Source organism: Centrocercus urophasianus, unplaced genomic scaffold (genome assembly GCF_019232065.1).
Source record: "Centrocercus urophasianus isolate 14NV4802_14NV808 unplaced genomic scaffold, USGS_Curo_1.0 seq_12, whole genome shotgun sequence".
Taxonomy (NCBI): domain Eukaryota; kingdom Metazoa; phylum Chordata; class Aves; order Galliformes; family Phasianidae; genus Centrocercus; species Centrocercus urophasianus.
Genome location: NW_024884364.1, coordinates 33,729,422 through 33,873,600, shown reverse-complemented (window position 1 = coordinate 33,873,600; position 144,179 = coordinate 33,729,422). Strand labels below are relative to the sequence as shown.

Here is a 144,179-nt window from a genome sequence, read left to right as displayed (position 1 = left end):
CATTTCTTATTAGAAAAGTGATGTTTTCTAACTGCTTGTTTTAATCAGTATGCCATGAGATAATAAAAGCAACATAATTCAGACTCGTCCAGACTCTTTGTAGTCCTGTAATCTAGCAAACATGAAGTGGGTATAAATAAATTGCTGCTGATGTCACAACATGCTGACCTGTCAGCTGGTCACTGGCAGATCACACTAAGGTACAATGAGTACTGTCATCTATCCCTTTGAACTATCACCCATTCCTAGGGGGAAATTCTCCTATTTACAGTTAACTCTTGAGATTAAAACAAAATGAAACTATATTATATATTCCATGCAATGATGCAGAATAAGGAAGAAGATATTTATTTGTTTCAAATAAAACTTGCATATTTTGTTGTCTTTAATGAAGGCAAAAACAGTTTCATAACTTTTTTCATCATTTTTTTTTCCTTATAATAACTTCAGTTTCTTCTCCTGTTTTTACATCAATTATTTCATACTGGAAAGGTGATCTATTAAGTGAAAAGTAGAGTTCAATGGTAAACAAGTTAAGGATGTCAGCTTCATTTTCCCCTCACACCACACTACCACTACCTGTAGTTCTGATAACATTTCTGCACCTAAGTTCTGAAAACTGAGAAGAGCATGGAATTTTCCCCTTCAATCAAGATAAGTTATGAAACTTCACTGTACTTGAAATATTCTTGAAACATTTCACAGACACCACTAATCCATGAGGAATTAAAATAAACTCCTCCTTTTACAGCTTTGCATCTGGACATCAGAGAAGATCCTATAAAAAGCAAGGAATCTGTTACATAGAAAAGTTAAGGTTTTAAGTCAGCACCACACTACTCAAAGATTTAAAAGTTTACAAGTAAAGAATTCCTTACCTGTCACTTTGCTTGTTACAGAAGTCATTTCTTATTTTATCTACTATAGAAGTTCGGGGAAGGATATTTGTTTTGTTCTTTTTCTTGGCATCACTCTCAACCACCACAATTAGCCAGTCCACTGAGTTGTGAGCCTTGAGAACGTTCTGCCACTTGGTGATGTCATCCTTGACTGTGGTTTTGTACACTTCTGTGTCCTAAGGCGAGAAGTGGTGAATCACCAAAGCAAACAAGTCATTCTAAACAATATCAAAAGGCAACTTCTGTACTTTTGTTCCAACAGAAGAAAGCCATAAACGCTTATCAAACAGAATTAGTGACAATAAATTTACTTATTGCAAGAAACCAAATAAGCCAAAGGTTTTTGGTCTTTGAATTTCATTTATTTCTAGTAATTGATTAAGAGTATTTGCCATAATTCTAGGCCACTTTGTACTAATCATTGTAGGATTAGTTTTTGGTACAGTCCTTTAGATTATATTCTTAAATTTTACAACATGAGTGTGTTTGACACCAAAAAGCTAAGCTGTTATATTCTTGCATAACAACAGAAGCGTGGCATTTGTGCCTTCTAACACAGCTCAAATCTTAAAGTGTTTACAAGCTGGAGGGGAAGAAAGGCGAGCTTTTTGTTTGTTTTAAACAAAAAAACCCAAAACCACTGAAGGTTATTTGGCATTTTTTCAGTTGTTTCCAAACAGATTAATTCAGATAACTCTTAAACCTGTTAGGAATGCCTTTGGTCACAAATCAGAAGTTACCTCTGTCATTCAACTGGTCTCTATTATGAATTAGTTGTGCAATCTCTAAGCAGTGAACTTCAGATAAACAGAATTAAGACCTTCCAAATATTATCCACTTGTGGTGGTTTCACAGCCTGCTCATTCATTGGCCTCTCCTGGGCTGTACTGACCTTCGTGCTTGCAGGGTTGGGCTACTGCTCTCACAATTCTCATTCCTCACTCTCAGCTGATGTTGGGCAGCAGTTCTTCCCTTCCTTAAAACTACTCTCCCAGAGCACACCCAGTGAAGCTCACTGCTCAGCTCTGCTCACAGTCCCTTTCAGAGCAGCTTGAGCTAGCTTTGCTCTGACATGGGGTAGCTGCTGGGCTCTCTGCACACAGGTCACCCCCAGCCCTCTGCTACCAAAACTTTTCCATCTGAACCCAATACACCAGTTTAGACCACTGATGCATACTAACAGCTGACATATGCAGAAGATAAAGCAAAATACACATTCTTTTTAAGATTTAAGCTTATGAATAGATCATAACCAAAATAATCTGGCCACATTTCTGTATCATGTAGCAAATGTCCTGCGCTACTGCAATAACGCTGTTAGACTTTGGGGTTTTTTTTAATAACAGAATGCTAAAAAAAAGGCTATTCAAAAGCCTTCCTCTTAGCATCAAGCAACATTACAAACATCACTTATAACAAAAATGTACTTAAGATGACAAGTTTCTAATGTACTAAGTATGTACACTTACACATTGCAAACTTAATTGTTCAAGCAAACACAAAAAGCAAGTTTGAAAAAAAAAAAAACCACAGACAGGGCAAGCTGAAAGTCAAAACAATTTAATTTTGTTTTCCTAATACTTACACAACATTCTGTCCAGTAAATATGAAGAAAGGGAAAAGTCAGAAGAGCCTTATTCCCCTCTTTGGGTAGTAGCTCCTCTTTAAACTGAACAAAGTTTGATTCTAGATGAATCATCTTTGGAGCACGGCCATAAGACCTGAAAAATTCAAAAACTGAAATTAGCAACTGAGACATATGTAGCAGAACCCAAAAATGAAAATGGATTTTGTTGAATCAACTGAAAAGCTCTGGGTACTGGAAACTCAAAAACTATGCTTACAGTAGTTTACAGAAAGTCAGCTAAAATATGGTATCACTTGAAGTGTTATTATAGATGCTCCTTTTTACAAGAACAGCAGCTAGAAGCTTTTCAGCCTTCATTAAAAGATTTTCTATACCTCCAAGACCTCTAAAAGTAGAAAATCCTAAATAAAAAAATCCCCAAAATATTTTCCTCCACCAGAACACAGTGTGCCATACCAAGGATTCTGAATGAAGTTTCATCTAAAATTCTACCTATATTTTCATGAAAAAGAGCAGCACGCCCCTTTCAAAACACCCAAAGCGCATCAAGGCACGTACCAAAACACCAATAACAACAAAAAGAAACACAGCATTGCTATTATTTTCCTTCAGGTAAGGTTCAACACAGCTGAGATGCAGAAGAGAGCATTCTGAACATATACCTTGACTAATTAAGGCAGGTGCCTGACTCACTTTATGGTAAAAGCTTCCCACGACACAGTGGCACACTTTCCCATGTTTAGTAACATACTGAAATGTACTACAGAACCAAATGCAAATTTACCTCCTCCATTCCATGGGTTCTCTTGGAAGCTGCTGAGAAAGCGTAGGATACAGGGAAGTAAATAAATTCTGATCTCCAGCACCTAAACATGAAATAAAATAATTTATCACCATGTGCAAATTACAACAGAAAAAAAACCAAACATTACTAAACTACACTTTAATTTGTTTCAATATAAAAGTTGTATTTTTATTTGCTTCAGACACTTGAGTCCAACATAACCAAATAGAACACCTCAACAAGGCACATAATATATATGCTATTATAACTTCCTGACTGAGCAATCAACCATACTAGACAAGGTACAATGCCTCAATAGTCCATCACAATTAAAGAGAAAATAATGCATGTCACTTCTGGCAAATAAACACATTCCAGTGAGAATAGGACTGAGGCTATAAAAATAAATTTCATAGCATTTGATCAGAGTTCTAATACCTATTATGACACGTGTGCATTCTGATGTTGGGAAAATGAGCTGGCCCATACTAGCTGTGATATCATTTATGCTATCTCTCACGTGCATGCTGCCCTGAAGTTATCTCAGCTATTGCTCTCTTCTTTGTGGTTTCTCTTCTCTTCTGCTCCTTATGGCTTTATCTTTGAATTGCTGCATTCCCCTTTTTCTGAGACTGCAAATTAATTTTTTTTAAAAATCCTTTTTCCTTCCTCCAGAAGCTCCGCATTCTCACTTTCCTTCCCCCACACCTTTCTCAGGATCTCTGGAGCTGAAGAGTTATGTTTTCCAATTACCATGTTAAACAGGCATACAGCAAGTCGGCTTCCTGGCAGTTTTCCACTTGTCTTTATAATCTTTATAATCACCTGCTGTTGTACAGCCCAACCCGAACAAAGGATCTTCTTGCCTTTCTATGGAACAGAAGAGGTAAGGCTGGAGAAGAACCTGACATCCTCTCTTTTCCCTCCCATTGTGCGCAGAACAAGAAACTGCTCCTAATAGGAGCTTACCAAACTTTAATTACAAACACAGAATCAGAGAATGGCATGGGTTGGAAGGGATCCCAAGGATCATCAAGTTCCAACCCCCCCCCCCCCCACAGGCAGGGCCACCAACCTCCCCATTTAATACCAGACCAGGCTGCCCAGGGCCCCATCCAACCTGGCCTTGAACACCTCCAGGGACGGGGCATCCACAACCTCTCTGGGCAGCCTGTGCCAGCACCTCACCACTCTCATAGTAAACAACTTCCCCCTGACATCCAACCTAAATCTTCCCTGTTTGAACTTAAAACCATTTCCTATCCTATCACTGCCTATCCTTGCAAAAAGTTGATTCCTCTTCTTTTTAATACCCTTTTAAATACTGGAGGGCTGCAGTGAGGTCACCTTGCAGCCTTGTCTTCTTCAGGCTGAACAAGCCCAGCTCCCTCAGCCCATCTTCGTAGGGGAGGTGCTCCAGCCCTTTGATCATCTTAGTGGCCCTCCTCTGGTTGAGAATTAGGTTGGCATCAGGTTGGCATCTTTTACAGTCCACCCATCTTTTCCTAATTTTCTCTAATATATCACTTTGACCATCAGCCACTAGCATAATGCAATCATCAGATACTAAACAAACAAGTTTGATGAAACACCAGAACAAGCAAACCCAGGTGCTCTGACATCTGACCAAGACAGCTGTTGTTCAGTCATACCATTTCCTAAAACTGCTTAAAAATAAACCAACAGTTACTCTATGATTACTGCTTGAGCCTGAAGTCTCCAGAAAGTTACTAAACAAGCACTTCACTCTCGACTCTGCGCTACCTCCTGCTCTGTTTGAATTAAGTGCAGCACACGAAATCTTTAATTTAATAGTATAAACAAATTCTGAAATGAATATTGAAACAAGTGTTGGCAATACTGCTTAAAGCTATCTCATACCAAGTTACAACATCTTCCTAAGATGGGCCATAAAAAACTGTTTATTGATTTGCAACTCATTACTGCCCATAGAAAGTGAAATATGGCTCAGTGATTTAGCAGCAGCACGCTGACCACATCAAAGAGATAGCCTGGGAAGCTTGGAGCCTGACACAAAGAAAGGAGAACTACAGGTTTTGCCTCTGGAGCACAGCAAAGCGCTCGTCCTGTGCTGCACCTAAAAATCCAATTTGCACCCCAGAATGTCTGAGAATTCAACATCTTGAGTAAAAAGATCAGTTCCATAATACAGAAAAAATACCAAATGGTAATACATATTTAAGTGCCCTCCTGTTACAGACAACCACACCACATTGTCAACTGAAGAAAGACTACATTAGTTTTAAAACTCATTTGTTGTAATGAGCTTTTTCTCCTGCACTAAATTTGAGGGCACATAAGAACGTATCTGTGATCCATGCAAGGCTGTCCTCAATGATTAGAGGGAAAAAGGAGAACGGACCTCCAATGCAAACTACATCACCTTATCTTTTGAACACGGACCAAACATATTCACCAAGTATTACAAACACCCAAAGGATTGCAGTATTTCAGGTTCTGCTCAACTAGACCCTATATCTACTGTCATCAGCAAGTTTGAGCCATTTCATCAAACACTGAATATGAAGTTATCAGCAGGCAGCACTAGCATAAAACTGACACGGGACAAACATGAAATGAGTTGTGGTTGTCCCCTCCCTGGAAACACGGCCAGGCTGGATGGGGCTTTGAGCAACCTGGTGCCCCTGCCTATAGCAGGGGCTTGGAACTAGATGATCTTAAAGGTCTCTTCCAACCCAAACCATTCTACGATTCTGTGAGGTGGTAGTACAACCTAGAAAGGACCGTAAGACTGGCAAGATGCAGGTCAACTGCCTGCTACTGGAGTGGAAGTGGAGAACATCAATATAAGCAGACAGTAAGAGTATCGCCTTCCTAAACAACAGAATAAAAATTCCTAGAAGATCAGGATTGTTTGGGAGAGTTGTTGCGTAAGATTCCCAAGACTCAAAAGACATGAAATACTGCAAAAGTATCACACTGTTCTGTATGCACCCCTGAAGCATTAGTAGTTGCTGCATGCATGATCTACTTCCTAAAATATTCTTAAAATAAGACAAAAAATGAACAAACAAAAAAAACCCACACATGAATTTTGCCTTGCATCTAACTAAATTTTGAACAAAACATTTCCAAGAATACAAGTACCCCTGGAACTCCAACTTACAACAAACTGCAAAGTCTGGGGGGAAAGAAAGGGAAAGGGGGGAATAAAAAAGGATATATAAAGTCTGAGAATGGCTTTAAATATGTTATCTTCTTAAAAAAAGGCAGACACAACAAAATAAATACAATGTGGATGGATGCCTAAGCAACCATATTGTAGCAAACTCATCTCAGTGGAAGGGCCTCAACACTAAGCTTTCACTCCAAGGATTGTCACTAGTAGAGCCAAAGCGTAAAGGATGACCAGACACAGCTTAAGAAGAGAAAGATGGATGTGTGTAAGAGGGAAACAAAAATAATTCTGGAATCCTACAACTAAAACTCAACAGCCTTTTAAAGAAGGACTTCCTTCTTCTGAAGAATTGACAGAATTAAACAAGACCTAAATATCCTGGTAAAGATCATAACTAGGAAATAACATCCCTTATCACTTAAAACAACCAGAAGAGTGCATCTTTAGTTCTACTATATTCTCTAAGCATATCTAATAAATATATTTATAAATAAAAAAATCAAAATAGATTTAAATGATTTACATAGTTTTACCACAAGCCCAGATCAAACAGTGAGCCAAAAAATCATTTTAACTTACGCTTTCTATGACTGGCAACCACTTGACATCCACCAAATTGACATCCAAAGCATTCAGATGGCAAAATCAAGCAAAAGAGAAGCAAAACTTACTAAAATGAATGCTGAGTAAACCTCATTGCCTAACTGAGTAAAGAATGTATCAATCTGTGGTTCAGGGATAGGCTATATCCCTATAGAGAAGTTCATAACCATAAAGCTAAACCTGTGGAAAAAATTCAAGGGTGACATTAGTCAAGAACTGAAAGGAACAACCAATGCCAAAATACCCTTTGTTTAGGTGACAAGGTGACAGCATAATGCTAAGGTGGCTGAGCACTCCAGAAAATACAACTCCAGCAGTCCACATGAAGGTTCAAGCTACTCACTGAAATTTTATGCTATTGGTTCCAAGTTTTTCATTTCTCCATTCCTTCTTGTTTTACTCCCTGGTACTTTGGTACAAGTCCAGGATCCCCAAGAGGAACAGGTACTCTGTGACAAGCTGGCTGATGCACAAGAACCATAATAACATTTTGAGACCTATCCCAATCTCACCAAAATCCACAATAACCTTTTTTTTTTCCCCCCAGCACATCTCAAACTTTCTAGATGCTTCTGAGTGAACTATCTGAACATTCCCAAATCAATATTTTCTTCTGAATGAAATCATTCCAATCCATTAACTAACCACACAGGCAGTGTTAAGAAAATAGAAACAAAAACCCGCACACCTCTGACGTCAGATGAGTAAAGCAGACAAATATTTTTCTTTGACATCAGTGAAAAACTGTCACGTGAGACAAAAGGCTCTAAGAACTTCTGAAGGAGCACAGTGCCAGGACTACACTTTAGTGGTTTGTTGAGCATTTATTCTCAAATACTGTTCAACACTAATCTTTCTGATCTCATTTATTAATAAAATTGGTAAAAAGTCCTGCTGTGGTATTTTTTTTTTTCTTCAGAATTCACTAGCCTGTTATAAGCGTATCCATCTAAAGTCTTGGAAGGATTCATTTGCTGTTTGTTTGGGGGTTTTGTTGTTTTGCTTTCATTTTTTAAAAGGTCCTCCTGCTCCCCAACCTGGATTCATTTCCCAAAGAGGGCTGAAAGGTAAAATATAAGACATCTTAATTGCTATACAAGAACTCTACCTAATTCACTTGTAACCTGTAGAAGAAATTTCCGGTACTAAGTTTTTCCATCTTAGCGCTGCACCACCATGTTTATAAGATAGGAGCTAACACTAACAAGAATATGCTGCCTCTTCTCATGATAAAGGTAATTAGACATAAGTACAGAATAAAATCAGATCACCTCCTCAACGGTAACAACTTAAGTGCCTGTTTGCTAACAGAACACACTTCTGCAGGATGTAGTTGTTTAAAGGGTCTCACTAGCATCAAATCAATTAGGCTACATGCCACTTTTTGTTTGGCACATTTTAAGACCTCTACCTACTAGTGATACAAACAAGATCATCTGAATCAAGCTCTTTCAATCCCACGATAGTATCCTTAACAGTAGGTACTCCTTCTTATTCTAAAAAGATCTAAAACTCTCTTTGCTTTCATTCGTCCTTTCTATTTTTGCTGCTCTTGTAGGTATTTGCAGACACTTTCCATTCTCAGGCTTACGATGATCTTGCTCTTGCTGTATCACAACACATTCTGATGAAAGCGATGCAACCTATTCTCCCCAAAGAGATATAAAGTAGAAAGTTCTTTCTACTAAAAGCAGTGACCGCAAGAACAAATTATACACACAGTTTTATATATATATAAACAGACACTACGTATTGATAAGGAGCATTCAACTGCTTGACAATAATTGCAAAAGAAGAGCATGGCAGAAAAGCTCTGAGAAAACTATTACATTACTTCATTCACCAAGACGGTCTATAGCCTTCAACTTGCTCTTTATGTGGATAATGACAGAAAGTAACTGACGTGTAAACCAGCTACATAAGGACAAGTTCTTTAATCAGAACACTTGGTTGGCATGTATTTTAATGAACATCATATTACTATTCAAAAGACTTTCTCAAATTAAATTTAAAATGCGACCCAGGAAACGCAAGCAGCATTGTTCAGGTTTGCTAAGAAAGCAATCGACTTTGCTTAAAGATTATGCCAAGTCAGCATTGCAAGGAAGATACCGAAGTCCAAGATGTCTGAGGCTCAACCTGCCTCTTTGAATAAAAAACAATTAACAACACTAAAAATAGTATTTCTGCAGCAGTGAGAGAAAGCTGGAGGCTGACTAGTGAGCGCTTGCAATGTAATGTATTGCAGTGAGAATATCCACATCTGGATATGTGAAAGTCCCCACTGGGTTTAAGACTGACAATACAAAAACGTGCCTCAAACTGTTCTGGAAAGGAGTCATCACAGCACTCAGGCCTAACTGACAAGAATGACTTCATACTACATGGGATGCTGCCATTTTGAGGAAAGGTGAAAAAACAACAGGGGAACAGCACCTGTCTGTGCATATACAACCTTCTCCATTCTTACATAATACAGTTGTCTGCTTGCCTACAGAAACTGTCTTCAGATTTGTTAGTTATATGAAAAGAATAAACGCAGTTAAAAACTGCATTTGCTATAGGCACCAATTATACAAGCCACATAGGAGCTGCCATTTTCACTTTGCGGGACAAAGCATACATACCCACAGTGCTACATTCAGGAGTCTGTCAATTTGGCAAAGGATTACTTGCACAACAGAGACAAACTCATAGTTTTGGAAGCACAACTCTACCAGTTCTTTTCTCCACAGAAGCATTCCTTTGAAAATATGCTCAAATGTTTCACGTAGGTAAAAACACTTGTTTGCAACATATCACTATATGTACAGTGTCGTAAAAACAAGTTTCATACCAAACTTTTCTCTTCAGTTCTCAATTACCAAAAATAAATTCTGGAAGTCAACAGGAGCATTTCATGATATAAATGTTTATTTGACAGATTAATCTAAATCCTGTAGCAAAGGGAAATAAACACTTCTGTTCTGAGACACAACCTCACTTATCTTCACATAGACAAAAGCTAGTCACAGAATCACTGAATCAGAGGGGTCAGAAGGGACCTCTGGAGACCATCAGGCCCACTTCTCTGCTAAAGTAGGTTCCCTACAGCAGGCCACACGGGACAGCATCCAGGAAGATCTTGAGTAGTCTCCAGAGAAGGAGACTCCACCACCTGTCCTTGCATCTCCTTGCAGTTCTGTTCCCCTTCACATGCACCTCCTGGGCAGGACACTTATCCCAGACAGCTTTAACTGCCTGAAACCAGGACAACAAAACAGAAGAGAAGTTGTAGTAATTGAATGGTTTCTAATATTGTAGTTCCGAATGTACTTTCCAACAAACCAATACAAATCCAGCAACTATTTTCCTAAAATACCAAGCCTCATCTGCTCATGGATGATCAGAAATGTTTTCCCTCGCCAAAGTCATTTTTGTTGAACACATTTATTTGAGGTTCCATCATCTCCAAGTCCACTTCTCTGGACAGAGAAGAAAGGAAACAAAAGCTGCTAAAACAAAATGTGTTCCCACCACAAAAAAAATGTTTGAAAATGATAGCAAATCACCCTTACGACATTCACCAGAGTCATCACTGCTGAGCGCTTTTGCTCAGTTACTTTATTTTCTGAATTCAGTTTTGTCAGATCAATCAATTCCAGTTCACATCAGAAAAGGTTTACTGCCATACTGCTGTCATGGTTGCTCACAGCTCCTGTTGTCCAGCAGCAAGGCACACAAATGATGCATCATGTTTACCTTGTATCTCATTTGTGATATGCTGCCATCATACTGTATAGTGATGAGTCTAAAACACTTTGCAAACACAAAATACATACGCTATATAAAATAATTATTTTTAAAATCAGATACCTGGGCTTGATTGAAACCTGATGAAATTCAGCGTTTGGAAATTTGAAAGTTTCCTTGCACAAAGAGGCCAGAGAGCCTGAAGTAAAGCTGCACGTACTTCAACAAACTGAAAGGTACTTTACATACTCCAATCATACAGGAACAGTAAGGACTGATATGCAGCCCATCTCCTCTCACTCATACATACACAATCCAATTCCGGACACAACACAAAACCAGCAAACCTAAAGAACATTCCACCTCAGCCTGAGTAGTACAGTGACACCAATGGGGATCACAGAACCACATGAGTTGGAAGGGACCTCTGAAGATCGACTACAACAGCCCTGCAGAATCCCTACAGTAGATTGCACAGTCAGTGATATCCTTTATGTGTTTCTTGTATGTTCATTTTTCTGTCTTTAGACCTGAAATGGATTTCAAAGGTGTCTGAATTAGGCAAGGACAGAATATTCAGCAAAGATATCACTGACTTCTATTTAGGAGCTACATCCAAAATCAATTAAAAAGTTTAAGAAAAAGAAAAGCACAGTTATAAAAGAGTCTGGAGAAAACTATATATGTATTTACACACACACAATTCTGTAATTATGTGGTTAGGAGTTTACACTTGAATATCAATATCAGTCTAAGACATAAATCATTAGTCAGGAAATACAATAGAGCTGACTCTGTACAATGACAGCACGCAAATGTGGAACAGTTTTTATTCTGTAAGCACACAAAGCATTACCATGGCCTTACTGATAAAAGTGCAAATAGTCACATGAGGAGTGGCTGAGGCCCCTTGCTGTGCTCAGCCCAGAGCAGGGGAGCTTAGGGGAGGCCTGATGGCAGCTGCAGCTTCTCACAGGGAGCGGAGGGGCAGCGCTGAGCTCTGCTCTGTGTGACAGCGACAGGGCCCGAGGGAACGGCATGGAGCTGCGTCAGGGGAGGGCAGCTGGGGGTCAGGGAAAGGGGCTGCACCACAGGGCGGTGGGCGGGGAACGGGATGCACGGGGCTGTGGGCACGGCCACCAGTGCTGGAGTTCAGAGAGCATCTGGACAGTGCTCTCAGACATAGGGTTTGGATTTTGAGTGGCACCATGTGGAACCTGGAGTTGGACTTGATGGTCCTTCCAGGTCCCTTCCAACTCAGGATATTCTGTGACTCCAATTCTGTTGTTTCTGATATCACAGATGAACCTCCTTTTAAAGCACACAGAATTCTGTGGCTGACCCCCATCCATCAGCAGCACTACGGCTGTGCTTCATGTGTTTAAGTGAACTCCGCATGCCGCCCTCTACACCTGCAGGACCGCAGGAGCTGCTGTTTTCCATCAGGGCTGGTGTCCACACGTCGTGCTCTACACCTGAGGGAACTAATCCATCACTGGAACCACAGGACATGGCTCGTTAAACACGCCGTCTGCCTTTCAGAGACGGAGCTAAAGCACAACAGTTAAGGATTAAATTATAACGTCAGCGGGAACCCACCAGCAGCGACCCCTCCTCACCACAGAGGCACGCCTTCCTCTTCGCCCCCAGCAGCGCTACACCGACCAGAAGTTCGGGGTGTAAGTTTCATCGCCACGTTTGCACCCCGAGCGCCTGCAACCCCTTCGAGCCACGTTCCTTATGCACCACCACCCACAACACACCCGAAGAACGCAGGGCCGCGACGAGGGGCGGCAGGGCGGACACCGACCCACTCCCCGGTGCCGTTTTCCGCACACAAAGCTGCGGGGTGTCCCCGCCGCTAAGCCGCCGCCGCCGCCCCTTAGCCCTCCTCGCCCGGCAGCACTCACAGGTGACGATGGGCTTGTTCTCCATGGTGTAAATCACCGGCGGCTTCTCTTCGCCGGCCGCCGCCGCGGCGGGGTCCATGAGCGGGCGGGGTCCTCAGCCCCGGCTCCCCCGCCCGCCCGGCGCCATGGAAACGCCGCCGCCGCCGGGGGGGCTGCCACGGCCCGCGCCTCCGCCGGGCCTTCTCGCGGCCCCCGCTCCCCTTCCCCGCCGCGCCGCTCCGTTCCGGAGGGGAAGGCGTGCGGGCTCATCCGCTTCCTGGATCACCGGCGGAGCATTACCGCTTCCGGGGAGCGCCGCGAACGGCCGGCGAGGGGCGACGCCGACCGGGCCGGGCGCGGCTGCTGACGGGCGGAGGGAAAAGGGGAGCGGGGCCGGGCAGCGGAGGGCCGAAGAGCGGTGCGCCTGCGCGGGGCGGGCCGGGCGCTGAGGGGAACCAGGTCGGGACTGGGTGCTGCGGGGCGCTGGTATGAGAGCTCAGGGTCTGCCAGAACGGTGGCCTGATGTAGGAGAGGCGTCAGGGGAAAATCTTTCCCCAGAGAGCGGTGAGGCGCTGGCACAGCTGCCCAGAGAAGCTGTGGTGCCCCAGTCCTGTAGGCGCTCGAGGCCAGGTTGGATGGGGCCCTGGGCAGCCTGAGCTGAAGGGAGGGGGCAGCCCTGCCCATGGCAGGGGTTGGGACGCTATGATCTTTAAGGCCCCTTCGAGCCCAAACCATCCTTGGTTCTGTAATAACCATAGGATTCTGAAGCGCATACTTAATAACGCTGAAGAGCCTAAACCATTTCCACAGTGGTCAGAGGTGCTTGGGTGGGAGCATGCACCTGCACTGTCTTTTCAGTGACCTCAGGCACACCAGTCAGTTCTGTTGCAGGCCATCTGGAAGATGGACTTTACAGGTTGCAGTGAGTAAGGTGACAGATGGCTGGTTTATCATTCAGACTGAAGAGAGGTAGCTTGTGCAGTGTGAGGCCAGCAGGAGGATTGCAGGGAGCAGAGCATGTGGCATGGGCTGGTGAGCAAAGGGATGCGAGCGAGGTGCTGGGGCAAAGCCAGCCTACACACAAGTACATCTTGGTTTCAGAATCACAAAGAGCAGCTAGAACATACCAGCAAATATGGCCCACAAAGCTTAATGATTTATAATGTAAGTTTTTGAGTACACAGATATAATACGCTATTGCACTTTTTTTTTTTTTTTATCTGATTGTTTTGCATTAAAGTACTCATAAAATTGGCACCCTTCAAATTCCTGAAGGGAGGTTGCGATGAGGAGGGCTTTGGCCTCTTCTCCCCGGCAACAAACAGGACCCGAGGAAATGTCTGCAAGTTGTATTAGAAGAGGTTTAGGTTAGAAATAAGGAAAATCTTTTTCAGAGAGTGTTCAGGTGCTGGAATGGCTGCCCAGGAAGCTGGTGCAGTCGCTATCCCTGGCAGTGTTCAAGATGTGTCTGGATGAGAAGCTATGAAATATAGTTAGTGGCTTGGCTTATGGTAGCAATGGCAATGGGAGGGCAGTTGGACTAGATGATCTCGTAGGTCCTTTCCAACCTTGTGATTCTGTGATTCTTGTTTTACTGCAGCCACTGTTCACCCCAGCAGTGTACAATTTCTTCAACTTCCCTGTAATTTCCTAAACTTGGAGAATGACTTGACTATCTTCAACAGAAGTAATTAAGATATAAAACGTACTATAAAGTTTTTTTGCCATAAAGGGTAAAAAAATGAAGAGCACTCCATACACGTGTAAAGCTAAATAAACCTAAGGTAGGGCTAAAAATATCTGTGTGTTACTCATAACTGTTTATTGCAGTAACACTGTGCTAAGGTGCTTTGGGTGTCTTAAATATTTACAGAAATCATATTGTTTAGATTTTTCTTCTAGCACAAACTTTTTTCTTTCACTTTATTTTTGTTTCCTTGGCCCGGACAAATACAAAATACTTTAAAAGGCCAAAACTTTAAAAAATTTATATGGCACAATAAATAAAATGTCTGTTCTATATGTCTAGACGAGCAGCTGAATGTAAACACTTTATTACTTCTGTCTGTGTGTGTGTGTGTGTGTGTGTGGACAATGAAAGTCAAAGTATATCATGTCACTGCAACTCAGCAATTTTAAAAATGACAGCATTTATGCATTTGTTTACAGTATCACTACTAAGTGTATGGCAAATACATGGTTTTCTGAAACAAAAACAAAGTTACAAATGTAGAGAAATCATGAATTCCTTCCAGTCAGCTCCAACAGAATTTATTCCATACATTCATTACATTGGCCATCCTGCACAGACCTAAGCAGCACAGGTATGAAAGCAGGCAAATGTGGGTTAAATACGTGTGAATCTCTTCCAGCAGATCTCCTGTTAGTGTACAGTGCTCGTCCCCTATTCTCAGAGATTAGAGCTAAGGTCAGTGGTTCAGTGGGATTAAGGTTTTAGTCGCCACAGAATTTCAGTCTCTTTGGATTTAGTAGTCCCAGTGTAGGTGTTTCCATTAAGCTAAAACAACAGCCCTAGCCAGTTTTTTGGGCCTACAACTTTTTCCTAATCATGCTAGCATAGCGGAATTGTATGTGGAGCTGAGCTTGGGCCGTTTGTAGCCAGCTGCTGCTTGTGCAAGTGCTTCTCCTTAGCATCAGCATTATCGTTTTATTACAGCAGTGAGCTCACTACCCAAGTAGGTCACCACTGTGATGGATATTGACTGTGAGGTGCATTGTAATGGAATAGACTAACCTAGGAGGCATCTGTATGAGAGAATGGAAAGCCGTATGTGCTACCTGACCAAGAAGAGACTTCTGGTTTCTGAGCCTGTGTTCATCTCAGCTTCTGAAGTTTAGATTGCTGAAACAGAAACGTGCGCAAGCCTTTCCTTTCCTCCTTACTAAGCAGTCTGGTTTCTCCACATAGGCAGCTGTGTTGTGAACAGGGGCTGCAGCATGCTCCATTGACTCTCTTAGATGGATGTTTACGGGAACAGGGCTCTGGGTGCATGAACCTACTAGCAGTAAGAAAACAACATTGGAAAAAATGAACTGTCTCTGAAAACAAGGGACACAAACTTTTCACTTGAAAATGCAGGCTATGGTCTTGCTATTAACTTTCTAACTGTGCTTCAAGCATTAGCTGTTATCAGTAGCAATAGCTGATGTTTATTCTTCCTGATTTCACATTGTTCATCTACACTGGGCTTTCAAGCCAGCTCACTTTCCACTGATTTCACTTCTCTCTGCAGTAGCATCAAACAGAATTCAAAGTTGTCTTCATAAAAATTTTATATGGCTGTAATTGCTACTGTTAGTCCTGTTAATATTTGCTCTTATTGATGACTCAAAGGCTTATGCACCCAGTACTCAGCCATCAGGCAGTCCCACCAGTATAAGATGAGTCATACTATGTGGCTAATTTCTACTTAGGTGTGTTTTGGGTCATTTCTATGGCTTTTGGGAACACATCCTCCAGGAGAAGGAATGAAGTCTGACTTGAAAGGTGAGGACTGTATCAGAGAAAGAAGCTAGCTTAACATTTTCTGTATGTATATGTTGTGCAGTGGTTAACGTAAGCAATTAAAGAGTTAAATTTCTTTGTCCCCTTCTGTCCTGTCCCATATGTTTTGAAGTGCGTACCCACGTGGCACAGGTGTCAAATAAACACCGGAAGTCTGCATATCTAACCCCCCTTTCTGCTCCTGAATTTCCATTTCCCTTTTCTCCCCCCAGTTCTTTTTCTCTTACTGGTTTATTTAAGTGATGTTCTCTGCAAGGCAGGACAAAGAATTTCATTGTCTCTGTAAAATATTTAGCACTTTTAAGTTACCAAAATAAGATGTAGCTTTAGGCCTAAGTACAGTACCAGAGAGATTAATGAGCTCAGTAACTGAAGGAGAAGTAGCAGTAGTTTTTTGAGGAACTGGATCCTCTGTCTCAGGTCTCCCAAAGGGCTAGAAGGTTAATTAAGCCCTAGCTCACTGTTATGACACTAAATCCTAACATATGATGTCAGTCTTTGGGTCTCCACTGAGACAGTTCTTGTTGAAAGCCTTTCAAATACTTAAGGCAGAGAAAAGGGGGAAAAAAAAAAAAAAAAAAAAAAAAAAGGAAAGCAGTTAATTTATATCCCTAATTACCTTATGTTTTAATGTGGGTTGTTGTGGTTTAACCCAGCACGTAGCTAAGCACCGCACAGTTGTTTGCTCAAACCCCACTCCAATGGGATGGGAAAAGGAATCAGGAAAAAAAAAAAAAAGCAAAGCAAACAAATAAAAAACAACAACCTAAAACTCATGTGTGAAGATCAAAACGACTTACTAAGATAGAAAAAGAAGATGAAAATAGTAATGGTTACGACATATACAAAACCAGTGATGCATAAGCAGCTATGCACCACCTGTTGACCAATGCCCAGCTAGTCCCCAAGCAGCAGCAGGTTGTTTAGCCAACTGCCCACTGATTTTTTATGTGTGTTTTTTGTATGTGTGTGTATTGTTTTTTTTCCCCCACACAATGTTCATATGGTGTAAAATAACCTATGTGGCTAGGTTAGATCAGCTGTTTTGGTTCTGTCCCCTCCTGGTTCCTTGTGTTCCCTCAGCCCTCCTTGCTGGCAGAATAGTTCAAGAAACTGAAAAACTGAAACATCCTTGGCTCCATACAGCACTGTTGAGCAACAACTAAAACATGAGTGTGTTATCAACATTGTTTTTTCTCCTGAAGCCAAAACATAGCATTGTACCAGACACTATGAAGGGAAAAGATCAACTTTGTCTCACCTGAAACAAGCGCAAAAATCCATTACAGGAGGAAACCCACATTTGATAATCTTCCTGCTGAGTGTGGTGACTATATCAACTGTCCTATCTGGGAGGAACAGAGAAAGGAGAGGAGACAAATAGAAAGAGAACAGTGTCAAGGAAGGGAAATGATCCACAGCTGACAAGGGTGTGACAGGAGGAAGTGAAATTTCTTTGCTAGGATTTGGCCAGGATGGAGACAAAACAGCAGTGTAATTGGATTCCTGTTCCTGTCTGATTGCCTTTAAGGTCATGAAGGTCCAGAAGTATCATAGAAGATCCCAGGATTTGCTAGCATTGAGCTACAGATGTGGAATTCTTTGTTCCTGCTAATCCACATATCTAACTGCTCCTATTTGATCACTTCCAAGTAAAGATTTTCCAAGAAAAAGCATATCTCTATTCTCTACATCTATCAGAACCTAACATTTCTTTCCATTTCTTGTGGTTGGTTGACCCTGGCCAGCAGCAAAGCAGCCATTCATCTGCTATCTTGCAGCTCCACCCACAGCAGGATGGGAGAAAATAAGATTAATAAAGCTGAGAAAAATCATAGATCAAAAAAAAAAAAAAAAAAAAAGACAGTTTAGTAGATGAAAGAAAGAGACAAGAAACAAAACAAAGGGAATCACTCACCACCTCCTGCTGGCAAAGCAATGGTGAGCCTGTCTCAGAGCAGCAACCACCTTGGCAGCCACCTTCCTCCCTCCCCTATCTCCTTTCTCTATCCAAGTTTTCACTTCTGACCACGATGTTGTATGGTATGGAATAGTCCCTTAGTTCAGTTTGAGTAAGCTGTCCCACCTGTGTCCCCTTCCCTAGTCTCTACCTACCTCCAGTTTACTCCCTGCAAGAGATGAGCAAGAAACAGAAGTGGTCTTGATGTGTACAAACACAGAAGTAATCAAAACATCAGCGTGTTAGCAACACCATTTTGGCCACAAATTCAAAACATGGTGACCCTACAGCTGCTATGAAGTCAACTCCATCCCAGCAAGACCCAATATGGTATCTGAGTGGTTCAGATTACTGTTATGCCAACTTTGAATCGCGTAGAAGGTCTTGAAAGTGTCTGCTCAGAGCTTTTCACTGTAGGCACAAAAATTTGTACCAAACTGTGTTCACCTTCTCTTGTTTCTACAACAGCCAGTCATTTAACAGATTGTATTGGTTTTCCTGGGACTACTGGCAGCCTGGTCTAGTATTAAATGGGGAGGTTGGCGGCCCTGCATGTAGCATGGGGGTCGAAGATTCATGATCCTGGACGTCCTTTCCAACTCGGGCCATTCTGTGATTCTGTTGATTCTGTGATAGTGTAGGATTATACCAGAGATATTCATGATAACAATACCTTGGCTTTTACCTATCACCGCTGTTTAAAACAGAAGCTTGTAGGCATTGCACAGTTCTGGGATTTCCATGAAGTAGTAGGAGGAGATGCTTATCCATCTGGTATGCACCAAAATTACAAAAGCTGTCTGGCCTAAAACTGGATACAGAAGGAATACTCCATAGGCAGAATATCCCCCAGTCTGAATTTGTCACTATCTGGAACAATAATAATTTTAGAATGAAAAAAAAACCAAGGTATTTTGATAGAAAGCTTCCTTCAAGTTGAGCATTCGCTTCTAAATATGGAAAAAGTTTGAAGAACTTCCAGTGAGACGCACTGCGCTTGCTCTTCTAATTCATTCTGTATGGTATTTGGGATTAAAAGACCTACTTATTAAATGTAAATAAGTTTTAAATGAGTACTAAAGGAATTCCTATCTCAAAGAGCTAGTCAAGAGTCAGACATAAAAGCAAATGTCTAGTTTTATGCTGTCACTTCAGCTTGTGGGCAGCAGTCAAAGAGCTGGCAATATAGCACCTAGTCTGGTGCCACCTGCTTGTGGCCCATCTGTGAACAGCTCTCTTGCAAACAGATACAAACCTTGTCAACAGACATCATATTTAGATGGAGTTTTATATAATTCCTCCTGTCACTAGTGTAAAAATGAGACAAAATGCATTTGCCCCATAAAATAGTTGTCATTCTTCTACACTTGATATACTTCCATTTCTTTGCCTAGACTTTGGGATTTTATTGAAAGCAGAAGTTGCTGATATATGCATTTGATATTAGCTTAGCAACAGCTTTTTTTCTATTACTGTACCACAAGAGAAAAAATATGCTGGATTCACTCTATATTAATGCTTTTGCTTTCAACATAAAGGCAATTAAGAATTAATACTGGAAGCATTCTTAACTTTTTGTCACCTCTGGGCCATAACCAATAAAACTCTCCTGCATGCAGTCAGTAGGTTATTTTTAACTGAACTAATTTTCAATAGAAAATTCTGTTTCGAATTAACTAATACCACCAATTCACTGCCACCCAGTGAATTCTGCAGGAGCAGAAGAGATGTTGGCATTTGGGAAAATCCTTTCATAATATCATCAAGTGAATTCTTTTTCAGAATGAGCAGTTTCAAAAGCACATCGTTGTTTTCCATTAGCGTGTCAGCCGCAGAACAGTAGTTATACATAGCAGTCAGAACTTTGGCTTTTTATTTCACGTTATGGGGAAGGAGTTGTTGATTGAAATTTACTAGCAACAAAACAGTATGAGGTCTTCATTTCTGTACCAGCTTAATTTGAGAGCATTTTCATTTCATTCCTTGGATGTCTGAGTTTCAGTGGCAGAAAATTGTGCAAACTGTCTATACATCACCAGAGAGTAATGAATGCATGGTGATGCAGTAACAACTAGCAAAGACTGCGTGTGTCCTTGTTGTGGAGCTCCTAAATTGCCTCCAAGACAAGCCAGAGGGACAAGGTGGAACTGAAGTGTGAGATGACAGGCTTCTGAGAAGGTTCAGGAAAAGTTATGAAGAAGTCAAGAGAAAAGGAAAGTTTAAGTATGGAGTTCTATAGGATGGCCAGCAAGCTGGGGCAGAACACCTGGAGCAAGGAAAAGGAAATGCTGCCTGACTTAGAAAGGAGGATCAGTAGCATACCATTTCTCTGCTGTAATCATTATAACTTGTCAATATCAGTACTACCTTGTAGGATTAAAAAGAAAAAAAGGAGGTGGATCTTTCCTGGCAATGTCTGTTGTAGCATTCTGTATGACTGGAAGTCTGCCTGATGGAAAGGGACTTCAGCGTACTGATGGAGAGTCAGCTGAATATGAGCCAGCCATGAGCCCAGGTGGCCAAGAAGGCCAGTGGCATCCTGGCTTGTATCAGGAATGGTGTGGTGAGCAGGACTAGGGAAGTCATCCTGCTCACACCTCAGTACAGAAAGGACATTGAGGTGCTGGAGCAGGTCCAAAGAAGGGCAACAAGGCTTTTAAAGAGCTTGGAGAATATGCCCTATGAGGTGAGACTGAAAGAACTGGGGCTGTTCAGTCTGGGGAGGAGGAGGCTGAGGGGAGACCTTATTGATCTCTTCAAGTACCTGGAAGGTGCTTACAGTGAGAGTGTGGTTGGTCTCTTCTCACTGGTGACAGGTGACAGGACGAGGGGAAATGGCCTCAAGTTGCACAGGGTAAGCTTAGTTTGGACATCAGGATACACTTCTTTACAGAAAGGGTTGTTAAGCACTGGAATAGGCTCCCCAGGGAGGTGGTTGAGTCACCATCCCTGGATGTGTGTAAAATCCATTTGGATGTGGTGCTCAGGGACATGACTTAGCAGAGGGTTGTTAGAGTTAGGGTAGTATGGTCAGGTTGTGGTTGGACTTGATGATCTTTAAGGTCTTTTCCAACTTCAGCTATTCTATGATTCTATGACAAACCTTCCCCCTCTCCTAAGCAGTTTGCACTGAGTAGCTCTCAATTAGTCATCGGAGGATCTATAATAAAGCAGCATATCTCAATTGTCAGAGGCAGTTTCCCCTTGCGGGCACAAACAGAACACTATTTGAATTCACAGACCAAATGCTGAGAATGTTATAAGTTCATTTATCCATCTTAGTAAAAAAGAACAAACTCAGAGTATGTTCTGGATGGTAGTGATGGGTGTCCAAAGTTCCAAACAGCTGTACCTCTCTCTGCATTCCATAAACAAAATGAAAAGAGGAGATTAGACACCTTTTGCTCCAAGCTAATTCTAAAGATCAGAGGAATTTGGCCCAATCACTTCTGCAGTTGAACCATCATTATACTTGCCTCCTTTTCTTCACCTCACTAAGTCGTTTGTCCATTTCACACTTACATTTCAGATACTAACTAGCAATGCTGCAATGATCTTACAGCCCTTTGCAGCTCTGTTGAAATCCAAACAACATTTCAGTCAGCAATCTTCCTCCACAGGCAGAAATCAGGTCAGCTGACTTCACAGAGGCCCTCAAACCTTACCAATTTCTACTGCTGCAGCCTGATTTCAGGACGTCATTCTTAGGCCCAGGCTGCAAAACAGAAACATTTCTGTTGTTACCAGGGAAGCATTAGGGCTGATTATCTGGTTTTAAGCATGGAGATCTGAACCATTTGCACCTGTTACTCTCACCAGCATTTTGTGGGTGCCATTTCCCTGCATCACTTGCCTCTGAATCTGTTCCCTTAGTAGTTTCCTTTTTCATATTATGCAGCCCTGCTGAGCGTGAAGTCGCAGCACCTACTGCAAGCTAACCAGTGTTACATTAAAATTGAAAGCAGTTATCCTAGGCCAAGCAAGAAAAGACTCGTAGGATATTTCCTTTTCAATTACACTAAAAGCATGGGTGGGAGAGAATTCTCTCGGCTCTTGTGAGGCCCCATCTGGAGTACTGTGTCCAGGTGTGGAGCCCTCAGTACAAGAAAGACATAGAGATTTTGGAAAGGGTCCAGAGGAGGGCGACTAAGATGATCAGGGGGCTGGAGCACCTCCCCTATGAGGACAGGCTGAGGGAGTTGGGCTTGTTCAGCCTGGAGAAGAGAAGGCTGCGGGGTGACCTCATTGCAGCCTATCAATACCTGAAGGGAACCTACACCCACGAGGGGAGTAAACTCTTCAAAAGGGCTGACAACAGCAGGACTAGGGGAAATGGATCCAAGTTGAAGGAGGGAAGATTTAGGTTGGATGTTAGGGGGAAGTTCTTTACAAGGAGAGTGGTTAGGCCCTGGAACGGGCTGCCCAGGGAGGTTGTGGATGCCCCGTCCTTGGACGTGTTCAAGGCCAGGTTGGACGGGGTCCTGGGCAACCTGATCTGAATGTGTGTGTTTGGTGGCCCTGCTAGGCAGGGGGGTTGGAACTACATGATCCTTGAGGTCCCTTCCAACCCGGGTGATTCTGTGATTCTGTGAATTCTAGGCAGAGTCTCAGAACTGTCAGATTCCAAAGCAGGATTGTAGGCTTGCTCTCAGACTGTAGGTCCGAGAAGAAAACAGGTTTTTTTCTTGTCTATCTGGAAAATTAAACTAGGAAGGTGTTAGAAACAGAGGAGGATAAGAACTTGAAAATGGCTGTACTTCAGAAAAATTGAAGGCAGCATTAGGAGGTGTTCCACGTACAACTGGAGTACAGGAGCTTTGGGATTAGCAAGACAACTGCATTGCAACCTGCAGTGAAGGCTTCAAAAGACTGCAACTTGGCTTAGCCTGTTTCATAGCCAGGCGATTCCCAGTTTGTAACGCAAGGTAAATCACTGTTACTGTAGCTGTGTTAGCAGCTGTGCACTGTAGTCCATGCACCCAAACTTCCTAGCCTGCACAAGGACCACGAAGGACAGCCCTTTTCTCCAGTGTGCATGTATGTACATGTATGACAGCAATTTTTCACCTAAAAAAGCTGTTGTTAAAGTCGGTGTATGGTCACATCTAGCAGTCATTAAAAAAAGGTACTGAAACACTAATAACACAAACCCTTAATGACAAATTACATCTCTGCACAAATGTAACAGTGATTCTGATCTTGTACTCCATTTATCCTCCTGCTTAGGATGAGCTTCTGAAGAGTACAGGTGAAGTTGTAATGAGTTAGACTGTAAAATTTCCAGTTTGATTTTCTAGGAAATAAATATTTCTGTTTGCCCATCACACCAGCCTGGTGGAGTGCTCACAGATCCTTAAACTACACTTAAAAAATGGTGAGAAAAGGGAGGGAAGGAAGGAACCGTAAAGTGAGTTGCACCATTATTTAAATACTCTGAATCCATCAAGGGATAACTCATTTCATAATTAGCATGTCAAAAGCTATTAGTTATTAAATTAAAATGCAGTATTAATTAGCAATCAGATTCCCTTGCAAGCTTACTTTAGGCAGGTCCTCCCTAGGTGGCAAAAATGGAAGTGTTACCACAGTAGTAAAGTCTGAAGAAGAGGCTCAGAAGGCCATCAGAATAAGCCTAGGAATGGATACAAGTGGGAGTCTCCCACTTCAGAGTCCTAATTTTTCTGCAGTTCTATGAGGGAGATGATCAAACAGCATACATGGGTAGAGGGAGGATAGCTTCTGTGTGTACACTGAAACATAATTGTAAAGATGGCAAAAGTGCTTGTTCTGGGAACATTTGCCTAGTATGGCCTCAGACCAGTAACAAACTAAAACCAAGCAGAGAGAGATGGTCACATTCTTGGATTTATTTTATGGAAATACTTCAAATGAGATCATTGCTCTGATTTTACAAGTATAAACAGACTTGACTTTTTATTTTTAAATCCCATTATCTCAATTGTGACCCCTCTCCCTGGTTCCATACATTTCCTACCTGGTGAAGAACTTCAGAGCATTGAAAAATAGGTACAAAACTGCTTGGTTTTATCATAGAATGGCTTGGGTTGGAAGGGACCTCAAGGATTATCAAGCTTCAAGCCCCCTGCCACAGACAGGGCTGCTGACCTCCACATGTAACAAGGTAAGACCAGGCTGCCCAGGGCACCATCCAACCTGGCCTTGAACACCTCCAGGGATGGGGCATCCACAACCTCTCTGTTTTAGCTATGTTACATGAAATTCTGTTCTGGTCTTATCATTAAGTTGTTTCCGAGATGAGAGCTGTGCAGAATTGTCACACTTTGCTCCTTTATCTCCTCATGGTGGCCCTGTGCTTCTGTCTTCACCCCTGTTAGCACAGCAATAACTTCTCAGAGAAAACATGAACATTTTTCCTCTGTCCCCAAAGTGGACAAAGCTTAGCATAACGCCTAGCTAGATAGGAAGAATGAAATAAAGAAGTTAGTTTTGTTGTACAGCCCAGAAGACTTGTAAATTTTTGGTATTTGTAACATGATGTAGATTTTTTGGTATTTTTAATGTGCAGCCATTACAACAGAGCGGCAAGGTCCTAGGCTGCAGCAAGTGAGAATTTGCTCAAATGCAATAGCTTGGGACACAGAAACAAAGGAAAAGAGCTGCTTATCTTCAGAAGGCCTCAGCTATGCAGGGATCTCTAGCAAGGTCCTCTAACTCCCACTGGCAACTTTTAAATGAGGTCTGGGAAGGATGGATCCTCGCTCCACTCCTTCTGGTCACTCAGGTACATAACATGCACCTGAGCTCCCCTGGGTTGGCCCTGCCTTCCCACCAGGTGCTTCATAACTGATTCAGGCCATAATTTAGCATTTCCACTATAGGTATTCATAGGCATCAGTTGTGTCAGGAGGAAACTTTTCCTTACAGCACCATCAAATGGTAAGATGCTCTATTATCACTAACATTTGCTTTTGAAGAAAAGGTCTGATGCCTTAAATGCCATGATAGCAGCACCTCTTGGCGGCTAGACCGGCAGTTGCTACTTTTCATACGTATTTTCATACGTATTTTCATACGTATTTTCATACGTATTTTTCATACGTATTTTCATTACGTATGTGATTTTGCAAAGAAGGTAGATTAAGCATCCAAGTGCACAACAGTACTGTAAGTTGAGATTGCAAATACATACAGGCAACACAGGGCTTTTCTGCCACAGGCTTCTGTTTCATGATCTGATCCTTTTAAACATTGATGCTCTTGCTAATAAAGATACTAAGATCACTGTAAAACAAATGGTAACATTGATGGGTGAGAAAGGACAAGAAGGTCTGTCACTGATTCTTGTTCTGACCTCCACGGCCCCCCAGGAATAGGGTTGTATATATTTCCAAGGGCCGATGTTTACGTGCAGAATCCACTAACAGCACCATAAAGAAATGTTCACTATTACCATCCTGTGTTGCAGAGTGTTTTTCAGCCATGCTGAACAACATATTAAAGATGGATGGACACTGTGAACTTTATACTAAGGACTAAATGTAAGCTGAGCAAGATTGAACCCCCCCTGCCAATTCAGTTGCTGGTCAGTGAAAACAGGTTTTCTCTCGTGAGTGAGAGAGTACAATCCTATTATTTAATTTTTGCAAAGATACTATTTGAAGGTATGGTATTTTGTTTTGTTTTAAATCCTGAGTGGGAGCAAGTACTCTTTTATCACAGGCTACACAAGGTGCTCTCCCTAGGAAAGGCCACGTACCCTTTTGATGGGGATTTTATCTCTTCTTGTTTGGGGAGCAGTCAGAAAGGCAAACCTGGACATACAGACATGTGGGTGCAGCTTATGAATCCAAGCTGAATCAATCTCTGAGAAGCCCAAGAGATTTAAGCACTTGACTCCCATCAGAATGAGGAGGAAGTCATGTGTCTAATCCTATTAGTGCCTGTAATATTCCCAGATCAAATATTAGCTCCAGAGGTTGCTTCATTGAGGGATCCCTTAGAGAGTAAGAAAAAAAAATCCATTGCTTCAGTGCAATTTGTTCTCCCTAACTATGTTATCGCCTTGAAGTTAACAAGAATAATTTATGTTCCATTATGCGCCGTACTTAATTTAGATAGGCCAACTGCCTTCTTGTACAGTTGCCAGCAGGAGAGTGCACAGCCTCAGGAAATTATCAGTTTGCAGGTTTCCCATCTTGCTGGGCTCAGGGTGGTGGCGGTGTGATTATTCTAGTTGGACGTGGACCTACCCTGTCTGAGCAAATTTCTTTCCTCAAATGACAGGGTTACGCTCTCTAGCGTATAAATGCTATTTTGTCCACACCTCACAGCTTCAGGGTATTCAAAAGCCCTTTCATGTAGGCATCTCCTAGTGGTCTGAGGAAGCCTTTTCCATCCGTTTGTGAGCCATTAATACTAAATTCATCAGATTAGAAATATGGGATTTGCTAAGCAAAGTCATTTACTGTGGCCATTGTGGCTGGCTCCAAACCTAACAGCTGGCAGACACAGAAGTGCTTCCCCTCCTCCTGTACTGCATAACAAACGGGTCATGCCATTATGATTCCAACAAGTGTACTGAAAATCTTCACTGTCTTTAAAAAGAGAAAGAGGAAAGGGAAAAGGATATACACCTTTACAGTATTGCACATTTGGAATAAAGCTTTGTAGACAGTGGAAGTTACATGATTACAGGCTAGTCATAGCACAAGAACAAAGCAGCAAAACAGAACCTAACGAGAGAGAGTTTAGTCTACCTTGTAGTCTCTTCAGCACTGATTGCTTTTTCCCCATGCCTCTTTTTTCTGCAATTGCTTCAAGTAATGCCTTACAGCGTTACCCACGTGTGCATAAAACGGCTTGGTGTTGTTTGCTCAGACATTACAGTTGAAGAGAGTGTGAATCTTTACATTATGTGAAGAGAGGAGTCACCACAATGGAAAGATTTTCTCCTGGGAAGCTCCTGGAGAGCCAGCTGAGCTCTGCAGCACACATGGCCCACAGGACCCCACTTCTGCAATCTGCAAACTGGGCAGCTGCCAGGCTTGCAGCCCTTGGCCTGCAGTCCTCTCTTTCCTATGCACTGAGGTAACCACAGCCCTGCCAGCTGTGTGGGGCTGTTTTCCGGCTGCTGATTCCTATGGGATGATTACACACACACTCCAGTCACTGCAGTGGTCCAAACAGGATGGGAAGCATACAAGAAATAGCATTTTCCTGAAAATATTTGTAGAGCTTATACTTTATTGCCAAAGTCAAGGAGGAGATTTACACATGTTCTTAAATCCTGCCTAGTTTCTCTCTCCTACTGACTTTCCTTATGAAAATGGATCAGACCCTAACACACAGGTGTTTGTAACCTCATTGGGCAAGTAAATAAAAGGTGTCAAAAGACAAGTAGGCTACAACTGAAACATGCTTATGCGAATGTTGCTCTGAATCAGCAAGATGAGAACCAAAGACAGTTTACATCACAAGCCACGGTGAGGAAAAGCAAAGCAACCTGTCTTCAGAGTGAACTGTGCTCTTTGCTGTGCTCTTTGCTCTCAGTCCTCCGGCAGCCTTGCTCTTGCATCCTATTTACTATAGTCTTGCATCTGTGCAAGACATTTAACACAGATGGTGACAGTGAAAAGCATAGGTGTGCTTTTGATGGTCTGCTTTCTAGCAAATACTTTGGGAAACCACATGCTTTGTCTTTCCAGTGATGAGTGGAAGTGCCTGCTGCTTCAGCCCCACATCCACGCTTGAGAGTGTCTGCATGCCAAAGGCAGGTTGGGGCAAATCGTACCTGGACTAGATCCCATGCAGGATACTGAAAGAATCCTGAAAGAATGTATCAGTAGTCCAAAAACGTGTCTCCTTTGTGGCCATTTGATCTGTCTTTGAAGTGTCAGTCGGAGAGCCTGGGGTGGAACACCATTGGTCCAGGCAGGCACCCAGCAAGATGCATCATTCAGTGTGGAGAAGAAGAGACTCAGGGAGACCTCATTGCACTCTATGACTTCCTGAAGGGAACTTGTGATGAGGACGGACTTGGCCTCTTCTCCCAGGCAATGAACAGGATCCAGGGAAATGGCCACAAGTTGTACCAGAGGAGGTTTAGGTTGGACATGAGGAAAAACTTTTTCTCTCAGAGAGTGGTCAGGCACTGGAATGGCTGCCCAGGGAGGTGGTGCAGTCGCCATCCCTGGCAGTGTTCAAGAGGCGCCTGGATGAGGAGCTACGAGACGTGGTTCAGTGCTTGTGGTAGCAATGGTGATGGGAGGGCGGCTGGACTAGATGATCTTACAGGTCATTTCCAACCTTGTGATTCTATGATTCTATGATCCTGTAACTTCCCAGAAGGGTTCATTTACAGAAATGGGTTCTTTACAGAAAAGACAGCTCTATGGCCCCTGTGGCCAGCTGGTCCCAGAGCTCACAGTCTGTCCTCCATGTGCCTGACCCTCCTGCAGCAGCCATGCTATTAACCTGGGGTTGCAGAAGGAGATGTGGATGACCCTTGCGGATACTCTGACACCTGGAACAAGAGTTATGTGCACGTATCAGTCAGCCACCAGCTGTGAACTGCTTCAGGACATTAGTGATGTCCTCTCTGTTTAAAGATGTTGGAATTAAAAGACATTTAAAATTAGTTTATTTTATAATAGGAATTCAGCTGCCCTTGTTGCGAACTAACAACCGAGATATCAATTTTTCTCTCAAACAGTGGTGAGAATGGAGATACACAGACATACTGCACGTACTCAGTTTACCACTACTGCCTTGCATGAAGGTGCAGCCATGTACAGTGTTATGTACTGGGACCGTACCATTAAGATCTGACCTACAACGTGGGATAACGTGTTGAAGCTCTTCAGCTGAGCACAGTACCCCACAACCTCACGTACCTGAGTAGCGTTACATTGCTGGCTGAAAAGGATTTCAACATAGCTTGCTCAGCCTGTTTGTTAGATCTCTTCTCCATGCTGCTTTCCTTGTCTGCTCCAAAAGAGATGCCAGGCCCTGCACTGTGTCTGGGAAGCTCGTGTTCCCAGCACACCATGGCAAAGAGGACATTATCATGAGCCACCCTGCCAAGAGTTAAGCATTCATTGGGTATCAGAGAACACCTGAGCCATCAATCTGGACAAACAACATCAATAACCTCCTTGCTCATCACCTTTCAGGTGAGAAGGACTCACCACCTGTGAACAAACTTCCAGCCTATCCCAAACAGCAGCAGGACAGCCGTAGTTCCAGTCCCAGCAGGTTCACCGTACAGCCCACCACAATGCTGCCCTTGGCATGTAACTTTACTTCAGCAGGAGCATGATGTTGGCATTTTGGGATATATAGAGAAACATTAAAGATTTATGGGTGTGAATCTGTAAGGTGGCAAAATCAAGAGAAGCATTTCATTAACCCATACCAGAGTGGTTGAGCTACATTTACCTACAGACGTCTGCTATACTTGCACAAGGCTATGATTCACAAGCTGTCAGCCTTTTGGGAACAGATTCAAGTTTCAGAAGGATGTAAAAATTCACCTTTGAACCCATCCCTCTTCTCCCTATGAAAAGACCTTTGCTGAACTTACCTGCAGCCAGGAGCATGGCGTATCTGAAACATAAATAGTGCAGCAGCTGTTTGCATTTGGTGTTGAGGATACTGCACTGATTTTATGGAATTCCAGGCTATTTTCCCAAATGTGGTATTGGAAAAGAAATATTGGAATTAATGAGAATCATGTTAACCTAGAAAAGCCAAGCCCAAAAAAGGGCCGCCACCAACAAGCTTCAGGACATATTAGAAGCTCCCACAGCTGTGATGTAACTGAGCTGCTTCATAGAGAAAGAAGCCAGCTAACATCCACCATGTTCATCCATGCAGCAAATAATTTCTTCTATAATTTCTTCTAGCTATCCTAGAGAGAGCTGCACTACAATCACAATGGTGTTGGCCTACCCTTGTCCACACACCCCACCACTCCTTGTTTCTGCTTCTGTAGTCCATGCAGCTGTGTTCCTGATGCTGGCTGAAAAGAAAGCAAGCAGCTCAGTAAAAAGGATTTGCAGAAGAGCAGGTTAAGAGGCAACGAGGTCAGGCAGGCACCACTAAGGACAAGAATTAGCAAAGAGCCGTGTCTGTTCTGTAGTTCACAATAAGACAGCACACATGGAGGAAGCAAGCTCCGCCTTCAACTCAAGCTTTAATTTTCATGGCTTGGCTTTTGCGTGTATTAAAGATTATGCCATCTTAGTCAAATGCGTTCTTCATTACACTGCACTGAGAGAAATCTCAACCCAGATTTTTCATTTTTAAGCTGAAAAAAATAGTCTTAAAAGAGCATTCAAGATTCCACATCAAAATAATTGGCTTTTAAAAATGAATTATGGATCTGAGGAGATTCAGGGTTGGCAAGGAACTATGAAAAGCTGTTTTTGTGCAAGCTAGTGAAGCAACAAAAACAAGTTTCTGCTTGCATACTTGTAAAATCAGAACCCATCCTCTGCCTTAGAACTGTCTGCCTCTGTACAGTGAGACACGATGCAACTGAGCTGACATCTTAAGGTAGCTCAGCATAACCTGGTATTTGCAAAGAGCAAGGGATCAGGGAAGGGAAAACTTACAATAGAAGCCAAGAACTCAGAGCTGGCAGTTCAGCTGACAGATGACAAGAGGAAAGGGATATTATTGCACGATGAGCTGTTACAGGCACAAATATCATAAAGAAGAACTAATGCCTTAGGCGACAATACTAACACCTTGCAGGTACAGAAGCAGGCCAGCAATACGTCTGAGGTAGAAATTGCAGAGATGTGCTTCTGCTGGGCAGCCCTCTGAAAGAAATAAGAAGAGGGAAGCTAAGTCATCTTCCACTGGGTCTTCAATTGCCTTCAGGCAGAAGCGTAGGATGCGATGTACATGTTTGGAATGGGGATGGTCTTCATCTTCCGGTGAAAAACAGAAACTTGAATGATGGCAGATTTGAAAAATTAGTTTAATCTACAGCATCTGTACAGCCAGCTTAACCTGCTGGATTCACTCCTAACATCATGCAGCTTTGTGCTTACTTGGGAAGACACATGCCATCCTTTCCCATCCTGGTAAAGTGAAGGAACCACGTGAAACTCCAGTGTACCACCTACATAAATGCTGCAGTAATGCACAGTCCCTCCAAGGTTCTTAACAACAGGCTTAGTGCAGCAATGGAAGTTGTGTTAAGCTCGTTACTCACTCCCAAGGTGCCAGCCCTGACCAAAATGATCCACCCAAGTTAGTGCTGCAGACACGCGGCCCTCACATGGATCGGTTTGCAGGACAGAGATTAAAAACAAAACAACAACAACAAAAAAACAACAACAAAAAAACGAAGCATAAAATGGTAATAAACCCAACCAGAGCAGAAGGAAAATAGCCCTTAGTGCATATTTGGTTACGAAAAACAGTGTGGCAAATAGGGAAGGAATGCAAACCTTCAATTTATGTATCGGCTACTTATTCAGTAACGTTGAAGAAAAGCACACGTTGGGCAGCCAACCTTTTTCACTTGAATACAACTGAAAAAAGAAAAAGGATGCCAGCATATTATGTACAAAGTCACATACAAAGAGTTGAGCAACTGAAAGCATGAATGACATTCTACTATACAGTACTTTCACACAGTCAAAGCTATTTTATTTTACAAGATGGATCTTTTGCATTAATCCTCTTTTTTTTTTTTTTTTCCTGAAAGCTCAGTAAAAACAGTAAAACGAACCCCTTAAACAAGATTTAAGAGACAACTTACAAAATGAAATTTGCATAGCACTGTAAATGTGTGTATTTGTTTGGGCACAGTTCTTTTCCGAAACTAGAGCGGGTGACAGAGTGAGGGCTGTTTGTTTGTTTATTTTTCAAGCAGATTCTGACGCTTCTGAACACCAAAAAAAAACCCAACCAAAAACCAAGTGCAGGAAATCACTGTAGAAATGTACAAAAATATATACACATGCACAGTAAATGTGTACCCTGTATACAGTTTTATTACTCGTTAGATTTGGTTGATAATGATCATCCGGTACTTACATTTCCCTCCCAATTATGAGTTTGTAACAATCAATCGAGGCTAAGGAGGGTCAGTTTCCTCAACGAGATTTTCCTTAAAGCTCAAGTACTTGCTGGTGATCTTGATAAGTGAGCAACATGTCAATTTACACAGCTTGCTGGCTTTCAGGCAAGCAGCACTCCATCGTCACAGCGTACATTTCTGACAAAGCTGAAGCAACGTAATGCAAATGGGTACAGCTTGTCTCTGCGCACAGATGCAAATGCACATAATAAAGGAGATCTATCTGATGCCTTGGGAAAAATTTGCATTCCTGATTAGCTTGTGCTGCCCACTCTGCCACTCCTTCCAAATCAGATGGTGATGAAGCTAAATATGTTTTCCTTGAAAATATACCTTGGCTAAAAACAAAAATATAACCCAAAACCTCATATAAGACTGAAAATTGGTGCTAGCAGTCCCCAGACTAGAGAATACTTTCAATTTAGATTTGAAAACTACCATTATGTTCCAGTTTCTGTTAAAGTTTCTATTTTTAAAATACATTTCCTCTTAAAAAAGATAGAATGCTTCTCGTGCTAATGGAGTTCATAAAGTGTTGAAGAAATAGATGATCAGCTACGCTCAAGTACTCTCAAAAGTGAAAATGAAGAAATTAACCTTCTTCTGAGTTTCAGAAACTGCAGAGTAGCTTCTAACCACTGGAGTACACTTAAAGAAATCCAGGTAGTTCTCCGAAAACCTGGAGAGGTCAAGGATAAGAGGAAACATGACATGTTTGGTGTATGGCTGCCAACCCAATGACTTCCCAACTCCAAAGCGTGAAGTATTTCCAAGTCATTTTCTGGTGGTAAGCAATTTGAGGCAGAACTGGTAAAGCTAGTTTCCAGAGCTTTCCCTCAAAATCATAGCAGTTAAAAAAAATCAGCAAGTATCTGGGTGCAGAGATTGCTGAGACGAACAGATAAACTATTCTCCAAAATAAATGGGGTGGCAAAACAGAAGTTGCCATCTGCAATGAGGAGATAGTCCCTTGAAGACCGATTCTGACTTCAGTCACATGGGAATAAGTGAGGGTTACCGTGTAAGTTGTCAGAGGGAGGTTTCACTTTTGTGTTAGGGATGAGAATTTGCTGCCCACATATGTATGCCCATCTCTGCTTTGCAGAGCTCTTGACAATCTTTCCTTTTCTTGGAGGAAGGAATTTAGCTGTATCTGTGCATACTTCTCTGTTCAGCTGTGCTTACTGCAGCTCAGCTCTACTGTTAGCTGCTTCACATCCCTGCATCACACTCATTCAGAACTGGCAGCTCTGGAGCAGCCGATTATGGAGCAGAATGTTCAGAAATAGGGCAATGAGCAGCTGTCATGAACTGTGTTAAAGTACAAATCCAGCCTTACCATGGATGGATGGACTTCACAGACTTCAACCAGGATTGTGCAGCTGGGACTGCTGTGCACAACAAGCTTCACACCAAGTGACATGAGTTGTGTGGACATCCAGGAGATGGTATGAGCTACTCCCATGCATCCAGTGTTCAAAAAGGAAACTGGAAATGGATTTTTCACTTGCATCTGTGTTTATCTGTGGCATCCCAATGAAACACAGTTGGGCAAAGTGTGTCCAATGTTGGCCTTACGCTCACCTCCATGTACTTCGCCAAGATGTCAGAATAAATGATTGTCCATCTTCAATCTGAAACACTCTGCACAGTGTGAACTCAGCATTACAAAAAGCTTCCATCCTCACATTTCTGTGATCAAAATGCACACGAAGCAAATACAGATTTTGGGGGTAGCCCTAGGAAGAAGTATTACCTTTAGCAATTATCAGCTGTACATTGACCCCCACTCGCTTGTTGCTCCATTACTGAAGAGCTTGTGCCAGCTTCCCTTTTACTGGTTTCATCAATGCCAGAAGAGATCTGTTGAGGTAATGAGTGCCTATTTGTGGCAGGCCTGGGAGGGACTTACACTCCCTAACAACGTTTGGCTACCAGCAAAGTTGCATTTTCAGTAGACTTAAACACAACCTTCAGACCTACTGGGCACATCAACCAGTGACAAAATGCAGGAAGACAAAGCCCCAGCTACGCGAGGTGATGACAGGAGGACTGTTCAAACTGGAAAACTCCAAGTACCAGCCAGGTTGTAAATGAACCATCTGTGGAAAATACAGACAAGCGAATACACAGACATCAGTAGGTGGTGACAAGTGGTATCACGTGGAAGTGAGCAGACACGTTCACTTTTTTTCTGTGAATACTAGGCAATTAGGACAAAGGTAGTGTCATATTCATTGGTCAGCAATTAAGAATAGAGCCCTTTGAGATATGTTAAAGCACAACAAAGGAACGTTGCCAGTGCTGTTTGTGCCAGAGACAAATATTTTGCTCAGTAACACTAAGTCAATTGCAAGAGCGCATTCAGCCCACAATGAGCAACAGAGAACTGTAATCCCTGTTGAGCCAAGACATCTGGATACCGGTTATCCAAACATATCACAACCGGTCCTTCTTCAGCATCAGCTTTTTGTGCCTTCCTCGCTGAAAGACATCACCACACCAGCAGTCTCAGAGCTCTCCCTTAGCTTCTCAGACGTAGATCAACATGATGCCATCTTGGAACTGCAAATCCCACTTTGAGAGCAACATCGTTGTTCTTCATTACAATGCTCAGTGCTGCCATGGCCCATTTCAGTCATCTTCAGAGCCAATGCTGAACTCCACGAGTCAGCTTGCAAGTCCACGCTGAAATACATGGTATTTAAATCTAATCAAGCAATAAATGAATGTTTTAAAAGGTGGAGAGAGAAAATGCTCCTATAGCTTTATGTTTATTAAACTCATACAGCATGTTGAAAAGCAAAAGACAAAAAACATGATATATTTTTATTTATTATTGCTCTTAAAGGGCTTGGTAGTCAAATATACAAGCTACGTTCTATTAAACCAGAAGAAAATTGTGTAAGATATAAAATCTACGCTCACTTTTCCAACCCAAGCCACTTGCTAATCTTCGTCAGTGACATTAACTTCAGCTATTTCAAGTTATTTTAATTTATACATACTGTGTATGTGTGCGTGCGTGTGTACATAAAAACCCCTATTTTAAGAGGCAAAATTCAAAATGAAGAGCTTTGTGTTGGTTTTGTACTGTTTTGTGCACTGCTGTATATTTCAGTTTCCCAAATGGTTACTGATATGTTTGCTTAGAAGAGCAAATTAATTAAATGATGACGCATGTATCATATTTTCAAAAAGAAAGCATGACCAATAATTTATAAGAAAATAAGAAACGTGGGTTGTTCTCCCCTTGACGTACATGCATTAGTCCCATGATTCGTAGTAGGAAGTTGCATGCACTGAGAGGAGAAGAGTATCCCATAAAGAGAAAGGCTACTAATTCCTTTCTTCTTTAAACACTTCCCCTCTTCTCAACATTAAGAAGGGATTTATTTTGTGAAAATCTTGTCATGCCCCATTAATATACTGCTCAAAATGTAAGTATAAAACATAGTGATCAGCCTGCTTTGCAAGCCTCACTTCGCCAGTACAGTTTACTTATACTCAATATCATCTTCAGGAAGCAAGTATACAGCATTTGTAACACCTTTCTAAGAAACAAGAATTATACCCAATATGTCCATTAGTGAATTACTTGTGGGAAAAGAAAAGGGAAGGGGAAACAAAGAAAAGCCCACTGGTTTTAGCCTTCTGGTTAAAAAAGTGAAAGATCAGAGAGTTAGCTTTATCAGCATTTGGAATCCTAACCATCTTAAAGTACAAAAGCATTCAGTAAGGAAAAGAGAGTCATGGCTAGGATCTGTTCTCAATTCCTAAAGAGTATTTCAAATTTCACTAACAACAGTTGCTTATCCTCTATCTTAGGGAAGATTTTTTGGGGTAGAAAGATAACGTAGTAATGCTGAGGCTATGGGTACAGAGATTCAGTGAGAATAAGTCTAAGCAAAGACAGACAATATAGGTCATCCTTCAAATCCTTTTGTTGGAAAAATCACTAGCAAAAATCGAGTGCATGACAACAGTGATTGATGACCCTCAGTAAAATATTCTTCCAAGTTACAAAATTCCTCTTCCAGTCTTTGAGAACAGAAAAAAAAAAATGTAGGAGAAGAGGTTACGATCCAACAAAACAAATATGAAATGAAGGTAAATTATTACTTTTTTATCTTTGTTACTAGAGCAAAGATGAAAAATAACTATCAGTGCTCTGATAAGATCTGCTGTTTACAGAAGTGAGATAAATATTCTAGTGGCAGCTGGGTTAAACTGACAGACCTCGAGAGTCAGCTTCTGCCCTCAGCTATGGATCTGCAACCCATTTCCAATTGTAGCTAAATGCAGATTTTGGCCATCAGACACGTAGGTAACTCCCATCTATCTGTAATTGTGCACATAGCAGCAATCTGCAAAAATCTTAGAATGAGCATTTAGAGGGGGGGAAAGACAGGTACAGCCAGGATTCTGATCTCTATTTTCAGTGGAAAAATCTAAAGGTCTATAAGTAAAACTAAAGGTATTTAATATCCCTGAAGAGACCCCATACTCATTCTAATGCTTAACAGCAACGAGTCACCTTGTAATATTCTTCACATAAATATCTATAGCACAACCAAGTAGAAAGTGCAGCACACTCTACTGTTACACGGAGTACGATCCTGTTTTCATCTGCATCGACACCAAAACTCCCATTACAAGTTCAAGAGATGCCAGTATTTGGAATCTGATTGCTACAGACCTTTCAGAATTCTTGTAAAGGACAACGTTATGAAAACTACTCTGCTCATTTCTGCTATTATCTCCCTTTTTTACTAAGAGATGTTGATTGAACTGGACTTAGGTGATGACAGACATCAAGAGAAATAGGAGGAGAAAACATCAGGACAATTGAACAAATTTCTTTCTTTGCACGACTCCAAATCCCATTTTCAAAATTCAGAAAACAAACCCAACTCGAGCAAATTCAAAATTACATATGTGTATGTTGTGAAACAGGGCAAATAACACTGAAGACTGAAGTAGTATTTTGTGATTAAACAGCCTTGAGCAGCTGGCAGGAGATATGATGAGAAATCTATACTGGATAAATACAAGTGGATGTGCTCTATGGTGTGTACTCATAAGTAACGCAATGCTTCCAAATCCCGTTATCCATTCTCTAAAGTTACAGAAGTTTTAAAAAGTTGCCTGAAAATAAAAACTATCAATGTAACATACAAACAGGATTTAATCTGTAGCCATGACAACACAACCTTTCCAAAATGACTAACCCAGTGAACATGTCAATTAACTCAAAAATGGTTGTTTTTCTCCTGGATCGTTAATTAAAAAAAGCTGAAAATCAACAAATGCTGTTGGCTTTAGCAAGAGGAAACGTTCTGCGGCTCCTCTTGTAAAAGTGAATGTAGTGCTCTTGACAGAAACCAGTGTATTCAGTCATCTGAAGATGCACACAGCCTATATTCAATGACATCTTTTCTCCCCCAACCCCCAAATCCCCAACAAAGCAACAAAATTTAGATTCATCCTCCCTCCACCCTGATTTTCTCCCATAGTTTGACTACAGTAATCCTTAAACAGGCAGAAAGTCGATGCATTCTCTTCAGGTGACTCCTCCAAATTCTTCATTCTTGGCTCAAGTTTTATTCATTAATATTAGTCATCAGTTATTAAGAAAAAGATCGTTTCTAAATGTTTATTGTTTTTGTTTTTTTTTGTTTTTAACTGAAGTTAATCGGATACCAAAGTCTGGTTATATGTGCTGAACTGCAGCTGTCAGTTATTCCTTTTTCTTGAATTCTTGGTTGCCATAGCTGGAGCCTTTTTCTATTTCAGTTACTCCTATCAGTCTACGAACTCCAAAGGAAGCTTTAAAACATAACAGAGAAATGGGATGTATATTAAAGCCAGTTCAAGAATTCAGGAGATTACGTTAAACACAGAAGCAGAATAAACATACAAATACGAGTTATTCCAAGCCTAACAACGGCAGTTACTATTATGATACTAAAGAATGCTGCTTTTCAACTGCACTCTGTATGAAGTTGCATGTAGACCACCTATTTTTGTGTGTTGGTTTTTTTTTTTTCACTCCAAGATCATAGACAAGATGTGCAGTCTGAGTATTTTCTCCTTCAGACATGGACTACAAGACTCACTTGCTATTGATTGCTATAGATACTGCTTAAGATATGAAGGAAGTCTGCCTGGATTAAAAGCTTTTCAGATAATAAAAATACTATACAAGGTAAAAGGCTACATAATGAGCTCTTCTGCAAGTCCCATTCATATCCATAATGCACAGAACTTATTTGAGCTAATGGATCCTATTACATGTCACTGGGCTTAGCATCTTCTCTGCTTTTATTACCTGCTCCAACAAATCCCAGGAATGCAAGGATAAGGAGAGGTGATCCACTTGCAAAAACTCCAAAGCCAAATGTGAAGAGAGGGGAGAGAAGAACTGTGGCCCAGAAAAGAAAGTTTAGGAGAGTCCATGGTCTCCTACGTGGTTTAAACTGCTGGCCAGGAAATGTGCCTTCTTGATTATACATCTCTTGCAAAGCATCCTGGAAGAAAGAGAAGATGGATGAAAACATAATCCTGTGTTCTTACTAAGCAATCCAAGATTAGTTAACTCTAGGACAACATCAAGGACATCCTCTGCAGTAAATACTTGTCAAGAGTACATGGCATCCATTTCCATCTGCTGTTGCAGCTTTTTTGCTGTTTGGGCATTTCAGTTGACTGCCAGAGCTACTACCAGCTGAGCCCTTTGAAGGCTGTGTTGGTCATGATCAGAAACTGAAACAGTACTGGCCATCCCACCACTAAATAACTTCATCTGCTTTCTTAATCTCTTAGCAATTTAGGGCAGTATAAGGCCACAGTTCAGACAGTACTTGCCTCTTTGCTGGATGCTTTTTCTTCCCATTTTTACTTCCAGAAAGGTCAGAGTGATTTGAGTAAATCACAGCACAAAAATGCTATATATACAGCAAAAAAGAGGAAGACAAATCACAAACTGACCAGCAGAGACAGCACTGTACTAACCATAAATGCAAGACTTATTCTTCTCTTGGTGTGTAAGAATGCTCTATAAGACATCCAAGCCACTACCAAGGATGGTTCAAGTTAGGCTATTTCTTTTTTTTTTTCCCTGCTTACGCTGTTTTTCTTTTAGCTTCCCTTACAAAGGGCTGAGATGTTCAAGTTGTTCTTTGCCAACAAAGAACACAGCCTTTTGAAGCCATATCCATCGTACAGGAAGAGCATTTTAAGGATTCCAGTTACAACATACTGCTACAATCGTAAGATCAATATATGAAATACCCACATATATAAATAATACCTCTCCTGACAACATCTCTCACATCTCTCAAGTTTAATGGAGGAACAGCAAACATTAGCAAGGAACACCAAGCCCTCAATTTGCAAGCAAAGCAGAGCATTCTGTCCAAAGAACGGAGTCAAGCAGAATGGAAGCTCTGTGCTGCATCTGCTTAGCCCTGCCATTGGTTGTTTAACAAAGACACAAAGAAAGGCCCTATAAAATACCTCATGAAGTTTGCTCCTCAAACCAGGCAATTTCAGCAGGAATTTTCATACCTAAGAGTATTCCAGACCCTTAAAATTTGCTGCCTTCCTACAGACCTATTGTCTAAGTGTAAGCTTGGAAATGCTGCAGTGTAGGCTGACATAGCAGAAGAAAAGCAAAGACAGTTAATATTTCTGTGCTCCCCGTTCCCACACACCCCCCAGAGAGGAGGAGTACAATAATCAAAATACTCATTTCAAGTTCAACAATCTACCAATTAGGGCTGGGCAATGTAAATTACAGTTCTTTCCTCTCTCCTGTTCAATCTGTGGTCATGAAATAAACTATCTAATGGGAAAAAAGATAAGAAATGAGAAAAAGCTTTGAGCCCTCTGAAGACACTCTAGCCATTTGCAACATCTGTCCCTGGCAGCAGATCCCAGGGACTATCTGTACCATGCCACATACTGTTTCAGAGGTATTACAAGAAGACAAGAGAAGAAAAGTGAGTGTGGAAGAAATATAAAAGCAAAGGACCAGTGTTGCTAAGAGCCTGGACTGGCTGTCCCTGGCACAGTTATCACTCTTCCTGAGTTCATAAAAGCATCCACTGGGAACATGGGGCTTTTAGAAATGTGTGACAGACCCAAGAGCTGAAGAACATAAAAAGATGGTTGACTGCTATTAGTCTTCTGCAACAGTCTCTGAAGCCCAGTGTGCTTCCCAACAATTCGAGACCTACTCAATGGCCACAGAGGGGTGGCTAAGGGGCTCCCTTAACAGCATGCCTATACTGCTCCATTCAGTAATTTGAGGAATAGCTATCAAATTATATATATTTCCATCTCTCCCTCTAGTGGAATGATGTGCATTTCTCAATTCTTTAGCATTCTACCTTTGAAAATTCTGAAAGAAAGATAAGAAAGAAAAGCTATTTACCTTTTCTTGGTAAAGCTTATGAAGCCAGTTTGCAGCTTCCTTTTCATCTTGAGGGATATCTTCCAGAGGAAATCTCCTGGTTTAGTAGAGAGATGAAGGAATAAGCAAAAAAAGAATTAAGAGAAAAATACAGGTGTTTGACTTTAGACCTCTATTAGAGAAGATCTCCCATTGAATAAAAGACACAGGCTAGATGTAATAATGTCACTGATGGCAAAGTTTTTTCTTTAGTGCAGATGAATTGAGACCTAAATAACTGCTGATTCATCACCTAAAAACTTAGATTTTTAAGAAAAAACTAACTGTACTGGCTCCCATCAATTTCAGAGCGCATCAGTGAAAAAAGCATTCCACATTGAAACGCTGTTACTTCCTCCCTGGAGCCATCACCTGCTGTTTCCCAGTGAGCTCAGACTGAGGCACCGAGGGCTGAAATAAAAATAAGCAAAAGTGACAAAACTGTTCCATTCTTTTAGTGAGGCAAAATAAAAAAATAATTTGAATGTATGGAAGGGGAGTGGTTACAAATTCACTTTGTACCTACTCCATGGAAAACACTTCCTACAGGCTACCTTCTTGCTCTCTGCCTCTCTGGCCATACAAATAAAAACATACACTTCTGGTGCATATGAAAGTTATGCCCAGCTCTGGGCAGTGACTTGACCTCACTGAGAACAGCTGCCTTTTGCAATCCTCTTCCTAGCAGTGAAGAGCCAACCCATTCCCTGCATTCTTTTGTTTTCTGAGGTACGCTGTTTACACATTCACAAATGCATCGTCTCCTTTCTCAGTGGCCCACCTCTTGATGTCACTGATCAATTCAGAAAGAAGATGCACTATTTGTAGAGGTGAAGGACACACATCTCCTACCCTCAGCTCAAGCATATTTCGGCAATGCTCTTGAGCTCTGCTCAAGCTATTTCGACAATGTATGAGGCCCCTCTTACAGCAGGGCATTAAGAACAGAAGTGTTATTTCTGGGAGAGCTCCAGATTCAGTGATAGCACATAAAATTTATTTGCTGTTGTTCAACCAGGGAATGTGTTTCTACAGCTCAAAGTGAAGCTTTTGAGCCTGCAACAGCAGAGGGAAGACACTCCAACACATTTCTAATAATTTCTGCATCCCATAAACAAACAGAAAACTAGGGTTTACAGATTTCTTTTTAATAGCTCTAACAGGAGGATACGCTCAATTAATAGAAGTAATGCTCAATAAAAGCTCAGTAAGTCATTTGCTGAAAGCTCTCTGCTGCAATTGTTGCTGTGTTGATACCACCACTAGAGGGTATCACAGCAATAACATTTACCAGTTTAGCCCTGGAGTTCGTCAGGACAATGATTGGATCATCTGCAGCTTTGCACAGGTATCTGCATATGCATATATGAAGAACAAGAGCTTACATGCTTCTTTTCTCTATCTAAGCCCTCTTTGCTGGCACATCAAAGACAGCTAAAGATTTTGAAAATGGTCTCCTCCCTGATAGAGAATAATAGCTTCAAGCATAGAAAAGCATGGAGAGAATGTTGATTCACTCCATGATCACATTATAGATCAAAATTACTGAACAAGATCATTACTAGTTTCTTTAACAGAGTGCCATTAGTAATTTCACCTGGCAGCCTTTCCTCAGATAGCATTTCTTCCACAAAACCGTGCTGTGGTACCTCGACACAACGGATGACCACTGTGATTCCTACAGAGCCTTTCACCCGTGGAAGATCTGGCATGACAAACCTGCTTTCACTGAGACATTGTATAGAGCTGGTGCCACGCATCTGCCATGCACAAACCCAAGGGCAGAGGTGCAAAGAGTGAGAGAAGTGGCAAGACTACCTGCGACCTCAAATAGCTGAAGTGAGCTGTCAGAAGAACAGTGGAAAGAATGATCAGATGGTTTGTCAAGCCCAAACATAAAAGGGAAAGGAAGAAAATCAAAAGGAAAGTGTCAGTAGCTTCTATGATCACAAGGAGGCCTTAGAAGAAGAAGGCAACAAGAAGAAAGCAAGAAAGAGAAAGCACGTGTGTGTCCATGGGTGAAGTATGTGCTGTGGTGTTAGGTGTTAGCAGTCACTCTTTCAGACAAAAAAATAATGAAGAGTGTGAGGAATATATCACCTCATTCATATGATGTTTGAAATTCAGCATTATTTAACTTCTAATCTGCTAGTCAAGCCATGTGACAGAAGGAGAGAAACTGGCACAACAAAGAGCCTTACACCACTCACTATAAGAAACTACTAGTATTGGATAGGCTATTCATACTATGTGTATGCTTTACAAGAGACTGGAAAGGGCACAGAAGAGTTAGTTGGCTTCCTGTTCCCAGCAGAGAAAAGAAGGCAGTATGTAAGTGCCCTCACTGCACAAAGCTTGGGGAAATCCCAGCTGGACTGACAGTGCTGTCACATCCAGCCTTAAAAAGCCTATCCAATGTGCTGTGACTTGCTAGGCAAAATCAGGGCATGATTTTCAAATATGAAAGCAAACTGAAGCAGGGGAGAAACAGGGAAGTTTCAGTAGCCTGCATAGAAAAGAAAACTACAGCAAAAGACATTTCCTCCAAATCTGCATACACTTCAACATGCCAAAGCATGCATCTTAAGGCTCACCTCCATCATGAGATGCTCACCTTACACACATATCTGCTTCATATTTCTTTCCATAAAGAATTCCTAATAAAGATGGGTTCTTGTTTCCTCTGAAATTTAGTGTTACATCATACACTGCTGAAACTGTTGTGAAGAAGAGAAAAAATGGCTGTTACATCAGTGATTCTAGCAACCACATTGCCAGCACCCTCACATTAAACAGCACAAGGGCCCTGTGCAAGCCTTGCATTAATTATGTCAGGTGGCAGAATCCTTCCCCACTTTGTTCTTACATGCTGTATTTATCTATTTCAGCCACCTGACGTTCCCAACTACATTACCAAAACACAAGGTGACTTGGTGAACTAGGCAACAATGGCATACATAAGAAGACTATTTTTTTTAAATGGTAACAGAGTTACGTGGCACAAATAAAATTCAACTCTTTGAAAGGGTAGATAACTGCAGGACAAGGAGAAATGGTTTGAAGTTGAGGGAGGGAAGATTTATGTTGGATGTCAGGGGAAGTTCTTTACTATGAGAGTGGTGAGGTGCTGGCACAGGCTGCCCAGAGAGGTTGTGGATGCCCCGTCCCTGGAGGTGTTCAAGGCCAGGTTGGATGGGGCCCTGGGCAGCCTGGTCTAGCATTAAATGGGCAGGTTGGTGGCCCTGCCTGTGGGGGGGGGGGTTGGAGATTCATGATCCTTGAGGTCCCTTCCAACCTGGGCCATTCTGTGATTCTGTGAAATAACACTTGACACAGTGAATGTTTATTACTGCCAACTCACTAATTGTGATTAATGAACTGAGCATACTACACTGTGCTACACATTACAATTAAAAACAGCTTGCCAGTACCTGTTCCCCTGAGACACTGGACAGCAGTGGTAAAACCTTTGGTTCTGGGCAACAGGTGGTACTTCAGTTTGGGCAGCCCCTTGGATTCAGCTACCTCCATACTGATACGATGCTTGGTCTCTGTAAAACGAGTTCCTTCACAATACAGGAGAAACTAGTGCAGCAAGACAAGAGGCAAGAACAAGGATATCTTGTGATCACAACAAACCAAGCAGAACACCAACATTTTTTGAACATAAGCATATATCTGTGCATGTGTACATAAACACTTCAGGAAAAAGCGTATTAATCATAATCATTAAACCTTGCTCATTTACAATTTGTACTGTACAGGCAGAATTACTCATCTGAGGACAGACCTGTTTGTTTGTCTGAAAGCTTTCCAATTGTTTTTTATTATTACTTGTGCCAGTTGTGTTCATAAATAGTGATGTGTTTTCCTAAAACCTTTACCTTGTTCATCATGTAAAGCATCAATCTGACTGCAAAATCCTCCCATACGGACTTCAGGCAGCACAAAACATTCTATCTGTCCTTTTCCAGCCTCTACATTACCACTGCTCTACTTGAGAGAGAGACCAGAAGCAAAGCAAAGCCATGCCAAGAACCAGCAAAGCCCATCTGAGCACCTTGGGGTGAACATCTGTTTAGCCCTGGTCATTTTGACAGGTGGACATCATTCCCATCATGCTTTTGATTTTACCTTGGAAACACTGCAGGATTGAAACACAAATCTGTGCACCACAGGTGGAACAGACACAGGGGGAAAGCAAAGGTTGCTACTCCTCTTTCTCACAGCACTTCCATGCAATGCTGTAACATTGCAATTCAAACAGAGTACCTGTTGAATGAGTCACTATACACCTGCAATTTGTTAGAGCTGCAGCTGCTCAACTTTTCCTTGGTGCTGTATGTAAATAATGTCCATCACAAAAGGCAAGTTAAAGGAGTGTTAAAACTACAAAGCCATGCACACAGTAGTTGGAAGTGCCTGAGTGTGTGACAGCATGGAGCTGGTCCTGCAATCTTTATTTGGCCCTTGAGGGAATACCCCTTATGGAAACAAGACCAACCACAGGCAGGTGCTGAGGACAGCTGGAGGTGTAGAGGCTGATACTGCACACTGAGCTTCTGGTCTTGAATTCAAGTTCTCTTTCCCCTATACCAAACTCTCATCTTGTAACTCAATGGAGAAGCAACCCTTTTGAACCCAGTACATGAGCCAGGCACAGACTGCACTGTGAAAAAGACCTAATGAAGAAAGGTTGTACAGGCTGTGCTAATTACAACACTTGGAATGCAAAAAAATAGGGAATTGATTTGTTCAAGTCAATTTTAATCATGATTTAAATTACCACGCAGGAAGTCTTGATTTAAGTAATCAATGCTATCCATATTTTGCATTTATATTTTTTAAGTTGTTTTCTCCAGAGACCAGTCCTTGGATCTCAATACAAAATCATTACAATATATAGATTTACAACTATCATGCAGTCTTGATGAATATTAATGGGTATGTTTTTTTCTTCTTTTATTTTTAAACACTGTATCAGAAGGGTATATTAAATTTTGTTCATACTCACATATTCTAGTTATTCAATACTTGAAAACACACTGGCCAGAATCCTCTTTTTCTAAACTTTCTAGTTTTGCAATGATAGAAAATCCTCAACAATGCACTCAGTGTGAACAAGGTAAGCCTACTGTTTCACCATTCATTTTAACAAGCTGTGTTGAATGGCATCAAAATTCAGTTAAACTGTGCATAAAACCTCTTAAAATGCTTTATGAGCCAAATAACCGTACATTTAACGTACTGCTAGAAAATCAAAACAGTAAATTTATCTCAATATTTTCATTCAAATCTAAAAGAAGTTTACTAGGTTGACTATTCCATAGCAAAGTCTAACAACACTGCATGTAATTAAACATACATGTTTACCCTTGGCTTCAAATAATGTCAAAATAAAAAGGAAATACGGAAAGCTTACGATTGCTTTTGCAGTTGTGTATTTTCTCATGACTTTAAGGAAGCACATAATTTTACAGATAAAGAACACACCAACAGATGAACTTCTTATTAAAATCTATGGTGCGTGCATCCCCCCATTCCCACCTCTTTTTCCAGAAGTGACTTTGGTTTGTGTTCTTTTATCCTACCACAGGAAATGTAACTTAACAGTACACAGATCTGAACTTATGAAAATGAACTTGTCTTATGCATTGCACAGCTTTGATTTTATAAATCAAATTTAAGCTTATAAATCATCTATGCAAGCTTCTGAAGTGCTTTCCAAATGCCTATCATTAAGAACAGGTTACATGCACGTACCGAAAGATGCCCTGAAACAGTTATCCATGATAACATGCAAAGAAAGTAGGGAGCAAACCTTCTCCTGATATATAAGGTATCGCACTGCAAGAGCACAACTTCACTGTTTCACTTCCAGCAGTCAGTACTAGAGGAGGATGCTGACACTTACCCACATGTATTCAGGATAGTCAGCCAAACGTTTTAATCCCTCAATAACTGTGTCTCTGTCTTCTTCCCATTTCCGTTTGCAGAAAACAATCTCAAGGAAGTACCATGTCCAGCCAATTAGGGGCACGTACAGTAGCTCTTTCTTAGCAAGAACTTTGGAACTCTTGGAGAAAGACAAAAACAACAATCCAAAAATGTCATTGGCTGATGCGCACGAAACGAAAGCATTAAGGTTAAGGTGATAAAAAGCTGACAGGGCTTTAGCTGAGAATCTGCATGGGTCTAAGTCAGACCTCTAGCCCTCCAGATGAAGGGAGAGCTTATGGCACATACCCCCAGCACTCCAAAGCGCTCCGTCATGGTCCAGCCACACAAGAAGTCAATTTCAAAGTTGTGATTCAAGATGATGATGACGTGCTCTTTCCCAAAGGTATTCACTGTAGCCTCGTCGGAGAACAAGGTGCACTCTGTGCCCGACCACCATTCCAGCAGCATTACTAACTCTGAGAAACATGAAGAAGTGAGAGATGAGTTAGGGGTGATGCTTACTTACAGAAAACATTCAGTGTTTCAACAGCAGCCCCGTGTAGTGCCTGGTCTCTTCTAACTCCTGACAAGACTTGTCATCTTCTCAATTCAACCCAGCCAAAATTAAGTGAGAAGTTGTAAATCTACAGACCAAGTTACAATGCTATCCTTGAGCAGAATTTAGATAACTGGATATATGCTTTATGGATACTTTAACAAGTTTTTAACAGTGGCAAGTTTAGCCATTGTACTACGAATGTGAAGTTTTGTGATCACCAGAAAAAACAGCAAAAACTTCATGTCTGAAAACAGACAGCTAAGCTGTTGATTGCTCCACTAAATGAGTACATATTCTCCCAGGTGGAACACAAATTATGCATAGATGCAGCCTAATGCTTTTACTTAACATGAAATAAGTTTTATGGAGGTAAACGACCCATGAAGGGCTTTTAAAGGGATGTGGTGCACAGATCTTCTGCAAGATATTTTAATATTAGAACACAGGATTCTTAACGTTCTACGTTATGGTCATCTACAGAGTCAGAAGCAACAGAGATTCAAGCTAGTTTATCAAAATACTTGCACAAAGCCAGCAATGATAAACTGCTTCTTTTGTGTACAGCTAAAGAATGAACAAGCCCTTTCCCCTCTGTCTTCTCCAATTTTCAGTATACCAATGTATCTCCTCCTCCACTCTGTACCTTTCCTTCATTATCCACTCCTCTTATTTTCAGCCTCCATCCTTTTCATCTTAGAGAGACCTTCCATTTAAATTCAGCACACATTTAGTGTAGTTGCTATGGTTTGCCTATTTATCTCCTTTCAGTACAACGAGGCAGATGGAAAGCATTGCTGGTATCATGGGACAACTATAAAAAGTATGAGAATAGTTCATTTTCCCAGTATGAAGATTTGCTTTCATGCAAACTGTAGTCATTGGTATTTTCTCATTTCAGTAAGTTATAGATGCAATCAATCTTTGTGTGCACAACTATGGCAGTTAAAAATTCCAGCTCTTCTGATGCTACTATTACAAATATGTGGGTTAAAACTAGTCCTTTCAGTTCTCTTCATCAGATTCTGACACACCACACTTCAACCTTCTGCCAGGAAGCCTTGGTTTTGCAAAATGGAACAGCGCCTCCCTGCATGAGGGCTTCTGATCAGTGGGATCACAATTCACACTATTCTGTCTTTGCTGCCAAATAAGAGTAAGTCCAATTTTGCATCAGAGAGAAGGCAAACATAGTACCTGGGTGAATAGTAAGGGAAAATGATCCTAATCTGCTGAAGACACATAGCTTCTGTAGCTTATCTGCCAGGTTGTTCTCCTGTATGATTTTCAAGACTCACTTATTTGGAGGCCTGACGAATGTATGCAATTTGCTGACTGACAGAATGCAACCCTGGCTGATTGGAATTGCAGCAGAGAAAAGAAAACTTTATACCAACTAGAGATTTTCATCATTTCTTTACAGCCTTATCTCCTTTGGGAAAGACGTTATTGCTTTCCTTTCTTGTTCTGATTACACTGGCTCAGTGCAAGAACCATAGAATGGTTTGAGCTGGAAGGGACCTTTAAGATCAACTGGTTCCAACCCCCTGCTATAGGCAGAGACAGCTCCCTCTAGATCAGGTTGCTCAAAGCCCCATCCAGCCTGGCCTTGACTGCTTCTAAGAAGGGGGCATTCACAGTCTCACTGGGCAACCTGTTCCACTCTCTCACCACAAGAATTTCTTCTTAATATGTAGTCTAATTCTATATGCAACCAGAATGTCCTCAGCTTAGAGCCATGTTCTCCCATGTTGGTGTTTGGGAGAATGGAGTAGTACCAAACACAGTGTAATGCTCCAAGCAATATTGCCTTTTGAACAACTCTAGTAACTGTTATATTCACTGCATTTTCTTAACAAAAATAAAATCAATCCATTTCTTTCTCAACATCAGGTAAAAAGTCTGCAGAGGCAGGTGTGGATGATCTTCTGCAAAGCATTCCTTGTAGTATGGATTCCAAAATAGTGGAGGAAGCTTTGCTTAGACTTGCCAGATTTCACTCTGAAAGAGGAGGGTTGATGAGCCAGAGAATTCATACGAGGAAACAGATTGTCCTTTACAAGTGTACTGATAAATGAAGCAATTATAACAAGGAGTGGGTTCATTTCCTTTTTCTTTTGGTGTGTGGGTTACAGCTATTTTGTGTGTACTGATCCTGTCAATGCTACAGCGAACCCGTATTTCTGAACCAAAAGAATGTACAACTTGCAATGTCTGGGATACTCCATGTAGCTGCCACTGAAAACTAATATTTTGCTACAACAAAAATGCTTCTTATGGTGTGGAATACAAAACACCAAATCAAGTGGTTTTCTGACTTCCCAAACCATTCAGAAAAGAAAATAAACAAGAGGCAGCATAAAGTACTAAAATTTGAGTCTGGTTTTGGAATTGGACTAAACTAAACACACTGCTATCCAAGAGCATAAGTCATCAGAAAAGAGTTGACACAGGGACACTTGGAATACAGACTACCCCCTCATGAATTAAATATGCAGTGACATGTTCTACTTTCAGCCCAGAGTCTGACAGAAATCTCCAGCACCAAGTTACGCCAGGAAGGTGCTGGCAGGAAGAAAAGGGAGGAGAGGATGCCACCTCACTAAGGAAGGGGTAATTTGAACCATACCATAGATGAATGCATTTCTGAGCCATCCCTGATTACAAACAGTAGCTCTCTGAACACTGGCAATCCACTCCAGCATACAGTTACGTACAGATGAGGGAAAGCAGTGCTTTAGGACAACTGACTCTTGCTGCTCTCCATCTCTGCACCATGTCCAGGTTAAAGCTGGAAGTGGAGGTGATGGAGAGGTGCTGAAAAAAAAAACAGCAGGGCCACACTTACTGGAGCCTGAGGGGTGAAGCCTCTTTGCAGGAAGGGATAAGATCTGCAGGGCTGCACTCCGCAGGATCTGTGGGGTATGGCTTAGCCCTACTCCTGGAGCAGCACTGAGTGGGGATAAAGTGCTTTGTGTGTGGCATAAAGAGAGAGCTCAGCTATCACAGTGAGGAGAAAACAAAGAAAGAAGATAAAGCCCACTGGTCTGACTTGTCCTTAAATATCTGATCCACAGCTCTGCTAGATGATCTGAATTCACTAGTACTTACCATAAGAAAGCTTTCATGCCTAACCTACCTCTCTTTTCTACCTTTACTTTTTCCTTGTCCAAAAAATGTTTGCCATGGACACCAGATAAAGTCTGTCTCCTTTCCCTTTTGAAGCCTTGCTTTATGTACTTAAGAAGAGCTATAGTAATACAGCCTCATTTTCAGTGGACTACAACATAGGCACACACACCAACCACTGTCTATCTACCCTTACACACCATTCTTCTGCCAGACTGGCAGAGAACCTTTTATTGAAGCTCATTACTGCTACGGAGAGATCCTACATGAAAAATTCTCAGCCTCAAATGAAACAGTTTCAAGAAAATGACCAAAATGAAGCATCTAGAATATAATACCAAGCTGTAGGTTCACTGCCAAAGGTTTCCTCATAATAGAACCCATTTTGTTATGAAGGACAGCATTTGAATTGCTACGTTTCCACAGCTTAATTATTATAAATCACAACCACAGTGCATAGTCTATGGCTTTTTCACTACAGGCCATCAGCACTGTGCAATCCCACGTAACATTTACATTCATTTTCACAGCTTAATTTCTCACTCATTTAATTTATAACAGGCTATACACGAGGGGTTATCCTAGGTACAATGCATTTATCTATTTCTCCTGGAAACAGACAATAACTTCCTTTCTCCTGTGCCTCTGAGACAGCTGTCTGAGTAGGTGGGACAAAAAGCACAGGAAAAGGACAATAATCTTAAAACACAACCAAACTAGGTACTTCGGAGAATTTCTGTTGGTAGTACTTCACACTGATGACTTCAGAAATGTGGGTGCCTGTCAGTGGACTGCTCAGTGGTAATTTAAGTACTTGTTCAGGTGATTCATTTACCCAAAGCGGGATGCTGAGCACTAAGGTAAGTGGTTGCACATATTGGGTGGAGATGGAGAACAGAAATAAAATAGATGACTCACTGCTGAAATAGGAAGCGACATTTGAACTAAGGAGCCTTCAGAATGTTCATTTCCGAAATTTAATTTCCTGTTAAACTGTATGATGGCAAATTCGAGACAGGGAAGTTTTGCAAAGTCTTAAAAGAGGAAAAGTGAAGCAACTGAACTCGCTGTGTAAAGCTCTCTCAGATGCAGGAGAAGAAAACTGCTCACAAGAGACACAGGTGTCACTGACTGATACTGTGGGGTGTGAGAGAATTCTGAAGCTGTCACACAGTCCAGCTATAAAGGCATCTGTTCTAGATACTTTCAGACAGACATCTGTCTTTGCAGACTACACACTCAACTTGAGCTCCTAAATAACAGGTCAACATGGTGCCTATTCTAAACGTCTGAAGCAGTCTCTGTGAATTCCACTTGCTCACACTGCTTAGCAGAGGCTCCAAAGCAGGGTGAAAATGTTACTGATCAGCAGTTTCCTACCCAGCAAGGAAGGGTATATGGGGTTGTAAGGAGCTTTACTTCCCACTCCTTTTACAGAACAGAGGGACAGTATGTCTCAGTGACTTCTGTACATTTGCCCAGTATTTCAGAAAATACGGTGGCTCTGAACTACTTGGAACGAGTCTACTTCCAACACAGCAGCTCTCTTTCGTGTGTGTGTATATGTGTAGATATTTTTTTTCTACAATTAACAGAAAGAAACCAAAAACACTCCCCTCCCCACCCCCAGACCTCATGTCTCCTTCAATCATACTCACGGCTCCAAAGTGAATAGGCAAGGCGACAGTTTACTCGGCGATAAAACTGCTTGTTTATGGGCCAGAGGATTAGTGTGCATAGTTGAATGAAGTTAATGATCAGTCCACTCACAACAAAGACGAACCCAATGAGGAGGTGAACAATGAACTGGGTCTTCAGAAAGGCAATGAAGCCCATGATAACCACTCAGAAGCGTGTGCAAGGGCCGTCACTCAGAATAACTGTCCTGCAAGAGAAAGAAAAGCATCTAATTGAGTTTGGATCCACAAGCCCTGAGAACGGGCAAAATAGGAGCGCTGAAACAGTTCGTGCAACTTCAGCAACTGTAATCCAACCACATAAACTGTTTGCTCTCCCAGTCTGCCTCATTCAGGTTTTCACAGAATAAGTCATCGATGGTACAAATCACTTCCACAAACAGAAAGGAACATTCATTTGCAATTTACAGCCCACCAAGAAGATTTGAAGATGAACCTCACAGTTCTCTCTTCAGACAAAGCTCACATAATCAGACAACACTGGCAGGAACACAGACCCATGCAAACCAGTCAAGCCCTCACTAGTAAATAAACTGAGCTGCAATTGCTGTGCCTTCTGGGGTTGCTGCCCCTGAACTGCAACAGGAGTCTCATCTTTCCTCATCATCTTCCCCCTCGTCTACCCATAAACAGCATGCTGAGCCTCCAAGACTGCGTAAATGAACTGATGCCTTCCTAGCCTGCCCTCAAAGCTCAGCACACACCTCTTCTGAACAAGCACAGACTGAGGGCAGCCAGGTATTACAAAGGCTTTGCTACATGTTTGCTACAACTACAGCAGTACAGCAGTTCTTCACCCTGCAGCAGATTCATGATACAAAGAGCACAGCTGGTCAAGAGCATCAGCCTGACAAACTAAGACATGGAAAAAGAAATCAGGTATTTCCACATGCAAAGACCATGCTGGAGCAAGTTTAATAACTTCTCACTTTGTCAAGCCATAAACCAGTTAGTAGGAGGAAAAAAGTAAAATAATAAAAAATCCTTAGGCTATGTAGCAGTACAAACTTGATCTGGGAAAGGTCTTGGCACAGAACACGTGTCCACTTCTGAATTAGCCAGAATGCTTAACCTGGGCATGGGCCATGTTTATCCCTCGTGCAAGAAGCTGGGTGATGTGTGAACCAGCAAAAAGTCATAGGAGTTCAGGCAAGTCTAATCCAACACAAATCCTGCCTGTGTGAATGTAACTGAACAAAGTATTTTAAACAAGAAACCTGACTGAGTTTATTCCAAAACTGTGCTATCTCACACTGGCCTTTCTGATCTATTGCGTGCTAGAAGATCTTCAATGAAGCCAACCAGGTTACCAAACCACAGATTCAGTGCCTCACCCAAAAAATAAAAGCACACCCCTAAATTTCTGCCAAAGTTTGCTGCAAGTATTTATGTTTTCTCGCTGCAAGTGTTGCAAATGACCGGAGCCACCAGTAGATGGTAACAAGCACATTTGACAAGATGAGCATCCAAAGGTGATGCTGAAGTTCCCAATGCCTGGAAACAAAGCACTTTCCAGCTGTGAGGAACCAAATGCCACCTGCTTACATTATGGTGCTATTTATAAAACTCAACAGTAGTTTTACTTGGCAAAGCTTGTTCTCTTCCTGTCTCTTCTACATCTTAGTTACTGCCTTTCAAGCTACAAAGTGTCCAGCTTTTACACAATTAAAATCTTTTTGCATGATTAATAATCTTGTTACTTCAGAAGTACATTACAGAGGGGAAAGGCACTACTGTGCCTACCACAGAAAGCAGAGCGAGTTGAATAAGCTGATATTGAAGCTTCTGATGAGTAATCTAAATTCTCCCAGTGTTTTCCCATAAAAATGAAAGAAATATTTCTTCCAATAATAAATTATTTCAGGAACATCTGTTCGGAAGCAGAAACTCATGTTTCAAAAGAAGCAAGTGATGCCCTCCTTCCTCTCTCCTCCCTCACTGAAGAGCTGCAGGGTGTAGTTATCTTCCAGAAGCCCAAACCCCACACCACTGTTGACAGATACCATCCCATTCAGGAGTACCACCATAGTACTCAATGTCCAGTGCCCTAAAACAGCAATGGGTTCATTTATCTTTTCAGCTAACATGTGCTTCTCATAGAATCATCTGGGTTGGAAAAGACCTTCAAGATCACCAGGTCCAACCAGCAATCTGACCTACCAAGTCCCATCGTTCCACGTCCACTCATCTTTTAAATACTTTCAGGGATGGGGATTCCTGCTCCAATGGCTGATGTGAAGATATTTCTCCTAACATCCATACTAAACCTCCTCTGACTCCCAGTAATTATTTCTCAGATTGTGACTTGCCTTCTGTACAGACACATGCAGGCAGCTTTCCTGATGACTGTATCCCTCACAGTTATCATACTAGTGCTTACTACCTCCCAAGTCACAGTTTAGCCCATTGCAGAAAAGTATTATTAATAAAGCACATACAAAAAGCATGAAGAAAAATGAAGTATCAAGTATTATCCTCAAATAAAATGATTGGGCTGCACTTCCATAGTCTCTTTGATTTGGGCAGTCTGGAGCACTCTGGTATTTGCCCTATAAACTAAGGATACTGCCATATTAGGCACCAAAGAACACGTCATGTTACCCAATGGAAAGCTGGAGACAACACGGCATGTTGCCTCTCCAGCTTTGCTGTGAGTGGAAATAGCGTCTGTCACCTTTGCTCCAGTTCCCTGCCCTGCACTCTGGCATCATCTCTTTGTGGATCATGAGAAAGGTAAAGAGAACTGCAACCGAAGAAGAGCTGGTGTCCATTTTGCCAGTCCCTCACTTAATTGCTCTTGATTTTTTAAGGTATTTATTAAGTTCACCTTAACACAGGAATTCTTTATTCTCCTGCCCATGTAAGACAGTCACGCAATTCAGGACAGACCAACAGGCAAAGGACGGTCAGCAGCTGCTTTACTGAATCACAGAGACAGGCTGGGAAGAAGAAGACAGAGAAATTTTGATGGAATGAGGAAAAACAGAACTTCTACATCTCATTGACATATATGAAGACCAGCTAAGGGAAGTGGTTAGGAACTGAGCACCTGCTTCAGCTTAGACAGCAAGTCTCAGCACCGTTCACTTCTTTTGAATATGTAAGCATGTTCACTGACATGCTAGTAAAATCTCTCAATTTTACTCCCTCCTTTCCCAAAGCAACTTGTATCTCCACAGCACTGACCCATAACCACAAAACCTCTATTTCTAACTGTTCAGCCACAAAGAGAACCACGGGTAACTTTTCACAGCCTCAAAAAGGTCCTACTTCTCACACTCATGCCACAGGGCAGCACTAATGTAAAACCCAGCTCAAAGCAAGTGGCATACTTCCAATGCCTTTAAGTGCCTTATCTCACAGGGTCGCTTGACTATCAGAGACCACTCCCCATAATATTAATCTTCTCCAACAAGAAAATTCTTCAGCAGTCCTGGCTAACCAGGGATATCCCGTCAGACTGGAGACTGGCAGATGTGACGCCCATCTTCAAAAAGGGCTGGAAAGATGATCCTGGCAGCTACAGACCTATCAGTCTCACCTCAGTGCCCAGAAAGGTTATGGAATGGATAATCTAGGGAGCCATCATGGACCAATTAAAGGTTAACCAGGGCATCAGGCTCAGTCAGCATAGGTTGACAAATGGTAGATCCTGTCTGACAAACCTGATTTCATTTTATGACAAGGTGACCCACTTAGAAGGTAAGGCTGTCGATGTGGTCTACCTGGACTTCAGTAAAGCCTTTGACACTGCCCCCCACAACATCCTCATGGAGAAGATGGCTGCCCATGGTTCGTATGGGCAAGTGCTCTGCTGAGTGAAACAGTGGCTGGATGGCCAAGCCCAAAGAGCCGTGGTCAATGGAGTTAAATCCAGTTGGCAATCGGTCACAAGCGGTGTCCCCCAGGGCTTGGTACTGGGGCTGCTTCTATTTAACATCTTTATTAACAATCTTGATGAGGGAATTGAGTGCACCCTCAGTAACTTCGCAGATGACACCAAGTTGATCAGCCAGAGGGGAGAAAGGCACTACAGAGGGACCTGGATAGACTGGATCGATCGATGGGCCAAGGTTAACTGTATGTTTCAACAGGGCCAAGTGTTGGGTCCTGCATTTTGGTCACAACAACCCCAGGCAACCCTACAGGCTTTGGCAGGAGTAGCTGGAAAGCTGCCTGATGGAAAAAGACCTTGGTGTACTGATGGATAGTCCTGAACATGAGCCAGCAGCATGCCCAGGTGGCCAAGAAGGCCAATGGCATCCTGGCTTGTATCAGGAATGGTGTGGTGAGCAGGACTAGGGAAGTCATCCTGCCTCTGTACTCAGCACTGGTGAGGCCTCACCATGAGTATTGTGTTCAGTTTTGGGCACCTCAGTACAGAAAGGACATGGAGATGCTGGAGCAGGTCCAAAGAAGGGCAACAAGGCTTTTAAAGGGCTTGGAGAATACATCCTATGAGGAGAGATTGAAGGAACTGGGGCTGTTCAGTCTGGGGAAGAGGAGGCTGAGGGGAGAACTTATCGCTCTCTTCCAGTATGTGAAAGGTGCTTACAGCACCAACAGCAGGGTTGGTCTCTTCTCACTGGTGACAGGTAACAGGACAAGGGGAAATGGCCTCAAGCTGTGCCAGGGTAAGTTTAGGTTGATATCAGGAAACACTTATTTACAGAAAGGGTTGTTAAGCACTGGAATAGACTCCCCAGGGAGGTGGTTGTGTTTAAAAGCCATTTGGATGTGGTGCTCAGGGACATGATTTAGTGGAGGGTTGTTAGAGTTAGGGCAGTATGGTTAAGTTGTAGTTGGACTCGATGATCTTTAAGGTCTTTTCCAACCTAAGTGACTCTGTGATTCTATGATTCTTAAATACTTTACACCCTTCTGAGCTCCCACCATGTTACCTCATTCTCAACTAAGGGGCAAGAGCTGAGCGCTGAGGCTCCACATTCACACAGATTCACAACCTCAGATACGTGGTTCTCAGTTACACCATCTTTCTCCATTAGCCATCTTTCTGCATTCATTACAGCCATAAAGATTAACCTGCTTTGAAACATCTACATCTCTTTTAAATGTGGCTCAAACCTGCTACCAAGCTCAAAAGCCATTAAAAAGCAGAATGGCAGAGAGCAATACTGCAACTCTTTCATTTCATTAAGAAATCAGCTTAAAAATGAAACAGATGCAGCACAAACCCGGAGTGCGTTACTGTCATTTTGTGAAGTTTATATTTATTTGTGAGCTCCAAACTAAAAATGAAGCCACTAATTATTCTATGCATGCAGTATTTCCATTTTTAACTCAGGGTTTTAATTCATTTACTGCTGCCACATACATACAATCCTCTGACGTTCATAAGGTATGCATGAGTAAGAGCACACAGTTAGAAATTGGTCCTCTGGTTCTAGTATTCCAACCCAATGAGAATTAATATGCTTACAACAACCAAAGCTGCTGCAGCATTACTGACATTGTCAGTACTGATGACCTTTTGTCTTCAGGTTCTTGAGCATGCCCTGTTTCTGTTTTCCAGTTGCTTCTACTCCACCAGACAATGATTATCTCCACTTATGAAGCTAATTACTAATATCTTTTGCTCCGAAACTGTTGCCCTCACTTTGATTTCTAGTATTTTGCCTACCTCATATTTTTGCTGGTTGAAAAATTAAGCAAAACCCTTATGAGACTGAATTCTGCCATTTGCTCTTGTATTTTAAAATACTGTACTTTTCAAACTGAGCTTTGTGAGCCTCCTTGCTGTTTGTAAAAACTTGGCAATCTTATGAAAAAAGGACAATAACACTGCAAGTCAAAAGCAGTACAAAAAAACACTTTGGTGGTCATGTCTCATCAAGAGTTTCCTGACTGTTTTTCAGAGCTCTATAAACTCTGCTTATCAGAAACACATAAAGGAAAAACCAAAACTCTTTTATTTTCACAGAGAGGACTATTTGTTCCATGAGCTGCTCTGTGAGTGTGAGTGGGACTGGCATGAACAGCAGCATCTGGAGCTGATGAAGCTGATGTACTGAGAGAAGTTCTCTCAGTACACTTTCTGCCTTCCAGTTTCACAGAATCACAGAATAGCAGAATGGCCTGGTTGGAAGGAACCTCAAGGATCACCAAGTACCAGCCCCCCCCCCACATGCAGGGCCACCAACGTCCCCATTTAATACCAGACCAGGCTGCCCAGGGCCCCATCCAACCTGGCCTTGAACACCTCCAGGGACGGGGCATCCACAACCTCTCTGGGCAGCCTGTGCCAGCACCTCATCACTCTCATAGTAAAGAGCTTTCCCTGATATCCAACCTAACATCCATCCTTCCCTCCCTCAACTTAAAACCATTTCCCCTTGCCCTGCAGTTATCTACCCTTTCAAAGAGTTGACTCCCCTCCTGCTTGTAGGCTCCCTTTAGGTACTGAAAGGCTGCAATGAGGTCACCCTTCAGCCTTCTTTTCTCCAGGCTGAACAAGCCCAGCTCCCTCAGCCTATCTTCGTAGGAGAGGTGCTCCAGCCCTCTGACCATCTCAGTGGCCCTCCTCTGGATCCCCTGCAACAGCTCTCTGTCTTTCTTGTATTGGTGTTTCCTCTAATGAACTGATGCACTTTGCTTTTAAAACCAGCTATGAAAATCAGTACTGTAAGCATCTTTGCCCTCATGTCCCTTTACAGTATTAGAAAGCCCAAGAGCACTAACCATCTATCCAACAGTCCAGGCAGACTTGTGAGGGAAAGCAGTGCTCCCCCAGGACTCATTTATTTCAGGAGCACAGGTATAGAAGAACCACTAGCAACAAGAGCTGTGTAAGCAGCTAGAAAACATAGCTTAGATCAACAGCAGTGAGTCAGAGAAATGCACATGAAAGGAAATAAGGTGTAAAAAAGAGTTCTGGTATCCATTTGAACAGTCTGTACCAAGGATTCTCCAGATACGCTGTAAAATAATAGTCAACTACTCAATCACATCCCACACAGCATTACAGACTGTCTACTACAGACCAAGCCTTTTAAACCTGAGCAAGACAGGAAAATTATCTTAGTTTCTAATACAATAGAGATCTAATTTCTCTGCACATTCCTCTGCCAAATGCAAGGCTGATTCAAAGTTCATTAAAAAAAATCCTGCGTGTCACGAATTTCCAAAATTGAGGCGTATGGAAGAGGACATTAAGCCAAACTCAACACACAAAGTTGAAAATTCGTTTCCTAGTTGTTAGAATTAAAAACGCGATCTCAAGGGAAAAAGAAATGCAGAGTTGCCATCATTAGAATTTATTCCTTGAATTGTTTTCAATTTCAACTGCACCGGTTTCTAGAAAAGGTCAGGAGTGAAAGATCATCACCATGATCTGGTGATAAATACGTTTGCTACATTGGTCTGGTTCTCCAGCCCATTAAACCATAAAAACTTCCACTATTGTCCATAGGTTTGGCTCAGTATGTTTACAGATTTTTGATGAGTCTATTTGCCCCGAATAGGAAGATTTTGTTTGACTCACCATCCTAATGAGATGATGGTACTTCAAGGTCAAAATAATAATAAGCTGTGCATATTGCTCTGACATTCATCATCATTTAATAAGTGCACAGACTGAACACATTACCTGGAGAAATTACGCACAGCAGAAGAACACAAAGTAAAGTGCATTGCTAACGCAATGGTCAGTCAGAACAATGACAATCATGGCAACAAAGCTGTCTGTAAACATAAGAAACAGAAAGCAAGCCATGTGAGAAGCACACACCCTCAGCAGAAGCACCAGTCCCTGCTCCTGGACTCTTCCATTCTCCACCACTCTTTCATGTTACTACCAGACTGAGTTTACTGATAAGATTTAGGAGATAGTAGGGTACAAACTATCAAGAAGCAGCGCTTCTTTCCACGTGCCAGTGAGTGCCATTTGGGAGTGATCACAGAAGGCCATCTTTCCATCCCACAAACCCCACAGCAGGAGATGGCCACAGTGAGGGGCAGCCTGTCTGTGCCCTGGACACCACCTGTGGAGCACTCTGCTACTCAAACTGTCCTAGAAGAAATGTCCAGAAGGGCCCATACCATGCTGGGATGTCAGCCCCAGCACTTCTGCCTCCTTTTGAAAGTGGAACAGCTTCCTATCGAGTTGCTCAGGAATAACAAATAAATAATTAAAAACCCACCAAAATTACCAGTTGTTTAACTTGTATTTATGAGATAGAAGACCACAAAATATGTGAACAAAGCAAAGAAAAGCATCCCAATGACTTGATGGAACCAGGAGGGAATGAAACAGCTCTCGGTAATACTTATCACTGTAGTGGAGGGGCAGACTGCCCTGCCTTTCCTGCCCTAAATGAAGCGGAACTGACACGATTAAACTTCTTCCCTAGCTGCAGAGTGTTGCTTCTGCCTCTGCTAGAGATGCAATTGCATTTTTCCAACTTGTTGCAGCTCAAAAGATGAACAGGATTAAAATGGCTATTTTCCAAATTTAATTTCAACCACTTCCTTTTATTCTCTTCACATACAAAAAAATAAAGAGAGCAAGTATGCCCAAATTTAATTTCTACTAACATTATACTTAGTTAGCTCAGTCTCTATTTAAACAAATGGATCAAGTAACTGAAGTGAGTCCTGGTTTGCTTAGAAATTCACAAACTGCAGGACAGCCACCACAAGGAAGAACTGCTTGAAGAATCTCTCCTTGCAGGCCTCTCTGTCTACAAAGAAAATGGGTATTTTCATAAGCAGTTTCTGCTCATGACGTGCAAAATGGGAACACTGCTGTTTTAAGTTCAGTGGGTGAAACAAGCCCAGGCAACTTCACTATTTATGCTGAGTATCACTGAACTGCGGTGACATCATTATTTCCATAGCATGGATTTGCTGCAGTCATGAGACTCTACAGGATTCTAGTTTCCCACCAATTCCAAGGCTGCATGTGCATCTACGAACCTTATCTATATTCAGGAAGACCAACAGTTGTAAGGCTTAGCCAACTAAGGATGGTTTCAACTACAACATGTCGTTCAGAACAGGTGTTTATCTGTTAGTACTCTCTGGTGTATGTGCAACACCATTTGTCACCTTTCAGTCTGCAGTTTGGTGCTTTGACTTCTGTATAAACAGTACTGATAGTTTTGTTCACAGAATTATAGAACCATTAAGACTGGAAAAGAAAACTAAGCTCATCTAGACCAGTCACTCACCTATCACCATCATGCACACTAACCACAGAATCATAAAATCACCAAGATTGGAAAAGACTGCCAAGATCATCCAGTCCACCCATCTGCCTAACACCAATAGTTCTCACTAAACCATGTCAAGACAACTTCTAAATGTTTCTTGAACACCCCAAGGGTCGGTGACTCCACCACCTCCCTGGGCAGCCCATTTCAGCACCTGACCACTCTCTCAGAGAAGTAGTTTCTAACATCCAACCTGAATCTCCCCTGGTGCAATTTGAGGCCATTCCCTCTAGGTCCCTCAGTGCCACAGTGTTGTAGTCATCAATCACTTTTCCCTAAAACTATACTATTACAAATGTCTTAATTGCGTACTAAATTTAGGTTAGATAATGATTTGCAAATTCTGGAAGTTTGTTTCATTTCTCACAGTTACATGTGGTTTTTGTGAGTATATTCTCATTTAGACATACCTGCAAAAATCCCTGCAGGGCTACCGGACTGCAAGTGTTTGAGCTTAAGTTCTTTCTGTGATGTGCTTGCTATCAAGAGAAAAACAAAACATACCAAAAAACCTAGCCATAACTGTGCCCTACAACTAGTCTGATTTTGAAAACCATACAAGACATTCCTCCTAGTTTTATCTTTAACAGAAGGGGAAAAAATCAACAGTTAGGGATAAAAAATAAAAGCTATTCAATTCCAGTTGTCTGAACCAAAAAGGAACTGTATTTGAGTAAGCCTTACTGCAGCAGCATGAAGCTAAACTGCACAAACATGTGCATGTTTTAGGGCACCAGCTTCCCCATTAAAGGGTGCCAGCAGTCCCACACCTCCCCTCCATGCTGACAACTATTAGTGTGGGCTACATGGGGTCTGTCTGTCTTTGCAGCATTACAGAAGTCAGCCTCTCAAACAGTGCCTCTCTAGAAGAAATGAGCAGGCAGGCTCTGCTACAGAGAAAGGGATGTAAAAATCAGCCTGAGGCAAAGGGGGCTCATGTTCTCAGCAGCCTTTGGCATGGCAGGGCACAGCAGGAAGGGATGTTTCCGGCTCCTGCACAGGGAGAGGAAGGAAAACAATGCTGCAATTTAATAGAAAGAAATATATTCGGAAAGCACAGAGCAAGGCATTTGATATTGAAATGTCTGAGCTAAAGCACTGTGCATTTCGTGGGCTGTAAGACATAATAGGAACTACAAGCAGTGTTCCATATTCCTCACGGCTTTGGACAGGCAGTCGTACATGACTCTGTCAGAAATGGCTGCCAAACACCTCCTTCCAGACTTACCCCCCTTAGCAACTTGTACGCCTCCCCCTATTTGTGGGCAACTATTCCTCCCATTTGCCACTTCAGTGAAAGCCCAGCAATTCCCGTTCCCAGTAAGGGAGATGCGAGGTGCTAACCCTTGCTCACTCCCTGCTTTCCTCTTCCTTCCCTCATGCTGTACTCTCTTTTTTGTTACACGTCCCAGCAGCTTCCTGGGTCAGGGAAAGACTCCCATTGCGTGCCACAGAGGACTTCTGCCATTCAACCACAGTGCCCAGTGCTACAGGCACTGCCTGCCCATCTGGTATTCAGCTGGTACATCAACCCCAAACGCTGAACAATGCTGTAAAGTTTCCAGGTTGCACTGGCTCTGAGAGTAAAAGCAGGCAAGGAGAAGCTCTTGGACAATTTAGCACACTACAGCAGATCTCACGGCTCCACTTCAGGTCCCTGACAGACGGCCAAATATTTTCCATCCTGCTAAAGGCTCTCTGCAATTTCATTCCCAGTGCAGCAGCAAGGTGCTCTGCCCAGCTTCAAGTGCACATGACATGCAACACTGGAGTGTTAAAGTTAGCATCGTAGATGGTTAAAATTGCAGCACCATGATGCAATACCTGCCAAGCAATACTGAGCTGTGATTCCTCCACCAATCTTGGTGCTGAACACACAACTCTTCTCAGCCAAGTTCACTCTTCAGTGAGATTCCTGAAAGGGCTTCCGTGGCATCTTCTGCAAACACTTCTCATCTCTTTACTCCCTGTATGTACATGAGGCAGCTGATACCTGTGAGAGCCAATAGCTACATGGAGCTTACTGCATAGTTCGGCAGCAGCTCACACATCTAATCACTGCTCTCGTAATAAGCAAAGCTGCCACCAGCTTACAAAACATTCCAGCAGTTCTGAATACTTGCCATGAAAAATAAGCTAGCAAGCCTCTAAAACCCACTGTATTTGCACACTTCTGATTTGCTTCCAGTTACACCATAGGAAATCTTTTCCTTTATGCCAATTTACATCTGTAGGATGCTGTAGATATAGAGCATGTCCCCACAGGCACCTTGGATTGCCCACTTGCTTGCATTGCTCACATTTCACAGAATCACAGAATCACAGAATTGTAGGGGTTGGAAGGGACCTCCAGAGATCATGGAGTCCAACCCCCCTGCCAAAGCAGGTTCCCTACAGCAGGTCGCACAGGTAGGCATCCAGGCAGGTCTTGAACATCTCCAGAGAAGGAGACTCCACCACCTCCCTGGGCAGCCTGTTCCAGTGCTCCGTCACCCTCACCGTAAAGAAGTTCTTGCGCACATTTGTGCGCAATTTCCTGCTGCTGCCGGGTGAACCCGGTGCCCAAGTTGTGGCTCCCAGTTTGTGCACACTGCCACAGCAATGGGGCTTCAAGATTGCAGGGTGTCAGCTGGCCAAAGTGGGAGATAGATAGAGTGGGACAACAATTATCCACATAAACCCACTCTAACAGCCCCTTATCACCTCCTCCTCAGGCACTGGTGTGGCATCACCTCAAACATGGGTACAGTTTGGAATACAATGGAGCAAAAAGACCATCAAGCTATTAGACAGTATCCAAAGGACGACTACAGAGATGGGAAAGGCTCTGAGGGCAAGGCATATAAGAGGCAGGGTTTTAAAAATCACTTGGCTATAACATACATTTAACATGCAGAGCTTGTTTTAGCAACTTCCAGGAGAGCAATTGCAGGCCTCATAGAATTTTACCTCAGCCCTGGAGTTATGCTTGTATTCGGAAGGAAATGGTCCATATGTAATTAGCACTGTAATCAGGCACAGAGCGGGAACTCAGCAGAGCAGAGACGACAATTAACAAGTAATGTGGCAAGGCAAGGCTGACCACAACAAACGTTCTTATGAAGTCAGCACATGATCTATTCTGTCACAGGGCAGTTTACACGCCTATGTGAATGCTACAGGGTATCTGTGATAAAACTCGCATTTTGACAGAAGCAGCAATGCAGACAGAATATCAAATCTTTTCCCTCTCCACAAAAGTAATTGATTCCATTTGAATTTTTCCTGCGCAGTCAAGGCAGATGATCAAACAAAGTGATATGAAAGTTAGAATTCACCTTACGTATTCTCTGCTCTAATAGGACTGACAAAAAGTAGTTCTTTCTAACTTTTAAGTGGCTTGGAACTGATCCTTGCTTAACATTTCACTTCACAAATGTTAAAGGAAATGCGTATGTAATGAATTTTTGTTCTCTGCACTCACTGTTATTGTGCCATAAATACCTCAAATACTGGAGAGCACTGCTGGGCTGACCAGCAGCAATGGTGCCGAAGCACAGCACTTGTACCCTTGTCAGCTCCCACCTCCTTGCTGCAGACTCCAGCTCTGCTTCATGAGAAGGTGGGCAAAAGCAGCACCACATACATACGCACATATTGTGAGACAGAAATAAAAGTCAGGCTTTTAGCCTGATTTCCAAAATAATTAAGCACACTCCAGTTGCTGAAAATGATGAAAGAGGACTGAGACCAAAACTTACTATGTATACATATTACAAACATTTAATTAACCACAGAAATAACTCAGGCTGCAAGTTGCCTCTATAAGCTCTTCTCAGCACAGCTGAAAACCAGCATTTCTATTATTTTGAAGAGCTCAGGACTTTTGCCCCATGTAACTGGAGGTCAAGATTTAAGCACCAGGAAACCACATTTTGCTTTTAGCATCTCTATTATTTTCAGCTTTTCCTATGGAAAAAGTGCTGATACTTACATTTCCCTCTCAAACACAATCACTTTCAATTCCTTTTGTGAAAAAAGACTTTTTGCCTTAATTATTTCTGATTTTGATAGAGCTAGCAGGTGTAGAGAGACTATTTTCTCCATTTTGACTCGCTCATTCAAAGTTGAAAACCCAACTGGGAGTTGAAAACGCAAAGAGCCTCTTACAATCTGAATAAAAAACGGTTGGGAGAAAATGAGGCCTCAGTTTTAAATGGGGAGAGACTTTCCATGGTACTTAAGTCTTGGTTTTTGTTGTTTCAATAGAGCTCTGCTCTTCAAGCAAACATGTTCTAGCTGTGGCTATTCTTTTTCTTAGTAGAAAAAGTCCAGAGTGGATTTTCAACATAATTCAATGCCATTCCAAAGCTTCTCACTCTTTCTGAAGTTATAAAGCTGAATAGCTTGCCTTCACAGGTGAAAGCGCATAGTTACGAATGCAAAAAATAGTACAATAATTATAATTGGTATAATAAAATCAGAATTTGATGTCTACGTGCCAATAATAGCCCTTTTTAAGCATTATATGAATGCCATGGGGAAAATGCTGACAAATATTTAAAGAACAACACACTTAAATACATTGGTCCCTCCCTTGACTCCTGCCATACTTTCTAACTTATTCTAATCTCAACTTCCACTTTGTATCAAGTCTCTCCTTAGGTCCCAAAATCGAAAGTTCAAACAAGTTTTTCAATAAGCAGGTTAAAAATAAAACCTTTTAGTTCTTCTCCGTTTCAGAGCAGGAATTTTCAATCTGACAGATTTCCTTAGAGCACCCTTTCCCAAAGTGCCTGCCGTGATTTATAGTGCCAGCATGTGGCTGGAGTGCTGATGATCTGCGAGTTGGTTGAGACGACAACGGAGTAATTAGCTACAGCACGTCATTTCTTAAAATGTTTTAGATATTTTTTTTCCATAGAGTTAACAAACAAAAACAAACAAACAAAAAAACTGTAACGCCAGTAAGTTAGCACTCCTCACAGACCAAGAATTTACAGAACGACAAGTGAAATACTGTACCAAAATGCATCGTTTGGATAAATGGCCTGTTTTTTGATCTGCGCACTGTCCCCTCCACGTCAAAAATACATGGATCCCAGCTGTCCTTTGGAATCACTCCCAACATGGGAGGATGTTTTCCAATGTGAGCCATACAACTGCAGAACAGAAATCCTGATATATGCTATTGCTGAGGTCAGCAGTCAGTTCAGTCCAAGAACTGCAAACAGAAAGAACAAACTTTCAAAACTGCAGCTTCCCTGGATTCCTTCAGAACCAAGGCAGGGAGGATGTACAAGCTTTATTCTTGAGCTTTCTAACACAAGTGCAGATCAGGTTACTAAGAATGGGAAAAGAGGAGTCTTGAAATGCAGACAAGCCTAGAGCTGAGAGCAGAGAAGACTGAAGAGGAATAAAGGCACAGAGCAGGACAGAGAAGCAGAACCCCCATCCATCAGACCATGTTCCCCTCTGCGATTTGAATTTGCAGTATGAACATGTCTTCTGTGCATCAATTTTCACCTCCAAGCCAATATATTGCTGAAATATATTTCAACACGTTATTTCCCTCCCCTCACTACATTTAGTTATTTATATGTCAGAAGAAATCCTCATGACTTTATTTTTTTATCCCTATTTGCTGAATCTGTGGAGTAAAATGACAATCTGGCATTCTGACATCAGTCTGATTTGCTACTATCATGTCACAGAGGCATCATTAATGTCACCACCACAACACTTTGATTTAATCAGGCAGGAGTTACTTAATAATCGGCCAGGGAAAAAAAAAAAAATCTATATTTGTCATTTCCTAGCTGCTGGCACAGGAAGGAAGCCGCATACACTCGTGCACATTTCACATTGTGGCAGCTTTCTTCAGCTCTGTCCATGCATCAGCTTCCTTTGGCTACACTCGCTCCCCGTGGACTAGCAAAGCAATCACTGGTCAATCCAAAAATTTCTCAGACACATCAAGAGGATAGTAAACCTAAAATATCTCTATCTTTTCTCATCTTCTCACCATGCACACTTTTATTTTCAGGAGTGCAGCTTCTAATACTGGCCTCCAGAGAAAAACAAAAGTTTCATTTTTAATTCTCCCCTCGTCATAGCAATACGTGTACTAAGTGGAAAAACAGTCAATTTAGTGAAGTGCATTCGATGCTATTCCTGAACACAAGACACAAAATAGTACCTTAATGCTTTGTGAGTCTTATTTTTAAAGTAAGTTCCCAAGAACTCAAGTTCCCATCAATTTCCTGTCACTACAAGTCATTCTCTTAGCCGTGTTTCCAGCTAAAAACTTTCTGAACATGGATTATTATTAAATTTTGAGAACAACATTTTTTCCCTGACATTTCTTTTCATACTGCCATTTCTACTTAGTTCTCTCTGTAAAGATTCTTCCTCTCCTCTGCATTAATACATTCTTGATATGTACACCAATGACATTTTTGTCCCCTTTCTTACTCCCGTACATACAGCTAATTAGCCTCCTAAATCTTGCGCTGTGTGACAGCTCCTGCGAGCACCTGATGATCTCTGCTGCACAACTCAAAAATTATTTTCAATTTCTAGCTTTATACATAAATTGGACTGTGCAAAGATGAGCAGAAAACATGCATGACAGTGACATGGGGGAAATTATCCTAGAACATTTACAGATGAACGCATACACCAGACCACAGGATGAGTGGGAGAAGGAGAAAAACTCCAGCTTCTAACAGCATATTTTCCCTGACAGATTCCTAACGCATGATGAGAGCAGGTCTTTATATAGACAAGGCCAAACTGTGGGCACCCACCCTATACCTGGTTCTCTCCTTTCCAGACAAAAAGACTGTCAGCAACAAAAACCCATGGGTTGCTTCCAGATATTCTTCAGTTTTAAGAACTCCAAGCTTCAGATGTTTGTTTTACATTTTGAACATATCTCTCCTGAGATGAAGCCACCAGAATACCTTCCTATTGCTCACTTCTGGACGTTAATAAGAAAGCGTATCAGTTCACGAAACACTGGAAACAGTTATTGGTCCCAGTATGGAGTCATCTTAGGATTTAACAGTACAACGTACAACCACTAACACAGCTTCTCTCGTGCCCTATCACCCTCCAGCTTACTGCACACCTGGGCAGTAACAGAACAGAGGCAGACAGCAGCAAACTGCCCCCATCTCAGCCACACGGGGTGCATACAGGCCCAAACACAAACGGGGGATCAAGAACTTCCCACCACTGACATCCCTTCATGTTCCTTTATCTGACAGGACTTTATCTGAAAGATGCAAACAGACAAGTGTACTCCTTGCCAAGATCTCCCTTCTCATTTTTCAGACATAACTGATGACACTGATTCATACTATTACTAACAGCTTTAACAATATGCAAATAGTGCTTCAGCACTACACATCACGGATCATCGAGTATAACCTGAGTTGGAAACAATCCATAAGGACCACAGAGTCCAACTCCTGGCTCCACACAGGACCATTCAAAATCCAAACCCTATGTTTGAGAGCACTGTCCAGACGCTCCTTGAACTCCAGCACTGGTGGCCGTGCCCACAGCCCCGTGCAGCCCGTTCCACATCCACCGCCCTGTGGTGCAGCCCCTTTCCCTGACCCCCAGCTGCCCCTCCCCTGACGCAGCTCCATGCCGTTCCCTCAGCTCCTCTGCTCTGCACTGAGCACAGCGAGGGACCTCAGCCACTCCTCACACACCTTGCCCTCAGAGCCTTTACTACCTTTGCAGCCCTCTTTTGGATGCTCTCTAAGAGTTTCATGTTCCTCTTCTATTCTATCTGATTTATTTTACCTCCTTAAGGTGTTAGAATTGCCATGTTTAAAATGTTATTAAAAACAAATAAATGAACGCTTGTAAAATTCTGAGCCTTCTGTTACATTTCAGTAGGAAAAAAAAGGATGTTAAGACCTCATATTTGACCACAGGAAACCATTCTTGGATCCCTTCCCTCCTTGAAATGTCATCAAGTGCATTCTACAGGAAGGCAGGCAACACACTTTGAGCAATAATAATGAAGTCCAAGCTGCCTGAGTTTTCTCCACTTCCCAGGTGGCTTTCACAGCCTGCAGTGAGCTTTATGTTGCCATGGCTACTTTTAGAAGCATTTCACCCTTCCTTTAAAACTAATCGTTTCACAGTTTCAGTACACGCACACCCAATCAGCCACAGATTCATTTTTAACTCTACCAGCTCTGAAATCTAACATTTGATTTAAAGCAAGCTCATCCGTTTTCCTTCTTAAGGCAGATGTAAATTACTTACTTAGAGCATATCTTTTATTACCCTTAATATTTTCAGTAGCATTAAGAAGACGGGACTCTCTCATTGTATCTTCTAAACTCCAGCATTAAGTTACAGTTGGACATGATTTGTTTGCAAAAGACACCCAAATCTACTGCTGGGGACCAAATGCCTGGGGATTCATATTGCTGCATATCCCAAGTGAAATGGAAACAGTGCCAGCCTCTCCATAATAGAGGTCTGTTGCAGAGCAGCCAATGCAATGGGCACAATCAGCAAAGCCCCTGAGGTCAACTTGGTTTGCGTTCAAGAGTAAGAACAGGCTGTGCTCTGTAGTCAACTGCTTTTGCACTCTTTCCTCCAGCCTTTAATATCTCATTTTTTCCTTAGCTCCAACGAATATGTCAGGATCATCATTTTGTTCACGCGTAATGATTGCTCTGGCTGCAGAGAAGAGCTAGAATAACCGGCTATTAATGATTAGAAAGCAACCTGCTTTCTAATGGGAATTTAACAAGTAGTTCCAAAAGCATGGGTACATACAAATTTGTATTTTAATGTTGACTGTCACTTTTACAATCTCATATATGTGTAGATGTATGGATACCAAAGAACATACAAATTTATGCCATAACATTTCTCTAGGGCAAGACTCTTAGCACCTTCCTCCCCTCCCTTGTCACCTTCATGAATCTCACAGGAATCCATACTTTGGAGATATCTTGCTCTGCCTCCACTTTCCAGCCAAGCATATCTAGAGAGCTCTCAGTGACTTCAAAAAAAAATGGACAGAGATAAACGTATTAAAACTTACACTGTTATGCTCTGCTATTTCCATAGCAAAGCAGGCTGAAAATCTGCCAAATTCAACCCCTTCAGGTCATTCAATTTAAATGCACAGCAGTGCTACATTAGACTGGATGAACTCTTTGGTGGACATGGGAGGAATCACAAAATTCTCCAGATAATGAGTTCTTAGATATTCAAGATTTCCACGTTTGCAGAACAGCTGCCATAAACAACCCCCCAAAATCTACATTAAAAATAACTGTCAGAGAATCATAACAGCACCCAGGTTCCTAAAGATCTTCCAGATGATTGAGTTCAACTGTCAAACTAAACTACTGAGTCTCATCATTGAGCCACATCCCATAAAAAGCTTAAACTTCTCTGTAAACTCATGTTATTTGAATAGGCTATATTCTTAAAATAGAGTGCCTTGGTGCTGTGTGTGTGTTTGGAAGACACTGGCAGCTTAATCTCCAGGCACTCATCTCATAGACAATTACCGAGTCAATGGAGGACACCTATCTTCTCAGTACTTTATAGTTTAAGCTGCCTAAATAAAGCAGCAGAACATACAGTGGTTTTATACAAATGCGGTGATATTTAAAGCACAGCAGCCTGTAGATTACATTATCCACAAATAACAGAAGTTATAGAAATATGTGATGTTGCACTTTGTGTATCATGATAGTCTACAGATGCACTCAGAAAAAAGAGCTTCCATACCACACTTAGATGCATTCTTCCTCTGCCATGTCCCAGAGAGACTGAAAATACTTGCGTTGTCCACACTGAAGAAAAGGCCAAGAGATTCCTCATTCCTCTCTACAACTTCCTATGGAAGGGAGGAGGGAAATGCTAGGCTACTGCTTCCCATTCCCTTCCAACTGAACAATTTTATTTTCTCTCATCACTTTATGCTAGAAGTATGACAGAGAATTTGCCAGGCAAATCTTAATTCTTCTCCCCACTATTCTGTTTTGAGAAAAATGCCAAGTTCTCAACAATGTCACTAGCTTCACAAGACTGTAAGCTGCAACTGCTTTGGGCCCAAGTACTCTGGTCCATCTCCACATGCAGGAGAAGGGCAGAGGGATCTGGGGGATACAAGGTATTTCTCCCCACCCCACACTACCAGTTTGTTGGCAAGGCAATGGAAGCCTAAGTGCTGAAGTCCTCGATGTCCATGGAACCAACCCAATTTTAAGTCCTTAGATAAGCAGATGAGGTAGACTAGTATTTACATATGCGAGTAATATACTTTGCATAGATGAGACTTCTGCTATTAAAATCTCCATCCTAAAAGTTCATCACACTGAAAATGATGCTCTCTCCTTTTCAGCCAGGCAGGAAAGATGGGGGCTCAGAAGAGAAGCAGGGCTCTCTCATCAGCTGTGCTGTTCCCCTAACAGCTTGCCAACTGGTGCACAAACAGTAGGAGCAAATCTGCCTATTCCATTTTGGCTATTTAATTCCCCCAGAAGTCAATCTTTCTTTATAGGCAGTCAGTAGAGAAGTTTTCCACTGAGCTATTCTCTTCAGAAAAACACAAATCAAATACCAACTTGACAGAAGCAGAACTTTAAGTTCATATTCGATTAGTGTAACATTTACATTGTAATTCCCAGGGTTCACCACCCTGAGGTCTGGTTGCACCAGACTCTGCACCGACACAGGAACTGCCTCTCCCCATAGTGTGTAAATCATTGCTCCAATAAGTAAAAGTAGAAATCTCCAGATTATTCCTTCTAAAACACCAGACTGATCGCAACAACAACAACAACAAAATCAGTATACAATGTAAATATTCAATCCAAACATACAATAATGGCAAATACTAATAAAACCTGAGTGAAACTGAAAACAATATGAGAGATCCTGTGCTAAGCTACTGTTTCAAATACCTGAGATCAAGAGAGCAAACCACAATTGTGATCAATAAAGCAAATAAAACAAATGGCCAATGAAATTAGATAGCTCATTAAAACACCTCAAATATACATGGATTTCTCCAAAAGTAATGCCTCCTGTTTATTTCCAAGGAAACTACAACAGATACAAAGAACACAATGACACTATTTGAAAGAGCAAATTCTCAGCTACACAACACTATTTTTCAACATGGCCACCACCACTAACAGTGTATTTCCACCAAGAATGAACAAGAACCCTCATGCCACACTTGTAAAAATCTGCACCAGCAGAGGTGACCCACTGTTTCACAGTGGCTTTGGCAGTGTCATTGCTAGGAAAATGTTGCCTATGCAGTCCACCTTTTATTGGCCTGAACAGACAGAAGGCAGAAGGTGCAAAAATAGAGTGTGGATGTGGCAGGACAGTCCAGCCAACATTGGCAGTGTGCTCCATGGGCTTCAATCTGGTGTGAGGTCTGATGTTGTAACACACATTAGTATTTCAAGTTCCTTTGCTGGCTGAAAGCTCGAGCTTTGAGGGCATATTCTGCAGCAGCTGCCATAATAAAATAAAGGCATGAGCTTCATTTTGCACCTTGGAATGGTTCAGTTAAAAAAAGAAAAAAAAACATTAAAAAGTTAGAGTTGACGATTATGTGTTTATTTTATATGTTAAGTGATCACAAGCACATATGGAATGATAAATCCATTATTTTTGTGCTAAGCAATTTGTTGATTGGTAACGAATGACAGACAATTCTTTCATGATTTCATGCGGGAAGATTTTAACCAAATAAATTCCCTGAGGAAGTAATGACTAAGCAAAGATGAAAAACTGATGCCTTGTGTACTTACAATATTTGCAAACTTTCATTTTGGACTGGAGGTTACACAACTTGTATATACAATGGATTGCTGCAGTGCATTTTGTGAGGTGTTCACACCAGTATCAGAACAAGCAACAGGCAGACAGCAAGGGAGCCAGTTCCAGGTGAAGGAACGGATCCCCTCTGCATCCTTAGATGAATTCCTTGAGAGTTTGAACTACATTCAGCCCAGAAGGTGAACAAAATGGCTCCTATCCAGCAAGCTAATAAGGGTGCTCCAATCTAGGAGAAGCAAAAGATCACAGATGGAATTACAGAAAAACCGGGTTAATCTCTCAATAGGCAAAGTCGATTCCCTGCTGAACTGGTGATCTCTGATCCTAATCACTCCAGCTCTGTCTGAGGATATTGAAAGAGAATTGCAGCAGCCAAAGTAAACAACAAACAAACAGAAAGTCTTTCTAGGTATTTTCTATGTAGCAGACGTGTTAAAAATTTGTAATAAAAAATGTTCAGCCAAGTCAGTTAATGGTAAGAAACAATATATGAAGCAGCAACAAACTAAAGAGCTAAACAAACTAATCCAACAAAGCCAGAGAAGCACTGAAGTATTCTTGTTAATGTCTCACCCATAACTAACGAGAAAGCAGCTCTCATCAAACCTTTTTCACAAACAAACTGATGATGTCATTAATTTTCTCCTGAACCTTAAGGTTGTTGAGGAAGAGGATCTGATCTAATACCAGTTAATTCCCACTGTGTGCGAAATTGTAATCTGTTCTGCAAACCAGATCTGACCTGGATTCAAGTCAAGAATTTGTGAGTTAACAAAAGAGGAATAAAAAATATTACAGGACAGATGTACACGCTATACCTATGTATACCATGCACACAATTTGATATTTTTATCGGTACAAAAGCATAACTGATATCAGATACATACTACACTCCAGTATTAGGTCAAGACATGGAGAAGTAATAAAAACTACAATTTTTAACATACACACCTATCATAGAAACATTTTTTTTTTTAAAGCAGAACCAAAAAACTATGGCTGTTAACACCTTCATGCTCTTCGTTTGCTGTTTTTTAACATTAAAACTGTAACGGCACTTATGTAGGTCCTCTTTTCTTGAGTATTTTGAAGACTGAAGAGGCCAGTAACCATGCACATTTTAATTTGTGTTGCTATGCTGTACGGCTGCAAGCTTATATATCTGCAGAAATTCACTGTAAAGCTGAAATATAAATAAACCCATCAATATTAGAAGTGCGTGCGTACACACACAGAGGACTGTAGGCTTGTAAACAGCACAGGCACAACTGTCTGGAGGAAACACTTGGCAAAAACAAAGACAAGAAGATCACCCCACAGATTTTAATTTATTTGTCTCTTCAGTGCTTAATAAAACAAACAAATAAAAGAACCCACACAATGCTCTGGAGAACCGTCTTCTGCAAATTCACATCCCTCAGAAAGCCTTCCAATTGTAGCCATATTAATTACAACTCCAGCACGCTTTATTTTACAGCTGAAGCAGCATGTAATTTTTCCACTAAAACTACTCAACAGATTGCACTCAGGCTTCAAAAAGTTGTTATTTACTCCAGACGTAGCTCGACAAACTTCCAAGATTTCTTTTGGCTGCAAATCTTAGGCAAATGTAGAAATATCCAGAACTGAAGCCAGCCCAGAAATGTAGGGCAGCTCTGTGCTACTTGCTCTTCCCTTTCCCAAAGCCCAAACAGACACCTCGCTGAGGGCTCCAATGTGCAGGAAAAGCCAGGTACGCTCAGCCTCCATCCCTGTGCCCCATTTGCCCTGCCCCAGTTAGGGCTGCTCGTCCCCAGCTTGCAGCAACCCAACTATCTGAGATTTCTTTTGAGGTGCTGAAAACATGGATGTCACAAATAACATGACAGAAACAAGCACCCTGACAATGAGCCTGTAACAGCCTGATTTCCAAGTTCTGCACCAAGAGACACAACTACACAAACCGAGAGCATGAAAATTAGATAGAAATTTAAAAGCTCTTACAATCAAGAGGAAAGATGATTACAGTTTGAACAAATGTTTCCTATGGCATCAAAAACCACTGTCTTGGTGGAATAAAAGTATAAAACAGCAACCTTGAACAGTAGCAACAAAACTGAGTCCCACTGCACCTAAATGGGCATTATCACAGGCGGGCAAACAATGAAGGATGCTATCTACAACTAGCAACAAGTTATTAAGAATCAGCCTCCAAGAGCATTTCAAAAGGACCACCACCTTCCAGCTCATTCAAGAAAACATTTTAAAGAAGCTATCACCACAGACACAGCACAAAAATTCAACTTACCAGTACAAGTAATAGGCTAAAGCCAGCGCAATGAGTGTAGCACAGATTCCAGCTAGCAAGCATGCCCCCGACTGGCCTACCAACATCTTCCCAATCTGTTATTGATTAATAAAACAAAAAAAAGGAGTAGAAATAATGCAGGGGCAAAAATGGGAGATGCAAGTCGTTGCTGGGAAAGCAAATCAGTCTTGACATGGAGGAGGGATTATGATGACAAAAGCACATCGAGGTAAATCTGGAAGCACTGCAGCTACTAAAACTGCTGGCTCAACAACAGGAAAAAAATCTGGGTGTCCTCTTCTTTGCTTGGCTTCCTAAAACACCGCACTAAATGAGCCCCTCTTACCTCCAAGAATGAGGACGTGATGGGGGCATAAGTGAACTCCTATTTGAAATAGGTAATACTTCTCAATAAATATTACTGTCAGGTGGTGTTGCTCACAAACCAGGCTTTTGTTCTAATCCAGTAATCTTCTTACAGCAAATTACCAGGCTACAATCAACTGGATTCGCTCATGTGGTGAGGTACGTATGCCCAGCACTGCTGTTTGACACGTTTTGTGTTAGGCTGGGTTTTTTTTAACAGCTGAGAAAAGACAACCCTAGACAGTAAGCAAGAGGAGGCTTTTACCAACTGCAGCCTGTCTCTCTCACAAGGACCCAACACATGGTTTGAGAGAGCAGGGCTGCAAAGAAATGGTTTGGTCTGCACCCAAGTACAGCCTTTCCAGGGCTGAAGGACTATTTGCCTCAGCACTGCAAAGAAGGGAGGTCTTAACACGAATAAAGGGGCTTTGCATCCAGCTGGGTTTTTTTTTCAGAGAGTAATTTGGGACTGTGCTGCCTTTACCCTTTCCCTGCAGCTCTTGGAGGAGAGCTCTACCACTATACAGGGAATGACATTTTCTCTCTTCTTATTGAGGGCTCTGGGGAGGCTTGAGCCACTGCAGGCCTGCTCCAGTAGCCCAGTTTAGAAGAAGGCACTAGAGGAGGCCAGGGATGAGAGGCAAGAAGTCTGTAGTCACATGCTGTGAGCCCAGTACCCATTGGGACATTTTGTGCCATGGTCTCAACAGTCCCAATGGAGACTTGAGGCAGCAGCCATGCAGTTATGGGATGGTGGGACGGTGGGAGAGCACAATCTCTGCTCACTTACAACTACACCAATGTCCTCAGTGCAGTGATGGTTGTTTCAACTGATATAACCGATTCTCATGAGGGAAGGGTTAGACCACCAGGAAGAACAAAAAGAAATAACACAAATCCTTAAACACTGAAGAAAAATTGAAGCGGTCTTTGCAGACCCAGCACTTCTGCTTCCTGACCCAACTTCGGTACTAGTGCTGCAGTAAGCTATGGGGTGCTTCTGGCCCTTCCAGATCTCTTGCTGCCCTGCAACATGTGACCACAGAGGTTTTAGTGAAATAGGAAGAGAGAGCAGAAGCACCTAAAGCAAAAATAAACAGGAAGTACTACAAACAAAGGAAGTCACAATGCTTGCAACTATTTAGAAACATGGCCGAAAGGGAAACTAAAGATTGGATTTGAAAATCACCAACCAATAGGAGATTTCATCAGGTATGAAGTACAGCAGAGCCGGGCAGAAAAAAAGCAGTGAGTATAACAAGCCACCTCCCAGTTTAAAAGCAAGCACAAGATAAGCATGCCACCTATAAAGTACATTGAGAAGGGTTCCATGCATCAGGTCATGCGTGAAGTCAACTTCTGAGTCAGGACAGAAACAATCCAGTATTCAGGATGTTAAGGAAAATTTGAAGCGCCCTCTCTGCACCAGTTCAATAGGTTCTCCTACCCTGCTGCATCTTGAGCAAACTCCAGGGCTATTTCAAATGCTTTTTCAATCTCACCTGTAACTCAGCCACATTTCTGATGTGATTACACAGGCACAAAGTCTTACTGCTATCCTTCTTTGCCAGTTGAGGAGGCAGCTTGCACCTAGATCCACTGCTTGGGAATAATAAGCTCTTGTGGGATCCAAAGGAATTTCTATGGGTTGTATTCCCTAGTCTCATTTTGAGATTGGTCACATACAAAATTATGTATTGAAACAAAACCTCAGCGGCAAACACACACAGTTCAGAGATGGCAGGAGGTTTACAGACATTCACAATCTGCAAGCTGGTGCTAGCAATGTTGCCATAGGTGAAGCTGAATCACCAGCTTCCAGGACTGCTGACCAGTACTTTTCCAGACCACAATATTCACTGCAGAAAGTGCATATAATGGAATATGACTGAGCAAAGGACAGCCTTACAATTTTGTAAATAAAACAACAAAACCAAAGTGGCAGTTATCTAGAGGCTTCATTTAATAAAATAATTAGGAAATTGCAATTATTGTCTATATCTGGAACAAATCTTACTTGTTATTTCTATTATAAAAGCAATTCTAAAATTATAGTGCCAGTATTCAAACAGCGATACTATAATACCAACCTTACATAACAAACAGAAAGGAATTATCTAACAGAAGCACTACTAGTACAAAATGATTTCTGAGTAATAAGCCTCTTGAATTGTGTGAAATAATCAAGTTATATAATTAAACAATGTTGCCAATCTTAGTCTCTGATGATTAAGTAAAACCTCAACAGCGTCTACTCATCTTTAAGACTACACAAAATGCTCCCCTCTGCTCCAGGTGGTTGAATTTTCAAAGCTGGTGGGAATTCACTCTTTGCATTCAGATAAAGTACAAAAGAAATTCAAGAGCACTTGTGCATTTAAACACAAAACTCTAAGACCTAGGGGCCCATCAAAAAGCCCACTTCCAGCCACAAAGGCTGGTGGCTTTAAATATGAGAGCAAGTAAAAAGTAGCAGGAGAAACATAGGCATAGACGCAGGCGTTCATAAATTTGAGTCTTCTTCTAGGTAAGTTTGTGTGAAACCGGAAAATGCTTGGTTTTCTTATCTGTTTTTTTCTTATAGTTTTCTTACCTGTTAAAACCAGGGACAAACAAATAAAGTCCCATCCACACCATGCAATATTTAAGTATTATAAGAAGGAGGATACACTTTGCTCTCCGAATGGTAAATTAGTCATAAATTGACCCTCAAACAAAAGAAAGAGTCAGCCAAGAGATAGCTGTCAACATGGAAATATGCTTTTGCTGAACAAGGAGAAGCTTCTGACTGTGGCTAAAGTCTCAGCAAACACTGTATGTGCCCCCACTCAAGTTCAAAGCTTTTCTTTGATGTAATGCACACTAATTGGGAAGAAATTGGAAGTCTGTATTTCAAGAAATGCCAATCTGCTTTGAATTTTGGGTAAGGAACATTATTTTCTGCAAGACAGGAGCCATGTTATTTATTTTATGGTTGTAGCCAGTGTCATACTACTTCCTCACGACTTCTAAGGGGTTCAAACTGTGAGGGATGTGTGTAGCAGGTAGGAGAGGGTGGGAAGATGAAAGCCATTGTTCTGAAGTATTTGGCTTTGGAAGATCTCAGTAGCAAGAGAAACAAGGAATAAAAATACTGAACGCAGAAACTGTAGGTGCTCTGCTGAGCAACTGTCACTCACATGGCTCCACTGTGCTGTTTAGAGCCATGAAGGAATAATAGGTGAAATAATAATAAGTGAAAAATGTGGTTTGGAATAACAACAGGTAGAGAACCCAAACAGCCCACGGAAGCTGAGTTGGCATGCAAAATTGTACTGGGGAGTTTGATTCCATGGAGGAGTACGTTCAGTGCAATGTTACTTTGTACAGACTGCCATTTACAACCCAATGGGAAGAATGCAAGAAAGGTGGTGTAACAAAGAAGTCGCATCACCTCTGTTCTTCCTTGTATAGGATGCAACTTTTGTTCTCTTTCATGCCATCTCAACTGTCATCAGGAGTACATTCCAACCCAACACAACAGCTGGGCCTCTTGCAGGTGATTTTACTGACAAATATTTCACAGTGCTGTTATCAGTCTGAATTCATAATGATCCCTGTGGTCAGTTCTCTTTTTGCGTATACATAAGACATATATTTTTCAAAAAAGGTAGAGCACGCTATCAAGCAGACTGATAGCAAAAGCAAATACATGCTGGGCAAAGTTTCTCGTTCTGTGTCCTCAGACAAGATCACACCAGCCCATTCAGGCTTAAATACCAATGCTGTCAGCAGCCAAACAGCACACAACCTATTTGGTGTAAATGAAATAAGAAAAAAACAAACAAACAAACAAACCAAAACCACAACCAAAGAACAATTCACCCCCCAAAAGAAGAAACAAACAAACAAAACACTTGAACACCTCATTTTGATTGTAAATTTGAACTCCATAAACATGAAATGCATTTTCACATATGGTGAAATCTTTCTGAATTAGAACTAGCACACTTTATAAATACAGTATTCCACTCATTCAAAAAATTAACTTGGAAGTGGAAGGCTTGTATGCTATTAAAAGGTGGGATTGTTGTTGGCTATTCAGCTGGGACACCCAATAGAAGCTGCTCTGCATAGTAGTTGATCTATTTTAAAACCTATGTGAGAGAAAGACCTGAAAAGAAACATTTATAGCTCTCCCCATGTATTAAAATCTTCCGTCTCCTGGTAGCTTCACATCCTATTGATAAATAAAATAAATAATCCTATTGATAAATAGGCAATTCAAGCCATTATGAATTCTTCAGAGCACAGCATCCTTCCATGGTAACACATGCAGGTTTTGAACACCAGCAAAGATCTGAAATCAAAGACCTGTTAGCATTTTCATGATTCAGTTTTCTCTGCTTACCTTTGTCCAAACAGTGGCCTTCTAATGCAGTATTGGAAAGAGAGGTAACCTAGTTACCCTTCTGCTAAAGACTAGGGATATTTGACATGACTAGCCCACTAGAAATGCAATCTTCTGTTGTTCCAGAGGGCTACTTTGCGCAAGGTCTACTCCCCAAATGACAGTAAAAGAACCAAAGTTTTCACAGATGCTCTCTGCTCTTGTTATCATCATATCATGCACAATAGCTCAGACTGGATCTTTACAATACATCATTTAATGATGGCTGTGAGTTCCTTCTCAGCCCTACAGGTGCTATAGCATTGATTCTGATCTCAGTGTGTGAGGTTTCTCAATAGCCTAACCCAAATGAGGTGGGCAATCACGTGCATGGAAATTTCTACATCACAACCACACCATCATTGCCACTCCTGTTAGAGATATACAGCATCACTGCAGCAGAGATTGCTTTGTTTCCTGAGAGTTATAAAGCGCCAAAAGAAATGTCAGGTGAAATTAGCAGTATAAAAGTAGGCACCCGTTTCTTTTGGAGCTTGCAGCATTTCAGAATAGATGGCCTGCCAAGCCACAAGTTTCTCTCCAACATTCAAAAAATTAGAAGCTTAGTAGTAAACGGAGGTGTTCATTATACCAAAGCCTAACATTTAAAAAAGCCTGTGTGCCATGTTTGATTATGGAATACCATCACTCTAGCTTGGCACTGCTCTTCAAAAGCTCTTCAGCCAGAAACCATAATGGTTTGAGAAGCAGCATCTATGTTATTATGATTCATTTTTATTTGCTAGAATAATCCTTAGCTCATCTGCATTATATGCAAAGAAAAAAATCAGATATTCAAGAATATTAAAAACTGCCTGCAGTTCAATGTTTTGTGTTCATATAGAACACATTTATAGACAGTGAGTCTAGCAAAGCAAGTTGGCTTCATTTTAAATAAGCAAAGAAACTGCTCTAATTACCAAACTAATCCAAAAGAATCAATATTTCCCCAATCAAGATATATAATGAGAACCTTCATGCTATTTACTCAGCAATGGATAATTGCTTCTTAAGTCCGCGGACTACACTGTTCACTTTCAAGCCCATTAAATGTGAAATAGTTATTTTGATTCACTCTATTTATGTTCCTCTTACCTCCACTACAAGCAGTCAAATTTTGGAAATATTTGTAATAATTGAAACTTCTCTGCGTTAATAAGGAAAGTATTTTTTTGTCACTAAGTTCATCATTACTTCCAGGTGACTGGAAGCTTATTTAGATGTATGGTTTGTCCGATTTCAAGAGTTCCCCTACTTCAGGCACTCCTAGAGGCTTGCTCTTAACTCATACTTAGGGTCAGCATGTCCTGATGTTTGCTTGTATTGATACAGGCTGGTTGAGTAGTTGGGATCAATACATATTAGATTAAAGACCAATATATTAATGCTCAGGTTGGAAAAGGCCTTAAAGATCATCAAGTCCAACCACAACCTGACCATACTACCCTAACTCTAACAACCCTCTGCTAAGTCATGTCCCTGAGCACCACATCCAAATGGATTTTACACACATCCAGGGATGGTGACTCAACCACCTCCCTGGGGAGCCTATTCCAGTGCTTAACAACCCTTTCTGTAAAGAAGTTCTTCCTGACACCCAACCTAAACTTACTGTTTGCTTTTAGTTTAGCAAAAGGAATTGATGCATTTTAGTTCTAAAATGTTCCAGTTTAGCTTTGCTTGGTATGTGAATGGTTTTGTTTTCCACAGTCCATGCTTCACTGAAACCACAACAGACTGCTTTTTATCTATATACTACATACTGGGAGCTTCTCTGTATCCACCAGGTGCAAGGACTTTTTCTTGGGTTTCATATAAATTGTTTTGAGTAATAGTGTACCAAGATACAAAGTTGCTCATTATGGCATAACAAGCAATGGAAATATGTCAAATTGGAGAAAAACAGCTGAAAATCAGCCGAAGGTCACTGTGATTAAGCTGAAAATAAAATAAAGGAGATGAAATCAGCACTCTTCTGACAACTGAAGGTCTGTATTGCACGTGTTCACAGGATTTTAGCATATATTAATGAGTTCTTGGAAAAGAATGAATACGTATGCCATTTCCAGTAAATACATCACATATTTATGCCTTAACTGTGTATACAAAGAACCTGAACTCTGAGAGTGCACGCTTGATTTGTCAAGTCATCCAGTACGTACCATGAATAGAGGAATGCCTACTTTCTAACACCACACAGGGATTAAAGAGTTTCCTTCTGGACTTTCTAATGACAGCATAAATAATCTTACAGCAACCATTCCTTCCTGATTTGTAAAAACAAGATGTATCTTAAGCTAACCTGTAATCATTTCAAGGAATTGGCAGTTGTAGGCACAGAGGGATGAGTAGACTGAACACAGCAGCACACGTAACTGCTCTGCAAGTTTATGTTACCAAATTTCCCAGCACTATGCTGGCTCACAGACATTAATAGTACAGACATTCTCCTGTGAGGTACACATCACAAGAGTAAGCAGCAGTGCTATACCTGCAATACAAAAGAAAAGGAATTGCAGGATAAGATGGTTCTCTATCGGAGCCCTTTTGCTGCCTTCTTCTGATACAGATCTAGATGACTCCTTACTGAGTATAGCAGAAGCTCAGGAAGGGGGAATGAGTATCTTCCTTGAGAGTCATGCAGAAATGACTTTCTAAACCACTGCCAGACAGACCCAGCAGTGCAGCTGTCCTACACACACACACTGGTTCTCGACCATGGCAGAACAACTTCTAAAGCAGGCCAGCCACCACAGGCATCATCTCCAGCTCAGTGGAGGGTCACAAAGATGACGAGGGACCCAGACTATCTCTTGTATGAGGAAAGGCTGAGAGACTTGGGACTCTTCCACAGGTTGGACAGAAGACTGCAAAGGATGTTATCAATATTTCTAAATACCTCAAGTATGGGAGTCATATGGATGAGGCCAGGCTTTTTTCAGTGTGTGCAGCCAGAAGACAAGGAGCAATGGCCAAAACTGGAACACAGAAAGTTCCATTTCCATACAAACTGGCAAAAGAAATTCTTTGCTGTCAGAGTGACAGAGCACAGGCTGCCCAGAGAGGTGGTAGAGTCTCCTTCCCCGGACATATTCAAGATCCACCTGGATGCTTTCCTGCTCAACCTACTGCAGAGAGCCTGCTTTAGCAGGGGGTTGGACTCTGTGATCTCCAGAGGCCCCTTCCAATACCTGTGATTCTACGATTTACCAGCCATTTTCTATCACAGATGTATATGGTTGCACAAACTTTAACCTCTCAATCTTGGATCAAGCCACACTTGTGCATCAGGCTACTGGTCCAAATGAACATGAACACCAAAACCATGGCAGAAACAGAGAGACACTCTTAAGGAAACAACAAATGTGCAGAGTCTTGTGACAAAATTGGCCTTGCTTATATGGAAAAATAATAATGCCTTTCGCAAGAGAGTCTATAGGCTAAGGAGCACATTCACCAAATTTTAAGAACCTCATGTAGGACTTAAGTTGCGTTTAGGCACCTGCTCCTAGGAGCAGCAATTACCAAACTCTTGTCCAAAAACAACTTATGGATCTTTGATTTCCCCTGAATTCCACTGTGCTCACACTGGTCCTTGACCACTCTAGTAGGACAGACCAGTGAAGGGCCCTGTTCCCAAGGTAGCCAGCACCTTCTGACAGTGCTGTTCCTTCCTCTCAGCCTCCTAGGGAACAAAACAGTGTGGTGTAGTCTCACTGTTTTCAACTATCAAGAGGACTGAGTGCTTCACAAAACACAGCTGATACCCTGGTTTCTTTCAAATGAAAATCAAGAGAGCTGACCTTCTGTTGTCTCTCTCCTAAATAGAGGCTCAGTAGTTAGAGGGGACATACTCAAATGAAAGATGTGATCACAATATTCTCTCCACACTGAAATAGCTCAGAGCAACACTTCTCACCTGGCATAAGAATGCTGCATGCAATAACTCACACAATAAACAAACAAACAAAAAATCCAACACTGAGAAACAACCCAACCTACTCAAGTGTTTCTGAACTACCAAGGAAAACTATTCCTTATTTTTGCAGTGTCCCAGCGCAGTGTGCTATCTATTAAAAACAGATGGGAAAGAACATTACTTTTTATGTTGTTCAAAATTGACTCTTGGCTTAAATATCATCCTACACCAGACTAACAGTAGGGAATATGTCTCTGGTAGCAGCTTTTCAGAGTCTGCCAGAGTAGAGGCCTCTGCTTTACAGGCTTTGAAGCTGCCTCTTAGTGCTGATAATATAAGTATGAAAACAGAGAATGTAAATGGTTTCTAATGTATTCTACACCTCTCCTTGCCTGAACTAAAAGAAAATTGTGACTGTCATTACTGCTTTTGTGAGCCACTTCTTGTTTTAGTCCGCTAGATCATAGAATCATAGAATCATAGAATCACCAAGGTTGGAAAAGACCTAAAAGATCACCCAGTCCAACCGTTCACCTATTCCCAATAGCTCCCACTAAACCATGTCCCTCAACACAACATCCAGCCTTTCCTTGAACACCCCCAGGCTCGGTGACTCCACCACCTCCCTGGGCAGTCCATTCCAGTGCCTGACCACCCTTTCTGAAAAGTAATACTTCCTCATGTCCAGTTTTTTTAGATCTTTATGTCCACAACTGCTTTGCGAAGGTTCTATTTTTTCACCCAACTAACTTACATTAAAAAACAAATCTTCCAACAACTGTTACAAATTGCCACACTGGTGAGACTGAGAAAAATACATCCCCCAGGATGATATACTGTAAGGACAAAACCAGCAGATGATACCTGCAGGGCCTCTGCTTATGCACAAGCCCCAGAAAGAAAGGGCAGCCATTTGGAGAGGCGCTGCCATAATTCAGTCTCCCTGCACTTTATTCCCTCACCTCCTCGACTGTGTGCCCATTGGTACCAGTTGTGCTCTTGTTCATGAAATGGAGATTTGTTCTGCGTCAGAAGTGTCCACTGGGACACTGAAAAGCTCTCAGTGAAATTTCTCTAATCCATATTAACATCTATCGACCCGCTCAGGATTTATCTGAACAATGAAGAAGGCGAAGGCTGAAGGAATTATTCAGGGGATTATTCAACCTGCGCAGCTTCCAGCAAGGCCATCCGCCTCACTTGGGACATTTCATTTTCAGAAGAACCTTCCATGCTTTATCAACCTGAGATAAAAGAGTCAGGCATGCCCTATGGCAGGCACAGACACCAGGCTTTGCAATCTGCAGGGCTGGGTTAGAGAAGCCCAAATTCTCTCTTCTCCAAGCAGAAATAGAGCTTAAAAATCCACCAGCTGTGCATAGTTCATACAATCCTGTCCTCTCAATATATTTTAGCTTCTCGCTAATGCTCACATTGATGGCCTTAAACAAACAAACAAACAAACAAAAGAAAGAAAAGAAAGAAAGAAAAAGAAAGAAAAAGAAAGAAAGAAAGAAAAAAGGCAAAAATCGCAGCCGTAAAAACTGAAAAATAAGGCAAAAGGTAGCAAACACATAAAAACGGGCTTTGATGCATTTCTGTGGCATTGCTTACACACAGCAACAACCTCAAGAGAAAACACTGCAAAATCAGCTTTGAAAGCAACTGGTCACCATCACAGTATAACGAGGCTGTTTCATCTGCAACCCTCACCCACCAAAGCTGCAATGGCCAGCATTAGCCAGATTCAGGTGAAGTGGCTAACTGTGAGTGCTTGTGCAAAATTTTGATCCAAGAATATGTGGGGGTTGGAGATGTGATAATTTGCCCATCCAGTATGATCTGAGATAAATGTTTTAGCTCTCTCTACAGCCAGATTAAAAAAAAAAAACAACTTCAAATGGGATATACCTTTGCATGAAGTGAATACAGACTGTGGCTGATACAGTGCACATTGCTTTGTGAGACTGAGCTTTGAAGGGAATCTCACAGAAATGAAAGTTTTGTGGGAGACGACTTGTCCTATAATAGACCTTGAAAGGTTATAAAATACCAAAGCAACACTGTTTGCAAAATCACCAGAGTTAAATTACTTTCCTATATAAAAAAAAGCCACTAATAGCCCATGAAAGGGGCAGAGTACCACAGAGATCATCATTAAAATGTCAACAGCTGACACTAGCCAGTCCATTTTTAAAATTCTGTCTTGGAAACCGCTGTCCTATTGCTGTGTCAGTGGGATCTCATCAGCTTTTTACTTTTGCTGCCACCTTCTATGGGTGAGAGACCACTGGAAAAAAAAAAAAGAAAAAAAAAGTGTTGCTGCAACTGAACATTTTTGTATCTGGTTACCAGATAAAATTTAAAGGCTATCTGGCTTAAAGGCAGCCCAGTCTGAAATGACTTCAGAATCAGCTGTCAAGAGATTTCTAGGAACTCTGTAAGAACCACTTCAACGCACATTAAGGCAGTTCCAAGTACAGTTCCAAGGAGGGAGGAAATAATTTAGCATGTAAGGAGTCACCTCAGTAAGGGTTTATCTGTGGTTGAGTCTTTGCTGCAATTAATACCAACAGGTACAGCATGCATGAAAGCACACGAGTCAACTCTACAGCACACACCAAGCTGAAGCGCAGGCTTCCCTAAACTAAATTCAAAGAGTGGGTGATGTTTGACGTCCCTCCTGGCAATCCATAGAGATCTATGAGAAAAACAGGATGTGCACCCCCCTTTTTTTCTAAAAGCATCTAATTGCTACAGACAAAACACAAATACAGAAACGTCGGGGATGATTTCTTTCTTACCACCACCACTGTGGACCACTTCTGGCACCTGGCAACACTCAGAGCAACAGGAGAATTCCCATCTCCTCCCTCCAGGAAAGTACCACTGCTTATATTTCAAGAGATTTGCTTTCTCATTTGCCTATAAACAAAAAAGATATTCTTCAATGAATGAGGGTAAAAATATTTTGTTTAAAAGCAAAATACAATGCAAATAACACAGAGCTGCTAACCCCACTCACCCATCCTTCAGCTCAAACTCTCCCTATAAACATTAACTGTCTTTTCTTTAGGTAACGAAAAAAAGAAAACAAAACCAAAAAACAGCTCCGTTCCTCTTCCCATGTACTAATGTCACACCCTGCTCCACATGCATCAACTACCTTTACTTTCAGAAGGTCTGGCTGGCACATATCTATGAAATTAAAAGCAAAAGTGCTCTATTTATATTTAGTAGTGAAACTGCAGCTCCTATTCAGAAATGAGAAGGGGTTTGCATACTGAAGAACTAACCTACTTTTCCTAGCTTTACTAATAAGCATAACAAAGGGTATTTCTTCTACCTACAAAACCCCGTCTTCATAGAAGTTATTTGAAAATGAAGCAGAAGCAATTATCTATTCTCAAAACACACACTTAATCCCTATATTTTATTAAGAGTGAGGTTTTTTTAAATGATCTTGAAGCAATTAAGTTAATCATTATTTAATTTTAGATTTACTGAACTGAAGATTTACTTCAGACACAAGCTCACTTTCCACATAATTTAGTCACAGTAATTAGAGATGCACTTTACCCAGAGGTGGCTTGTTTAAAGCGTGCTATCTGATTTCACAAGCCCTGCAAACTAGATGCAACGTTTATGTAGAAATCTACAACTCAAACTTCAAAACAAGAATAACCCTCAATAAAATCAGATTTAACAGAATGCAAACCTGTTTTTCTCAAAAATAATAATTACTTTTTCTCAAAAGTAATAATAAAGCCATTCAAACATCTATCCTGAAACTCAGGAAATCACGAAAGTGAACACCACGAACCCACCACGACTTTTACCAGAGCTTAAAGACGTTGAATCCTAGTCTGTCCCGAGTTGGAAGGGACCCATAACAATCACTGAGTCCAGCTCCCAGCTCCACACAGGACTACCCAAAAATCAGGCTATATTTTAATCAGGTCTAATTTTAATCAGGATGTAGGGCCTGCAGAAAAATGTATACATCTAAGAGAATGCCCAGCAGACATCTGATACTGGAAGTAACCAGAACTCCATTCTCCACTGCAGAATTCTGTGACAGTTGTATGAGAGAAGCAGAAATGACAACCAGGCATATAGGCTCATATAGTGAATATAGAACCATAGAATCATTAAAGGGGAAAAGAGTTCTCTCTGTTCATTAGATTCAATGACCAGTCCATCCCCACCATGCCCACTAACCGTGTTCCTCACTGCTTGAACATCTAAAGGGATGTTGACTCCATCACCTCTCTGGGCAGTCAGTTTCAGTGCCACTCCATTTTTTCTGAGAATAAACATTTCCCAACCTGAATATTTACTCTGCACCCTACACCATTCAAAAACTGCTTTAACTCTGACCTACTTCAGAGAACTTTGTGCAACCACACTGTTGACATCGACTCACGCCAACAACTAGTGAGCCATTCAGCAAGCTGGTAATGCTCTACCTGAAATTTAGGTTTCTACAGTTAATGGCATCACTGCCAGTCCAGCTGGGCTGGCGCAGTTCCCAAGGTCAATTTTATGTCAAAATGTGTTTGCTGGTTTTTGGAGCAAAGAGTGCCATCATCCACCATTTCTGTTAGAGGCAAGGGAAACAGATGACCAGGCAAGCATTTTAAAAGATTACATCACTTTCTACAGTTCTCTCTTGAAAGCTGTCCAACAAAATACAACTGCTCAGTGTTCAGATTCAACTGTTTTCAAATCAAGAAAAATCTCATTCTCTCCAAATATGGAAACGATAGATTTTTTTCAAGATTTTAAAATCCCTACTGTTACGATGTAATTTGGCTTTCTGCACAGAAAGGGCCACATGAACATGGCATCAACCACACACAAGGCTTTCATAAAGAGTGACAAAAATTAAAACATGTAGCTACAAAGACAGCGGGACATGAAAGATTTACTGAAGGGAGATTACTGAAAATAAAGGTAAGTAAATTTAGGTAAGGTATTAGGAAGAAATTCTTTCCTCAGAGGGCGGTGAGGTGCTGGCACAGCTGCCCAGAGAAGCTGTGGTGCCCCATCCCTGGAGGCTCAAGGCCAGGTTGGATGGGGCCCTGGGCAGCCTGAGCTGGTGGGGGGCAGCCCTGCACACAGCAGGGGTTGGGGTGGGTGGGCTATGAGCTCCCTTCCAACCCAAACCATTCTGTGATTGATTCTCAGCTATCTGGACTTTCAGTAAACATTAAATAATACTTTTCTGTGTGGCATTGCATGAAGTAAACAAGTTGGAGACCTGTCACTTGGAGCTGACATCAGTAAGGATCCCGCCCAGGAGAGATGGTGACAGAATAATGTGGAGAGAAAAAGCTGCAGACTTTCCATGAGTCACTAACAAACACACTAAATAAAAAACAATATCAGTTTGCTGGTTCATTTTCATCAATTACAGCTTACATAAAAGATGACAGCAGATTAAGACAATGTTGGAAAGCAATTTCAACAGAAATGTGAATTGAATTGTCATGCAACAGGTAACACAATCTTAAAGGCTGGAGCCACACAAGCAAGATGGAGAGTTCCTAATATATAGTGCACAACTCCACATGTAAAACAAGCAAGCTCAGATAGATGCTGGAAGCTGGTGAGTGCCAGGAGTAGAAGGGCCTTGATGTACTAGCTGATCTTAGCACAAAAAGGCTGTAAGTCACCACAGAGATGCAGCTGTGCAAAATGCTTATGCAACCCTGGGATATATCCAGAGAAACATTTCCAAGAGAGACAGAAATACATGGAAATACAGAGAAAACTCTGCTAAAATCCCATTTGGAATATTGCACAAGACAGATCACCTATGTTCAAAAAGGAAGCTCTGGAAACAAAAGAGTCTGACAGAACGCTTCCACACTGTGCACATGGTGACCTGCATGCATGGCCTGAACAAAATGGTTTAGAGTGAATGCATTTGCCCCTGTAAGACAATAAAGATAAAGATGAGGAAGGGGAATAAGCTATCTGAGCCAGAAAGGCTGCTGGTACAAGAACAGAAAGGCATCAGCTGATCAGAAGCGAGTTTCAGAAGGAACCAAACCAGAACAGCAGTGTTCTCAGTGAAGCTTTCAGAACAACAAACCCATGTGCTTAAGGAGCCCTTTGTGATATCTGTGAGAAGGGCACAATGATACAACACCTGTTCTTTACAGCTCACAGTATTTTTGGGCTACTCTATCTAAACATCCACTGAAGGGTCTATGAAACAATCACCAAAAGCAGCTGGTCCTTTGTGGGGTAAGTGGTACAGTGTGTGGCTTACAGAAGAAAAATACATAAATAAAGCTGATTTATAGGGGAAACTGCAAATAGCTCAACTCATCTTCCTTGCAGGCCAAAAAGGCAAACAAATATCTCCTAATTTAAAATAGTAATTTTAGCAAATTTATTTACATTAAAACCTTCACCTGCCAAGTACGGTAATATAAAGTGTGCATTATAAAAGCTCAGCATAAAAATATTCGAGTCCTGCTTCCCAGCATCCCCCAATACAGCAATCAGCAGAACCAATGCAACAAAGCATGCTACAGTTCAACAAACTGCACTGCTTGAGCCAAGCAGCTCCTTGGAACAAGTAAATGTTCTGCTTTCAGAGTGATTCTTAAGCACTGCCTTCGTGGCATTTCAGAGGGATCTTTGCCTTTTCACTGTGTACTGCTCCTCTCATGCAGACATTTTACTAAAACTGATAGTACTGAGGTCAAAGTTCCCATAATGAGACACTACAACCGGTAGGAGAAAAATATCTGGTTCAATATTGGAACAAGGCAGTGTTATGCAAGAGAGCAGGATTTGAAAGCAAGTTAGATCTGATACTTTCTGCTGTACTGGTACACGCATGAATGCTGGAGCCCCCAAGTAAGAGAATCTTTCCGTTTAGGATCCTTATCTTCTCCCACTTTTTAATTTATTATTTATTTAATAAGTATAACCATGAACTAGAAATATATCAAATTACTGCTTGGATGTCTGCCAAGACTCATCAAAAGCATTTATACAGTACATCGAGCACAAAAAAAATTGCATCTGAGTACATACATTTCTCCATTTCAAAGAGAACTTCTTTCAATTAAATATACATGTGCATGCACTTAAATGCTTATACAGTTTCTCTTGCATCATGCCTTGCTCTGAATGCAAGATGATAACCCCCCAAACCACATCTCCATAAGCTAGTTTGATATCTCAAGCTTTGAAAATATTCTCAGCACTCCAACATATACAGGACACAGAGTTGAATGCATCCAATTTTGTCTTCAGCATCATCTCACAAGGACAGTACTTTATGACCATTTAGATATCAATTGAAGAGCTTCAGGAAACTACTTTCTGTGACCATCCTACAATTGTGACCATCATCTCATAGAAGGAATACCCCTAACCACTAACTGCTCCCCTAATAACAATAAGAAATGGTAGACTCTGAAACTGCTTTCAGAAGAGGAAAACTTCAATCATAGTAAAAAAAAAAAAAAATCAGGCAATATCAGTAAAGGTACAAAGGGTTTAAAACACACTGTTAGAAATATTGGCATTCCCAATGCATAACTGAACTGTAAACCTTCTTGCTAAGGTTGTTACCAGGTCGCTTAACAAGGCTGGGAAGAAAGGAGCTAGATTAATCAGAGAAATCAAAATTAGGAGAACATTACAGTGAAAACACCAATCCTGTTGACTGTAAATCCTTCTACAAGGTATTCAGGATAAGTCAGATGGACTACTGACCCAGATAGACAACAGATGTTCTTCCTTTTCAGGATGGAAATTAGGCTTCTACAGCAAACAAAGGGTTTAAATTTCCAGTTGTCATGGTTTTATGATTTTTGGTTATCAGTATTCCACATCATAACATCATGTAGTGCACTGGGAGTTAAAGAGTTAATGCTCCAGGTCTGTAGACTGTGGATAGTTCTGGGTACCTGGTTCTCAGAAGAGAAGAACTACATACTACATACCCCAGAGGACTCCGCGCTACTCTGTTTCTGTTTTCCATTCAGAGGGAAAGATAAAACTGCTCTCACACCACGAGCTGTTCCCTTTTTTCCCCTTCTGATCGGCCTGGCTTGATGCCTCACCTTAGCAAAAGAGCAAGACCTTCAGTTTTTTGATGCCTTCTCTTGTTTTACTTGATTTATTAGTTTCAATTCTAATTACATTGTATTATGTTGTATTATCTTATCTTATCATTTTATTATATTTATTATATTATCTTATTATCTTATTATCTTATTTAGTAAATCAGTTTGTTTCTCCTCAGATTGTTGCTGCTGTTTTGCTTTTAGGCTCCACCTCCCTACCCTTTCCCCTCGTCCCTTTTTCCACTAGTCACAGAACCAGGCATCAGTGCAACCTGGAACCAAACCCTACAGCTGTGAGCTTCTCTGTAAGAGGGGGAAGAGAGAAGCACGAATGAAGGCGATACGTTTACCTATGTCCTCCTGGCTCATTCAGCTTCTGTATTCATCTTGAGCAAGGTTGGGCAGCAGTTCATAGAATCATAGAATGGCCTGGGTTGAAAAGAACCATAATGATCATCCAGTTTCAACCCCCCTACTGTGTGCAGGGTCACCAACCAGCAGACCAGGCTGCCCAGAGCCACATCCAGCCTGGCCTTGAATGCCTCCAGGGATGGGGCATCCACAGCCTCCTTGGGCAACCTGTTCCAGTGCGTCACCACCCCCTGAGTGAAAAACTTCCTCCTAATATCTAACCTAACTGTGTCTAATGTTGTCTGTAGCTTCCTGTAGAGACAGAGCTATGATGGTTAAACATCCTCCAGCAGATCCAAATGTGGCAGCTAAAACATGACTGCCCTCTCTTGTATGTTCTATCCTTCTGCTGGGATTACTGTTTCAGAATGGGAACACACATCTGAACCTTAGTTGTCCCAGTTAACAACTCAATGCCTTACTTCAAAAACCTCCAATAAATGTGCATTCTTGCAATGGCTTCTTTATTTTTGGGTGTTTGGCTTTTTTTTTAGGGTAGCTGGAAAATTCTGTTGGAGTTCCCTGTGAGCTGCTGGGATATGCACAAGGTCCCTCCTGCAGTACCAACAGCTGATAATATCTGGAGGAGCAAGTGATGGCTGACATCAAAGCAGCGAGATTTGCTAGACAATCCTGGTCTAAGCTGAAGAGGTTGAATTATTCTTGATTAAAGAGGCTATAAGACTTCTGATACCTGAGACATCCTAGCAACAGAAACAAGGCGAATCCTCAGCAAGTTAAGTCAGTAGTCTGTGTGATACTGCAGAGCTTAGTTGAAAAACTTGTTTCACTCCTAGCTTCCATCCCAGGCTGGATATGCTCTGGGCAGCCTAGTCTGCTGGTTGGCAACTCTGCATATAGCAGGGGGGTTGAAACTAGATGATCATTGTGGTCCTTTTCAAACCAGGCCATTCCGTGATTCTATGATTATATATGATATATGCAAAAGGAAATCATGGCCATACAGTATTAGGCAAACTGGAAAAGCCACAGCTGTCCTTAACAACTGTGACAGAACATCATTGAACTAAGGTAAGCATGCACAATCCTGAAAAATATATTAGCCCAGTTATAGTCAAGAAAAGCTTATTCCCAAGAAATCTAATGATTTATCCGCAGTTTCTTAGAGATCAATTACATCCAAGGTTTTGCAGTGAATAAATGCTGATTGAAGTCAAGATGAAAGACAGCCCAAAAGAGAGGATATATGAGAGAAATTTAAGTAGGCTCAGGCTAGGTGTCTGAATTTCCCTGTGTTTCGAAGTGCTTGGTATACAAGGCTTTTGGCTGGGTTTATTAATGAAAAATACATTATGAATACATTCTAAATGTGGATACAAGCTCACCCATGCCTTATGAAAGAATTACCCAAACTGGTTCCTGGAAAGCAATAGACTGTAAAAGAAGACCTAAATTATATTTTGTAAAGCAAATGGATATTTAATTGCAGGCGTACGCTTTTTGCACAGCAATATACAAGTCTGTCATGTTCAGAGCAACTCCAGTGATTTTTATTTTCCTTTTAAACACTGGAATATTTTTTTTGTTTAGAGTATTCCTATAATGAAAAATACTTATGGTAACATAGTTCTGCTTAATACAGAGCTACACAGCTGCCTTCACAGAAACACAGACAGTTAAATGTTGTATTCGGGACCTAAATATTATAGCAACTGACCTGCAGGGTGAGGAATAATTTTTTGTTTCCTAATTTCCCACTCTTTTAATCTTTCAAGTCCATTAAAAAAAAAAAAAAAGTATTCCTCTGTATTCCTCGATTGACCTTCCCAGTGGCACCTTCCTTGCATTATGCTGCACTTCTGCATTCACTTTGTGCACTGCCTCAAACATTGGAACCAATGTCCTAGTACTAGTCCTAGTACTGCCTTCAGGGTGAAACCTCCAGCACACTGGTGAGGTTGCGCAAGCTTTTCTCCCATTACTCCAACATTTTCTTCAGTGTGCAGTGGGTTTATAGACAGATTTTAGCTCTGTAGATCTTTTAGGGGCCGTCAGTCTGGGGAGGAAAAAAAAAAAAATAAAAAATAAAAAAAAATCCCAGAACACAATTCTTCATAATTAGTCACTAATGAGAAGAAATTGATCGCTAATTTTTCTGCTCTGATCTTCCACAAGCAGACCTTCCAGGTACTCCAAATTAACTGTTTCTTATGAATTCATTGATAAAGTTAATATGAAGGAGTCATCTGCTGGGATTTGAGACTTGCAGTTAGTATTTGGCAGAAATATCTTTATACGTACTCCAGTTTCTAGCAGTTCTAAAAAGAAAGTGAATATGTAAAGCAATAGTCTCATCAGGATTAAAGCTCCCAGCCAGCCTGGCATGTGCAACACACTCTGGCCCAGCTGGCCACCCTGGCTGGGCTCTGCTGGCTGTCCCACCTGCCAGACAGCCACTCTCTGTGCCAGTCACCACTTCAACAAGGCTAGCAAAGCGGACGGACTCATGTCCATACAGGGATGCCTTCCACTGGGAAGCTAAAGGCTGCCCCTTTGCAAGAGATGGGTAAGTGGGCTCTGGGGACCCAGCCGCATGGGATGCCAGCTGGTCCCACCCACAGCTGCGTTTTCCCGAAGGTACCTCTCCCCACTGCCAACACACAGAGTCCTGCTATCTCTCTGCAGTGCAGGGAAGTCTATTTTCCCCATCTGTGAAGCAGGAAAATGACTCACAGCCAGGCTAAGTAATTCAGAGACCAACCGCGTAGCCTCCCAGGCCCCTTCGAGGAGCAAAACATCTCCCTGAGCTCACCCTTACAGATGCCTCTTCCCCTTCCACGTAAGTCCCTTTTTTACAAGGGACTGCCACTAAGGTCATGAGTCAAGCTGGCTTGTCTATAAATACTCCCAAATACCATTCCTCATCCGCTTTACTGTTTCCCACGTGACCTTCTGCCACCACACTCTGCAGACCCTTCAAGCTTCGAAGTATTTGGAAAGCACCCATGGTCACTGCACCAGCAACCTGCTGGCTGGAGACAGGAAGATCCCAGCCCTGGGCACAATCCTGAGTGGCAGCTGGTGGATCATCCTTAGCTGCTGTTCCATACCTCCTGAGTAGGTCAAACTACCTGTACTGCTGTTTATTCAGTATTCATGCTTAAAACACAAGTGAAATTAAAAGGATGTAGAACAGCAATCTAGTTAAGAACTTTATTGAACACAAGCAGCATTTTAGAAATAAAATCTATTATAAAGCACTTGCAGGCCTAATTAGAAATTTACTCTCTGCCCAAAAGGCTTTTAAAGAAAGCTTTAAACTTCTGAACTTCCACAGATAAGATCTGAACAGGCAGCAATGGAACTCACCACAACGCCATCGTATCTCATTCCATAGTGCAAACAAGTTAAATTCACCTGTACTTAAGAGCCCTCTCAGGGGCCAGGGCTGCCCCACCCTCAGCAGGTGGAGGAAGCCTGCCCAGAGCGCTCTCTGCTCTTGCCAGCCCAAAATCTGGCAGCACAGCCCCGGCTCAACCCAGCCAAGAGAGTGACTGAAGCAGATGCCAGCTATTTTTACACTTACACACATCTACATTTGACCCGCTTGGAGAGGAGAAGCAGCTGCAGCAACAGTAATGAGGAGACAGCCCCATTGTGGAGAAGGGGTACTGATGGCCAGGATGCAGCCACAACCTTGAAATGCTCAGCAAGCTGTTAAGGTGTGTTCTTCTCTCCATGGCTGTGGCAAGCTGGCTTTTAAGAGAATTGAAGTGCACCCAGAGAGACATTTTAAAAATAAATAATAAATAAATGGCATTTTCATACAGGAAAGATGGCAGTGTACAGTCACACCATGAATAAGGATGTGGGTGGGGAGCAATTGTGAGAAGCACTTACAGGCAGGCTGGCTTACATCTGTCAGGAAGATGTGAGAGCAGAGCAAGGAGGAGAACACCTCCTGGGCCCCCTCCAGCTCCACCTGCTGTAAGCCAGCAGCGGCTGTACACCTGCGAGCTGCCAGAAAGGCCCCAGTGCCCTCCTCCCTGTGCATCACCCAGTGCACAGCCTTTCTTGGTAGCAGCAGACTGAGAGCAGCACACACCTGGTTTGGCTAAGTCTCAGCATTTCCTGACACTGCATGGCATGCACTTTTTGCAAATAAAAGAACTTAGCTTGCCTGGAAGGCCACTGAAGTGATACTCTAACCTCAAACTAATCTGAGATTAAAACTAATGTATTAACTGATACACCAGCTTGTTCTCACAATGCAGATCTCAAAAGGCTATTCAGAATGTAATGGCTAGCTTTGTGCAAGGAACCTTGCGTGTGGGAGATCATCTGCAAATTGAGAATTACTTCAAAATCCATCTCAAGTGTGTCACTCTCCTGCTCTGAATATCTCAGTTTCTAAGATTAGAGATCTTTTGGATGATTATTCATACCCTCATCTCATACTAAAAAAGAGGCCACATTTACTCTACTCCAAACTGTAACTGAAACCATTCAGTGCAAGCAGCCTTCCTATCAAGGGACCCTCTTTGCAGTGAGACCTTTTATGGACCTTGGAGTTTGAAGGAGGCATTTATTGTCATTTTTTTCCAGAAACACAAGAGCTGTGCAGTCTTCTAATCCCTGAGACTGCAAAGGCCCATCTTCTACAGCTGCAGTAATTAAGCCAACTTCTCATGCCATTACCCACCTCAAGTCTCTTGCTCAGCATCTGCTCTATTCCCACACTGCATTCTCAAATCAAACCAAGATAAGCTATTTTCTAAGGTCAGCTGACTTGTTTCTCCCTCAAAATCACTGCAGCCAAAATGATTCTGGTATAAAGCATTGTGCTAAATATCCAAAAGGTCTCTTATAAAGGGGGGGGGGGGAATGTAGACATCAGTGCGTGTGGATATTTTTAGCACCTGAGTTGTTCTATATTTATTCCTTTATGTCTCCCTGAAAAAAAAAGAAAAAAGAAAAAAGAAAAAAGAAAAAAGAAGCATGATTTCTGATGAAGCATTACCAGAAAATAGAGCCTACTGGCAAGGCTGCTTTATGAACCTGAGCTTGATGAACACTGCAACATGCTTGTCACACTACCCATTAATCTCAGGGTTAGGAGCATACACAACATCCTTAAGCACAATCTTTTTGCCATTCTATTTAGATGCAACACCCTAGACTCATGTTTTAAAAAATGGGAGCCTGAAGTAGTTGTAAAGGCCTAAATCCCCAGGCCCCGTGCAACATAACCTCAAGAAGCTTTCTGAGTTAACTGTTAAAAGCATAGCCAAACCACCACCTCAATCTCAAATCAGCAGCAACAGCAGCATCTTGAGCAATATTTAGGCAATAAAAGATTACTTCTCTCCTCCTTATTCTGTTTCCTTATAGCTGTCACCTTCTTGGCTCAAAGACTCCTGTCCCATCACCTCCAACGCTTTTACTCCAATATTCTTATGCCCCTGATCATCAAGGGCATGGTTTATTCATGTGGGAAGAGATGCTTCTGATAGACAGGAAAAGCAGACTGTGTTACGGAAGCTATACCCAATTTTAGTTTCATTTAAAAAGTTTAGTTTCATTTTCATTTAAAAAGAAAGAAAATAAAGGAAGACTGGATCATATATTGCAAAAAAATCAATTTTTTTTCAATAAATAAATTGTATTTTGCAACTTGCAGTATTTCAATTTCCTGCTCTAGGAATGTACCAGTTATCCACCCACAGTTATGTTAGACATTTGAGTTATGGCTGATCTTTTAACATATTGTAACAGGAAAACTTGGAGTAGTGGAGGAAAGAAACTAATTTAATAACTACCTCTCTCTGTAAACCTGAAATTTCTCTCTTCTCTGAGCTCAGAGGACTCAATCTTCCTTCCAGATATCCCCTACCTGTAAGACAGGTGTATCTCATCACTCAGCCATACTCTCCAAGTGTTTTTCCAGCAGGCATTACCTACATATAGCTAGCTCTCTCATCCTAGAATAAGCAATGCACAGCGAGGGACTCCACAGCATGAAACTAAACTGACAATAGCTCAGGGCACACACATACGAATAAGTCTGGCCAGTGACAAGTTATTACTGATTGCACGTGGTACAAATCACTTGAGTCTGCAACTTGCCGCAAAGTATGGATTTTCAAAACATTATAGGTCTTTCCAAATGAGAAGTATATGCACCTCACATCAACCTCAGACTGACCCTTGTATATCTACCTTTGAAGACATTGCAATGCATCACTATTGCACTGTAGAAGCCAGCAAGACTTCAGGTTACATTTATAGAATTTTAAAACAAACTGCTCTGAAGGCTTTCACTTGAGCAAATTCACCTGATGGTCCTATCCAGCTTTCAACTGCTTTTAAATGAAATGTTTCCCATCCAGCAGTGGTTTCATTTGAATCTTCTCAAGAAAACGAAAAACAAGAAAATTCAAAATTCTTCTCTACTTAAACATACAAAATCATCATTAAAAAAAATAAATAAATCTCTGTGTTGCCAGCTCCTCTTTTACTACTAAATAAGTTTATCATTGTAAAGCATCCCAAAGCAAAGGAACAGAAACATCAAAATTTGCAGAAAGAGAGAAATCAAATGCTGTATACCCTCTACGGTTATTTCAAAACATAACAAAACAGAAAACATATACTACAGCTGAAGCAAAGAGTTTGCATAAGAGAAGTACAGCTGTGGGAGAAGGAATAGCATTGTAAATTTATCCTTATTTCTGGGATTGGAACCACTTAAGCTCACATGATAATTCTTTCTCAGATAATTTGCCTACCTTTTGTGAACTGGATAATCCTTTCTTTCAAAATGGACTGGAGTCATGAATAAGCATGGCAAAAAAAGTTTATCCAGGAAAATGCATTCCAAATGAGAAGGATTTTATGTTGATGGTGGTTTATTTATTTACTTTTACCTCTGTCAGTGTTCCATTCTGCTATGTTGTTTGCTATCCAAATTAAACTGTTTTGCAGCCTTTTGTTAGCGTTCTGGTATCAAACTGATCACAGATAACCCAAGCACTGAAAGGTCAACAGGCATCTAGGTATAACCCATTTGTAATTGCAGTCACTCACGTACCTTTCTCAGTACTAGAGTCCTCCAGCATGCTTCTCTAGGCAGACCCCCTGAAGACATCCTAAAGATATGAGCTGATTCATTAACCAAAGCCCTGAATATTGACTCACAAGGACATCTCCAGATTACAGAGGGAGTCACTACCAGGACAGCAGTGATGCAATCCAAAGAATCACATCCAACACATGAGCTACAAAGATAGCTTCTTTCAGAGGAATGAAGACTGCAACAAGATCTCCAGCATAGAAAGTTTTTTCACAGAGAGAGTGGTGGTACAGGCTGCCCAAAAAAAGCTGTAGATGCCCCATCTCTGGAGGTATTCAAAGCCAGATTGGATGGGGCCCAAGGCAGCCTGGTCTGCGCACATACCAGACTTCCTTTGGATGAAACTAAACCAGAAGATTCACTCTGAACATCACTCCTAACCAAGGCCCCCAAGAGGGGGCTAACTAAGCAAGGAGCAAGGCTGCTGACTTGTGAGTGCAAGAGGACTGGCTATCAGTGCCACAGAGATGAAGACAGCTTTCTTAAAGGCAGGTGGTAACATGGCAGACATAACTTAAAGAGATCATTGAGCACATCACCAACCCTGCTCCCAACAACGGGATGTGCACACACTGGAGCCGGAGTCATCACACAGGAGATTCTGAAGAAAAAAAGCCACCGCAGTTTCTGGCATAACTCTATGCTTCCCATTCCCAGACTCTGCAGGTAACTCCTGTGGGGGAACATGCATAGAACAGACACCCCCCTTTGCCCTTTCTGCTTCATGGCCAGCGCCAACAACCTCCAGCGCTATTACCTCTGATTCCAACCCAGTGCATTGCCTTTCTGTGACTACTGCTAGGAAAGATGGATGCATACACACCAGTTGAAGCAGACTTACACTGCTTGGGTTTGCTAAGAGCCAAACAAACATCATCAGTCTGACTGGAAAGGCCGTCACGCTTTTAAAAAGCAGTTCCAGAAAGGCAAAAGATTGCTTTTGTTCACAGCATAGCAAGCTGCTAAACTGCTAAATCCTCCAGTCCTTGCTCCATACAAAAGTCCTGTGACCAAGAACATCCGCACACAGTGTGTTCTGCTAACACAGCACTTCTAGGGCTTCCCCACAAAGAACCTGACATATCCCCCCTACTTTCCTAGAATACTAAGATACATAGTGATAATATGGTAAAAGCACTACACACAGCAATAGTTTCAATCACAACTATAGCTACCTGATCATAATTTGGGCTGTTTCCATTTATCTGGAACACGAGGCAGGGAGCAACTCTTGGAGTGGTCAAGCATGGTAAGACCCTTCCCCTCATTCTGGTCCTTTTTTCATATTTCAACAAGCCTTCTGATATTTAAAGGAAGATTATAAACAAGAAAAAAATAAACTTTTTAAACAGCTAGATAGTGATAGAACAAGGTTTAATGGTTTTAAAATAAAGGAGAGATTTAGATTAGATGTTTAGAGGCAGTTTTTCAAAGAGAGGGCAGTGAGGCCCTGGCACAGGCTGCCCAGAGAAGCTGTGGATGTCCCATCCCTGAAGGTGTTCAAGGCCAGATTGGACGGGGCCCTGGCAGCCTGATCCAATGCCTGATGGACCATGCACTATGTTAATATAAGAGGTTTGGAAGACTGCTTTGGAAATCTGCACTCATATCCGATTCACCCACCTAACATCAGCTCATCACTGGTAGTAGGCACTGAAGGTACTGCTATTTTACAGATGACAGTCGCTTTCTTGTGCAAGGTCTGGGCTGCTAAAAATTTCATCTGGTGACAGCAGAGGTGTGTTATGATCCAATGGCAGGTCTTGAATCTTCATACACAAAAACTCCATGCCCAAATTTGTTCACTAGGATCAGAGACAAAGCAGCAGCAAAACTTTCAACAAAGCTGTTACTTCTGACTTGTTCCTCGAATAAGATGGCCAAGAGAGAGATATTTTGGTCATTTGTATGTGCTCCTGGTGCAAGTAATGGTGAAAAATACCAATCTCAAGACTCAGGAGGAGATTCAGGCAGCAGGTCATGGGTCACTCAAGTAAGTGGGAAGATAAACTAATTTTGTTCCCACAAGAGGCCTGCACAGACACTAATTAGTGACAGGACAATGATATGTTGGCATCCATCCTATGAAACAGGGAGGAACCATCAGATATTTTTTGGAGGAACAGTCCGAAGAGCAGAGGTTAGTAAGACACCTCTGCAGTGCATGCACAGAGAGGGCAGCGTGACTGGAGAGAAAGCTAACTTGAATTTAAAGAACAGTAAGCAGACAAACATAAAACTGAAGCCTGATGCAATGACCTGCTCCTGCTAAACTGCACATTTGATCAGGGCAAGCACAGCCATGACTTCTAGTAAAATGCTTCCCTCTTCCATGCACAAGAATCCACAGAGAGCAGCTCCAAACTCCAGGCCGAAGTCCAATACCACACTGCTGGGAAGAAACTTATTTTCTCCTTAAAAGCATTACAGGTACATGCTATACTGCAGTACTTGATTGTCTTAATAAACTTTTGTTTCAGATGCCTGATAGAAAGGTGCCTTTTAAGCCCTCCTTTTCCTACAATACATACATTGACCAAAATACATTTGTTTTTATTGCCACTGCAACTACTAGCAAAGAGAGCGGCTAGCATGTATGTTTAAGCAACTGATAAGGACAGAAAAGCAAACGACACAGTCCTTTGACTTCCAGTTTGAGCAATATCCCAAGTCCGAACATTTCCTAAGGGTATATTTTCCCATTCTTACTCCAAACACCAAACATTCAAAAACCCCAGTGTTATCAAACACTGAACTAGTACAAATCAGCATCTTGGGATCTGAACCCATGGGCTGAAGGGCAAACTTCTGCAGCAGCCTTTTTGTTCATTGGTGGACTTTGTACTGATTCTGAAGTTACAGAGTTTAATGTAAGGGTACAAGCCTGTTTTGGCATGTACCCTGTCAAGCAAAGTTGCCATTATTACTTGAGGCAATGCTATTTTACAGTAATTATTTGTTGTATTTCTGTGCTTTCCCAGTTCTTCTAGTAGATGCTCTTTGAACTTGGTGCTGGCACCCCAAGGACAAGAGAAACAGCTGCTGAACAGAAGGAAAAATAAATCAGGCAGTTCACTCACTCTTCTTTTAGGAGTTCCCAGCCAACAGGGAATAGCCAAACTGTGTGACAGGATGAAAAGGGAATAAAAATGTAAATTCAGGACTGGGTAGACCTAATAAGCTGCCTGAAAGAGAGGATGGAAGCGGCTCCATCTCTGAAGAGATATGAGATAGACCTTCAGATACGATGAGGAAAAATCCTTACCAAAGCTATAGACTTAAAACCTTTGTGTCACACACTCCTGCTTGTGTTTGGACAACACTCTGAGGTCTGGAGAGAGAACTGATGTGAGCATGGCTAATCACTGGACTGATGAATCAGCTCTCCAATGTACATTCTCCTCAGGGAGAGAAAAGAGAATTGGCAGAGGACAGTGCTGCAGAAGACAGCAATATTAAGAAACAGCTGCTGAATTTGACGCAGGAGCACTTTGGTGCAGTGTTCTTGGTCAAAATCATCATCCCCAGTGAAGCATATCCCACAGCTTGTAAGAAACAAATACATTTCCTTACGATATCCAGTCATGGCTGGTTCCTTGCAAATCCAAATGCTGGAACAGCACAGCCCAAGGCTTTTGATACTGTACATTCAAGTAGCAGCGAGACAGAAAACAAACACAGCAAAGATCAAGGAAAATCAATATTGATGGAAATCTCTCAAGGATAATAGTATCAGTTGTGTGCAACAAAAAGCAATGAGCTTATAACACATCTATAGCTCTATTTCATGAAACCTGCACTGGTCTGAGGACCATTTTTTGTAGCCACTTGTGGTTCTTCGGCCTTGAGTCAGCACTGTTAGCTTCACTTTGTAACCTTTAATGGGATTATACGCAAAAATAACTTTGCAGTTTTTATTGTTATTTTATAAGAACCTTGAGCCACACTAAAACAGGAGAGCAAAGCTCCAGGTAGGACTGTACAGCCCAATAGATTTGCTGCAATTTGCAGAAGTAACTTCATGTGTCATACATCTCTTCTGCTAATTGAGGCAGAGGCCCTTTCCTCTCCTTTTCAAAGAAAAGCTCAACAGCTGAAAAGCAGCAGTCAAAACTGCACTATCAAGCCTTACTGTGAAATAACCTCCCTGCAGACTTTAAGGCCACCATTAATTCACCTTAAACACTGCTTGTGAAGTTAAGGGAATGACAAGCAAACCATTACTCAGAGTAACTATAGGGAAAAACGTCCTTCTACAAAACAAGTTATTTTCTCATTGACAAAACTGATAGAATGAGTTTAGGGATCCTGACATCACCAGCCTCTTCTAGTTAGAAGATTTTCAAAAAGTTTAAGTTGCCAATTCTCCGCTTAACAGACCAAGAGGCTTGGCTAGCTCAAAACTGATGCCTTCATTGGTGACCCTAGGACCCCCTGGGAGCCACGCTGCCCTTCAGCATACCACCATATGGCTCTTCACACCAGAAGCAAGCACAGTAAGATGTGGACCAGGAGCAACCAGACACGGCAATTTCCTGGGCAGTGATGGCTGTGGAGCAAGCAAGGCAGAGAAGAAATATTGCATCCATATGTTCCCCTGGACCAGCACCAGTGCTGCAAAGATGACCTTCAGCACGGGGGCTGTGCTCACACCAGCAGCTGGCCTTGCCCTTCATGGTTATCTCTTCCTATCAGGCCACACACATTTCCATATCCAAATACACCTCCAGGAGAGGTGCAGATAAAGGTATACAAAAGCAGCAGTTACATTTCTTCCTTCACACAGGTGAGCTGAGAAGACAGGCTGCTTGTTCACGCCTATGCATGCTGCAGCTTAAATATCTTCGCAACCCTCAGGATCACGACACCAAGCAAAGGACCCACTTTATTGCCTGACAGCAGTGTCAAAATAGAAAATGTGAAGGGTAGAAGAATTGCAGGAACCAGTATTTGGGCTCACATGTGCAATATTCTGCAGTCCTTGCAAAAGCTTCCTAGAAAGTGAATCCCAGAGCACAGAGACAGCACTGAAGAGATTGCTAATTGTACAAAAATGAGCTGCCATGCAAGAGTGTTGATTCAAAGAGAGGTAAGGTTAAAGCTATCAGGTAGACATGCTCTGGATTATTTCGACCTAAAAAAAAAAAAACCAAAAAAAAAAAAAACATGTATGCAAATAAGTGCCTGCACAGAAGAATTTATGTGGAACTAGCCCTTATGTAAAACAAATACGCTATCAGTATTCCACATGAAAATCTGCCCTGCACGAGTTGAATTCTTTATTCATCCCACAGGGCAACGCTTCCAGCCTGCAAGAGGATGGCTGATAAACAAGTACTGCTCACCAACTGGATTTATCGGTCACAAAGATTTGAACAGCACCCTCAGTTAAATTAGACCCATAATAAAAGGTACAAGCCAGCTCCGCTCCTGATGAGCTGTATTGTGCAGTCACTTCAACATGACAGAGAAGTACATGGAGCAAAGCTACATTTCACACTTTCGTTCATCCAAACACTAGTTTACCACTTGCCTTCTCACCTACAAGTTTCAGTGGCAGTAACATCCTACCTCCAGGACTGATGTATTCTTCCTGTATCAAAGGCAAAGAATTACATATAGAAAAATCACAGTCACGAATATAAACATTATCCAGGAGCTTTTCACATAATGCAGTTTATTCCAAATACTTTTACACTTTTTTCCACAAAAAAGCAGGCTGTTACTTTATGCCACACTGACAGATCCTCTCCTCCCTTTGAAAAATAAAGGAAGAAAACACCTGACCTCAGTTCTGTCAGCTGAGAGAAGACCTAACCTCAGCAGGAACTGCACATAGCTTAACCTTTTAATTTTTCCTAATGCTTCACACGCGTCCCCATCAGGGCATACTACAGTTTTAGTTATTTCTTCCTTTTCTTCCACACAGCTAAAGAGAGCTTTCTGCATGAAAGATGATGCCTCAGCCACTCCCAGCGGGCCCCTTATTTATTGTTCACTGCAACTGCTCTCTCCTACTAGCAACAGAGACTGGCTTGCTAGATTTCTGTGATGACAGGTATAACAACATGCAAGCAGATATCTTTTATTGCGATTCTGGACACCTGCTCTGAAAGGGTTTTCTGTTTCTGTCCGCTGTCATTTGAATATGTGAATGACCTCTCAAAGACGAGAAGTAGTTTTCCCCAGAACGCACTCATGCAAACTGTCAAAGTGAAGGGCAGAAAACTACTCCATCTCCTCACACATCTTTCAGCACTGCCTTTGCACATTGAAAGATCAATGGCTTCCAAGAACTTATTTCAAGCCCTGTAAATTCTAAGACTTAAAACAAGTGGGACTATACAGTTGTAGTCTGAATAAACCTAATGAATTCAGATTTCTATCAGGGTTTTTATTAATACCAAGTCCCGTGGATCAACACTGCTGATTTTTTCCACTATCTTCCTTCCAGGTGATCAAAAGGAAAATGCCAAAAAATGCCTTGTTTTGACAGGCATCCGCAAGAGCAAAAAGGCAACTCTTTTATTCTAAGTATCAAAGCACTGAAAACAAAGGAAGAACTCCATGTACGTATTTAATTCCCTAGGCAAGTGAGCCTTATGACTTGGGATCATTACTTGCTCCAAAGCTAGCCTTAAATGGAGAACCATATTAATAGTCTCTAAGTATTAGCTCATTGGTTTTCAAACTGGTCCATCTCACCACCCAAAAAGAATATAAAAATTAAGAACTGGGAAAATGGAAGAATAACCACATCAGCAGAAATTAGGACAGTCCTCAAGCAAAGAGAAGAAGAGCAGTAAAAGGAAAATCCAGAAGAGAGGTGGAAGAAGATATGAGAGCAAACAAGAGATGAAGAAGATGCAAAATGATGGTCAGGAAGCACGAGGAGGAATGGGAAAATGAAATGGTCTGGCTGTAAAGAGAGACTGATACAAACAGGAGAGGGGACAGTCATGCATCTGCATTGCCATGCACAGTTCTGCCTTCAGGAGCTCAGGGATAATGCTTACAGATTGAAGAGCTGGAGGAGATATGCACACAACATCAGCCATCAGAGAACAAACCTTTAGCTGAAAACTAACAGGAACAGCTATTTCAAGAAGAGGGGAAAAAAGATCCACTGGCTTCTGGACGAAACCAAAAATTCTGGTCAAATATCAGGTACATCAGCAAAGATGACCAAATCCCGGGTCAACCCACAAAGGCTAGGTTAGTTTCCATGGCACTTACTCAAGACCCAAAGAGGTGGAGAGGTGGGTGAAAGAGGTGGGACAGAGAAAGAAATAGAGACAAACAAAGAAAGCATGTTGATAATCATAGAATGGCCTGGATTGAAAAGGACCACAAATACCATCTAGTTTCAATTCCCCTGCTATGTGCAGGGTCGCCAACCTCCAGACCAGGCTGCCCAGAGCCACATCCAGCCTGGCCTTGAATGCCTCCAGGGATGGCACATCCACAGCCTCCTTGGGCAACCTGTTCCAGTGTGTCACCATCCTCTGTGTGAAGAACTTCCTCCTCATATCTAACCTAAACCTCCCCTGTCTCAGTTTAAAACCATAATGGACAAGAATGAGGAGGAACAGCCTAAAAACAGAAAGCATGATATACATAACCATTTTATTTCTTCTCATTGAACACATGGGAAACAAACTGGATAAGAGAAACCAACTCTGTGCAGGAGAATGGGGCTGAAGATAGAGAAGAAAGCTTTGGGTTTTTTTCTTTGTTTCAGAATATTTTTTCCAGGGTATGCAGTTCTTAGCACCAGAGAACCCAGGTCCAGCTCACCTTGTGGCACATTTACCACCAGGTGATGCACAATGCCTTGTGACAGTATGGCAGAAAAATGCTCAACACATCCCTCAGGTACGCTTATACTACCTAATTCATGCAGATGACAAGAATCCTTACAGCCAGTGACCTCATCTCCAAATGAAATGTATAAACAGATGCTCTTTAATATCCACTATATTCCTTCACATGCTGCCTCAAGCGATACAGCCGTTGCTTATTTACTCCACTGCTCCAAGCTACGTAACAAGGGACAACAGTGAAACTCTACCTGGACTTCAGCTCTGGGGGGGAATCAGATGTGTGCAGGCATGGCGATGTATGCAAAAAAGAAAGGAGACACCAGGATATGAGGTATCAATGTACAAAAGCACAGGAAGCAAAAGACTACCAATGTGAAGTGTCTCTCACGGCATCCTCCAGCAACAGCTCTGGAGTGAAGTCACACAACCACATCAAATTGGATTCTCTGCATAACGGCACAAAGACCTGAACGTTATAGTCAGGGGTAGCTAAGCAGATAAATTGTATAGGGCAAATCTAAAAGCACTGATCAATTTATTAGCCACAGAATCTTTACAGCAAGTTATTTTGTCTTGGTTATAGCTCTATCGATGAACACAGCGAGGAAGTTGACTTACTTGCAGCTGAGCATGCTTCTGTTGCCTTTGCTGGGCAGTTAGGGAGATCAGTTCTCTCCACAGATTCCAGCTTACACTTGTCTTTGCTCTCAAAACCATGTCCAGAAAAACACATGCAGCAGGAAGTTCTCAGCATATAAACACAAGGCTTACACTTTCTGCAGCTGAGCACTACCATTAACAACATCAACAATAAAAAGGCACAGCATCATACCACATAGATACATAGGCCTATATATATATAGGCTAAAGCTCAAAATTGAAGATAAATATGACACCTGAAAGTCTTAGGAAATTAAAACCAGGAGTTCTTTTCTCTGCAAACCTCCTTTTGCTTTCACCTACATTCATGTTTCACGCACACAGCTTTTCATTCCAGGACAAAAAAAGAAACAAACATCTGACAGCCTCTTCCCCCCCCCCCCTCCATCTTTTCCTCCGTCAGTCCCAAACAGTCTCTCTGCAGCTGGTGCAATACTACCCTGGATCAGCTCAGTGACCTGCACTGCTCTGAGCTGCCCCAAGCAGCATTCACTATGCAGATTATCAGAAAGAGAAACCAAAATGCTCTTTATGTAGAGATATGCACAAATGACTATAGAATTACTCAGTGAAATTGAATAGAGTTATCAGTGGGGTGCAGCTCTTTCTGAGCACTGAGGCAGTTTACTCACACCCCGCACACTTTTAAGTGTTAAATTGCATATTCATAAATAAAATGTGCTCCTTCCCATGTGTGCATTTTCCACTGCTTCCAGTCACTCTGCTTCTTGGAGCTCCAGTACTCTTGGTAAAAGGAACAGCCCTTTTTTTTTTTTTTAATCTACCTGTTGTGTTTCAGATTAATTTCACAGCATGCTTTTATTAACAAAATAAATAAACAAAATCAAAGAAAAAAAGACAACATCTGACTGTGAAGGAACAAACTGCCCAAATATATTATTTGTAAAATCTTTCACCATATGAAATCTTTAAACAGAAAGAATAAAACAAGGGAAGAGTGGGATCTTGAGGAATACAGCTATTATTATTATTATTTTATTTTTTTTTTTTTTTTTTTAATCTTTTAATAAAACTTGACAGATTTGGAGGCCATCTCATGCCCACTAAAAAGCAGTCCTGGCATGTACATGTCAGCAGACTGTTTTTACAACTAATTGCCAGTGTTGTCAGTCAAAGCATAGGGTGAAGTTTTCTCCCATTCTCAAATCACCAGTGGCACAAGCAGCTAAAATGAAACAGTAGAGTCACTACATATTCTACTAAGAAGCTAATTAAAAAAAAAAAAAAAAAAAAAAAAAAAGAGGAGCCAGAAGATCACAGAATAACTTAGGTTGGAAGGGATCTCACAGTCCACGCACCCCAACCCCTGTCGTGAGCAGGGCTGCCCCCCACCAGCTCAGACTGCCTAGGACCCCATCCAACCTGGCCTTGAGAGCCTCCAGGGATGGGGCACCACAGCTTCTCTGGGCAAGATGCTTCACACATCTCTACATCCACAGCACTCACTTAGTTTTCACCTCCCATGAGATGAAGAAATGTCTCCCTATTATCCTTGCAGGAAACAGAAATCCATAGATGAAGACATCTCCTACATCTTTAAGAGATTAAAAGATCATTGTTTCAGAAGTGCAGGACCCATAAAAAAATGAACCAATATAAATAATTAAAGATTAAAATATTTACTGGCACATGAAAAATAATATTTCACATTGATAAAGCATTATAAGTACAGCGCATTCAGCAGTAAATGGATTAGGCTCCCAGACGGATGTACAAGTGGACTTGCAGAAGATAGTTAGTCATTAAGCTATTTGGCTGCTGCTTTCCCTGTGTGAGTTTCCATCTCCTCCTTGCCCTCAAGCCGAAACATTGCTTTAAAAATCACAAGTCATAACCCCCTTTTAACAAACTGAGTTGTTGGTTTTTGTTTTGTTTTTACCATGCATAACTGAAGACTTGCTAAGCAGACAGAAGTAGGCCTTCAGTCCCTGCAAAACACTGCATACTGCCCAATAAGCTGCAGATACTGAAGATCACTCCTCTAAGAAGCCAATGACCTGAAGGTCACCTTAAAGACAGGGTCACAGTCAGCAGGTGGTGTGGTCACAATGTACCCCAGCAGAGCCTCAGGGTCTTATTTATGCTTGAACTCACATGGCTCCAACTTACCCTGTCCCAAACGGACTGCTGACTCCAAGTTTGGCTTTCAATATCTAAAAGAGGGCGATGAGAATGAAAGGGACAGACTCTTCAGCAGGGTCTATTACGACAGGACAAGGGAAAACTGTTTCAAACCAAAAGAGGGGAGATTTAGATTGGACAGAAGGAAGAAGTTTGTTACAATAAGGGATGTGGGTTGCTGGCACAGGTTGCCCAGAGAGGAGCTGGATGCTCTGTCCATGGAGACACTCAAGGTCAGGCTGGAGGGGGCTCTGAGCAACCTGTAGGTAGCTGTAGGCATCCCTGTTCATCACAGGGGATTTGGATGAGATGGTCTCGAAGGGTCCCTTCCAAATCAAATGGTATTATGAATCAGCAGGAGACACTCCAGCTGAAGCTATGCTCCTCATCACTACAAGAGGCAGCTGGCAAGATGCTTGCATGCTTGCTACTGCCAGATGTGTCCAACTGCACACACAGCTGTTAAGCCAAGTGATTAGAAAGACATAGCTAAACAGCTGGACCCAGTCTGCATTGGTTCTAATCATGTCCAGAGCAGTACTGCAATTATTTACCAATGCTTATTTACATAACACCACTCACATCAGTATTCAACAAACAACATCCTTCAAAGATCTGGCCTCAATCTCACCTTACTTGAAATCTTTTGGAAAAGTTACATAACTAGGGGAAAGTGCACAGACAAAGCAAACACAGAACGCCCTCTGCATCTCCTAGGTCATCACCAGTGCTCCACGTACAGAGTGACAGACAAATTTGAGAAATATTGTTATAACCTTCAACAAGTTTTACTGATGGGCTAAAGTCAACCTGAGCAGATTTCTCTGAATGCATTTCATGTGGAAGTGCAGCCACAAGGAATAGCGGAGTTCTTAGCAGCACATTTCTCCAAGTGCCACACTTGGCTTTTAATGCCTATCTATTCAGACTCTACCAAAGCACCCCAGTCTCCCCTGCTCCCTCCGGCTCAAGCTCTGCTCACCCTGTGCAAACATTCTCAGCCACAGCCAGCAGTTTGTTATACCACAAAACAGCATTTGATTACAGCTCTCAGATGCATGCTGAACTATTTACAGAGCACAAAATTACAGCAGTCTTTATCCATTTCATTATAACGTAATATGCTATTGTATGAAAGACTGTTTGCTTTTACAATGTACGTAGGCCATTCCAAAAGTAATGCCTCCTATTTATTTCCATGGAAACTACAACAGATACAAAATGCACAATAACACCATTGGATAGAGCAAATTCTCAGCTGCAAAACATTATTTTTCAATATAGTTAACACTACTAGCTATTCACTGTTGCCAGCAATAAACAAGAGCCTGCATGCAGAATATTGTTGGGAAGGTTCAACCTCTACTGTCATACCACCAACCACCACCTCCGGCATTATGGGCCAATATAATAAAATAGAAGGCATTACCTTTGGAGCAGCCCTTGTATGACCTAGTGAATAGGATACATTTCAAGCCATATAGGACTGCCAGCTGATTTTTAGATAAAGGAACAGTAAAAACAAGCACACAGCAACTCATTCTGAAGTCAGACATACCAACTACAACTATAAGCAGCACTTCATGCACCCCTAAAGGAAAGAATGCTTGCTTCTCAGCTGTCCAATAACCTGGATTAAAAAGAAAGAGAGAGAAAGAAAAGGAATATATGCTTATTATAAAAACAAACAAACAAATACATGCCTTTTCTCCTTCTACTGCATGCATTCTTTCTTTCTGGAAATGTATTTAAAACATGAAATGCTTTCTCAAAATACTGAGCAACTAAATTCGTGTGGCCATTTTACAAGCACCTGCATACAGCCATGTTGTTTAGTTTTGTTGCTGGTTGTGGGTTTAGGATAGGGGGAACTTGTTTGCTTGGTTTTTTTCTTCATTAGAACTGAAATGCTTAGTAACCAAATAGCTTGCATCACCTAAATTTCTCATAGACATTCAGACACCTAGATCAACAATATTCACAACTCCACAAGTCTTACCCTGATTTTGCATTATAGATGAGACCACTGTTCAGAGGCTGGGTTTTCTCTTAATACCAACACTGATTCTTCCACAGCTCAAGATAGGAGTTGCACTTCCTATCATAAGGTGTTTTGGTAATTATGGCTCCTTCATTCACAAATGGTATTTCAAACTCGGATGATGATCGTGACAATTGCAATAAAAAGTAGCTGCATTTAGGACACAAATCTTGAAATCAAGAGGACTTAAATGTAAATGACTGTGTTTAGGTGAATCAGGAAGGACTGGAAATCACAGAGATGCTAATAATTTTTACTAGGGAATTATTCGCTCTTCACATGACAATTATTTTTTCCAAAGCTAGAAACCACTGATCATATTTTCTTTTGGTTCTTTAAAACACCAGATTTATCACAAAGCTATCACACAGTGATGTTATTTAGTTGTTTAGAAGGACAGAGCTGAGGGCAGTGGGAAACACTGAACAAAGCCCACAAGCCATTCCCTACCTTGCTCAATTTGTGAAACAGCATGCCTCTGTTAGGATAAAGACCGTCTCATTAAAACAGCCATGATACTGCCAGCCAGGAATAGGGAAGAAAGCAAACAATCAGACTCTACTTTGCTCAGCTGCCTGGACACTATTTAATATATAGTAAAAATCTTGATCCTGTCAACAATGAAAATATTGAAGTTTGCAGCATTCACAGACCCATAAACCCATACATCTTTGAAGCCACACCGTTTAACTGCTCCGAAGTCTGGATTTCTGCAGTGTTGAATCCATGGATTCAACTTTTCAAACCATCCATTCAACCTTCAATAAGCAATCTTATAGCAATTAAGTTACATCTATGTGAGAGTCAAGTAACTAAAAGACAATCCACATGCTGCCCCATGGTCAGATTTGTTTACTGACTCTTCCAGTTTGGGCTTTAAATACAAATGATGAGGCAGGGAGATGAACAAAAGTGAGGTCTGAGGAAAGGTCTGTTGATGATGAACTCTTCCAGGTTACCAAACAGATAAAAAGCTGCAGCTTTGAGATTTTTACCAACACTTACAGAGGAGTTCTCTGTTTTTAAATATAGGCAACAATGCCATTTTAAAATGTTTCCAAGGTATACCCATGACATCTTTGAGGGACGAGCTAACGTGACACCGGACCACTGGAAAACCTATATTCTTGGAGAGTGGTTCCATGCCAAAAGAATCACAGAATCACCAAGGCTGGAAAAGACCTCCAAGATCATCCAGTCCAACCATCCACCTACCACCACCATTTCTCCACTAAATCATGTCCCTTAGTACAACATCTAAACACTTCCTGAACACCGCCAGGTGTTCATGCAGGGATGGTAACTCAAACATCTCCCTGGGCAGCCTATTCCAGTGCCTGACCACTGTTTCTGAGACAGTTTTTCCTTATATCCAACCTGAACCTCCCCTAGCACAACCTGAGGCCATTCCCTTTAATCCTATCACAATTTACACAGAAAAAGAGCCTGATCCCCACCTCACCACAATCTCCTTTCAGAAATATCAAGTGCCTAAAATGACATCAGATGCTCAGACACCTGAGTCGCCCTACCAGTACAAGTGAGAACTGGATTGACCAGGGAAGCTGTGGATACCCCATCCCTGAAGATATTCCAAGCCCTGGGCAGCCTGAGCTGGTGGATGGCAACACAGAGAAATCAGATGATCTTTGAGGTGTCTTCCAACCCAGACCATTCTATGATTCTGTGATTAGTCCCAGCCCAGTACACTTTCCTACTTCCTTTCAGCACATGCCTTTAATGCAAGGCCACATGATTTCAGTGCACAAAAAAAAAAAAGAGTTGCTTCCTCAAAGCAAGTATTTGAAACACTTTACATGGTATAGGTCTGAAACTTTGAGAATAGCGATCGTGGGAGAAAGACTGCATACTAAAAACTGAGCTGCGCAGAAGGCAAACAGAGGATGGCAGCACAGAAGGACTTTGTTTTACAGCATGTAAAGAGATGTGCTGTAACTCTACTCCTATACAGTCCACTGGTTCATGTACACTATTTCCCCGTTATCACTTTGCGAGACACCAGAGCAGATTCTCTTTTTATTTAGAACAAGATAAGGCTCCAATATGTAAAAGTATACATCACAAACTCAAAAGCATGTTTTCTAGGTATCAAAAGCATTAACTACCAGATATGCACGCTTTCTGAAGGCATTTTCTACGCAAGCGTTCCAACGCCATTGAGATTACAGATGGTGTATAGTCAATGAATATAGAAATGTTATAATTATGAAATAAACAAGAGAGCTCAGCAAAGCACACTATCCCAAAAAAAAAAAATAAAAAAAAAAATAGAAAGCTTACACACACCCTTGGCTCAATGCAAAACTCCAGAGGAGGGATCTCCAGAAGAGATCCTTTCACACTGGCAGCCAGCTCTTCAATAGGTCTAGGAGAGGTGCAGCCAGGTTCCACCCCTTCCTGCAGCACAGGTGAATTGCCTTCAGCTGTGCTCCCCTGGCTGACTCAGTGCTCGCCTCAGGTGATCAACCAGAGGTTCAGGCCGTGACTCAGCAGTTCCCATATAGATGGGAATCACCATGACACCACAAATATGACAGAAGCATGGCTTAAGACTCCAACATCTTTACCTCATCTTACCTGAGTGTTTTATTAAATTTCCTCTGCTCCGTGGCAGAGGTGTGAATTTCAAACCCATATTAGGAAAAAAAGAGGTCATAACAAAACATAGCCACAGCTAATCTATACAGAGAAAAAAAGCACAAAGGCAAAAGGAAATATTTCTGCTCCTCTTTGGGTTTTATTATTTTCACCAAAACATTTGTGATAGACAGACAAATGTACATTTAGTACAGAACAGAAACCAGCGTGAAGCAGTCTGAAATGAATCATATCAGGAAAGCCACTATTTGCAGACAGGAAAGACCACTGGGAGAAATGAAGTTGAATGATTCTTCCAACTTCTATCGTGAGCAATGCCCGGCAACCAAAACATACCTATGCACAACAGATCAGCTTCTGCTGAAGTCTGATTTTTGACCCGATTACATTCTTGTTCCTGAAATAACCTCTCATCATATAACCAAAAAAGCTGCAGCAGAGAACTGGCCAACGTAACCAGGGTCTTTAGCAAGCTTACACAACTCCCTCAGTGTGTGCAGAAGCTATCACTTCCATCACAGGAACTGTGAGAACAGTTAACATCTGAACAAGTCTTAAGATAGGATCTCTCCATAATTTAGAATTGCATCCAGATCTGAAGCAGCAAACTAGGACTCCCCAGAAAAAAAGCAGAGATACTGCCACCCCCCCCCCAAAAAAAAAAAGGGAAGTGGCCCTCAGACACTTGCAGAAGCCCACTAAAGAAGAGCTCTGCCCTCTCATCCTCTGGGAGGCTTCTTCCTATCCTCTGGGAGCTGGGAAGCTTCTCAGCTGGGTGTGGAAGGGAGGAAGAAGCAGAGACAATGCAATGAGCACATGGTGGAGAAAAGAGGAATTTCATAGAATCATAGAATGGTTTGGGTTTGGAAGGGATCTTAAAGCCCATCTAGTTCCAACTCCTTGCCGTGGGCAGGGCTGCCCCGCAGCAGCTCAGGCTGCTCAGGACCCCATCCAACCTAGCATTGAGCATCTCCAGGGATGTGGATGGATATGTGACAAATAGATTCAAGATCTAAACTCACTTCCACCAAGGAGATGAGAGAAGCTGTAAAGAGAGGCCAGGAGAGATCTGCTTCAGGAGTCCAGAGTGAAGCAGTCCAAGAAAGAAACAAGCAAAACAAATGATTCCGTACAGCCTTCCCTCTCAGCATTTCCTCCATAACCTCCTCTTCTTTAGCAAGACCCTTCCCTAAGCCCTGCTGGCTTAGTTTGCAGCTAAGAAATACCAGTAGTACCAACACAGCGTACTGTTAAGCCTAGAGAAGCCCCTGAGGTTACCAGTGCCATGTGGGCCTTCCTTTACTCTTCAGCCATGAAGCTGAGGTCCAGTCAGCCACGGAAACCCTGACAGAGGAGACTGCTGGGCGAGGAACCTCCTGGCAGCATCGCTCATCATCAACCAACACACACCTAGACACAAATCTAACAAAACGTGGGAGTAGTTCAGTCTTGCTTATTCCCTCCATGCTCCTCCATTCTCTCCTATTGTCAGTACAAAACATTTACAGGGAGAATTAAGAAAATCTGATCCAATTACACCACAAGTACAAAAATTAAATACGCAGACCAAGATTAAGCACGACTTCATCTGTCATGCAGCACAGCATTAAACTTACCTGCTCATTACTGTAATTTGGCAACTGAATTAAATGCTTAAGAAAGAGCTCTGACGAAACTCACAGTAAGTGGAATGAAACAAGGAAGAGGAGGAAGAGGTGAGCAAGAGAAAACTACACCAGGAGATCAGGATAAGATGGATATGCATAAATCCACCTGTCTGAGCAGATCTGCCTTCTCTTTGCTAAGGTTTCTTGCAAGAATTCAGCTGCGGGGAGGGGGGGAATACATCCAATGGCGTGTGTCTGACACTGTTAGAACCTGTTAAACATAGCTGCCCTAGGACAGACACAGCTGCAAACAGGATCCGTATCAGCGCAGCAGGCTTTTAATTTGTTCAACAATTACTCTCAGGTACGGAAGCACAAAGCTCAGGAGGAGACTCTGCTCTGTCGGAACAAGCACCAGCTTTCTGTCATTTACATCTTCACTCTCGGAGTAATTTCACTGGGTTACAATGTATTTGTGAATTCCAATTATTATGTTATTTGTTAAAAAAAACAAACAAACATGGTTTTCCGAGACACGGGTTCCACATAGCAGACACTATGTACTACCCACAAATCACATTTTAAGGGCACTCTGGAATTAAGGCAAGAACCCAGCGGGGCTCCCCTCTCATAAGAACATATGGCATTTTAAAAAGCAGCATGATACAAACTCGCACAAAAGCTATTGAGTCACTCAGCAGAGGCTTAATTTATCTCTTCTCTCTCTCTCCTACCTAGGCATTTGCACTACAGTCAGCGACAGGAAGACTGAAACTCCTCATAGTCCTAAGGAAGCAAGCTGTCTCTCATTTACATTAGAGATATCCTCACTTTCAATGAGTTCCTCAGATGCAGCTGACGACAGTTCAGTGATGCCAAGGTTAGGCATTGGCCATTGCTGCGGAAAGAACACAAAGAACAAGAAGTTCCTTGCATGGAGCATCCTAGATCACTTGTGTTTTACCAACAAGCAAAAACCATATATCCTGCCAAACAATTTGGGCACACCACACATAAAAGAAAGCATTTCACGAAGCTGGTTAATGTTTCTTTTCTGTTCACACAGAGTGACAGACCATCACAGCCCATAATTTTCTGTTACATCATCTCTAATGCTCATTCGTCAGCACAGGGAGCCAGAAACTTGACTCAGATTTTAATTCATCACTTATCATTTTGCAAAACTACTCCAGCACCCACCAGCTTGTGCAATGGCTGTGATGCCAAAAAGGCGAGCAGAACAAGAATCAGCGCTTGCATTGAAATTCTGAGGGCACAAGCTGGCTAGCTTCTGAATGAGGGTTACCCAGCCTTTCAGCTCCTGTTTAGTGCTCTCCACACATCGCTGGTAGTTACAGCTTCTGGCCTGAGCAACTCTAAGTTATTCTGACCAGTTGTCAGGAATTAATTTGGTGCCACAGAAATTTACTGAGAGCTGAACAGATGAAAAATGGCAAAACAAAGGAAATGGACACAAAGGTCTTTGCAGTAACCGCATTCAGGCTCCAGTCTTGAGGCTGATCCGCGAGGTCAACACATCCTCCTTTGCTTTGCCTTCTGTACAGAACACATGGACCACAAGCGAATTGTTCCCATACATTTACAAAGGAAGGCATGAAGTGGCTGCTATGTGAAAGGACCCCTTGCCATAAGAGTGAAAACACTGATACCCTTCCCAGAGTCATTCAGTCTGGGATGCACAGAATGTTGCCCTGTGCTGGAATTTACAGCATGTGAGGATCCTAGAGCAGAGCTGGCTTGGAGCATGAGTCTCAAACAAAATTAAAGGGCAGTGTGCACAGCTGAAGGGGATTTCAAGAGGTCACCTCATCCAGCTGTCCCCAGTCTTTCATAGCTAAGCTTTGCCATCGCCTTTCACTTCACTAAGAACACCAATTTCTTGTTCTCAACTTCCTCCAACCCATTTTTACACAGCAATGTTAGGGGAATGGAGAGGCTGCCAGAATTTATGTTCTTTGGCTTCTCCTTCTCTATATCTAAAACTGGAACCCTTCCTACCAAGGACACAGTGCTCTAGACCCCAGAGAAAGAGCCCCAAGCCCCAACCCTTTCCAGAGGCATCTGCCAAGATCCGCTCTTTCTGAGTTCTCTCCAGCATCAGAGATTTCGTAACTCCCATTTGGCAATAGAAAGCTTTTTCCAAAGCTTTCCAGCTCTCCCTTCTGCATCTTAAACCTATAACTTCTTGTCCTCTCTACAGTGGGCAAGGAGAGCAAACTACTCCCTCCTCCTCTATAGTAGACCTTCAAGTGCTATCTACATAACAAGCTCATTATTCTGCAAACCTTCCCTTTGGTGATGTTTTCTAGACTTGCCTGTGACTCCTTTCATTTCTCTCAAAGCTTTGCCCTTGGGAAAAGGGTTTCTTTAGAGGTAATGCCTACAGCTGCACACCATACTATTGCTTGTGCCATGCAGAATCAGCACAGCAGTGTGCATGCACCCCAGTATGTCTGGTTTCTTTCTTTTGGTGTAGGAGGCTTTGTGGACTGTTTTGCAACCATGCAAGACTGTCTCACATTCAAGTTGGTGAACTGCTAAGTGGAAGCACTACAGTTCTGGTTATTATCAAGCCAGGTACTGGTATGAATGCAGGTAAGCTTGGGGCTCTATTTTCTCTTAGATGTTCTGCCAGCCTAGCAGAGTTAATGAACAGCAATAAAGAGATTCCAGTGTAGGCACGAAGGCACAAATTAATGTAGGCAGTGATATCACCAAAAAGTGAAACTGTTGTGGTTCTTCTTACATCAGAAGGATTAAGAGCACCAGCAAATGGGCTCCTCCCCTGACCAACTAAATTGCAATCTCACTGAAAAACATGCTGCCAGCAGCTTTTCAGTGCTCATATTCCCAGAGCACTGGGGAGGAGCCAACCACACAGGAGTAGAGCAGCCAGCTCTATCTGCTCAGTGACAAAAAGCTCCCAGGAGTGCTCCATTATTCCACTGCTCCACAAGCCAGATCAGGTAGAAACGTGAATGCACAAGCATATGGCTCTGTAGCCAGGTCTTGGGAAAGGTAATACCAACTAACTAGAAAAGGAACATCCTGCTGGAGGAAGGGGGGCGAAGGGAGAGGGAGGGGAGGGTGAAATAAAGCTTAATTCAGTTATTTTAGGTCACCCAATGAAACCAAAGCATCTACATAACACTGCTAGGTTCACATTTACTACTGAATTTGTAAGGTTGTAAGTGGGGCTTACAAACTGCACAACATGCTTTAGATCACTCTTAGAGCTTTTTGGCCTGAACTCAGACCTATAAATACAGCCATTTCTTCACCTAACATACCTGCCCCACCATACCTCCTTGTACCAGAGTAACCGTGCAGGAGATGCTTCTCACCAAAAAAATTGGATCCTCTTTTTCTCAAAGGATGAGGGTCAGGAGGACGAGGGCACCATAATTTCAATAAAGGCACGTAAAAAGTAATGATAACAGAAGTATCAGCACAATTTTAAGACAGACAGTAATATTTAAGCTTGCTTTCAGCTTGCTTAAGTATTCAATCAAAAAATTCACCTAGGCAAAGTTATTAATCAAAAAAAATCAATCCAGGAAGTGAGAATTAAAGTAACCCTAAGCTCACATTCTCTTTGGAGGTTTCTTCACTGAAAAGAGATGTCTTCACACTGACGTTATAAACCTAATTGCATCTCAGTGGATGCTCCTTTGTTTGCAGCAGTTGTGGGTGTACAGAGCATCCAGTGCTAATTCCAAATGCAACACCAGGAGCTGTAAAGCTTTTATCAACTTCATTTGAGCAAAAACACATCATCCTTTCCCTGGCATAGCAAGCCAAGTTATCCATAGCTAACCCTTCCAGGTAATTCATGGCATCATTTGGAACTTATCAAGAGAGCCTTTAAATTGGCATCTGGAGGACCAGTGCAGATGAAAGAAAAGGGTTTTATAAGAGAAAAAGAAAGCAAAGGATTATATTACTTTCTTTTGCTGTAGAGAAAAGTATGGGCACACTAATTGAAAGAGGTAAGGCTCATAACAGGTTGCATACAGCAGCTCCTGTTATTTCTGTGATGGTGAGAGCTGCTTTCACTGTGAGATACAGCAATGATGCTGTAAATGTCAGTTAATAAAGTACATGGAAAAACAAGGAAACCTGTTTTTTCTATTAATGCTAATAATAACTCTGAATCCTGGAAAGCTACAAAGCCCACTGTGCAACTTGGTACAAAAAAAAATATTTTATCAGTACCACCAAGATCAGTTCTCCTTGGCCAGCATGACATTGCTACTGAGAAACCAACATATCACTCCAGCAGTATACTGGAGTATGCTGTAAAAACCCTGTAATACACAGTTGGACTAACTGAAACTCTTCAACCAGTAAAGTTTACTTCCTTATTGATCAGCTACCATCACAAGTTTATAGATTAAAAACAGAAAAGTATTGACAAGAGGACTATTATATAGGCACAGCTTCATCCAGGGCAGCTTGCTTATGCTATCAGATATACAGTTAATAAGGAAATATACATGGTTAGCTGACATCTTCATTCTAAGACTGCACTCCAAATCTTTTCACACGAATAAAGTTATGGCCCTCAGCTTACAGCTACAGCTGTGAGAAGTAACTTGGAGAAATGCTTTAAGATATATGGCGGCATGATTTTTAAGAAACAAATACGAGCTCAATACACTGTGGGTGTGTGCAGAGGGGGAGCTCATTGCTTGGCTTCTGGTGAATATCTGGACAGGAAAACTTGGAAGGAATCCAGTAGCATTTGGGAGTAGTAAGTCTTGAACCATCACTGGGGAAAATGCAACTGGAAAGCTAAGCTAGCTTGTTTAGGTTCCACCGTCAATGACAACTGAACTCGAGAAAGCAAAAAGCAAAGTGAATTACTCAAAGCACATTACGTTCCAGCTTAAGCAATCTCAGTTCTTAAGAGAGATCACATAAGCCACTGTACGAGCCACTGTATGAGCTGTATATGAGACATCTATTTTTCAAATAATTGTCCTTCCTACAGAGGGATACTGCAAGGAAACTCTACAAGAAAAACATTTGCAAATTTCAGAAGGGTTAGTTAGCAAACAGAGACTACTAAAAGACAATGACACTCAGTCTCATTAAGGAGAGCAGACTTGGGGAAGGCCAGGAGGGCAAGACTTGGCCAGAAAAGATAAAGACAAGATAAAAACCTGAAAAAAAACAATATCAAAGACCACCTTGATTCACTGATCCCAGTGATAAAGGAAACACAACTCTGTTTAGTTAGCCTGTGTGCTTTGTCTTAGATTTTCATTCCTTGATGTCAGTTAAGTTGCTTTCTTTTCCTTTGGTTTCATCCCTCTAACATTCAAATTTACAGTGGAGGTTGGCCATGTCGTTAATAACCAAGGGCCGTAGGCGCCAGAATGATGAGAGTAGCTCTGCTCAGACACACTGGCAATGAGAACAAGAGTGCAGGAAGGCATTTGGAGTAAGGGAGCCCTTGGAAAAGTACACCACACAGCATGGCATTGGATCCATCACAGCTGCGACTGAGAACCAAAAAGGCTTGCATCAAGCATTACAGATAAATGGCTCAACTGCATAGCCATGCAAAGATGTGGCACTGAGGGCCATGGTCAGTGGGAATGGTGGTGATGTGTCCATGGTTGGAATAGGTAATCTTAGAGGTCTTTTCCAACCTTAACGATTCTATGACCTCTGGCCAGCAGGGAGAAGGAAGGATGCTACCACTGCAATCTGGTGGAATGCTACCAGTCATGCTAGTGGGTTTTAAAATTTATCTTTATAAAATAAACTGATTATAGCTGCACTATCTAATGGCGTGTCAACCATGATCAACATTTGGGTCCATAAGTGGTCTAACGTACAACACTACCAAGAATTTGAAACCTGATCCAAGACTGAAAGTTGAATTTTCCAAGGCTGAGAATTGATAACACTAAATCACCGTATCAGTTATGTTAAAAGTCCTACAAAATGAAAGACAGAACATTTTTGAGTCAGCAGATAATGCACATATTTCAACTATCGTGCTCGACTGAAAAGACCAAATCTGCATTTCAAGTACCAACAACTTGGAATTTCTAGGAAAAAAAAAAAGTGTTTTTTGTGCAGTCAAGCTTAGGCAAATCTTGCAGCAGTAATTACAGAGAGTGCTTCCCCCCAAACCATCTGCTGTGGCATTTATAACTCTTGGAAGGGCAACAGGTGGTGATGGTGGAGGAGAAGAGAGATCTCAGCAACCAAAGTCAGGCTGCAGAGAAAACCCAAGGCACTGGTCTGACCTGGCACAACGTGGCCACGTCCCAAAGGGGAAGTTATGCTCCAGCTGACCCTGCATATTGACAGCTCCTGCATCTGTAACAAGCCTTCATCAGTAGCACTACAGTGGGAAGAGCTAGCACAATGGCAAGGTTCAGTGGCAGGCCAAGCTCTGGGCCCTTTGAATATCCCACTGTCGCAGTACAGATGGAGACAATGCCGGTTAATTGTTCCGCCATCCATAAAAAAATTACTACAATACCCACTTCTTAGGGTTGTCACAAGGATTACTTAACAGTTCTGAAGAGCTTTGAAGAAGAAATAGTGGCTATTGTTTTGCATCGCACAGAATTTGGAAAGATTGCACATGAATTTTACACAAGTGTCCATCTGTGACAGATGCAGCACCAATACATTATTTTCTCCACAAAACAAACACCACCAAAAAACCAAGCCTCACAGAAGCTCGTTTACTTTGGGCCATGTTTTAGTCAGAAATACACTTTGTTTATTAATATATTCTAAGTAGACATCAATTTGACTATTTAACTGACGGATTCAAATGCTGGTTCTAGTCTATCTTAATTAAAAGGGAAACACTGCATTTTTGAACTCAGTTTAGACTGTTGGGGCTCCAAACAAACACACTATAATTACCTAAGTGATGCTAATGCATGGGAACAACAACAAAGAAAAAGAAACCAAAACAACTAAAAATTATGCAGACATTCCATTTTCTTTAGAGCAGATGAGGAAGTCTGTCAGCACAGAAGGGCTACACACAGAGAGGGGCCTACGGTATGTACTCAAACCTGACCACCAGAGAGCTCTGAACACTGATGCAGAAACATTTTGAAGGTTTTAAACACTTCTTCCACAGATGCCCAAATACATAGGAGGCGTACAGGAACGTACAGGAAACCCGTCTGTCCCTTCATTCTCATAAAACATAGAAAGCTCAATGCCTACTTCAAGGACAAGCACTTTTCCAGGCACACTCAAACTAAAGCAACAGCCACAACCAGACAACAAGGCTGTACTGAGACAGAGGCAGGTGAAGCTGGCCAAGAGAACTAACTTTTCCACTAGAAAAAGAAGTTTTAAAGGATCTTTAAGCTCTTTGGGATACAGACCTCATCTTTTGTTTGGAAAGCAAACAACAAGTTATTGATACTACTGCAAGACAAATAACTCTGCTGGGGCCTGCCGCTACCCTAGCTTCCATTCCACATCCAGGATGCAACAATGCTTTTTCTCTCCCATAACTATGTTATCCCAGCTCTACACTCAGGAACCTGCACCTACATGCATGCACAAAAAAGAGAATGGTAATATTGCAGCATTTCTCTCTGTCTTGGTAAGCCTCACAAAGCCCAGATCTCCAGTTTCCTGACTCTCGGGGGAATCAGCAACCCAAAACTGTGTGTTCTCCCTACAAAACACATGGAAGAATGTGAAGAATTTGCATGTCTGAGAGCAGCAAAGAGAGGAAATAAAAGACAAAAAACCCAACATGAGCAGCTGGGCTGATCTACCCAGAGCAACGCAACAAGATGCAACACCAGTCCCGTCTTCCCCCAGGTTTATTTCAGATAAAGACCAACGTCTTTATGGAAAGCTCAGTTGCTAGGATTATACCAACTTCTTCATAAAACACAGGTATGAAACAGAAGAGTGAGAACAGTACTCTCTTTTGCCCAACAGACCAATGGGGCTGTACGCTTATGTGGTTTGATCTGCACATAGTTTTGCTACCTTCTGGAGAAAAAGGAAGGAAAACTGCATCATAAATGTCACCCAGCAGTTCCCTGCTTGCTTACCAAGGTATCCCAGCACTGCTGGTCACTACTCTATCCTACTGAAACCGTTGTTTTCACATGACTTTACAGGCCTGGAATACAAAAGGAGTCACTATGGCTTTCAGTTCCTTCTTACCATACTGAATATTCACTAGCACATGGACAAAAACCCAAACCTCCTGCTTCCTGTCCCATCTACTGAACCACACAGTCATGCTGTCTGCCCTGGACAAGGTTGGACAGCTATGAATAACGATACAGAAGCAGAAGGTGCCATTGTATCAAAAAGTAGTGCTCATAGATTGATCTTCACAAACAAGACAGCTATTTCTTTCACTTTTGCTATGACTTCAGTGCAGCAGCTGCAGTGCCCAGTGTTGCATCACTGTCATGTCTTAGAAACTCTTCAGCATATCTAGACTGAGAGGAACAAGAAAATTTTACAGATAAATTGTAGGTATGCTCTCATTGCAGGAGAATTAAAATAATACATAAGCAAGAGTTTGTTACCTTTTTAACCATTTCTAATTTCAACTTTTGCAATTAATACACCAGAACAGGAAGCAGAAATTACTGTGCTGGTGCATCAACCCCCCTCTTAGCTCATCCAGCTTTTATCCATTGCTGCCTGCATCCTTGCAGTCCCCAGCCTGGGTGCTGACTCACTTCTAGAATCCTGATATGATCATGTATTAGATGGCAAACTGATTTTAACCTAACACTCTAAAGGATATCTTCATCGAATACACTGCAGAGGCTTTGGAACATGTTTCTTTTGTTCACAGTTAAACAAGAAATGTAGATAACACCTTCTAATGCCTCCACTTTCCCTCCCTTATAGTCTTACTTCAAAAAGATGGTATTGATTACTTATCAAAAACTAACCACAAGCAAGTTTCCTGATATCAGCCTGAAATGCAAATGTACAGAAGAGCCTTACTAGGGGCTCGGCACCAGAAGGCAGCGGAACAGCCTGAGATGCAATGACATATTTGGTTCCTTTTGCATTTTGTCATCTCTTGTACCAATTACTTGCTCTTTGTTCAAGCACTGACTATAAATGGACTAACATACACCCACCAATAATCAGTATTACCACTTAAGAGCACTGAAAGAACAAGACCTTCTCGCCATTGTGAATGCCAATTACGTTTGTTAGTATCTTGGCCATTCCTAACAAGAATTGTGTTCTTCTAAGCCGTAAGAGCAAGAACACAACCTTTGTTGGGGTTTTTGCCTTTCTGGAAGGCATGGAAGCAGCCCATGGTAATTTATAGCTATCACAGATTTAATTTAGGTGAACTCATTTTCGTTAACAGCAACGCTTTATTCATACCAATTCCCCATAAAAAGTAAGGTTCACATCCAATTACTCAATAAGAATTTTGCAAGTACACAAAACATCACTTATGATTTGAAAACAGTGCATCTTTCTGCAAACAGAGATAAAGAAGAAAACTGTTAGAGAGTGTTACATAGCTGTGAAGGCTCTGAGGGCAAGGTGTGTGAGGAGCGGCTGAGGCCCCTCGCTGTGCTCAGCGCAGAGCAGAGGAGCTGAGGGGAGGCCTGATGGCGGCTGCAGCTCCTCACAGGGAGCGGAGGGGCAGCGCTGAGCTCTGCTCTGTGTGACAGCGACAGGGCCCGAGGGAACGGCATGGAGCTGCGTCAGGGGAGGGCAGCTGGGGGTCAGGGAAAGGGGCTGCACCACAGGGCGGTGGGCAGGGAACGGGATGCACGGGGCTGTGGGCACAGCCACCAGTGCTGGAGCTCAGGGCATGTTTGGACACTGCTCTCAGACGCTGAGTTTGGTTTTAGATGGTCCTATGTGGAGGCTGGAGTCTGACTTAATGATTCTTGTCGGGCTCCTCCAGCTCAGGATATTCTCCTATTCAAGGTGTGCTCCCCTTGCTGGCTGAACCTAAGCTACGCTTGGGAAACCCACTGCTCTATACACTGTTTAAGTGGGTTTAAAGGTTGGAGAGGTGGAGATGGGAAATAAAGACAGATGGAGATGATAAAACTTTCCTAAAGAGTCCTCAAGATTGTCTTCACAAAAAGTCTGAATAAAGGTATTGAATTTAATGTGTGTAATTTTTATACTGAAAGTTCAGTAATAACAGAAACAAAAGAGAAGAGGACCAGAGCACAAAGAAGTCAATGAAAAGTCAAAGTTCTTATGGGAAGGAAAGACCAAAACATTGATGTTTCAGAGCCAGGGGCCTCAAACTGTCCACACTGCATGGAGCTTCATGAACAGCAGCAAAGCAAGTTCAGGGCAGGCTACACCTCCATTATGCTCCATCACCTGGAATACAGCTGCAGCCCCGAAAGAAAATCAACAAAGACTGCATGGCTTTTACCGCTGATGGAATCAAACTTTACAAATACACATCAATGGCTCAATATGATTCTGCTCAACTTCTCCCAGTGACTCACAGTTCAAACAAAGACCTCAAGTCAAGAGTGCCACAACACAAGGAACGCTGCCAGGACCACCACTTCACTCCCAAACAGGCTTGTACCTACTGGCAACCCAACCATGGCCAGCACACGATCTTGGACCCCTGCCTACTTCCCTCAGAGCGGGCAAAGGCCATCAAGTTTATATTGGGCTTGAAATTAATGAGTTTGATAACATGACGAATGGCATGGGCAGCAGAGATCATTGCTACTTTGAAGAAGGAGCAGCAAGACAAATGCAAACTCTGCCTCTTGACTCTGCCTCAGTGAGGAGAGGAGAGGAGAGGAGAGGAGAGGAGAGGAGAGGAGAGGAGAGGGAGGAGAGGAGAGGGCAGGGCCAAGAGGATGGAGCAGCAGAAAAGACAGGTGAGGCACAGAGCAGGTAGTGCTAAAGTTGCCTCAGAACACAGCGTAATAAAAGCTATAAAACGCTAATCAGTGCACGCCTTGGTTTAGATGCCTGCATGTTAGGCTAGCAGCTCGTCAGACCCATCAGCATCATCCAGGCACAACAACACCCCATACGCTCTCAGATCGATAGGCTTTCGCTCTTCTCCATTTTCCACTCGCGAGCGGTGCACCCAGGTGCAGCCCAGCTCGCCGGCAGCACGCTTCTCTCCGATTGTCAGCCTTATTATTCCTTACAACTACCCTCTCGTTTTCCACCGCCCTTCCCTACCACCCCCCCCAGCGCCGGGGCACGGCGAACCTCCCCGGGCCCCGCGCGGCCCCCCCCCCCCCGGCCCCGCCGCACAAAGCGCTGCCGCAGAGCCGGGGCCTGGCGAGAGGGGCGTCCGGCGGAGCGGGCACGGCCATCCCCCCTCTGCTCCCTCCCTCCTCGCCGAGCGGAGCGGCACCAACCTGCGGTCCCCGCCGCCTCCTCGGGAAGAGCCGCCCGCGCCCGTCTCAGCCTCCAGCCCCGGCCTCGCCCGCCTCCGCCTGCTGCTGTCCGCGCGGCCCCCACAGCGGCGGCGGCGAGCTGCCTGTGCGCGCCGGGACCCTCGGGAGGCGGGGAAGGGGCGAGCGGGGCGGGCGGCAGCGGCGGCTCCGGCAGCTTCTCTCATGGAGTGCGGCAGCCCCAGCTGTCGCCGCCGCTGCTCCCCGCAGCCGCTACTTCCTGTGCGGCGATGGTTCAGTTCCTCTCGGGCCGCTGGGGGCAGGAGAGCCGGGCGGCGGGGAGCGGAGGAGGAAGGTCGGGGCAAAGCGCGGGGCTGCGGTACGGCAGCTCCCCCCGCTACGCACTGGAGCCGGCGCCCCAGCACACCCCGCCGCCCGACTCCCTCCCCCTCCCCACCGATGCGGCCGCGAGGGGGCGCCGCTGCTCCCGCCCCGCGGAGGCCGATGGCCGCCGAGTTGGTGGGAGCGCGAAGGCGGCAGCGCGAGGGATCGATCAAGGAGATTCTCCTCAGCGCAGGAAACCGCTGCGTAATGCTGTGAAGAAGCGAGGGGACGGGGCTGGAGCGAGGAGAAGCGCTGAAGTATGCACACCTCCTGTGTGCCGTGGAAGGGACGAGCCTGTGAAGCCTTCCGGGCTAGAACACCAGGATCTGAAGTTACCCTTCTTTGTGCCGATGTGTGTTTGTACTTCTGAAGATGAGGAGAGCTCGCGGCTCCCAAAGCCTTGTCGTTGAAATTGCGTGTGTCATCGCCTCTGAAAATCGGTTCACCCTACGTGGATCCACAATGCGGGTTTTGCATTAGACAGCGATGCTGGAGAGCAGCAGTCAGAGTGCACTCGGGGTCATGGGAATAAAGCAGCCGCTCCCCTCAGTGGTTATGGAGAGACCTCGGGGGAAAACAGCGTTTTTATGGGCTACTGAGGCTCTGAATGCTTCTCTCTTTCCCTTGCAGTCCATGGCATTCAGACCACGCTAACTCGACCTACTTTAGATACCGCTCGCTGAGTTTTTCCAAATACTTACGTTCTGTGTTTACTTAAGGTGCTATTAAATCCTTTATTGGCTGTTTTACTGTTGCAGGATTCTCTGCCAGGCGTGTGCGAATTCCAGCGCGAGGCAGAAGCTCTGCTCGAGGTCAGGTGTGTGTGGCGCTTTCCATCCTCCCCTTTCTCTGCCAACTCTGACAACCCCATCTAATGCTGCTCAGCCCACACCGGCTTGTCCAATCACAACACCTTTGGCTGCTCTCCTGTCCTGCTGTATCTTTAGAGCAGGCTGCCATAAACTCAAGCAGCCCTGGCAGCTGCCTGAAGAACATCACAGGTGATTTCAGACCCCTGTGTGTACCATTTCTCTGAGAGTCCCAGCACTGAGCCTCATTTTGCCTTCATGTTACCAGCAAATAGCTCGCTTTTGTGCTTCTCCTGGTTTGGCACAAGGAAAATGGAAGTGTTGCACATTGCGCAGCTTGCATTTTTCCCTAAATAAGCTATTATTATACCTGGGAAATAAGTTCTGTTTCTGAACAAGAGATGATCACTGAAGGAAGTGACCTAATAGAAGCAGCTCGCCACGCTCTATTGTAAGAGCAGGACACAATTCCTCCAGTCAGAATCGTTTTCTGATTGTATTGCTAACGGGAAGTCTATTCAGCTTGACTAACCTGTTTCTGGTTCACTCAGATGTTAACTACAGAATAGAGCAAATACGCTACTTCTGTTACCTAGTAGCAGTCCTGCACAGTGCTTACCAGCTTGTAATGCAATGCAATGTCTGCTGAAGTCTGCCTAAGTATCGTGTGTAGAATAATCAAATGGTCAGAACTGAAATCTGAAAGAAGGAGATATATTAGCCTGAGAGATACAAAGAAGCAGGAGAAAGAAAATAAGTCTGGGAATAGAAATGGTGAATAGAGAAATATAATGAAAAAAAAAATAATAATAGTATCTGTAAAGAATGCCAAGAAATTTATTTCCATCTTCCTGCCCAACTGCATTCTGACATCTTACTGGCAAGTAGTGTCTTCTCTTCCTGAGTTACTAATACAGCTCTGTAAAGTGCTGACCATTACTCTGAAGTGACCATTACCCTATTTACCCATTATGATCCCCAGGCTTAAAATGAGATGTTCTACAAAAGCAATGCTCACTCTGTGCATGAAGCAAGATGGCAAATAAAGCAGTGTTCATATTTTCTGTTGAGGAAAAAATACTTGAAAATTCAATATGGTTGAAACCTGTTTGAGTATCGGGTGATAGTTCATATCACCCCAAGTGGTCCACAGCATCTGCTGGAAAGGAAAATTTTCACATCGATCCTCAATTGTCTTGTCTTTTTTTTTTTTTTTCCTCCTGAAAATATGAATAGAATTATTCATATAGAACAGCAACAAAAGATGCAGACACGACACATAAATGTGCACGTGATATGAGCAATAAAATGAAAGCCAGAAGAGGTTAGAATCTTGTCCACAACCTGAATACCCTCTGAGTTTATCAAATGTTCGACATTGCCTTTACAATCATTTCTACAGTATACTCTACTTTGCTGTGTTCTCGTTTTTGTTGGTGCTGATGATTCTGACAAACATTCAGAACAGAAACTTTATGGCAATGACCTGAAAAGTAATTACTGCTACAACTGAAATTTCTCAATGCATAAAACATTTTTTTTTTTTTCTGTTGGGAAAGTGAAATCAGCTTTCATTTGGTCAGTTTTTAATTACATAAGCATTAAAAAAAATTCCTATCACTGTTATTACAAATACGTTCAGCAGGTTAGAAGATGAAGAAAGTTGCAAGCTAGAAGTATATCTGTATTAACTGTTTCAGAAAGGACCTGATTTTGTGTATCTGACAGCACATACTTTCAGGGGACTGCTTTTCAAAAGCTGTTGAGTTTGTACAACTAGTTTCTTTCCAGATGTCTCTGTTGCAGTGTTATTTCTCTCTCTTCTGTCAATTCTGGTGTTAGTTTGCGTTAGGAATGGACCATGAAAGTCTGATAAATAGCGCTGTTTTTGAGGCTGGGACACGAGAATGCCTATTTTATGAATGCCAAATCATTTCAGCCAGTGGTGACATACACAGATTTTCAGTTCTATATGCATAGTCAATAAAACCTCAGGCAGCTAAGCAAAATATGAGCAGAAAACTTCTGTATGAATGTGAGTCAAGTGGCCTGGGAGGTGGCTTAAATTGCAGTCATGCATTTTACATAAGTGCTTGACCACTATGGGAGATGGTCCTGAAATCACAGTGAATCCAAGTGCAATTTAGTTTGGGTTTTCTCTGATACATAGGCACACATCATACACATGTAGCTTTCAAAAAGGTTATCAAGTTCAAATACAAAGAGGAAAAACATTATAATGTTTTACTGGGCATGATTGAGGAAAATCAGTTTTGTTTCTTTCTCCCTGGAAAATTAATTCTACTTCTGCACAGAAGTCTTTCAGTTAAAAAAACAAAAACAAAAACAAAAAAAAAAAAAAAAAAAAAAAAAAACCCTCACATGATGCTGAAAAATGGACCGTGCTGCTAAGCAAATAATAAAATCTCACACAATACAAATACACAATACATGTTTTCTTAACTACAAATCCCTACACTTTTTCCTCAAATTGCATTCTTGATCTTCAGATGCCCTGAGGTGAGTTTTAGTTTTCTTCGTCTTGCAAGGCACTCTGAGCTAAACCAAACACTCTTGACTTATACTGAAAATACATACTCTTCCATGTGATCTAAGAGCTGTGCTTGGTACATCTTCAGGAAAGAAAAAAATCCAATAACATTAAAGGGAGATTTTCTTTACATTAAGAGCAGGATCACAGTCACATATGTAATTAGATCTGAAGAAACTTTGGATACAAGCTGCCTTGATTTAACTTCTCTCCTGGAAATACATATCTAGCCTCAAAGCTAGGCTTGCTCTCCTAGCCTTTCTTCCCAGTGACACAAGAGAGCCCAGCTAGATGTAAATGGCTGCATGGGAGATGTTACATTACCTAACCCTAACCTAATAGGAGGAATACATTAGGTGTTGTGAGGCTGCAGAAGTGTGGGTCTAAAAGGGAACATGGAGATCACTTGCTCATTTTTCTGGTTCATGGGCTACATAAAGTCTGGAGAAAGCCCTAGGTTCCTCTTTGCCTTTCTCTTTGTTAGGTTTCCTCTTGTGAACTTTGCATATTTTCTTCCTCACCTGCAGGGAAAGAGGCATTTATATTTGATACTGAGTTTTGGTAGCCTTTTCGGTCAGCCACATTCTGACAGCTCATGCACGGTCTCAGACCACAATGGGGGGAAAAAAAGGATCTAGTTCATCTAGAGAAAATATCTGTACAAAGAAGTAGGATGAGCTAATGGAAACTGCTTAACACCTCAGACCAAGGAAAGAGAGCTGAATTTACAGGTGATTCTTAATTCAGAATTTTCTGGTATTTGCCATAGAGACAGGAAGCTGATTTGACATTATTTCAGTCTTGAAAGTGATTTTGGAAGTTTATTCAACTGATTTTCCTTTGCCTCTCCAGAATGGTGGATGGGGGCCAAAATGTGAATGCAAATTGGACTCTCCAGCTTCTGTATTGCAACAGAAGAGCTTTTCTGCCAACTGCAGTGCCTTGCTCTCTAACTTGAATGACAGCAGCTTACAGTTCAGTTTTGTTGTGTTGCTAATGGCCATCAGCTCTATGGGAAGTGTCCCACTACTTCAAACTGAATGTTGACAAACTACCATACCTATTCTGTGCGCTGCTCCAGCAAAAACCTACCCACTCAAAGTTAAGCCATTGCTGTTGGTATTGGCCTGAGCTACTGGCAGGCTGCCCTACTATGTATAAACATGTAAAACATGAAAAGATAAGACTGCAGTGTGCCAGATTCCTGAGACAGATGACAACTTGTTCTCCTCCTCCCCCCTCCTTCCCCATGTGGAAGAAGTTATTCTCTCCTAGCTTGGGAAGCATGACGTGCATACAGCAGTAAAATGCTGTTACATGGAAGGGAATATGCTTATATAGTATTGTATGCTTTGATGCATATCAAACTGCTTTTCTTCAGTAATCTATTGCTTTGATAGCTTGAAACTTAATAAATATAGTTTAAATGTCAAAGTTTGAGTGACATTGCTGAATACATCATAAAATAAATCACCGTTGATTTATTAATGTATGAACGAAGCCAGAAAGATCGTCCAATATTATCCATTGACATCATATACAACTCCCGATCTATGAACTTTACTCCTTACTTAGTTTCTCAGGCATGGCTTTAGTGACACTAGTGGAATCAGACTGGTTCTACAACAATATACTCAAGAGCAAAACCAATTCCTGCTTGTGCTACCAGCTGATGCAGCAAGCTAACATAAGCCCCCAAAACCAGGTGGAATTATTGTGCATGGTTGTGGCTACTTTTCAGTGGGACAGGTATGGTTTTGTAGTCCTTCCATACATGTTAATCTTTCCACATGAGCAATTACCCCCAAGACATAAAAATGAAAATTGAATATCACAGTATCTGTTTGGTCTGTGCATCTTTTACCAGTGACCTGGTTTACATGATGCTGGTAAATTGTTTGCAGCTCGAAGCACATATCATTTTTATTGCAGATGTCAATGTAACTGTCACATTTCTTGAGTTACGTAGGCAAGAGAAAGGAGGAAGTGGTCTCATCCCCTCACAAGTGAGCATGAAAGGCATTGTTAATTCACACAAGTTTAGAAACCCCACTGATTTCTAATGTGGCATTGCTTCAAATTCAAGAAACACGTGTGCTGAGAAATTGCGGTTCCACAGTCATGTTACTGTCTGGATTTGCCAGAAATGGAAATGAGAGTAAAACATGACAGATTCAGTGTCGTCAAAAGTACTTTAGCATATCTGCAGTTGGGAAGAAGTGTTTGGGTGCATTGTGTCAGAAGAAAAAAAGAATCAGCAATTACTGATACAAAATCTCTGAGAAAGAGCCAAGAAGTCTCTGCTGTCAGATGAGGAAAGCAGAAAAAGAAAGAAAAAAGCACAAAAAACCCAACATATTTGAAAGAGTCAACCAGCACTTCCTGAATTGCTAAGTGTAATGCACAGTAATCGAATGTGCAAGTAAGAAAATCTGCTGCAGAGAAAAGAGACAGTAGGTGCTTCACAAGTTTCGCTAGTGAGGTTAAAGCTGGAAAAGTCTATTATCTTTGCGCTTGTTTCTATGTCTGCTCCAAGAATAGAGAGATCAATATTGCAAAATAAGTGTGAGATTTATAATCTTGAGTCTACATTAGAAAGTCCTTTACATGCAAACATCTTCTGGTTAGAAATATTGTAGTTAATCCAAGTGCAAGAGCTATGATTGACTGTAATAAGATTGATACTTCTATATGAGTCAGTAAGTAAAGTATTTGTGGCAGAAGCATTTCCCATTGTAAGCCAGAACGAGTTTGGGGAATATCTTTCATGAGAAAAGAAAAATAATACATCTGGAGAAACTGATTCTAGTATACTTACTGTAGGCAAGCTAGTGGTAATTAATAAAGTGAAACCTTCTGAGTTAAAACCAATTAAATCTCAAGCAACATATAGAGGGTTCAGTAGAGCATTACAGCCAAGAGTTGAATTTACTCACAGCACCATGTGAATCAGCATGAAGAAAAAGACACAGTCAGAAATGAATACTGGGCCTGCAGAAAGTAACCCAGGAAATATCTTGACATTACAAAATGAAACTATGGTTGGACTAGACAATACAGTGGTCTTTTCTAACCTAAACAATTCTATGATATTCATCAAAAAGATGACTACGTATTTGAAAATCTTTTGGAAGATCTCTGTTAAGATTCCAATAGGGAAGTTGTATATTCAGTATAACACTTGACATTTCTAGGAGAGAACAATAAAGGCAGTGCATGGAGCAAATCTCTTCCATAGCGTACCCACAAGGCACAAGGTCTAAGAGCAGAGAGGGTTTTTTTTGCGTGTAGCCCTCTCTAAATCAGGATTCATCAAGCTGTCACATGAAATGTGACCTACGATATTAATATACCACACTTGCCCCTGTGCCAAACATGGGTGCAAAGAAAGCCAGGAGAGAGGAATTAACTCCAGCCTTTTACTACCATGAAACCTCTGGCAGTGCTCTTCATGCCTTGAATGCATGCTTGTAGGTAAATTGGAGATGATCCCAACTGTGCTAGGTCCAATCAGCTGGGGATCCTTGAAGGACACACAAGCAATGTGAACACTATCACCGCAAGGCAGAGCCAAACTGTTTTCCAGTGTGGGACAATAAACAATGGACACTTTAGCAAAAAATCCAAAATGCACAGAGCTGTGCCAGATGCCAGTCCAACTAACTCAAAAATCTTTGGTGAAGGCCATGGCACGGTGTGTGCACTACTGAATTTGGAAGAGAAGAAAAATACATTTGTCTTTGACAGGAGGACGTCACCAGAGAAAAAAATTAATTACTGATAAACTACTACCAAGAGAAGATCATCATATCTAAATCAAGCCTAAAAACATAGATGTTTCCCTAAAATGCATCCTTAAAATTTTCTGCCCTTAGCTGTACCAAGAGCTGATGTTTCCACGTTTAACTCTATGACCTTTAGAGAGTAAATGAAGCAGCATGCTCTGGTTTAGCTGTTGTCACGTTACCGTCTTCAAAGAGTTTCATTACAAAAGGGAAATATGTGTCAAGATATTAAAATCAGAAGCAGTTCAGTGCTGGAAGGAAGTGTTGAAAGATTTTCTTTCCCAGTGACTGAATCAAATCTTGTCAAAGTCATAAAATATAAAGAAGTCCAATTACCCAAGCAATTAGAACATCTGAGAAAGCCTTCTTAGAGGCAAGTAGTCTTTCCTTTGTTTAATAATTTAAATGCAGACCAGTGAATGTACTACTGCAAATAAATCTCTAATATGAAATATTGACTGCTCACATTTAAAAACGAGTCCTATTATTCATCAGTGGTGCTCAGCACACATTAGTATCAAATTAATTTTCTTTATTTCCATTACTGACGTTATATCACTCAACACATAGAATGCAAAAATTAAGCATGGGAATAAATATATATTAAACTAGGTAATTATTTTAATAAGCATATATATAGGTTTGGTCTGTGAAAAAGAAGAATGAAGTAGCTACTATATATATGCTTGCAAAGCAACCTATTTAAGTGGTTTTAATGCAATAGGTGTCAATTTTTCCAGTGGAAAGAGATGAATGAAGGCCAAGAAAGACTGATGACATAAAAAAGCAAGTATCACCTATGCCTTGAATCACAACTGAAATCACTGTGGATTCAAAATAGAACTGCTGGGTGCTACAATTTCCAATTCTTGAAATACTACAGATGGGATACAGTACAGATGCACATGAATATATGCAAAGGTACATTTTGCCTGGCTGTTGGCTTCCTAGTTGGTCTTCTGGACAGAAAGGAAAATGGGTGTGACAAAGCAAGGGAGAAACTAGTCATAAGGAGCCATCAACCACAACCTGCTGTGCTTTCAACCCAGCTGAAGAATTTCAAATGATGGCTGAAAACTGAGCTGTGTGCCATGGTTCCTGCCACTCACGAAGGTCTGTTGTAATGCCTTCAGCTTTTCCCAACTTATATTGAAGTGGTAGTAAAAGACTAGCAAGGAGCAAATCCTTCATGTTTCGATCCTGAAACAAAATTCATTGCCCTGATGTCATGTATTAGCCTGCAATCATGTCACGTGCATGCAGACCAGCTTTCCAGTCTTAGTATTACCAGATGAAAGTACTGAGAAGGTAGAGAGTAAAAAAGAGTTTGTTTGCTTGTTTTTTTTTTAATGAACAAGACATTGCTTCCTTACAATATGTTCCACTGAGCTGCTTGCAGACCAAATGATGTTGATTAGTGTGTTTGATAAAGCAGTCTGAACATGGATGTTTGGGAAAAACTGTAAAAGTTGCAATTTCCAGCTGGGAGGTAGCTCATTAAAAAGCATGAAATCAGCTCAAATTCTGCCAGGAGGAAGAATCAAGGCAAAAAGATCCCAAGGTAGTCTGTTACTGGTATGGTTTATTTGCCTTGCTTGAAATTTAAGATATATTTGACAAAGAGAATGCTTTCTGTTACTCTTCAGAGACTTTCAAAAGAAATCTGCTCCTTGCCTTCTGTATTTTTTCCACAGGTTTAATTGCCAAGGACTCCTGGGTTCTGCTGCAATAGCTATCATTAAAACAGCGGATATCTCCATGTTAATTTACCTACATCTAAACTTGGGATGATCTTCCTAGTTTTTAGAGGGCATTAATTGTTTGGCTGTAAGTGCAGAAGGACCTGTGCCTGAGAAATGCCTCCTGTGCCATCTGATTGTCTTTTAAGTACATTCTCCCAAGCTTCCCTAGTATAGCAAATTCACTAGTTAAAGAGTTAAATTCACTCAAAGATGTGAAATGAAGTGAACACACTCTACCCTACTGTGTTGCAAGATGATGGCATCATGCTTGCCTCCTCAAGCAGTGTTCAACAACCTTGACCCTGTCACCAGTCTAGACAGACAGTCTAGACAGAAGACAACCTTCATATTATAGGGGATGGGGGATACAGGCACCTTCAAAGAGCTGGGCAGGATTGTGGAGCAAAGTAACCTTCTGTGACTTCCCAGGGACTAGCTGCACAGAGGTGCTTTTTACCCAGTCTTTCTCCTTGCAAGCATGAGTAAAACCTAGAAAGAAAGTAGCAGGAACCTTAGCATTGACTGTAATCAAGAAGCAAAGAAGGTTTGGGCCATTTGGGTTTGCTAAAATTTGACAGAGTTCTGCAGCAATGATGGACTATTAGGTGTTACACCTGTATAAGGAGCTTCTGATCATTCAGTATGGGATGACACAGAAGAGAGGAGTTTTGATTTAGCTACGTTTTGAAGTGTCACTGAGATAAGAGGAAATATCTGCAGTCTTCAATTCAAGATTTTCGAGGCTCACTGCCTGCAGGTAACGTACATTTATGGCCCTAATATACAGATATGCATAACTATTCCCTTAGCATTAAATTTTATGGCTGTTTCACAAAGCCTGCCATTCAGAAATTACGAAGTTAGGAGTTTAATGGAAGCTTCTCTCAGCAAAAAAAAAAAAAAAAAAAAAAAGGAAAAACACCATCTACAAAAACAAAAACCAAACAACCCCCTCCCCCCACTACGGCAACATAGAAAATGTACAATAGAAAACCAGAAACAATTAAACCGGTCTTAAGAGAGATTAATTCAGTGCAAATGCCTTGTCAGAAAGAGGAAGAGATTGTCGTGTTCATGTCATTTTCTCTAAATCAAGAAATGGAATTAAGTGAACCTGATGCAATCACATCTCTGATAAGGACATAATCCTTTGCCTGAGCCAAACAATGAAGCTGTAATCTCCACCATTCATATGGTCATGTCACAGTGCAGTCAGTGCTGGAAGGAGTTCAAGGAATTCACTACAACTCCAGCAAGAATCAGAAGGGAAGGTTGTTGATATGATTTCCTTAAACATTTTCTCTAAAAATCGTATCTACTGTTGTTCTGAAACCTACCTACCAGAAGCCAGCATTTTATCAGTAGTCACAGAGAACCCTTTTTCTTTTTATAAGATCTAGATAGTCACTCTGTGGCACATTTGTCATGGTGTTGCTGAGGTGCCAAATCAATCAGGTCTTTTTCCTCACTTTCATCAAGAAAATACCTTACTTCTCCATTTTGTTCACTTGTCCTTTTTCCCCCACCCCATGAAATTTGTATATATTGAGGTTTTTAAAAGTGATCATTGTATTCTATAATGCATCAGAAAATATGTATGAAGATTTATGGCAAATAGCATACAGCAGTTTTGTTTTGCCATTTGCCCGAGCTCATTCAGAAGTTTATATTAAGATAATGCCCGTATCAGACAGAAGGGAAAAAAAATCCTTTTGATGCCGTTTTCTTCTGAGATTCAAGGCAGAAAGCAACTCATCCCACAGAGGGGAAGGCAGGGACGAGTTGTTGGCAGCTGGGGAGACCAAGCAGCATTTTGAGTGGGAGAGTGTGAGCAGAGCCCACAAGCTGTGGGAAGATGAGCTGGGGAATTCTGCACAGCCAGTTGTTATTAGGAAACAAATAATACCCAACGAGACACTTGATCAAAGACAAGCAGACAGCAGTGTGGGATAAAACTGTGGTTGATTACTCAACAGAAGCCAGGAAACAGTCAAGCGTGCTCTCAAAATGGCAGCCCAGCCACCCAAGAAAGACAGGAAATACATGTTGGGAAGTTCACCCTAAAACAAAAGAAACCAACATCCTGCCAGTGACAAGTATGGAGACCACAGAAGTATTGCACTGGTTCAGCTCAAAACAAACAAACAAACAAAAAAAAAAGCTGTTGAAAACAAACTTAATCAGTACACCAATGACAAGACGACCATCAGATTCCTACGAAACACTTCCTGATGACAAGGTAATGAATTAGATTTGGGATTTCTCAGGTGGCTCAGACTGTTTAGCTTAACAAGGAGTCAGTGATAATTAGATCACACACTGTAGATACCTATGTGGGAACCAAAATCTGATCAGTAAAAAAAAAAAAAAAGCCATCAGACTTGCTGGATTTATAAACTCAAGCTAAAAATAACATGCAGAATCCAAAATGCAAGTCTAGGTCACCATTACAAGCTATACCAATATTAGATTTCCCATTTCTGGCAATCCATCAGAAAGCTGTGCCAATGCTTGCAATGGATTTCCTACTTCTCTCAATCTTGAAATCGAAAACAACAACAAGAAAGCTGTGAGGGTTTTAGGGGGGTTGGGTTTTTTTTGTTTTTTGTTTTGTTTTGATGTTGTTTTTTGTTGTTTGTTTGTTTGTTTGTGAGGATTTTCCCATAGAAGACAAGGGTCTAACAAGATTCTGGGGAAGATGGACTGTGTTGTAAAGGTGTGCACGCTGTATAATAACAACTCCATAAATAAATATGTGCTTTATAATCTGCAAATCCTTCTTTTATGTGAACCCACCCATTAAAGGCACTTAGCAGGGTCTATCACAGGTTAAAGCAGTAAATTTCTGTGGGAACTGCTTGTCAAAATATTTGCAGCTTCTCTCTGAAGCATTCTTAGTAAATAAAGCTCTCTCTGAAATCACAAATGTGTGAGAAAGAGTCAGGACTGCATAGGCCATCACTTATAAAATTACACGCAGTGCTCTGTAGAGGCATATATAAACAAAAGGAAACTGAGATCATTCAAAAGACAAAGGAGAAGCTCTGCAGTAGAAATTAACTGTCACACCCCTGAAATCTTTGGACATAAACGTGATGATAGTTCACGCTAATAAAGAATTGCTTCAAAATTCTTATTCAGAACAAACAGATAAATGTCGTTTCTTCCACTGCCTTTTGCCTTCATCCCAAAAATATACATTCAGGCTTCTTTATTTATGTATGTGCCGTGAAGTACTGAAGAAATGAATTATTTTTCCTCTAGAAAGGTGGGTTTTCCTCAGATAAGACTAGTGGGTCTGAACTAAACAGACCATAATGTATTAGAAGAGCTGATGAAATTGGGCAAGGATGAAGGGAAGGCCTGAAAGCTAGATAAAGAAGTTTTAAAAAAAGGAGAAAGATTTCAGCAGAGACCAACCAGTGGCTTAGCTCAGTTCCAGTATAAATACCTACATCTCTGCCTCCAGTAGAGTGTAACATAGATGATACACAGTAAGATGGACTGCCTCGTCATGCAAAGCATGAACCTGTCTGGGACACAGCATCATTTCCAAAAATCAGGGCAGAGAGACAATAAAAAGAAGCAGCTTTCTGCCCTTATTCTACTTCCCCATCCAAAGCATTAGGAGCATATCGCTACAGGGTCAAGAACCCAGAGGCTTGGGTATGACCATCACCAGCATATATGAAATAGGATACTTAGACGTCCACATTTAAGAGTAGACTACCTTGTAGGGCTATAATGACATACAGCATAGTCTTTGGGGTACTTCTACACCTTATTTTTGCAGCTTCTTGGGACTGTACCAGAGTTTGGCCTGCTCTCTTACAACTAGCTTGCATAACCTTCTTAATATGGATTTGATTAAATGAATTTTAAATTTTTTTTTAAAAATCATTATTTTTGGTGGGGAAAGGGGCTTCATATCTGAATTTTAGATTTATAGATCTAGAGATCTGCTTCCAGTCTTGGGGCATTATTGACTGTGCAGCAAGTTTCAAAATCAAATTAAATGCATTGATTTGCTCCTGGGCAAGTCTTGCATGAAAGAAGCAGCTGTTTCTATGACTGCATCTCCTAAAATTAAATACAAAACAAAGCTTAATAAGAAACACTTCTTATTTGATGGAGTTTTTGGCCTTTTACAGAAAATATTTTTAGCTCTGATTGTGTACAATACTAGTGGAAAAGCTCTTGTGTGAATCACAACAGATAAGAAGCAATACTAAAAATGTAGCTAGCTTTTAGCTAGGTTGAAGAGATAGTAGCAAAGGTGGTGTTGTATCACCTAGGAATATTAAAAGTCTGCACTGAAAAAAACCAAAAAAGACAAATTGTGATAGCAGTCAAATTTTGAAAAGAAACCTATTTCTATTTCTACCTATTGTATCGAACTGATGCTCATTTTCCACCCCAGCACAGTGTGGTATATTTTGGGATACGTTCTTACCAACCTTTTTTATCTTACAGCATTACACATCAGCATCCGACGAGAGACCAGGGAATAAGACATTTCTACAAGTTCCATCTGCAAAACTCTCACTAATCAAAATCAAGCACCGTGGTTACTTTTAAGCAGCCATGGCTGTTGAACCCTGGAGCTTTAATTTGTCATTTGAACAGCGGGTTTACTGCCTGTGTAACTGAGTTCCCCATAATTTGGGAAAACAAAGATGTGAAGTCAAACTCCTCTTTTATTTCCCTTATTCTATCTCAATTAGGAAAGCTGTAACTCCCAGGGTGAGATACCGCTGAGCAATGCCATCTATCATGGTTTCATTCACTTTCATTCAGTGCAATTAATATATGATTTGCAGCAATACATGGATGTGAGGGAGCTGAAGGAGCTCTGGTGTGGGGTGACAGAGTGGAAGGCATCCTTGGAGGGGACAGGGATGGAGTCTCCTTTGGAGGAAGTTTCAGCAGGGAAGCATGGATTTGTGTGTGTATATGTATGTGTGTGTGTGTGTGTTTTGTGTGTGCATGAAGAGAAGGACAGGGTAATCAGTTAATGTGTGTGTGGTAGCTGGGGGCATGTTAGAAGTAAGCATGAAGGAACGGGCAGAAGAGGTGATGTGCCATAGCCATGACATATAAATAGGGAGGGAGACATGAAAGTGGCTGGTTCACATCACCAACACAAGCACTCTGCCTTCATCCCCCTTCTGTCACAGCTCCTTTGAGCTGTATTCCCAGCTGGGGCAATGCAGCACACTCAAGCAGGAATCAATTAAACTTCCTTCTGTACACCAGCAGGGACTCTCTTTTTCTCTTTAGAAATCATGCTCCCTAGGGCATAAATTGAGCTTCAGTCTACAATAGAGCAGCACTACAGTGGCTCTACTCTTGACTGAATTAACTGGGAATTACTGCAATGTAAATAGTAATTTTATAATATTCATGTAAGTTGTTAGATTGCAGAGTCACACACTATTGTTAATACTCCTGGAGTTAGGCTGCTCATGAACAGTCTTGCAGAAGGTTTAATTGGGAGAGCTAGGTAGCTACAGAGGGGTTACTGCAACCATTTCCTGTGAGGATAATATGGGTTGCACTGTCTGCAACCCAATAGATCTGTGTGGAAGATTCTGCGCTAGAATTGGATATGAATCATGGTCCTTCAGAGATTTTCCTGCTTTGCTTTTCAAATATGAACACAAGAGAGGGAAAACTATATCTGAAAAATTTCACTCTTCACATATCGGAGTTTTTCTTTCTTTCTGCTGTAGTTGCACCGCATTTTCCTATTCCTTATGCCGCCTTCCAATACTTAAGGGAGCTTATAAACAGAGGGAAATGCACTTTTCACATGGACAGATAGCAATAGGATGAGGAGGAAAGGCTTTAAACTAAAGCAGAAAAGATTTAGACTAGATGTCAAGAAAAATTTTTCACTGAGAGGGCAGTGAGGTGCTGGCACAGCTGCCCAGAGAAGCTGTGGTGTCCCATCTCTGCAGGCACTCAAGGCCAGGTTGGATGGGGCTCTGGGCAGCCTGAGCTGGTGGGGGGCAGCCCTGCCCACGGCTGGGGTTGGGGTGGGTGCACTTTGAGGTCCCTTCCAACCCAAATCTTTATTTGATTCCTCCTAAGAAGTTTCAAAATACATAAATGGTCACAAAGCATGTATTTGCATTAAGCATTATGAGTGACTGTAGAGAGATTATAATTGGGATAAATCTCCCAGCTGAGGCCCTGACATCACAGCAGTCAGTGATAACTGATTTTAGGCGGTTGAGATTCTGCTGTCAGAGTTTTATGGACAACGTCAGCTTAGCAGCCTGCATCTGTGTTTACACAGTGGGGCGGACACTGGATCCTGTGCTCTGGCTGTTCTAGTGGGAATTGGGCTTGGGATTTCTTTGGTGATTTGTGGGCTAGGTAATAAAGATGCAAAATAAAGACATGTGGAAGAGTGCACTGTAAGTAATTCGATGATTGTTGGTGTATCCTCTTTCCCAGAGACGCTCTTTGAATACAATCCACATTGCATAAAAATATAAGAAAACCTTTGCTTGCCATTTGGCCTTACCCTTGAAGGTCACAAGTCTCAGCTGTGACAGGGATTGCTGAAAGGCTTTCAAGATTGAATAAGGTGTAATAAAAACACAACAGTGGCAATAAGAAATGTAAATATTTACCAATAGCTGAGTCCAGCTAGTCTGAGCAAGCACTGTATATCTGTATCTGTAATATTTCTATATGTCACAACTGACTGCAGAAAATATTACAGAAAGCTTGACACCAACTCCCAGAAGGTTAGTCCTCTCCAAAGCCAAAGCATTAGCTAGTACTGCTAATAGTAATAACTATTTTCTTCAAGTTGTTTAACAGTAGAATTCTGTTTCAGTGAAAGCCAGGCAACGGTCACGTTCCTTGCAAAGAATCTGCCTGCTTCATGTATTGAAAATATTTGAATATCTCATTGTTTCTTACACTCTTTCCCTAAGTATCTCCTAATGCCCAAAGCTGGAGACAGGATAATAATCTAGGCAGGCTTTGGT

The 144,179-nt window shown here is 41.9% G+C and overlaps 2 protein-coding genes across 5 annotated transcripts in view; both read right to left on the bottom strand.

Annotated features, from left to right (window-relative positions):
• TRAPPC10 (trafficking protein particle complex subunit 10) overlaps positions 1-12,783 on the bottom strand; it is a 42,625-nt gene extending 29,842 nt beyond the window's left edge. Inside the window, exons 1-4 of one of the 2 annotated variants that reach the window (XM_042809519.1) lie at positions 12,677-12,783; positions 3,272-3,353; positions 2,485-2,620; positions 879-1,075 (exon numbers count right to left, since the gene is read on the bottom strand). In XM_042809519.1, coding sequence (XP_042665453.1) covers positions 879-1,075; positions 2,485-2,620; positions 3,272-3,353; positions 12,677-12,755 — 494 coding nt within the window. In that variant the 5' untranslated portion in view covers positions 12,756-12,783. Of the gene's footprint in view, positions 1-878; positions 1,076-2,484; positions 2,621-3,271; positions 3,354-4,024; positions 4,044-12,676 lie in introns of those variants that run through there. The other variant, XM_042809520.1, reaches the window with a different exon arrangement.
• Positions 12,784-34,976: 22,193 nt separating this feature from the next.
• On the bottom strand, positions 34,977-127,992 carry AGPAT3 (1-acylglycerol-3-phosphate O-acyltransferase 3). 3 transcript variants are annotated; one of them, XM_042810366.1, is made up of 10 exons: positions 127,929-127,992; positions 86,860-86,980; positions 51,957-52,183; positions 46,920-47,089; positions 46,588-46,749; positions 44,105-44,258; positions 43,288-43,390; positions 40,656-40,731; positions 38,550-38,748; positions 34,977-38,047 (listed from the first exon to the last, which is right to left on the bottom strand). In XM_042810366.1, exons 3-10 carry the CDS (start codon positions 52,132-52,134, stop codon positions 37,959-37,961), a joined length of 1,131 nt encoding a protein of 376 aa, XP_042666300.1. In that variant the 5' UTR covers positions 52,135-52,183; positions 86,860-86,980; positions 127,929-127,992; the 3' UTR covers positions 34,977-37,958. The 3 variants fall into 3 exon arrangements, with proteins under 3 accessions (XP_042666300.1, XP_042666301.1, XP_042666302.1); XM_042810367.1 differs by lacking the exon at positions 127,929-127,992 and adding an exon at positions 88,277-88,329; XM_042810368.1 differs by lacking the exon at positions 86,860-86,980.
• Between the last annotated feature and the right edge of the window lie 16,187 nt (positions 127,993-144,179).

What these genes read in the sequence shown, in the direction of transcription:
- AGPAT3 (XM_042810366.1), bottom strand. Translation starts at nt 52,134, where the DNA reads ATGGGCTTCATTGCCTTTCTGAAGACCCAGTTCATTGTTCACCTCCTC. An exon ending in ACTATCCTGAATACATGTGG is followed by an intron (nt 44,259 to 46,587) that starts GTAAGTGTCAGC and finishes TTGCTGCACTAG; the next exon opens with TTTCTCCTGTATTGTGAAGG. An exon ending in GAAGCAGATATGTGTGTAAG is followed by an intron (nt 40,732 to 43,287) that starts GTGAGCATCTCA and finishes CTACTAAACCAG; the next exon opens with GAGATTTCCTCTGGAAGATA.